Source organism: Mus caroli, unplaced genomic scaffold (assembly GCF_978045245.1).
Source record: "Mus caroli unplaced genomic scaffold, Mus_caroli_1 scaffold_6, whole genome shotgun sequence".
NCBI lineage: Eukaryota > Metazoa > Chordata > Mammalia > Rodentia > Muridae > Mus > Mus caroli.
Window position 1 is genome coordinate 21963305 of NW_028227261.1, and position 111696 is coordinate 22075000.

General features: G+C 50.3%; 3 protein-coding genes and 1 pseudogene across 4 annotated transcripts in view; 1 reads left to right on the forward strand and 3 right to left on the reverse strand.

Annotated features, from left to right (window-relative positions):
* Positions 1-2607: 2607 nt before the first annotated feature.
* On the reverse strand, positions 2608-54229 carry Myom3 (myomesin 3). Its single transcript, XM_021161113.3, has 36 exons — positions 54069-54229; positions 53009-53089; positions 51764-51923; positions 51016-51173; positions 46013-46108; positions 45143-45231; positions 43005-43049; positions 42415-42555; positions 41014-41175; positions 40243-40384; positions 38473-38672; positions 37308-37361; positions 36787-36914; positions 33603-33786; positions 31163-31337; positions 29768-29889; positions 29209-29396; positions 28877-29003; positions 27529-27707; positions 22070-22184; positions 20591-20747; positions 19969-20078; positions 19534-19578; positions 18578-18714; positions 15884-16028; positions 15644-15703; positions 15263-15330; positions 14278-14388; positions 11377-11464; positions 10728-10766; positions 10377-10485; positions 9062-9225; positions 7243-7279; positions 7067-7089; positions 5492-5547; positions 2608-3870 (listed from the first exon to the last, which is right to left on the reverse strand). The coding sequence occupies exons 1-36, from the start codon at positions 54227-54229 to the stop codon at positions 3607-3609; spliced, it is 4320 nt and encodes a 1439-aa protein (XP_021016772.2). The 3' UTR covers positions 2608-3606.
* Positions 54230-60170: 5941 nt separating this feature from the next.
* On the forward strand, positions 60171-60681 carry LOC110293431 (S-phase kinase-associated protein 1 pseudogene; annotated as a pseudogene).
* A 1637-nt stretch (positions 60682-62318) lies between these two features.
* Il22ra1 (interleukin 22 receptor subunit alpha 1) lies at positions 62319-89122 on the reverse strand. The gene is made up of 7 exons (XM_021160048.3): positions 88881-89122; positions 84081-84213; positions 82910-83088; positions 79642-79817; positions 72866-73004; positions 69116-69237; positions 62319-66942 (listed from the first exon to the last, which is right to left on the reverse strand). Exons 1-7 carry the CDS (start codon positions 88921-88923, stop codon positions 65989-65991), a joined length of 1746 nt encoding a protein of 581 aa, XP_021015707.2. The 5' UTR covers positions 88924-89122; the 3' UTR covers positions 62319-65988.
* An 18732-nt stretch (positions 89123-107854) lies between these two features.
* Positions 107855-111696, reverse strand: part of Ifnlr1 (interferon lambda receptor 1) — a 22783-nt gene continuing 18941 nt past the window's right edge. For both annotated transcript variants that reach the window (XM_021161523.3, XM_085838848.1), the window contains one exon: positions 107855-111168. In XM_021161523.3, coding sequence (XP_021017182.2) covers positions 110356-111168 — 813 coding nt within the window. In that variant the 3' untranslated portion in view covers positions 107855-110355. The remainder of the gene's footprint in view (positions 111169-111696) is intronic.

Genomic DNA, 111696 nt, shown 5'->3' on the forward strand with positions numbered 1-111696 from the left:
TTCTCTATGCCACATTTTCATAGGACAGGGAAAGCAAAGGAGAACAGAGTCGTGGAAGTAATAATAAAAAGAAAATTTAAGCCGGGCGTGGTGGCGCACGCCTTTAATCCCAGCACTCGGGAGGCAGAGGCAGGCGGATTTCTGAGTTCGAGGCCAGCCTGGTCTACAAAGTGAGTTCCAGGACAGCCAGGACTATACAGAGAAACCCTGTCTCGAAAAAAAAAACCAAAAAAAAAAAAAAAAAAAAAAAAAAGAAAATTTAGTGTCAGCTGGACAGGCCCTAGAAATTGCTTTTGATAGTCTTGTTTTCGTGTCTGTCTACCTAGTTATCTATTCTTGTGTGGCAGGGCATGCGCGTGTTCCGAGGCACCCGTCTGAGGTCAGATAACAACTTCTAACAGTTGGTTCTCTCCTCCCACATCTGTTGTTGCAGCAAGGATCCTTGTCTCTACCGTGTTGCAAGCTCTAGGTGATCTAGCCTGCTGCTTCTGGAAGATTCTGCCATCTCTGCCTCCCATGTTGATGTAAAGGTTCTGGGGTGACATCTGGCTTCTTCATGTGGCTCCCAGGATTGAGCTCAGGTTGTCAAGCGTGGAAGGCAACTGCTTTTATCCCGAGTCTTTCCTTCCTTCCTTCCTTCCTTCCTTCCTTCCTTCCTTCCTTCCTTCCTTCCTTCCTTTCTCTCTCTCTCTCTCTCTCTTTCTTTTTTTTTTTTTAAGATTTATTTATTATTATACATAAGTTCACTGTAGCTGACTTCACACACACCAGAAGAAGTTGTCAGATCTCATTACGGGTGGTTGTGAGCCACCGTGTGGTTGCTGGGATTTGAACTCAGGACCTTCGGAAGAGTAGTCAGTGCCTTCACCTGCGGAGCCATCTCACCAGCCCCCGAGTCTTTTCTCTAGCTCCTATTTTTATTAATTATTATTTATGCACACATGTATGTGAGCAAGATGCATGTGGGTGTGTGCACATATGGAGGTCAAAGGGCGAATCTGTGGAGTTAGTTCTGTCTTTTCATTTTTACGTGGGATCCAACTCAGGTTATCATGTTTGCCCACTGAGCACTTCACCCATGGAGCGATCTCCCCAGCTCCCTACTTTTTAAATCTGTTCATTAAAAATATTTCCGAGGGCTGGTGAGATGGCTCAGTGGGTAAGAGCACCCAACTGCTCTTCCGAAGGTCCAGAGTTCTAATCCCAGCAACCACATGGTGGCTCACAACCATCCGTAACGAGATCTGGCGCCCTCTTCTGGAGTGTCTGAAGACAGCTACAGTGTACTTACATATAATAAATAAATAAATCTAAAAAAATATTTCCGAAAGTTGGGCGTGGTGGCGCACACCTTTAATCCCAGCACTCGGGAGGCAGAGGCAGGCGGATTTCCGAGTTTGAGGCCAGCCTGGTCTACAAAGTGAGTTCCAGGACAGCCAGGGCGACACAGAGAAACCCTGTCTTGAAAAACAAAAAAACAAAAACAAAACAAAAAAAATCCAAGACAGGTCTTACGTGGCTCAGGCTGGTTTTGAACTATGTAGGTGAGGATGACTTTGAACTCATGACTCTCCATCTCCAAGGTTCTGAGACTTCAGGCATCTGTCACCCGACCCGCTGGTCTTGTTTTATAGATGGGAAACAGGCTCAGAGAGAGGAAAAGGACTTGGCTAGTGGGCGGAAAGGAACGTGCAGTTCAGAGGTGTTTACAGGTGAGTCGAAGCCTTGAAGCCTGAGAACCTGGGTCTGACTTCCAGAACTCACGTGATGGAAGGAGAGAACCGACTTCCATAGTTCTTCCTCTAGTCTCACATGTGTGCCATGGTGTGTCTATGTGCACATACACAAATTAAAAAGTAATAAAAAAGATCTGATGGCTCCCCAAACTTTCACCAGGACCTCCCCCACCCCCTATCTCCCCTCATCTGAGAGCTCATTCATCCCCAGTGTACTGGCTGGGTTTGTGTCAACTTGACACAGCTGGAGTTGTCACAGAGACAGGAGCTTCAGGTGAGGAAATGCCTCCACAAGATCCAGCTGTAAGGCATTTTCTCAATTAGTGATCAAGGGGGAAAGGCCCCTTGTGGGTGGGACCACCTCTGGGCTGGTAGTCTTGGGTTCTATAAGAGAGCAGGCTGAGCAAGCCAGGGGAAGCAAACCAGTAAAGAACATCCCTCCATGGCCTCTGCATCAGCTCCTGCTCCCTGACCTGCTTGAGTTCCAGTCCTGACTTCCTTGGTGATGAACAGCAGTATGGAAGTGTAAGCTGAATAAACCCTTTCCTCCCCAACTGCTTCTTGGTCATGATGTTTGTGCAGGAATAGAAATCCTGACTAAGACACCATGAAGTCCATAACAGGAGCCCCTGAGGGCTGCTGGGACCCACCATACTCCACTGGGTGATGAGCTGCCAGGCTGATGAACGGTTCATTTTGTCTCTCAATTCCAAAGTCATTTCAGAGACCACGGGTGCTGCCTCTTGATGAAAATACAGAGTCTTTTTTATTTCCTCCTTTATAATTTTCAAAATCATCTAAGATTTGGCAGCAAACAGCTAGAATTTGATAACTCCTCCCTCCCTCCCTCCCACATCTTGTTGGAGGAAATCGGAAGGCAGAGAAATGTCCAATTGTGTACCGAGATCCACTGAGTAAGGCCAGCCAAAATGTCTGCCATGGGCCATATAGGCTCCACGTTGGAAGGAGCCCCGAAGGTCATCATCACCTGCACTGCCTGGCTTCCCAGGTCACCTAGGGAGACTCCTTTCTTCCTCACCCGTCACCATGTCTGCTCCTTGAGGTGTCTTCTCATCTCCACAGCCAAACTGGATTCAGCTTTCAGGGCCCGACACTGTCCCACCCAATGTGGAAGGGTGTTGCCAAGCTCTGCATCTCTCAATCATTGCCTGTTTCCTCTGATCAATGAAGATACTTTCCTTTTGCCCATTTAGTGAAATTTATTATCTCCTGTCTTGCCCTGGCGACCCCTGCACCCGAGTCCCTTTCTGAGTGGGGACTGTGTAATGCTTATCTTCTTAGCTTTGGGGCCATCCTCAGCCTTGTGTATGCTATGTGTCCAAAGGGTGACGGATATGTAGAGAGGCGACAGTCCTATTTTAAAAGAGAATATATTCTGTGCCGTGGGGGGAGCCTTACGGTGTTCACCAGCATCTGTGGTATTAACCCACTCAATGCCAGTAAATACTTCTGGTTGTCACAACCAAACTGTTAGCTTTGTCAATTGTCCCCTGCAGAGCAAAGGTGCCTCCTTCTGTGGCCCACTGACAGAGATTGATAAATCCCCAAGGACTCTATAGGAATGCCCATCTGATGGATGTGAAAAGGCGAGGCTTGTGAAGAGCTTTTGTGGAAACGAAGTTTTACACTCCAGCTTCTGACTTCTAAGGCCGGGTGCACCCCACATTCTGGAGTCCTCTGAGAACCCCAGCAAAATCTTTGCTTCTCCTCTTTGGTGTGTTAGATCCAGGTCTGTCATGTCCCTGTCCCTTCCCCTGTCCTACCCCCATAGCCTGTGCTAGGTTATGACCCGTGGGCTGGCCTGCTGGTCATTGTAGGGTGGATCTCAGGCTGCCCCCCGTCACTCCCATTACTTCTTCTTGAGCTCCTTGGGCTCCTCCCCATGTTTGAACACGCTGATGGTGACCTGGCCTGTCTCCGAACCATACTTGTTCTTGACGAAGATTCCATAGCGCCCGCTATCTTCGCTGGTGACCTTGTCAATGGTGACAGTGACCTCCGTACCCTTCACCTCCATGTGGTATCGGTCAAAGAAGGAGATAGGCTGGTCGTTCTTCAGCCAAGAGATTTCAGGGGACGGGTCTCCCGAGATGACACAGGTCAGGCACAGGGTCTGTTTCGATGGATGGGAGGAAAACAATTTTACGTCCTGTAACCCGATCTTGGCTTTCACCTTTATGCGCATGGAGGGCTACCAGTCCAGGCAGCTGCTCTGCACAAAGGGTATTGCACATGCGTGCATTCCTGTGCGTGTGTGTTTTAAAAACAAGGTCTTATGTGTCCTAGACTGACCTTGAACTTGATAGGTAGCTGAAGATGACCTTGAACCCTGTCTTTCTGCCTGTACATCCGAAGGGTTGGGATGCAGGCTCGCCCAGCTTATGCAGTGCTGATGGTTGAGCACAGGGCTTGGTGCATGCTAGGCCAGCACTTTACCAACCGAGCCATGTCCCCAGTTCTTCTGTGTGTCCTATTGTACTCCGCAAAGGGAGACGAGTTTTATTTTAACCTAGACTTCTCCAACCCTCAACTTTTTACAGAAAAAGTTACTTACTAGAATTTCAGGCAATTCTCTATTAACGACCTAGTAGTGAGTTCCAGGGCAGCCAGGGCTACACAGAGAAACCCTGTCTCGAAAAACCACCAAAAAAAAAAAAAAAGATAAAAAAGTGTGTTTGAGTGTTTGTCTGCACATGTGTATGTAATGTTTGTAATGCATGTATGTATGTATGCATGTATGTATGTATGTGCAAGACCTATGTGCAGTGCCTGTGGAGGCCAGAAGAGGGCACTGTATCCCCTCAAACTGGAGTTACTGAGCCACCCTGTGGGTGCTGGGAATTGAACCTGGGTCCTCCAGAAGAACAGCTAATGCTCTTCACTGCTGAACCACCGCAGCCCCCTAAGACTGTACTGCTTAGACACAAAGGGTTGTGAATGGGCTGGAGAGGTGGCTCAGCAGTTAACAGCACTGACTGCTCTTCTAGAGGTCCTGAGTTCAATTCCCAGCAAGCACATGGTGGTTCACAACCATCTGTAATGGGATCTGATGCCCTCTTCTGGTGTGTCTGAAGACAGCTACAGTGTACTCATATACATAAAATAAATACATAAATCTTTATGAAGAAAAGGTTTTGTGAACTGAGTTTGGAAGTTCTTGAGTGAGGTCTAAGGCAGCATACGGCACAATGATGAAACTCACAGGCTCTGGAACTGAGCCTGCTAGCGTGTGAGCTTCAGCTCTGCCCCTCAGGTTGTGTGGCCCTCGCTAGTCTTAACCACTCTAGGTCTCAGTTTCCCCTGCTGTAAAGTGGGACTAGAATTAATACCTTAGTTCCAGCTGTTGCCTCTGGGCGGGGGTGCAAAATCAGTGGAGATACGTACCAATGTATACTAGTAGCCAACACAAAGCAAACACCAGACAGACTTTTGAAAACACTACAGCTTTTAGGGGTCACCTACACTCTTGTGGGAGCCAGAGTCACAGGTGGCAGCCTCCCACCAAGGCTGTCTAAAGATGGGACAGAGCCAGGCTGAGCACAGGGGATCTGACTCCAGGCTCACTGGTTTTCCTTGATACACATGTCATCCCTGAGCCATCTGACCAGCTGTGGCAGGTCCAGCCTCTCTGGCTAGCCCGTCATCTTTAGCTCTCAAATCCATAGCACTGTACTACATTATAGCCTGGAAGGGATTCCCAAAGGAACCCAGGTGTGGGACAGAAGGAATAGTACCTTATCCTCCATGATGGTGGCCACGTCTGGCAGGCCCCTTACCACTTTAGCCCGATCTGGAATGGAAAGAGATGTCCTGAGTGGTTGAGTCCTGCCAGCTGTCCCCCTGTCCCGCAGCTTTCCTCAGAGTGGAGGGTTCCTATCAGGGAGGCTTCTCTCTAGTTCCTCCCTCAGATCTCCTCCCGTGTTCCTTCTCTCCACGGGTGGAAGACGCGACATGTGAGCTGCTTCTGCCATGGAGGTCACTGTGATTAGTGCCACCCAGGAGTTACAGTGACTAGCATCTGTCCCCAAGAGAAAGAAGGTAAAGGAGACTGTCCTGAACTCGAACTAACGGATCTGACCCACGGTAGGGGTCGGGCATCAAGAGGGGGCCAGGGAAAGCAGCAGCTCTTGGGATACCCTGACTCTGGTCCAAGGAGGATCCTGGCAGCCACAGGAAGACAGTGTGGCTACAAAGTACTAAAGAGGGAATCAAATATGTCCCTGACATTGCATCGGAGGCCATGGGGGGACCTAGACCATGTGCCCTAGATATGCAAAAAGCCTGGTTGCAGAAGCTGTTGTCCAATGGGAGGGAGAAGGCCCCTGACTCAGACATAAAAGGCCCCGGGGATGGACATAGTCATGGGCAGGAAGTTGTGCTAGCTCCTCCACAGCTGAGGAGGTGACCCAGTCTCCCCCCCCCCCCCCACACACACACACTCCAGTTTCTCAACTCCCAGCAACCACAAGTGGTCAAGATCAAGTCCCTTCTATGGGAGTCCTGGATGGATGGGGACATTTGTGTCGGGTGTACAATTAGGTGATGGTGTGAGGGTCCCTCTGGCCTGAACGCACGTGAAGCTGGCTGGCTGTGTTGTCTCCCCCCAAGGTTGGCTGGCCCTGCAGGGTGACTTGGAACCTGACATTGTCAGACTGCAGTTACATATCCAATGCCTGTGCTTCGTGTCACTTGGGGACAATGGGGAGAGGCACCAGCAGATCTGTGTGGATGACTCTGCAGTGTCCTGGATGCTCCTAGCTAACTAGTCCCTCCCTCATCAGGTAGCTGTGGGACTCTGCTGCTTCCTCTGTCCTTCACTGACCACTATCACTGGGCCATGGAGACCTGAGTTATACTCCTAACACTGGACTGTTCAAACCTGGCTGGGGGAGGGGGTGACCTTGTAAGTGGAACAGATTTGAACATGGATTGGCACTGGCTTTCCGGGAGGTGTGTCACATCGCCTGTGCCTGGGGCTGATTCTGGGTTAGACCCACCATCACCTCCCCCAACCCCGCAAGCCTTCAGGTTCTAGGCCACCCCTTTCTTATGTCCCAAGTGCAAAGGCTAGCCCAGCCTTGTGCCTCTCAGTTCTCCGCCACTGGATTCCCACAGAGGGTCGTGTGCACCTGCTCGGCACCAGACCCACACGGCTCTGCCCAACTGACTTCAAGTATCCTTGGGCTCCTTATCCTTCTGTCTTTTTATGGCCAGCTCCCAGGTGTCCCCAGAGCCTGACAGGAAACTGGGGTTCTAGAGAAGCCAGCCTAGACTCAGGAACACGAGGAACAAGACAACCGGGGACTCACTCTTCTCAATGACAGCCAAGGCCCTGAAACACAGAAGAGGGGACAGTGTGGTCTTCTCGCCCTGTGTGAGGTGAGGAAGGTGGAGCCTGCTAATGCTCCCAAAAGAGGAACACTACTACAGTCACTCTACCCCCGAGGGGGCCTGGGATTCGCAAGGAAAACAAGGAGACACTTACTTCAGTCTCTGGTGCTCTGCCAGGGCATCATCAAAAGCTGTAGGACAAAGAGAGGACACGACTGAGAGGGGACTGTCACCTTCCATTCCCTTCCCACTCTGGGATTCTCACAAGGCAGTGCCAGGTTTGTAGGAGGACAGTGCCTCCCAAAAGACCTTGGGATTTTGTTTTTTTCTCTTTCCATTTCTTTTTGAGATAAGTTCCCACTGTTTAGCCAAGGATGGCCTTCTTTGAACTAGCTATCCTCCTGCCTCCACCTCCTATGTGTTAAAATTACAGACATGTGCCACCCTGTCTGACCTCATTGTGGAATTTTCCTTTAAATTGTTTTTTGTTTGTTTGTTTTGGAGGAAGGACAGGAGAGATGGCTAGAGGGCCACGGAAATGAATGGAAATCTGCAACTGATGGGGGTGGGCACGTGGGGGAGGGGCATCTCTAGGGCGAGACGGAGACCTGGGATAAGGGAGGCGCCCAAGAATCAATGGGGTGACCTTAGCTGTGACTCACTACACTGGGGACATGGAACCTGAAGAGGCCACCTCCTATAGCCAGGCAGGAGCCCCAGTGGAGCAGTAGAGACACCAACCCACCCACAAAACTTTCTACCCAAAATGTATCCTGTCTACAAGAAACACTGGCTCAGGGAATGGAGCAGAGACTGAGGGAATGGCCAACCAATGACCAGCCCAACTTGAGACCCATCTCGTGGGCAAGCACCTATCCCTAAAACTATTAATGATACTCTGTTAGGCTTGTAGACAGAAACATGATGTCCTCTTAGAGGCTCCCCCCATCAGCTGACTCAGACAGATGCAGACACCCACAGCCAAACAGTGGATGGAGCTTGGGGACTCTTATGGAAGAGTAGGAGGAAGCATTGTGGGCCCCGAAAGGGGACAGGAACTCTACAGGAAGACCAACAGAGCAGCTAAGCTGGACCCTTGAGGGGTCTCAGAGACTGAACAACCAATCGTAGAACATACATGGTCAGGACCTAGCACTGCCACCCCCACCCCCAATCCCTCCTCCACACATATGTGACAGAGGTGCAGCTTGGTGTTCACGTGGGCTGGGCTGCCTTGACTGGCCACAGTGGGAGAGGATGCACCTAGCCTTGCAGAGACTTGAAGTGCCAGGGTGGGGGGATACCTAGAGGGGCCCCTACTTGCTCAGAGGAAATAGGAGGTGGGAGATGGGGGAAGGATTGTGAGAAGCGGTGATGGGGGCAGTGAGTGGTATGTAAAGTGAACAAGTAAAAAAAAAATTTAATTCCCCCCCTTTGGGCTGGAGGGATGTCTCAGTGGTTAAGAGCACTGACTGCTCTTCCAGAGATCTTGAGTTCAATTCCCAGCAACCACATGATGGCTCACAACCATCTGTAATGGGATCTGATGCCCTCTTCTGGTGTCTCTGAAGAGAGCAATGATGTACTCATATATATACAATAAGTAAATAAATTAGTAAAAAAAAAAAAAGAAACAAAAATTTGTTGTTGTTGTTGTTTGTAATTTGTTATTATTGTGTGTGGATGTGAAGGTCAAAGGAAACTTCACGAAGTCCATTCTCTTCTTCCGGTTTTATATGAGCTCAGGGGATCAGTTTTGCATAGCAAGGGCTTTTAACTCCTGAGCCTTCTTGCCACTCCTCCATCCTCTGATGTCACACAAGGTTCCAGGTAATCTGGGCTGGTCTCAAACTCACTGTGTAGCTGGGGTTGACCTTGAACTCCTGATCCTCCTGCCATGGTGCCTGAGCCCCTGGGATTGTCTAGACAGAGCTCTCAGCAGTCAGACAGACAGACAGACAAACAGACCTCACCTTGCCCAGACAGGTCTGCTGAGAGCTGCCGGACTTCCTTCCCAGCAGTGATCTCCAGGGTGTATTTGCCTTTATCTGAGTCCTTAGGGTCCAGGATGTGGAGCCAAATCTCGTCCAGGGTGGTGCCTGCCCGTACCCGATCGCCACTCTCCAGCCGCTTTTCTCTGGAATGCAAAGGCACAGAAAGGGTAGGGTAGACTGTGGGTCAGCTCCCCGGCCACCCACCAGACACTTGCTACGGATCCACTCATCCGTTCACTGTGTAATGCTTCGTTCATCGTCTGACCATCCACCCATCCATCCATTCGGCATTCAGCTAGCCATCCACCCATCCATCCATTCGGCATTCAGTTACTCCTCCCTTCCTTCACTCAATCCTGTAGCAGGCCATCTGCATGCAAAAGCTGGGTCTGTGTCTGTGTTATGCCCGGCAGGCTGGAGCCATGAGCAAGAGGGCAATCTTGGGGTGGTGACTTCCCTACTTTTGGGGTCACACACCCACCTCTTCCTTCTCATCCCAATCTTCCCTGTGTTTCTGCCCAGACCCCTGTCTCCTAACTTCAGAAACCAGAGAAGTTTCAACTCTTCCCCTTCTCTTCTTAAATTTCATCCCTAAAGACATCCAGCCCACGTCCCCAGTGTTCTGGTCCCTCAGCCTATTGTCACAGGATTCGGAAACTCTGGCAGGAGAAGGGACTCCCGTCTTTCTGAAGCTTCCCGTGGCCCTCACTCTCATTGCACAGATTTTCCCAAGTCAGAACAGACTTCCCTATCGAATGGGCACAGCCGTGTGCGCTCCACAAGGCCTGCATAGGACGAGAGGCTCTGCGGGGATCCTGTTCTCAAATGATCTTGGGTGACTTGGCTGAATCTTTGTAGAAGCCTTCTTGATTTCCTGTCCTGACCCTCCCACAGCGCTCTCTGCCTGGACCTGCCTCCTGAGCCTGGACACTTGGCTCTGTTGAGGCTACAGGGGTCGGCCAGTGTACAACACTCTAGTGACTGGCTCTTCTTCACTCCTGCATCCTTTCTTCCCTCGGTTTCCAGATATGCTCTGGATACCATAATCCTTTGGTTGTCATGGAGACCTCAGATCAATGGCCCACATTCCTATCCTCCCTGGGGCGGGGGGGGGGGGGCGACTCTTCTACTCCTTTCCTCCCTGGGCAGGACCTATGGAAGAGTGTCCCCTCTGCTCATCCTTTGGGTCTGGGACCTGTGGGAGGACTAGGTAGGGGGAAGAGGAGAAGAATCCCAAAGGCGCAGGCACTGGAACCTTCCAACTGGCGAGGGCTCCAGGGCATGGCCAACCTACTTGTGGAACCATGCCGTCTTCATGTAGTCCACGTTGTAGTATTTGACCTTGCTGAAGAGCCGGATGCCCTCTTCAGTCCCCTGGATTTTCAGTGGGGTTGCAGAGAGAGCTGGGGATGCGGAGGCCAAAGGTGAGTGCCCCCTGAGGACAGGGAAGTTTTGGAGCCAGCCTGCTTGCTGCAGCTCCAGAGAAGTTAGGCGGGAGCACCATACCGTGTGAGGGCAGGGCCTTCCAGCCCCCTCACTGAGGGCAGAGGCTAGACCGATGTCTGAAGCTGCTAAGGCTGATGGGGGAATCCCTGGAGGCTCGTTGGCTTTAGCCAGGTCAAGACAAAGAGGTTTGCTTACTTACCACCAATCCTGCCCAGCTCAGTGAGGACGGCATCTAGGGCTGGAGAGAGACAGAGGGTTGGTTCCCTTACAGATGTCGGGGTGGTGGTGGTGGCTTTGGAGAAGGGTGAGGAAGCTCAGAGTCTCTCTGAAGATGGAGACTGGAGTGATGGATGAATCAGGCATAAGGCTGCCATCTGATATCTATCTATCTATCTATCTATCTATCTATCTATCTATCTATCTATCTATTCTCTGCATGGCCCTTGCTGTCCTGGAACTTGCTCTGTAGACCAGGCTGGCCTCAAACTCAGAAATCTGCCTGCCTCTGCTTCCTGAGTGTTGGGATTAAAGGCATGCACCACCACTGCCCGGCTCCATCTGATTTTCTTGTGAGTTGTGTTGACCAGCCTCAAGAAGAGCCAGGGCCCTCTGTGGGAGGGTCTTCAAGACTGGATTAACTGTGGCATACCACAGCAGCACACATATCGGGTCCCTACTAGTGGCTAGCTGTGTAACCTTGGGCAACTCACCGAGCCTCTCTATGCTTCAGTTTCCCCAAGTGGCACGGAGATCGCACACATCTTAGGCCGCATGTCACACCACAGTCTCTTGCTCGCGTGTGAGCTCCTTACAGCCCTCCTCCCATCCCTGATGTCACTGGCGCCTACCTTCACCTGTGAGGTCCAGCACAGTGTCATCTTCCCCTCTCTCGTCAGAAACCACGGCTCTGTAGACTCCCTGGTTTTCTTTGGAAAACTAAAGAAGAGGATGACAGCGTGTGTGAGGGGTGACAGCGAGCCAGGAGGTCCCAGATCCCCACCCTGTGTGGGCTCTGTCAGTTCTGGAATTGGTGGGTCTAGGGAGTGTGTGCATGTGTGTCTGAGAGTGTGTGAGTCTGTGTGTGAGAGTATTTCTGTGTGTAAGGCTGTTTGTATGAGTGTGTGTGCATGTGTGTGAGTGTATGTGTGTGGGCATTTGAGTGTGTGTGTGTGACTGATTGGGTATGTGTGTATGAGTGTATATGTCTGTATGAGTTGTGTGTAAATGTATGTATGCGAGTGTATGTGTGTGCATTTGTATGTGTGCAAACGTGTGTGAGTGTATGTATATGAGTGTTTGTATGAATATATATATGTGAGTGTTTTTATGTGTGTGAGCATTTGTATGAGTGTGTGTATGAGTATGTATGTGCATTTGATTGACTGTGTAAGTATGTATGAGTGCATTGTGTATGACCGCATATGAGTGGATATGAGTGTGTGAGTGTGTGTGACTGTATGAGTGTGAATGAGTGTATGTGTGAGTGTAGGAGTGAGGGTTTGTGTGAGTGTGTGTGAGTCTGTGAGTGTCTGTGTACTGAGGGTAGAAATGAACACATCTGGTTTCCCAGGTGACTCCTTAGAGCACAGCCCAGCTCAGCCTGGAGAGCCTGGGCAGAGCTTGTCTGTACAGGACGTGAGTTCTCCAGCATGCTCCTCTCCCTGAGACTGACACAAGGACCCCCTGCATTTCTCTAGAGGGAAGCCTGTTTTCCTTGGCTCAGAACATGGAGTCCTTCTGCTGTGTGTTTGCAGTCTTGAATCAAATCTGCAGCAACAGTCACTGAACTGAGAACGTGACTGCATTTTGGAAAATGTTTGCTGACGACAGAACCTTGGCCAGCTCATGTGCTAGACAAAGCACCTACTAAGCTCAGCCTCAGCGCATGGGTATGCTTTTGGGTTAAGAAGCCAAGGTCAGAAGTGACATCTTATCATAAGGCAACCCCCTCAGGGATCCTTAAAGATCCCCTCCCACCTGGGCCACTTCCACACAGCGACTTTGGGGTAGGATCCAAGGCAGAGGTAAGATTTTCCTCTAAAACTTTTCTTTTTGACCCACAGAAGGTCATAAAGTCCCAGTTATATTGGGGTGGTGCTGGAGAGAGCCAAGTTCTCAGAGCAGGCCCTGGGGTGGACAGAAATCTAGGCGTGCCTCAGCCTTGTGGAGCAGACATGGCTGCACCCACTGGGGAGTGATTTCTGACCCAACTCTAGTCTTATGTCCTTGAACTTCATCTGTCTACCTGTCCATGAAGTAGCTCTGATGTCCTTGGTGTCCTTCAAGAACCCAAGGATTAACACTGTGGGAGCCAGAAAGCCCGCCCACACAGGACTCCACAAATATTAAGAACCCACTGAATGCCACATCCCTTTTGAGGAGCAATCAAGATGTGGGAAAAGACCCTTGACTTGCCATTTCCTTCCTAGTGAGGACCTGTGAACAGTTTCCCAGCATCCCCAGCACCCAGCCAAAGGTCGGGAAGTCAGCAGGGGGCAGGCAGCAGGCAGGCAGGAGGTCGGCCTTGCACTGGGAGGTCTTAGTCTTCCCTGGGTGTGCGGAGGGACCTAGGAAAGAACCCAGCTCCACGCCTGCTTTTCTCTGACTTGCCTCACCAGGGCACATCCCCAGACTTGGGCAGGGAGCTCACAGAGAGCAGTAAGGTCAGAGGGGGTAGTGACTAGCCCCAGGCTGCATATACTGGACCAGAACCAGGCCTGGAACCTGAGACGTGAAAAAAAAATTCAGAAATAAGTAATCCTAGGCCTGTGTTTTGAAACATTTACGTCCTGGTTTTTAAATGTTAATTTTGAGTTTTCAAAAATGCATAAATGAGTTCGGTTTGTTTATTTTTAATTTAATTATATTTGTTTGGTGGTTGTTTTGCAAGACAGAGCTTCTCTCTGCACTGGCTGTCCTGGAACTCACCTTATAGACCAGGCTGGCCTCGAACTCACAGAACTCTTCCTGCCTCTGCCTCCCAAGTGCTGGGATTAAAGGAGTGAGCTGCTACGCTTGGCTTTAGGGTTTTTTTTTTTTTTTAAAGAGAAAGCCCTTTTTTTTCCTTAAAGACTTCTCTCTCTCTCTCTCTTTTTTTTAAGTCTTTATTATTATTTATTTATTTATTTATTATAAGTACACTGTAGCTGTCTTCAGATGCACCAGAAGAGGGCGCCAGATTCCACTAAGGGTGGTTGTGAGCCACCATGTGGTTGCTGGGATTTGAACTCAGGACCTTCTGAAGAGCAGTCAGTGCTCTTAGCCGCTGAGCCATCTCACCTGCCCCCGGCTTTAGGGGTTTTGTGGTTGTTTGTTTGTTTGTTTGTTTTTAAGACGGACATAGCCTAGGCTAGCCTCAAACACCTTATGTGTCATTCACACTTCATTTCTGTGGTGCTTTTTGTGTATGCTCAGCAAGCTCTCTGCCAGCTGAACCACACTCCCACGTCCTAATATTTATCTTCTAAAAAGCATTCTCTTTAACTATTTTATGTGTTGCATGTATGTCTGTGCACAGTGTGGGTGTAATGCCCATGGAGGCCAGAAGAGGGCGAACTGGAGCTACAGACAGCTGTGAGCTTCGGGTCCCCAGCAGCAAGAGCTCTGAGCCAGTTCTCCAGCCCCTGTCCTTCCTTGACTGGGCTCTGGCGCTTCTGTGTGACCAGCTCTGCTCAGGCTCCGCCCAGCCCTCTTGTCACCATTCAGTGGGCAGCTGAGCAGGGTGGACCCCAAGTCCCACCTGCACTCACCCCCTCAATGGAGAGACTCCCATCTCCGGTCGGCGGGTTGTACTGCCCATGGGGCGCCTCTTTCTTCTGGAAGAGCCACTGAAAGCGACTCTCCTTCTTCGTGTTCGTTACCTGAGGAGGACAGGGCATGAGGGAGCTCCATCAGACTTTCCATTTTAAGATAAAAACCCATGCTCTTTTACATGGCTCCTCCCACATGGCCCGCCACCGAGACTCCTGGTGCACTAAAGCCAGCTGATCCCTTCCTTAAACTATATGTCTCAAGTCCTGACTTTTGCTAATGTCACTTCCTGCCTCTTGACCTCTTTCACCGTTTTTTTCTTGTGAATACTTAGGACTCTTGATGAAGTCAGCTGTTACTGCCTCCAGGAAGTCCTCCTTGAAGTCTCCCAAAGGGCACAGCCTTGCCTCATAACTGATGAATTTCCTGAATGTATCTGATCAAGGATAAGGCATGTGGTATTTAGTAATTCTGCCTTGTGCTGTGTCTTCCCAGAGGCCCAAGGGAACTCTGGATGCCCAAGACCTTGCTGAACATTGATGGCATTCTTCTCAGAAAGAGCGGGCTGGTGAAGGGGCTTTCTTGCACATTCTCAAAGGACCTGGGCTTTGAGTAAGGGTGACTGGGTTGGGACCTGGCCCCTGTCACCTTCATGTCTTCAGTTTGTTACTTACTTGCTTTCTCGTCTCTGAGGCAGCATAGAAAGTGTGGATGATTCATACAGACACACGTGTGTCCATCTGTCTGTCTGACTCTCTCTCTCTCTCTCTCTCTGTATATGTGTGTGTGTGTGTGTGTGTGAGACTGTGTCTCTCTGTGTGCACTCATTCTCCCAGGGGCCACTTCCCAGGCGTGGGATCAGCCAGTCACAGGAGATGGAATCCTAGGGTGGAGTTGGCAAGGATTGGCACTGGGCTTCGGGACAAGTCACAGTTCATGCCTCATTGGACTGATGGCCGGGTTGGAGGAGGGGTGTAGACTTGCCTTGCATGTCAGAAGCACTTGGCAGTCATCTGTGACCTTCCAAGTCAAAGGCTCCTGGAAATAGGGACCTGCAAGGGAAAGAGGACAAACCCAGGAGTCATGAGCTTTAAGCTGAACCAGGGCGCCACCTGGTGGCTAGACAGGGGAAAACAGCTGGGCCGGAGACTGCCAAAGACTGGTCTCTAAGACCAGGGCAAGGACTGCGGTGGGGGGGAGCAAGGGGCCTGGGGTCTTCTTAAACGAAGAAAACTTTAAGGGGATACTGGCCGGCCTCGGGCTTGTAAAATGAAGTTTTATTCTGTTATCAGGGCAGGACTTGACCAGATCATGGTGAACCTCCCTGGCTGGGTTGGTATTTTTAAGCACCGATCAGTGGCTTACCCTGTTTTCTCTTCCAGTCTCTTCTCTTTGCGTCTGCCTTTCTCAGGAGCTTGTCAAATTCTGTGAATACACCGGGAGGAAACGGCATGAGTGAAGAGAGCAAAGGGAACTGGGGTGGGTGGAAGGCCAGGGATGTGCTTAGCAGACCTTAGAGGCCCGGGGGGGGGGGAGGGAATGATGGTGGGGGGTGGGCAGGAAGGATGGGTTCAGGCTGGTGGGGTGGAGTGGGGCCAGGCTGACCGTCATCCACCAGGGCGAGGGTGATCTGGTTCTTGGCTTTTCCATCTTGGAGCTGGGCGGTGTAGGACCCCTTGTCATCTTCGGAAAGTTGTTGGATGATAACTTCCACCAAGCCCTTCTCCCGGTCAAAGTTGATCTTGCGGTTCTGGCAGAACAAATCCCTGAGTTCTTTTTGGGCATGTCCTGTTCTGGGAGCTCTGTTGGGGGCACACCTCAGGATGTGATCAAGATTGGGGTGCTATGTGCACAACAGTCAACCTCCAGGGACTGGGGAGGGCTTCCTGGTAGCGTTTTCCTGCTTGAATAAACTGGGAATCTTCAGCACGCCATGCTTGGGTTAATTATAATTTAATAGTAAGCTCTGTAGCTGTACTGTGCCCTGGTGGCTATTTTCAACTTCTTTTACAATTAAAAAAAATCGTTACATCTTAATCATTTTAATTCCCTCTGTGTGTGTGTGTATGTGTGTGGTGTGGGGGGATGCATAGGCCACAGCATAAGTGTTGAGTTCAAAGAACTACTTACAGAAGTCAGTTCTGTGTTCTCTTTCTTTCTTATTTTTTAAAAAAGATTTATTTATTTTATGTATATTATATGAGTACACTGTAGCTGTCATCAGACACACCAGAAGAGGGCATCAGATCCCATTACAGATGGTTGTGAGCCACCATGTGGTGGGAATTGAACTCAGGACCTCTGGAAGAGCAGTCAGTGCTCTTAACCCCTGAGCCATCTCTCTAGTCCCTGTGTTCTCGTTCTCATGTGGACCCTGGGGATTAAGATTAAGCTGATGCCATCAGGCTTGGTGGCACGTGCTTTTTAACTACTAGGCCATCTCTCTCCCATCCTGTTTTTTTTTTTACTTAAAAGATTTCTTTTTATTTTCTGTGTACAGGGTTTTGTCTGCATGTCTGTGCACCATGCACACGCAGTACCCGTGGATGTCAGAAGAAGACATCGGATCCTCTAGAACTGGTGTTAAGGAAGACTGTGAGCTGCCATGTGGGTGCTGGGACCCGAACCTGGGTCCTTTGCCGCTGCTCCTAACCACTGAGCAGCCTCACCGGCTCCCTTCTGTCTCTGCCTCCTGAGCGATGAGGTCACAGGCTGGCATTACCCAGCATTCCCCCTACACTGTAGTATACCCACTCTGTAGAACTAACAGCCATTTACAGTTTGCTGCACACTAACATCATACAAGTTTTATTCTCTGCATTTAGGTCCTTACTACCCTGGCTCTATTTACATGTGTGACAGAAGGGAAGAACCTACTTGGCTGATGACCCAACCAACGTCCACTGAAACCGCCAGACCAACGGTTCTCAAACCTCCTAATGCTGCGACCCTTCAATACAGCTGCTCTTCTCTTCCCGTTGTTGCTATTTCGCTGCTACTTTGTAACTGTAATCTTGCTACTGTTATGAATCACAGGTAAATCTCTGTGTTTTCCCATGGTCTTCCATGTGAAAGATCATTGGACCCCCCAAAGGGGGTCAAGAGCCATAGGTTGAAAACCTCTGCTCTAGACTTTACAGTGCCTCTGATAATGTGCAGCAGGCTCTATGTGTACTCCTTACACACAACTTTCAAATATACTCCCTGGTCTGCTCCTGATCCTGGGAAAACCTGCCTGCCCTAGTGTGCAGACACAGACACAGAGATGGAGGCAGAGAGAGGGAGGGAGAGGAGGAGGGAGGGAGAGGGGGAGGGAGGGAGGGAGGGAGGGAGAGGGGGAGGGAGGGAGAGAGGGAGGGAGGGAGAAAGAGAGAGAGAAAGAGAGAGAGAATCCCTTTCTCTGGAAGATATATTCCCTCCCTCCCTCCCCTCCCCCTGTCCATCCCTCCCTCCCTCCTTCCCTCCCTTCCTCCCTCCCTCCCTCCTTCCCTCCCTCCTTCGTTCCCTCCCTCCTTCTCTGGTTCTAATTCAGGATCTTGCCCACACAGGACATGTGCTCTAGGACTGAGTGGCACCCCAGCCCTAATCCTCGAATTCGGATGACTGCTTTGCTGTCCTGGAGATGAAGTCCACAAATGACAGGAAACTGTCATAAGACTGGAATCCACTGGTTTTCAGTAAAAACAATTGAATGTCAATAGCCCATTCTAACAAACCTACTTACCCTGTCCTTACACATTAGAACGAAAACAGTGTAATAATGTTGTACAAATATCATTCAAAATAAACCCCCGTGCATGTTGGCTGTAGATTCTTGGATACAATGTGGTTCTACTGACCTATGCTGCAGCCCCTTGTTCTGATTTGTAACGGGGTGGGGGGTGGGGGTGAGGGTGGGGAGGGGGAAGCAAACGTTTGGAACAGGAAACCGAGCAGAGAGAAGAAAAGCTCTTCCCTGGGTGTCTGCTAGGCCTGTGAGAAAGTGCTTGCTTTGTATTTACAACTAAAGCAGAGGCTGAAGCTTGGAAAACTGTCAGCCCCAGAGAGGCTTTCCCATCTCAGGGATGCTGGGAAGGACATTTTCAAATGGCAGTGGGCATGGAAATGTCCGCGCACTGGTTAGTAACTGCCCCCCACCCCTACCCCCATCCCCGTACTGAAAGCCAGGCGACCTCGCCTGCACTGCTGAGACAGCCAAAGCGGCGCTCTGACTAGAATGACAGCTGGCCCCAGGCCCCAGCTCATGGGTGCAGCCTTGCGTGGGGCAGAGCCTCCCCAGGGACCGTGGGCACCATTTACCGGGGAGCTGAAGATCTCCTTTTCATTGAAGATGAGGTGCAGCTCGGCGGCGGGCGACAGCTTCTCCACCTCCAGCCACAGCCGCACCTCACCTTGCTCGAGGATTTCCACGTTCCAGCCAGAGATCAGCTTGATGACTGAGAGAGACAGGACCTGTGTGGGTGGGAGCCCTCTCCTCTCCCCACTCCCCCTGTCCCCGCGACCTGCCCAGCCCCTCTGTCAGGCCCCGCCCACTCAGCCTCTAAGCCCCGCCCACTCAGCCTCTCAGCCCCGCCCCTCTCCACCCAGCTTTGCCTTGGCCCTGAATGTGGGGAACACTTGTAGAGCCTGAAGAGGCTGGGTCTGGCTAGAGGCCCGGAAGCTCTCCATAGACTGAGCTGATTTCAGAACCGCATTTCCTCTTCAAGGGACCTTAAACACTGGCGTCTGACTTCTCCCTGCCCATTCTGACTTGGCTGCAGTCTGGCTTGGGCATGGGATTTGGAAAAGTTCTTAATATGATTCAAATATAGGATCAAGTGTTTGACTGGGCTTAAGGATTCCACCATCCAGAGACAAGGCCGGGAAGCGGAGGTTTACATGATCTAATGTTCGGATGTCTCAAGAGCTGATAGGGGTGGTGGCGATGGTGATGGTGATGATGGTGGTGGTGGTGATGATGATGGAGATGATAGTGATTATGATGGTGGTGGTGACAAGGATAGTAATGGTGATAATGATATGGGTGGTGATGATAGTGACGATGACGATGCTCATGTTGATAAGAGCCGCCTTGTTTTCCTCCTTTGCACCTCTCTGGCTCCGGCTGGCCGTCCTTTGCCTCTGGTCTCTGGCTTTCCAGCCTGTGGCTCCCCTTTCTCTTGCTCCCAGGTTATATCCTTGCTCTCTGCCTGACTCAGCTCTGTGCAGCCCAGGTTCACAGGCCATTAGGAACCAGGTCGCGCCTCAGTGTTTACCTGGGTTTCTGATCTCGTGACTCAGCTTCTTCAGCTTGTTCAGCTCTGGGGCAGGGAGGGGCATGGAAGAAAACAGACGCAACGTTAGGTCACAGGGTTCGAGTACAGCCAGCCTGGGGCCTCCACGTGGAGATGTTCCAAGGGAGCGCCACACTGGCATCAGCTAGGGGCTCCACGGAGACTGCTGGTGAGCACCGTGGGCTTTGCTCCTGGGGCACTGTGGGAGATGCGGCAGCTACCCAAGGCCACCCTGAGGTCACATATGCTCCTCAGGGAAGCATCTCTACATGCCAGGCTCTTCAGGAACAGCCTCATTAGTGATCAGCTCTGGGCGGGCTGAGCCTCAATGTCCGCTTGGCTTCTAAGAGCATCGGTACCTGGGCTCTGGGACAGAATCTGTTTCCCTGAGGAGGTGTCAGGGTGTGAGTCCATTACCTTCCTCCGTCAGCGTGTGGCTAGCAGAGGTGTCTTCGTCGGCATCGGGGACTACCACTGAGTAGATGCCCAAGTCCTGAAGGTCAGGTTCTTTCAGGATGACCTTGGACCTGGCATAGAGAGGACCTGACCTCTGAGATGGGGCTTTGGTCTTGAAAACACAAGACTCCCTCACAGCATGTGGAGGAGGCATGCGGGGAGGGGAGGGGACTAGCCAGCGGGGGTGGGGAGAGTTGAGGGACGGGAGCTCTGGTGACTTGTGCTCCTTCCCAGGTCCTGGCCAAGCTGGACCCTTGCACTCCCCTGAGGTCCCCTCCAGAGCGCCAGTGTGGCCCACGCTCTACAACCAAGCCAGCCAGAGTCTCTGTGTCTGCTTCAGGAACTTAGGCAGCGGCACTCATGACTGCTTCTCAAAAAAAGAATCCCAAAGAAGGTCTCCATTTTTGCCTCTAAGGCATCCTCTCTGCTTCTCAGCCAGCATTCCACGGCAGATGGGGCAGCCCTGGCCAACCTTCATATCTCCCTACCCGTTCTGCCACCCTTGAGTGTTGTCTCCCTCAAGCCCCGCCCCGCTCTGCCTCTAGCCCCTTCCCCATCCCACCCACCTGCCCGCCCTGCTCACTTGTTAATTTCATCCTCCACCTCCACCCTCTGTGGGTCTGGTGGGCCTTTGTAATCCTTGGACCACTGAAACTCAGGGAAGTCAGGGGCTTCGGGGGCTTCAAACGCCAAGTAGATCTGGCCCTCGTCGTCCACACCAACTTCAATCTCCTGGGCGTCTGGGGTGAGGTTGAGGAAGGGACAGCAGGGATTTCCCTCAGACTTCTTGTGACCTCTAAAGCTTTTTGTGATCCTCAACTCAAATGTCACCTCCTGCAAGAAGTCCTTCTTGACTGACCCCCCCCCCCCCCCGCTTCCTTTTCCTTCCCCTTCCTCCTCTTTCTCCATGCCTCTCTTAATTCTTCTCTTTAACACAAAAGTTTGCCACATTAGCCCAGGCTGGCCTAGAATAAACTATGTAGTACAGGCTACCCACGATTCTACAGCCTTGCCCTCTGGAGCACTAGGGTTACAGGTGAGTGTCACCACACCTGGCTCCTGTCTTTTTTTTTTTTTTTTTTTTAAAGATTTATTTATTTATTATATGTAAGTACACTGTAGCTGTCTTCAGACACTCCAGGAGAGGGCGCCAGATCTCGTTACGGATGGTTGTGAGCCACCATGTGGTTGCTGGGATTTGAACTCTGGACCTTCGGAAGAGCAGTCGGGTGCTCTTACCCACTGAGCCATCTCACCAGCCCCGCTCCTGTCTTTAAACATCCCTTTTCTTTCTCTTCACCTCTAAAGTGCTATGACAAGACTCAGACCTAGGCAAGCCTCCCACTGCTGAGGGCTATCTCTGCCTTACTCCTGGCTCTCCTAAGATTTCCTCACGGACCACTTTGCCATCTGCCTTTGCTGCCTCCCCATGTCCCCCATGTCCCCCCTCACAACAGCAGACCTCTGCTTCCTCATCCACAGCTGTACCCCTGGTGCCGTGTGAACCTCCCTCCCCAAGTAGTTGTTGACTGAACGCTTAATAGACAAGTGCTTTGTAGTCACCAGGGAGGGTGAGTCTGTCTTCTGCTGCCTGTAGGCCTTGGTGGTTTATTTGTTTTGCACTAGAAGTGGGTGCTACTGTGTGAGGGACCTAGGAGCGACTCTGGACTGCCTAGCAGGAGAGACCACAGGCCCTGCGAGCTCAGTAGAGGCAGAGCCACATGGAGTGACCGAGGTGGAGCTGGGTTGAAGGATCTGTGTAAGTTCATACAGATGGCATAGAAGGCAGGGAAGATACCCCCACAGCCTGTGGAGGACACATGTGGGGAGGGGGAGGGGGAGGGAGAGGGGGAAGGGCACAAGTCATCAGGCAGAGTTGAGATGGCAGTGTGTAGGCAGAGTGGTGGGTGGGACAGAGCCCAGTGGATGCAGGCCTCCAGCTGTACCCTCAGCCTTCCCCATCTTCCCCCTGAGCTCCTCCTGTTCCCAGACTCCCTCCATGCAGCCTGGTCCTCCCTGGTCCTCCCTGGTCCTCCCTGGCCATCCTCCCTGGCCATCCTACCTGGCTTGTCCTCCAGGAGCACAGGGTCAGTGGGCACGGATGGTTGTCCCAGACCAGCTGAGTTCATGGCCTGGACCCTGAACATGTATTGCTTTCCCGGTTGTAAGTCAGACACCTGGGGGTAGGAGAAGAAAGCCTGAGGACAGGAGAGCTGCACCCTTGAGGACACTGGCCGGAGCTGCTGGGAGCCTCCTGGGCTGGGGCAGGCCAGGAAGTTGCCCTTTTCCTGGGATGCGGGCAGTTTTGTCTTTGTTTGGAGATAGGGCCTCTCTGTGCTGCCCAGGCTGGCCTGGAGCTCACCATTCTCTTGTCTTACCCTCCGCTCTACCGGGGCTGAAGGCCTGTATCGTTCTTGGCTTCTAGGTTCTGATTTTTGTTTTAAGACAGGATCTCTTGCAACTCAGGCTGACTTTGAACTTGCTATGCATCTGTGGCTGGCCTGGAACTCCCTGTTCTCTTGGCTCTGTTTCCCAAGTGCTGGGATTACAGGCGTGCACCACAATACCTATCAATTGGGTTTAGTTTTTTTCTTTTCTTTTTTCTCTTCTCTTCTTTCCCTTCCCTTCCTTTTTTCCCTTCCTTTCATTCTCTCTCTCTTTCTCTCTCTCTCTCCCTCTTCCTTTCCTTCTTCCTTCCTTTTTTTCCTTATTTTTAAGACAGGGTTTCCCTGTGTGGCCCTAGCTGTCCTGGGAACTCTATAGACCAGGCTGGCCTTGAACTCAGGAGACCCACTTGCCTCTGCCTCTCCGGTGCTGGGATTAAAGGCATGCACAGCCACTGCCCATCAGTTCCAGTCTTCTCTAGGGCTTTCTGCCCGACTTTATCCTCTGGGCACTGATGCCCGGAACCCGATTAAACATAACCCACTGACTTCCCATCTAGAAGGCCCTCTCCCTTCCCGTATTCCCCACCTCACATATACCGTCTTCTCTTCAGAGGCTGAGGCCAACTCAGGTCACCTTCTGTGTTTCTTTCTGATCCCTAAACAAGTTCTTTCCGTTCTTCCCTGCAGTGGTCCTGGGGATTGAACCCAGGCCCTCATGAAGCTAAGCAAATACTCTATCACTGAGTTACATTCTTAACGTTAAATAAAAAAAAAAAATGGCTGGATGTGATGGTGCATACCTTTAGTCCTAGTACAGAGGCACAGATCTCTATGAGTTCGAGGCCAGCCTGGTCAACATATAAGTTCCAGGCCAGCTAGAGCTATACAGCAAAATCCCGACTCAAAATCAATTAATTAAATTCATTAAATTTTGGAGGCAGTCTCATGCAGGCCAGAGCTGTAGTCAGGGATGATCTTGAACTCCTAACCCTTCTGCCTCGACCTCCTGGGTGCTGAGATTGCCTGTGTGCACCACCATGCATGGCTTACATGGTACTGGGGGGTGTCAAATGCAGCGCCCTGGCATTCTAGGTGAGCAGTGTATTATCTGAGCCACATCCTCAGCTCTCAAATTTTATTTTGAATCAGGTTCTCAACAAATTGCGCAGGCTGGCCTTGGGGTTGTGCTGCAGCTAAGGCAGGCTGTGAATTTTCCTTTCTGCTTTAGCCTTCCAGGAAGCTTGGGTTAAAGTCTGCACTGCCCAGTGTGGCTCCTTAATGCATCTTGGTGGAGTCTCTCCTGTCCATGTCCCAGCTGTGCTTTGATGGGAACTCTATTTCTCTACCCCTTTGGTTTAGCTCAACAGTTCCCTTGAAGGTGTCTCTGCTCCCCGGACCTTTCTTTACCTCTGCCAGTCCGACTGGGCCTAAATCCTCCAGTGGTTCAGAGTCAATTTCAAGGTCTGATGCTTACAACCTAAAGTCTCCCAAGGCACCTGAGCCTCTGGTCTCTTACTCCGGTATAAATGACCTTCACCCTGCGGCTCTCCAGGGTCCTGGGCCTCTGCCCTTGCTGAGGTCTCTGCCTAGACCACCCCACCCCACTTCCTTCTTGGTCTGACTTCATTCCAACTCTGGCTTCCTTATTCAGCAGTGGCCTATGCGAGGATGCCAGGGAGTGGCTCCGGCTTCTCTTCCCGGGGCTCCCAGAATCCCTCCCGATCCCTCTCTGTTATAGCGTTTAACATCAAATGGTGTCACCTGTTACAAACGCCCATGGCATGTTTAGCTTAAAAGGTCTGGGAGCCGCTCCAGATCTGGCACTAAGCAGGTGTTAAGAAGTGGGCAGTGAGTTACTGAGTGGCAGCCAAGCATCCCAAGGTGGGAACCAGGGCCAAGTTACTGAGGCCATCTGCCCTGGTCTGGGCCAGCACTCATGAAAGAGCAAGGGCCATGCGTTGGCTGTGTCTGCTGTGGGGAGACTGGCCCCCAGTATGTCAAACTTCTACCAACTTATTGATTTCACCTTATATCTACATGTCTGTGTCTGGCAGGCCTACACATCTAAACATTTCAGCTTCAAAGCCACGGTGTGATAGACACATTTGCCTTTCCCTGTGCTGTGCGTCATAAGGAACTTCTTTTCTTGGTGTTTGCTATTACAGTTGTCTTCCAATCAATTAACTGCCCAGCCAGAGAGAAACAATTAACCTAATGTTAATTTTATTAATGACTCATCGGCTATCAATTAACTCTGATTTATTGATTTACTTATTTTTGGTTTTTGAGACAGGGTTTCTCTGTATAGCCCTGGCTGTCCTTGAATTCATTCTCTAGGCCAGGCTGGCCTCAAACTCACAGAGCTCCTCCTGCCTTTGCCTCCCCTCCTGTGTGCTGGGATCAAAGTCTTATGCCACTACCGCTTGGCATGATTGTATTTAATATAGGGTTTCATGTAGCCCAGTTTAGTCTCAAACTTGCTATGTAGCCTAGGCTAACCTTGAACGTGTGTGTGTGTGTGTGTGTGTGTGTGTGTGTGTGCGCGGTTTGAGGCAGGGTTTATTTGTGTAGTTTTGCCTGTCCTGAAGCTTCTCTGTAAACCTGGCTGGCCCAGAACTCACAGAGATTCTCCTGCCTCTGCCTCCCCAAATGCTGGTCATAGGGATGGTTAAAGGGATGTACCACCATAGCCCAGCAGAGCTTGAACAAGATTTATTTATTTATTTTATGTATATGAGTACATTGTAGCTGGACAGATGGTTGTGAGCCACCATGTGGTTGCTGGGAATTGAACTCAGGACCTCTGGAAGAGCAGTTAGTGCTCTTAACCGCTGAGTCATCTCTCCAGCCCCAAGCTTGAACTCTTAATCCTCCTGCCTCATCTCCCAAGTGCTGGCATTACAAGTATTTGCTACCACGCCCGGCTTAGTATCAGTTTTTTTTTTTTTTTTTTTTTTTGGTTTTTTCGAGACAGGGTTTCTCTGTATAGCCCTGGCTGTCCTGGAACTCACTCTGTAGACCAGGCTGGCCTCGAACTCAGAATTCTGCCTGCCTCTGCCTTCCAAGTGCTGGGATTAAAGGCGTGTGCCACCACCACCACTGCCTGGCAGTATTACTTTTGGACAACCCCAGTTTAATACGTCCTCAGGGAAGTCAAGATCATATGAATGTGAACTTGACCTGACATGCGCAGTCTGTTCCCCATTTCCTGCTTCTGATTCCTTTAGGTTGCTACAGCATCTCCCTAACCTGAGCCTAACCAGCAAATAGCAAAATGAATTACAGCCGCCACGCTCAGCTTGGCGTCTCTTCTGCAGTTTACAAGTGCATTCATTAGAAAGTGCACTACAATGAGAGGAATGGCCTGTCAATGAGCTACGTGACAAACAGATGATTTCAAGCCATCAGATTATGAATGTCCACATCTATTTATCTTAATATAATTCTATCTCTCCTGTGTTCCTTCCACGTGCCCTGTTTATTGATCTCACTTTCTATCTACACTTGTGTCTAGAAGACCTAAATATCACGTCTATTTATTATAGAAATGAATTATTATTATTTTGAGACAGATTGGCCTTAAACTTACTATGTAGCCTCCCCCTCCTCAGAACTGGGGTTACAGGAATGCCCCTCCACACCCAGCTTCTACATCCTGAAGCTAAACTTTCCCCAGTCCTCCTGACTGTCTCAGGTAGCCTTAACTTCATCTGGAGAAAATTCAAGTTTTTGTTTTTTTAAAAGATAATTTTATGTGCATGTGTGTTTTGCCTGTACGTATCTCTGTGCACCTCCTGTGCATGTCTGATGCCCATGGGGGCAGAAATGGGTGTCAGATGCCCTGGAACTAGAGTTAGAGGGTTGTGAGCTGCCATGTGGGTGCTAAGAATCAAACCTGGGTTCTCTGCAAGAGGAGCCTGAACGCTTAACTGTCAATCTCACCCGCCTCCCCCCCCCCCACTGTTTTCTGATTATAAGAGAAACAAGGTGTTGGTTGGGAGCAGTCAGAAACAATGTAGCAGTAAGGATGAAGCCTTCCCTGGCATCTCCTCCGCCCACAGTTCCCTCCCAGGGAGGACCGGGGGCAGCATTGGCTTTTGGAGACCTGGCACGTGCCAGATTCTTTTTGCTACTGTGTTATTTTCCTGTTGGGAGTCCTCAATCTGCCTTCTCTTCTCACAGGACTTTTGTGGAAACCTAAAGGACAAACCTTCCTGCCTCTGGGGGAAGACCAGCTTGCTGCAGGAAATATGTCCCAGTGTCCTCCGAGCTGCAGGAGGTGAAATGAATTCTCTTCCCAGACCTATCCTTGTAGATTGGCCTTAAGCAGAGGAAGCCCCCACAGACTGTAGGTCACATGAGCAGACATTACGTGTATTCTTGTGTGACACTGTGATATGACAATCTACCCCGGGCTACTGAAATTTTAGAATTTGCTTCTTATTAAAACCCAGGAACATAAACTGAATAGATACCTGTCTGTAATCTCAGTCTGAGCTTTAACTCTTATTACTAAATGAATTAAAAAGCATATATGCATGTATGCTTATTCACATGTAATCATATGACATGGTAGATACACACTACCTAAGCATACCATCATGGTTTATTTTTCATCCTACATGTGATATATGTTTTCACATCAATCAATATATACACATTGACCATATCATCACCTCTCCTGCAGTGTCTTGTTGGGCTCCACAGAAGGACGCACTATGAATTAGTTCAGCATGGAAATCCCCCAGTGACAGACATTACGTCACTTCCACGGCTGCAGTTATAAAGAGTGCACACCACTGTCTTTGGACCTCTGCATACATGCCTTGTTATTTCCCTTTGGCTTCAATCACAGAAGCAGATTTTGGGGGAGGGGGTCAAAAGATACGTATGTCTAAATGCTTCTATACCTGGCTGTTTCTCGGGTGAGTTTTTAGGGAAGTATCTGCCCAGTGTGGAGTGGGTATTGCCACCAACCAGTCAAACCTTTTACCATATGACCCTGGGCAAGTCTCTCTCTCGGGTCCTCTGCTGCTATCAAGTGAAGAAGTGCCTGCTGAGAATGGTTTCTGTTTGCCTGCTGTGTGCTTCTGCCAAATGCAGTGTTAGGGAGGACAGAAGGGCAGGGACTCACCCTGAGGTGGGTGTCAGAGGTGGCATCTGGGGTGACGGGCTTCCACTCCTCAGAGCCTTTCTCCTGGAAGCTGACATGGTAGCCTGTGACTGGCCCGGCTCCAATATACAGTGGGGGCTCCCACTGCAGCATCACAGAGGTGGCCTGTATCTCAGACACCCTCACATCATATGGGGGACCTGTTGGGGATGAAATATCAACATAGATGTGGATTTGTTCAGCCAAGCAACAACTAGCCAACTATCCATCTACCTGGTCTGCTTTCTAGCCAGCCAGCTCAGCAGTCAGTGTACAAGCTGGGCAGATTGTCAGCCAACACTAAGTCTGGAAGTACCCTCTTTGGGTGTATGGGATGAGGCCAGCTTTGGTTTCACAATATTTGACCTTGGGCCTGAAGTTTGGTTAACTGTTTAAAATATGCTCAGCATCACCTCCTCCCAGAAGCCCCCCCCCCGCCCCCCGACCTTCTCCATGCCTCATCTGAGACAGCATGAACACTCCCAGATGTTTGCCACTTCGAAGTCAAGGATGGAGGCTGAGGTCATGACCTCCAGAGCCAGACTGCCAGGGTCATGTCCCAGCTCCACCCTTTCCAGTGATGGGGACTTGGAGACTCTGTATTCCTGTCTCCTGATTCTAAAGTGAGGCAACAATGATTCTTATTATATGGTGTTGTAGAGAGCAACGGGAAGACCATCCACAGAATGCACCCACACAGCAAATACCCAGTTGACGTTAGCTGTTTGCAATTGCAACCCAGCTTGCAAAACCCAGGACATCCCCTATGCTAGCAAATGCTCCACCACCACGGAGCTATTCCCAGCATTTGGGGAAGGTTCTCTGTGGAACACAGAATGCAGACAAACCAAGTGGTATGACAGCAGAGACTGTTTCTTCCTAGGAGAGCTAAGAGGCTCATTTGTGAGAGAGCCAGTAAGGTCACAGGAGCAGTGTTCAGAGTGGCGGACTCTCTATGTTGGGTTTGGGGGTGGTGAATTGAAAGACCTGGACAAGCCAGGAACTGACTGTTCTCATAGTGTGACCTTGGTGGTGGTGGTGGGGGTCAATGAAATATCTGGCCAGAAAGAGTTCAGATGGTGTCAAGGTTGGGGACAACCGTGCTGTGGTTAGGGACAGGCAGGCTTAAGATAGTCTGTGTCAAGGTTTACAGGTTCAGCCTGTGCAGAATGTGAGGTCAGATAGTCTGTGTCAAGATTTACAGGGTCAGCCTGTGCAGAATGTGAGGTCTGGGCCAGGCGGAATGTCTAGGGTGGGCAGTGGCATTCGTGTTGTTGGTGTGGTGAGGAAGGGTGGGGACAAGTCTGGGTATTGGCTCTCAGGCTCTTACCTGGCTCTGGCATTGTCCACTCTTTGCATTCAAACAGACTGCTGGGTGCCGACAGCTCGCCAATACCTGCCCAGTTCACGGCCCGGGCTCGGAACTCATAGAAGTGGCCTTCATGAAGGTTGGTGACCTGTAGAGGTGGAAAGTTAGACTGTGCAAACTGGGGCTGGGGAAGAGAGATGGGGTGCACTGTGGCAGTGAGCCAGCCAGAGCAGAAGACCCATGGGAGTTTCCAATATGGCTGTTCCAGGGGCCACTGGGTGGCAGAGCTTGGGGACCCAGAGGCAGCTTGTAGAGCAGTAGCAATGGAGGCTGAGCCCATTGTCCGGCCTCACCTTGCACACGCGGCTTGGGATGGGTTGATGGTTGACTGGGTGCCAGTCTGACTCCACTGAATCATGCTGGTCCACGAAGTAGCCCAGGATCTTGCCGCCTCCGCGTCGCTTGGGGGGTTTCCATCCAATGACCATTTCATTCTTTCCACAGTTTAGGAGTGCGAAGTCATATGGGGCCGATGGAGTGGCTGGAGGAGGCAAGGGCTGAGGAGAGGGCTCCCTGGGGTGGCTGAACTGGGCAGTGGGGCCCCAGGGAGCCTCCCCTGTGGGTGCCCACCCAGACCTAGGTGTCTTCTCTGAGCCAGAAGTGTCTTGCTCCCTTAAAGGGTCAGAGTCTCACCTCTGAGCCTGGGGGGCCTTCCCACTGCCTAGAGAGGCCCAGGATCAGTGTACACAATGGCTTCAGGCCACTGTCCCTTTCTCCTTGAATGAAAAGGTGAGCAGAAAGCTCCAGTTCCCTTGATAGAGGATTGAAATCAGACCCTCCAAGGCATGGCCTTGGCTCCTGCCCAGACCTGGCTTCCCTGAGCATTGCAGGTGGGTGCTGCCCTGGACTCACCTAGTGCTTGCTTGACCCTGACTGGCTGTGTTGCAGCTGAACTCTCACCAACCCCAGCCTCGCTGACCGACCTGATGCAAAAGTCATACTCCTTCCCAGTCCTCAGCCCTGGGACTGTAAACCTGGGAGAGAAAAGTTCAGAGGTCAGGGGCCTCCAAATAGCTGACAATATCTGGATCACCTTGTAGGATAAATGGTTGCCAGTGGGACAGGAGTAGAAGGTTCTAGGCTAAAAACATTGCCCCAGTACATAGTGACATATGGAATGGCACACGGGGGATGTTGTCCCTCGGGTTGTAAAGAATGCCCACACTTCTAGACTCTCTCACCCACATGCAAAGATGAGAGTCTGGGGGATGGCACTCTTGGTAAAGTGTGTGCCACACGTGCCTGAGGAAATGAGTTTGGTTCCTAGCACCAACACAAAAGTGGAGTGTGGTTGTGTGTATGTATAACTTCTGCTCGGAGTGTATGTGCAAGAGCAGAGACAGGATCCCTACGGTTCACCATCCATCCAGCCGAGTCAAGTAGTGAACTCCAGGTTCATTGAGAGACCCTGCCTCAAAGAATTAGATAAGATTCGGAACAAACAGAGAACTCAACCTGATCACCTAAGTTGGGTTTCTGGGATTCACATGGTAGAAAGAGAGAACTAATTCCCACAGGCTCTGATCTCAACGTGTACCCAGGTTAATAAATAAACATAATTAAAATGGGCTAGGGAGATGGTTCACTGGGTAAAGGAATTGCAGAGCAGCCTGAGGACATGAACTTGGTGCTTCAGCAGCCACAGAGAGCCAGACGTGGTAGTCTGAAATCCTAGTACTCCGAAACAGGATGGGGAGCAAGGTAGGAGAATCACCCAGGGCTCACAGGTCAGCTAGCCTGGTACATACAGCAGTGAACATGAGAGTTAGCCTGGTGCACACAGCAGTGAACAAGAGAGCTAGCCTGCTGTACACAGGTCAGCTAGCCTGGTGCACACAGCAGTGAGCATGAGAGCTAGCCTGGTGTACACAGCAGTGAACAAGAGACCCTGTGTCAAATGAGTTGGAAGATGAGGACCGACATTAAAGGTCCTCTGACCTTCAAATGTGCAGGGTGGCATGTGCACACACACATTCACGCACACATAAACATGTGCATGTATGAGCACACACACATACACAGATTGACTGTGGAAGACATCTGATGTTAACCTCTGGCCTTCACACTCATGTGCACAAACCTACCCGAATATGCATGCACACATGAACACACACACATGCACACACACATGCACACATACACACCCTACATGCACACACACAGGCATACACACACATACACACACACACACACACACACACACACACACGCACATGCACAGAGCTTACAGCAGTAGCACTGCCTTACTTGGTGTCCTGGATGGGCTTGTTGTTTACAGTCTGCCACTCCGATGCTCCGGCCTCTCGGGAGTAGATGTAATAACCCAGGAGCTCTAAACCACCATCCACGGGCTCCCAGGCAAGGGAGACAGAGGTTTGAGTGTTTCGGAAAGCTTGAACTTGAGCTGGAGGAGGGAGAGTCGCTGGAAACAGAGGGGCAGATGGAGGACACTGAGTTATGGCTCCGATGGGGGAGGAGGGGGAGGAGGACGAGCATGGGGGATTTGGGAGGACTTTCACAGCAGTCGAGGCAGTGGCTAGATTCCAGACCTGTACAGGGGCTTTGAGTGTGTCTGACATCACTCTCCTGTCCTGCAAGCCATCTTACTTCCTAACTGAATCTCTAAGGTCTTCTACATTAATCTTCATGGTCAATTAATTGCTCTCTCAACCTCTTCCTCTTCTGTTCCCCTCCCTCCCTCCCACTTACCCTTTACCAGTTCAGACAGCCTTTCCCTAGTCCTTAATAACAATCTTAAAAACAAAAACCCAAGCAACTTCATTTTTTATTGTTTTTATTTTTTGTTTTTTTGAGACAGGGTTTCTCTGTATAGCCCTGGCTGTCCTGGAACTCACTTTGTAAACCAGGCTGGCTTCGAACTCAGAAATCCGCCTGTCTCTGCCTCCCAAGTGCTGGGGTTAAAGGCGTGTGCCACCACCACCGTCTGGCTACAATTTGATTTTCTTTTCTTAAAACTTCTGTACTGATTTTTATGATTCCCAATGACCAAGTTGCTTGAGTTGGGACTTCTGTGATTTGCTAAATGGATGGACAGATGTTTGTTTGTATGTATATGAAGGTATACACGCATATATGGTAGATGAATGAATGGCTCTGTGTGTGTGTATGCATATATGGATGTGTATGTGCTTGTATGGGGTGGGTGAGTATGTGTGTGTGTGTTGTGTGTGTGTGCATGTATTCAGGGTGGGTGAATGGGTGGAAGCTCAGATGGATGGATGAATGGATGTATGTATGTATGGATGAATAGAAGTTGATGTCCCTGGTGCTCACTATCGTGACCCCCACAGGAGGAGCCATGAGGAGAGGCGCATTTTCTCTTGGCCTCCTTCCTCTTTTATTCTTTCTTCTCTTCCTTCTTTATTTCTCTCTCTCTCTCCAGTAAAATCTACTTTTGTAATACAAAGAAATGCCTTTTTTTTTTCTCTCCCTTCTCAACTTTCCTTCTTCTCTTGAATTGTATCAGTGTCCTGTCCTGGTCTAGCTGCTGCGGGCATCTAATCACAGCCCATTCCTTGGTGAGGCCCGTAATCTAAGTGAAGTGTTGATGAGACCAGGATCAAAGGAAAATACCAACTGCCCCCTAACCCATTCATATGTGCCACGGATATAGACTGCAGTGCTTTGAGTGGGAATGGCCCTCATAGGCTTACACACACACACACACACACACACACACACACACACACACACACACACGGAGTGGAATTGTTTGAGAAGGATTACAAGGATCGGGAGGTGTGGTTTTGTTGGAGGAGGTGTGTCATTGGGGGTGGTCTTGGAAGTTTTGAGAGCCCATGCCAGGCCCAGTCTCTTTCCAGCATCATGTCTGCCTGTGTGCTGCCATGCTCCCTGCCATGATGTTAATGGACTAACCTCTGAAGCTGTAAACCAGCTCCCAATTGAATGATTTCTTTTGTAAGAGTTTTCTTGGTTATGGTATTTCTTCACAGCAGTAGAGCAGTGACTGACACATACATATGTATAATTTACATACAAACACATATGGTTTATATATGTTTGTATGTAATATGTGTGTGTGTGTGCGCGTGCATGCGTGTGTGCAAATCCAGGGCTCTGATGTTCTCTCCAGGCAAGACCTGCAGCCACCAGACTTTCCTGGGACAGCTTTTCAAGGGATGATGGCTGCTCCAGGGAGCCTCAGATATGAGCTCCTCAAAGAATAGAGAACCTCGGAATCCAGAGGCTTTAGAAGAAGAGAAAGGCCTTGAGAAATTAGGGCAGGATCAAAAGTTGGGGGGCGAGTTGCCAGGGCCCCCAGAAGGGTGAGCTTGGCAAGAGAGGACACTCAGTCTGCCTGAAGAGCCAGTTCTCACACGGACTGGGAGTAGGACCCTGCGTAGGAAGTCCACCCATTTAAGAGGCTCAGCAGAGACCTTAGGACTGAGGGTCCCTCGCTCACACTCAGCGCCTGTGCTAAGCTCAGCTGGACTCTGCCATCTATGAACCATTCATCTGGGGAAAACGCCCATCCCTCCCCAAGCCTGCTGCCCAGAGAATCACGATTTCAAAACGCTATAGCCTAGAGGTTATGTTGCTTTTCAACTGCAGTGGCAGGGAAGCAGGCAAGGCCCCTCCCTGAAGCCTGAGTTCCAAGCCCAGGTTGGATGGTCTCTGTCTTCCATGGGGCAGTGTTACTTGGTACCTGGCTTGCCCTTCAGGGCGACAGGCTCGCTGGGCTCTGAGGGATCACTCATGCCGTACTGGTTCAAGGCTCTCACTCTGAAGACATACGATTTCCCCTTCTCTAAGTCCAGGAGGGCGAATCTTGGGGACTTGATGGGTGTTTCCGTGCTGATGGCCTCCCAGGTTCCACTACCGATGACGGACTAAGGAGCAAGAGAGCCTGGAGTTGGCTTAGTGGCTGCTGGAGCCCAGCTGTGGGCTGGGCCCCACCCCTGCAGACTTCTAGAGCAGCTGTCTGCAGCTTGGATGGCCCCTGGGCACCTGATTTCTCCTCTGTCTTCTTCCTCAACCTCCCCCCTCTGATGCCTGCTGAGCCCCTCCCCTAAGGCATGGCCAACACTAACTGGGTTCCACGGTGGCTCACACAGGACTAATGGCGCTCATACTTGTAGTCACCTGGGCCCAAACCCTTAGAACGGGAGGCCCAAATCTATGCATTAGCCACAAAGCTAGTTGACTTCAAAACATATTCAGAGCCTGATTCTAATTCATTACTTCCCACTTCCCACCACACCCTTGCTCCAGGCCAGCTTCTCTAGTTGCCTGGATGGCTTAACTTGTATAATTGACCCCTGATGTTTTAACTTTATTTTTTTAAACTTTTCTTTCCTTCTCTTCCTTTTCCCTTTCCTGCCTCTTAATTTTTTTAAATTAAGAAATATATTTATTTTACAATTGTGTGTGTGTGTGTGTATGTGTGTGAGAGAGTATCCAGAGGCCAGAAGGGGGCATCCAATCTCTTCAATCTGCAGTGACAGGTGTTTGCTAGGTGTTGGATTCTGAACTCTGGTCGTCTGAAGGACTGCTGAGCTGTATCTCCAATTCCTTTTTTTTTTTTTTTTTTTTTTTTGAGACAGGGTCTCATATAGTCCAGGCTGGCCTAAAACTCAGCTGAGGCTGGCCTTGAACTCTTGATCCTCCTGTCTCTCCCTTCTAAGTGCTGAGATTACAGGCATGCACCACCATGCCTCCCTCTGGCCTTTTCTTCACTAGCTGTCAGAGAGACCTTTTCTATCCACAAACCGCTCGCTCTCTGCTCCCATGCCCTTCCGACCTGTTACCTAGCCCATCCCTGTGACTTGCATCCCCTCTGGCCTCTATCTACCACATTACTTTCCTTTATCCACCACATTAGTCTTGGGTTTTCATTTTGCCCTCCAGCAGCCCAGGTCCTATCTCTCTGGGCCTTTGTACTTTGCTGAAGTCTGTACCAGGAATGTTCTAGAATGTTCTTGGCTCCTTACTTCCTATAGGGTCTTACTAAGAACTGGGAAGGCCTCCAGTCATACCTTAGACTTCAGAAGCCTCCCATTTTACGTCTTATTCCTTGGCACCCCACCCAACAATAAACTCTTGGCCTCATTATTTATTTATTCATTTTTTTACAGTCTCAGATTGTTTCTCAGCTCCCCCCGCCCCCACCTCCACCATATCCCCGGGGCCAGGGTGGGTCTCTGCCCATGGGAGAATGAGTGACTCAGGCAATGAATTCTCAGGAAAGCCTTGCAGGGTGGATGGTAATTTCCACACCAGGGAGGGAGCGTAGGTGCTGAGATTTTATTTGCTGACATGCCTGAACTCACCCACCAAGCAAGATTTGGACAGGGCATGTAAACTCGGATGTGAGCGGTACTAGCTCAGCTTACTCTGCTACATCAGTGGCCCAGAAGGCAACTGCTCCCAAGCCTCTGGGAAGATGGAGGGTCAATAGCCATAGTGCGGACCCTCTGACTCTGCCTCCCTGGCTCTTCCCCAAGGCCCACATGGCTGTCATGGCTAAGAACACACACACACACACACACACACACACACACACACACACTCACCACAGGCTTCAGTGAACGCTATCACGCACCTCCTGGGTGCTGGTCTCTGCTCTCTGCACATTCAGGAGACACATGCATCTGATATTGTTATTAGGTGTACTGTACCAGAGGAGAAACTGAGGCACAGAAGGGTGAACACAAACCATTTGCTCACATTTGCTCAAGGCCATCCTGTGACTGACTAGCAGAGGCAGGCTTTGAGCCCAGGTCAGCTCCTACTCCAACAGCCCAGAAAACAAATCTCTTTTGTGCATATGTTTGTGTGGGACTAGCATGTGGGCATGTGTGTAAGTGTGTGTGTGTGTGTGTGTGTGCAGCCAGATGTTGACACTCTTCCTCATTTGTTTTCTACCTTATTTTTTGAGACAACCTCTTGCTGAACTCGAGTGTATTCACTGGCTAGACTGACTGGCCAGCAAGCCCTGGGACAAATCCTTCTAAATGCACTCACCAGGTTACAGTAGCCCACTGCCATGCCTGGCTTTTTACGTGGATGCCAGGGTCCAACAGTAAATATTTTAACTATCTTCCCAGCTCCACAAATTTTCAATTATCTCCAGTCCTCTTAGGCCAGAGAATTAAGAGCGGCCCTCTCTGGATTATCAGAGATTGTGATTCCTCCCTAGACATTTTGAATTTATGGATTCAGTTAAGTCCTTATGACTTAAGTCTACTAATCCTGCCTTCAGGGAGGGGAGTGAGCTGCTGTTACCAGCCCTGTACCATACACACAGCCCTGGCTATGTGTGGTACTCTTCCCTCACCCCCTCTGTCCCGGGCAGACTTCCCAGTCTAGGATGGAGGATTCACCGCAGAGGTTAGGAAATAGGCTCAGACTCAGTACTGAATCCCATCAATGCTGTCCTCTGATTGGCCTTGTCAGCTTCCTCCTCCTTCAGTCTCTCCTGCTCTGCCTCTGTCCCAAGTGAGTATCACTTCCTAGAACTAGACATGCCCCGCACCCCTGTCTGAGAAATAAAAGCCTCACTTCCCACCCAATATGGCCTTGAGTGCCGTCCCCTAAGTGTGACACTATGCCATTGACCTGGAGGTAGGAAGGTGTCGGGAAACCAGTGGATTCCATTATTGTTACAATTGTCTGACCCTAGGGTGCATTATTTGTGAGTATCTAAACTTTCACCATAAAAAGGCCATGTAGTCCATCCTCCTGCCTCAGAGTAAGGCTTTGCTCAGGCCCTTCCAGGCAGCAAACTCCCATCTCTGAAGACCCCCTAGGCTGTTCCTGGGGTTCTCCACATTGTGCGTCTCCTCCACAGAGTCTATTCTGGGGGTCTGTGTTCTCATTCCCATCTGTACCTTTTCCAGAGTGTAAGTCAGCGGGGCTCTGCCCCGGGGGCGTGGCTCCTCCCAGCTCAGAACCGCATAGGCTTCTCTGATCTCGCTGGCGTGGACATTGGTTGGGGCTGAGGGAATGGTCACAGCATCTGGAACGAAGCGTCAATCAAGGGAGAGCTGAGTGGGCCCTCAAAGGCCTTCAAAGACCCCTAATCTCAGCCCTGCATTCCACAGATGGTGCTAGGAACTTGGGATGGTGGGGAAGGGAGGGAGATTGTCCTAACTCATCCAGCAAACCTACACAGAGATGGAACCAGACTCCAGTCCTCAGAGACCTTGCCCAGGGCTCTTCCCTGGAAGCCATTTATTCCACAGAAAAGCACAGCCAGGCAGTCTACAGGACATGCCCCACTATCCCTTATGCTTGTTTCCCTCTGGCTAGACCCTCCTATACCCTGAATACGAATAGCTCCCTGTCCTGCAAGTTCCAGAACTGTGCAGAAGCCGGCTCCAGGGGCGGAGCCAGGGAAGCTCACACATACCTTCGAAATCATTTTTGCTGATGGTGATCTTACTGCCCAGGTCATAGGGAATCTCTAGGAGGCAGGATGGAGCACAGAGGATGCAGTCAGGAGTCAGCAAGTCACATCAGGCTCTGTATCCTGCCTGGTCCTGCTTGGCCTGGAAGCCCCAGCCATACTAGGTATGGGCCTTTTGGGTCTAGCTTTCTTGGAGTCCAAAGTGGGCCCTGTCACTTGTGGCAGATGGAGACAGACACATGGGGCTATGTGCTTAGACTTCATGGAGTTGGGGCAAACCCAAGCAAGTGGCCTCCAAGGGCTGGGGGAACTGTGTCTCCAACACCCCCAGACATGGGGCCTTTGAGGGCACCTCAAGTAGCAGCTCTGGGGCTGGAGAGATGGCTCAGTGATTAAGAGCACTGGTTGCTCTTCCACAGGTCCTGAGTTCAATTCCCAGCAACCACATGGTGGCTCACAATCATCTCCAATAGGATCTGATGCCCTCTTCTGGCGTGTGTCTGATGATAGCTATAGTGTACTCATATAAATAAATAAACCTTTTAAAAAAAAGTAGCTCTGATTGGAGTTTGGATGGGTGTCTGCTAGGAATGGGTCTAGTGTCTTCCACCAGACTAGCTGTTTCTTCCTTCTCTGAGGAGGGGTTCCCAAAGACAGGACTGTGCCTCCTCCATCAGATTAAGGAAACTTAAGAGTAAGACTGTGAGTTCTCATCACACTAGGGCTAGGTATTGTCTTTTCTGCCTGAGACTAGGGCTTTCTGGAGGTTGGCTTGGGAGTAGTGTTAGACTGTCAACTTGATTTATAATCACCATGGCAACAAACCTCTGAGTGTCTGTGAGGGAGTCAAACGAATGGAAAGACCCCTCCTAAGCATGTGCCACACCATTCTCTGGGCTGGGGTCCTGGACTTAGTAAAAAGAAGAAGCTGAGATGGCCAGTGGTGGTCATGCCTCTCTGTGGGCGGGTGCCTGGGCTCGCAGCTCTTCTGCTGTGATGGACTGAACCCCCAAACTGGAGCCCAAACAAGTACTCCCATTCTTAGGTTTTTCTGTTAGGTGCTTTGCCACAGCAGTTACAAGGGGAAACCAGGCCACCTCTTCCTGACTGAGGCAGTCCTTTCTGAGTGCCCTGCCTGAGTCCCTACAGTGTCCCCTCAGGATCTCACCCGTATTCTTCTGGACTGCATCATAGTCACCCGTGACAACTGCTTCTGAGGCCTTGGAAGGGAGACTGGTGCCGGCTTTGCTGATGGCGCGCACTCGGAACCGATAGCTCTGCCCTTCAACGAGGCCTTGGATCGGGCACCGGCAGGTTCCCCCGGGGGCCTTAAGGCAGGGCACCCACTCCTCCGAATCACCCTGGCACCTGTGGAAATAGACCTTGGCTTTCATCTCTTCTCAGTCTGTTTCCCGTGCTCAACCGCAGCTGCCTTGTGACCCTGGGAGTCTTCTCTCACTTAGAAGCCTTGCTCCAGCCCAGGCCTCGAGGCCCTTCACCGTCTCCTGCCACCACACTGATTGGAAGAGCTTGCTGTGTTTCTGACACCATGACGGGATCTTCACCCCTCCTCACATTTTTTTCTCACTTGCCCTTGCCAATCACTCCACAATGGGGTGTTGTAGAGAGAATATCTCGTGTATTGTATGGATGTATCACCTGTCAATTAAAAAGCCAATGGCCTATGGCTTAGGCAGGAAGGATTCAGGGATAAAGCCAGGAAAGAGCCACTGGGAATATGTAAGGAGACAGATGAATGGTACCTGAGCACAGGTATCCAGCCTCGTGGCGGAATGTAGGCTAGAGTAAATAAATGGGTTATGGTTCTAGTTGGAGAAGAGCCTAACTATATGGCCAAGGTATTTGTGACTATATTGTGAATCTGAGTCTTCTTTCTAGGAGCACGGGGCTGGGAGGAGGACGCAGACCCTAACTTCTACAGGGCATGCAAGCTCAGAGAGCTCGGAAACTGAGTGGAGACCCAGGAACACACACAGAGATCACTGGGCCCTCTACTCTTAGGCCTGGTTTTCTTGCTAGCTCCAGCCTCAGTGTTTATAGCATGTGAAGGCAGTAGTGAATTCTGTCTCTCCGCCCACCCTTCCCCACTCTTAGCGTGTCCCTCTCTGGCGTCTGACCTAGCCACCAAATGTACAGGTGCCCAGGCTTCAAAGTACTTAATGGTTTGTCCCAGAATTCTAGGCATCAATGTGAAAGAGATTTGAAAACCTGGACATCTTTGTACTATTCCCAACCTGTTCCTTCCTTACAGATGGGCCCTTGCCCTGTCCTGAGAAACATGGATGAATGTGGGGGGGCGGGGTAAATGTGGATGCTGAAGGGCCTCACCCCCAATTGGTTTTTGATCTATCAATAAAGATGCCAGTGGCCAATGGCTAGGTGGAAAGAAAAAGGCAGGACTTCCTGTAGGTAGGAGAGAGGAAGAGAATCAAGATACTTGGGAGAGAGAGATGGAACGAACTTAAAGCTGCAGGGGAGATCTTCCAAAATGTAGGCAGGAAAGGAAAGCAGCCCACGGAAGGGCAGCCTGAAAACATATTGGGCAGCAAGACCAATGGGCTCAGAAGGAAACTGAGCAGCAAAATTAAAGGTAGATTTGGGAGCTGTGTAGCCAGGGGTACTGGAGGGAAGGGCACGCTAGCCGTGGGAGGCTTAGAAGTGCCCAGCCATTGAGTTAAAAGCTTATTAAAAGCAAAGTAATGTGTGTATGGATTTCATCTACAGATCCAAGATAGCTCTGGGGTGGGTGCGTGCCTGCAACTCGCTGGGAGCTCAAAGTGGTGTAGACAAAACTACCTGCTACAGATGAGAGTCCTGACACGAAGCTTGCTTTTTCTATCCCTTGTGCCCCACCCTCCCATAAGCTGTTAGTCAGTACCCCGCCCAAGGGGCTCTCTCACGCCAGAATACAACTCACATCTCAATGGAATAGCCAATGATGGTGCTGCCCCGGGTGTCGCTGGGCGGGACCCAGGTCAGGGTCAGGCAGTCTCTATGCACATTCAGACACCGGACATTTAGTGGGGAGCCTGGGGCTCCTGGCTTCTCAGCTGCAGCATCTGAACCCAGGAAAAGAAGGGGTTCGTCCTCAGCCCGAGGCCATTTGTCTGTCCCCCCAACTTGTCTGATCTCCTCTTCCCTTGAGTCCTCCAGGGTCTCTGTTCTGACCTGGAGGGCCAGTGCCATGGGGCTAAGCTGGCCCCCACCAGACAGCAGCATCTAGGATGGGCAACAGTGCCTGTTTTACACCAAGCACCTGGGACGGGCAGCAATATGTATTGGGTGCCTGTTTTACACCAAGCACCTGAACAGTTGACATAATTAGTCTGTGAGCTCCAGAGCGAACTCCATTCTGGGGGTGGGAAGCTGAGTCTCACAAAGGAACAGCCACATGTTCAAGGGTACCCAGCTCACAGTGACCATGCCGGAGGCCTTATGTAGACAGGGTCAAGACGCTAGACATCAATAGCAAGGAGGGCCTTCCAACACTGTACAGAGCCCTCCTTCCTGGTCCCTGCCACTCCTGGTCCCCACCACATCTCCTCTTGGAGATTGTGGAGACTTGGCTGTGTCCTTTGGATCCACAGGATGCTATTGTAGGGACCCTTAGAGACCAACCTGACATCTTCATAGTAGAGGTACCCAAGTTCCAAGAGGGTAGGAGCCTTGGATGGAGTGGTCACCTTACCTCTTATAAAGACATAGGCGCTCTGCTCCTGCGGCCCAAAGGGCGAGGCGACTCGGATTGTGTAGAACCCCTCGTCCTCTTTGTAGGCACAGGACACCTTCACGGAGGCCTGGCGGTCTGCATAGAGTATCTGCCTGCGTGTTGAAGACCTCAGTAGCCTGCCTGTGGACGGGAAGAGGGTCCAGTGTGAGCTCACGGGCGATCCTGGCCTCAGCCAAGAGCTCATAGAGCTCTTCCCTTGAGTCCTCCAGGGTCTCCGTTCTGACCTGGAGGGTCAGTGCCATGGGACTAAGCTGGCCCCCACCAGACAGCAGCATCTAGGATGGGCCTGTTTTACACCAAGCACTGGGGTCTTCTTTGGAGACCCCGGAAGGCTCACGGGAGGCCTGTGTGGCTGAAGGCTGAGGCTCAGGGGTGGGGTGGAGGTGGGTATTGAGGACTATCAGGGATCTGACCACATGGGCTCTAAACTCTCCTCTGAGAGATCCGAAGGACAGCATCAGGGCTCAGTGAGGGTGGGGTTGAAGGAGAGAGCAATGGTTTAGGAAGGTGGTTAGCAGGCAAGGAGCTAGGAGGGCTGTGGCAAAGAGAAGGAGCCTGCGTGAGGTACAGAAAGAAACTCAGCGACGAGGCTCAGGGGATGGAAGTAGTGATTTTTTTTTTTTTTTGAGCTAAAGTCTCAAGTAGCCTATGTGTCCCTCTGACTTCTGCTCCTCTAGCCTCTGACTCCTGAGTGCTGGGAATGACAGACAGATGCTTTCACGCCTCACTTACGTGGTCCTGGGGATAGAACCAGGCTTCCTCTCTGATAGATAGGCAAGCACTCTAGCCACGCAGGAAGTGGGTCTTACTGAGAGATGAGAACTCAGAAAAGGGCCAGGGTCTCACATGGTGAGGAGGGCAGAGGGGACAGAGGTCAGTGGAGAGACTCAGGTCCCCGAGCAGGACCTTGAGTGGCGCTCTGGGAGCGGCTTTGCCCTGAGCTGCCTTGGAGAAGAGAAACTTGCTCCTTCTCCCTCCCTGTCAGCACTCTGTTATGAGTGATAGACAGGTTTGAGAAAACACATCCCTCTTGTTATTGCAGCTGTCCCTCAGGCTCCCCCACTCTGCCCTGCCCAGCAGGTGCCACCTTCCTGGGCTCAAGGCAAGGGCACGGGGAGGGTGGCTGTGCTCCTTGCCTTTAGGTTTCAGGCCTGGCCACAGTCAGGCTCTGAGGGCCAGCTGCCCTCTGCTCTCACAGAGTAGCCTGATCTAGCCCTTTGCCCGGGCCACCCAGGAGCTCTTTATTCTGAACATGTGTTTGGGGGGGGGCGTGGCGTGGCTGACCTCTGGAGTGGGGATGCATGTTGCCCCTGGATTGGGAAGGATCAGGGCTCTGCCTCAGAAGGCCCATGGGCTCACCATCTCTGTACCACTGGATTCTCTGCTCAGCTTCTAATACATCGTCTGAGAACAAACAGGTCAGGGAGAAAGGCTCTTTCTCTTGGGCAAAGATTGGCTTCAACACCGATGTAAACTCCGCGCTGGGGCCAAACATAGATCCTGGGTGGGGACAGAAACATGAGATCAAGGTCTTTTGAGACAGCAGACTGTCTTGAGTCTAAATGGGAGTAAGGACTCTTCTGGGCTGTCCCCATTCCTCTGGGTCAGGGTTCAGTTTGTTGTTTGTTTTTTCGAGACAGGGTTTCTCTCTGTAGCCCTGGCTGTCCTGGAACTCTCTTTATAGACCAGGCTGGCCTCGAACTCACAGAGTTCTAGCTACCTCTGCCTCCTGAGTGCTGGGATTAAAGGTGTGCACCACCATGGCTGTTGATTTATAGTTCTTATAGGTACATCAGTAGGGAAAAACGCCCTGGGGTGGGATGGGGGATCAGCACCTGTGACAGTCTTCCATCAAAGGATAGGCTTTGAGGGCAATGATGACTCTCCTGAGAAGAGCGGTGGTGGTGGAGGGATCCCACATACCCCGCACCCATCCCCAGCCCACTTACGTTTAAAGATCTCCGAGTCAAAGCCAGCATCTTTCCCCAGGTAAGCTGCCAAGGTAAGACAAATGTAGCTGGAGACATCTCAGACCCCACAATCCTCCTACATTTGGGGATATGATCGTGGGTGTGGGTTTGAGTTCTGACTTGTCAGTGGCCCCTGAAGCAGCTCTGGGGAAACCCTTTTACGTTGCTGTCCCTCAGTTTCTTCCTCAGCAAAATGGGAGCTGTGATCGCTCCTCAATGGTGTGGGTTGTGAACAAATTGGGTTTCATGCATAAAGCCCCTAGTCAGTGTCCAGCACACAGTAGGTGCTTCATAAATGCTGATTTTCCTCTTCTGTCTGAACTTGCTGATGGGATCATACACTACCCTCAAAGGGGATAATCCTGGCCAGAGACTCTGGAGGTATCATCACTGATAGGGTTAGCTGGAGGTTCATAGTGAAGTGGACATGACCCCCCAGAGCCAGCTACAAGCAGCTGCCCCCAGCTTAATTCTGCCAACTCTCACAGATGGAGAAACTGAGGCCGAGTGGCCCAGGCAAGCCCCAGTAGCCTGTGATGTGCTTCTAGCCCCCAGCATGAGGTCTGGAAGTGGTACAGGTAGGTTCCAGGGGATACACAGAGCTGGTGGGAGACTCAGTATTAGAATCTGGAGCCCTGCCTCTGAGCACAGGAGCATGTATAGAGACCCCCATGTCACCATGGAGACAGACAGAGGGCAGCAGTAGTGTCTGTGAGCTCATGCCTTCAGTAGGGATCTTTGAATTGCTGGCCTTGATGGAGGGAGGGAAGGGCAGAGGTATGGAAGGAGGGAGGGAGGCTGGATAGGGAGACACAGTGTATGACCTTGTGTTTCACTCTGGGCACAGCCTATGGGGCAGCTCAAATGTCTACACGGAGAACCTGGCTGGGTGACAGGGACAGCTGCCTCCCAGGAGCTATCTCAGGAATGCACAGACCGTAGAGGACTGCAAAGGACAGTCTAACAAGATTGTGACAGGCAAGGAGGGCAGGGCTGGACAGCTGCCCTGGTTGGGCAGGGGGGAGAGGGAGAGAGACAGAGAGCAAGAGTGAGAGCGAGAGAGAGAGAAAGAGAGACACAGAGAGACAGAGACAGAGATTTAGAGAATCAGAGACAAAGAGACAGAGAGAGACAGAGAGAAATAGAGGTAGAGAAAGAGAGACACAGAGAATATACTACTTAGGGCCTCTCACTCAAAAGCCCTGGAAAGCCAGGTATGGCATTCACAGAGGAACAAAAGACAACATCCTCTCCCAAGAGCGGCACATCACACTTATCTGGACCATTACACTGAACAGCCGTGAACATCAGAGAAGGGCTCAGGGCTCCATTGTAGAGTAAACCACACCTCTAAGAGATTAGGGCGTGGTTTCCAGGCCCTCCACAGCAGCTAAGGCAGAGCCAGGATGGGAACCCAGGTCTGGCTGAAGCCTGGCTATCTAACATGCTGTAAGCGGTGACATTTGAATGTTCAGGGAGCAACCTCTAGGAGCGATGAGTCCGGTAGGAAAATACACAGGAGAAAGCCAAGAGGGACAGTGGAAGGGGGTGAGGAAGACGCATCCTTTGTCTTTGCTCCTGGCTCGCCCTCTTGGAGGCCCTCATCCGGATGGCTCTAACAAGCTATGGAGACGGGCTGTCAAGGTCACCTGGGACAGTTGGCTAGGTTCTTTCTGGTGGTCTGTCAGGGGGCAGTGAGGCCTGAAACCCAGTCTGTTCTGTCCTCCTCTTATAGGACAGACCCCTTCCTGATCCATTTACATATGACACAAAAAGTTTAGTGACTGACCCATGCCTGTTATGACCCTGGGGACAGAGCTAAGTTCAAGGCTAGCGTAGGACAGAGACGGACTGTATATACTGGATGCATAATGAGTGCTGAGGGGTCAGGGAATCCCCATTTCTCCTCCTGGTGGCTCTCCACACACTCTCTGGGGACAGAGCTTCCTGCTTATGCCATCAACTCATCTAGTTGGCCTTGCTAGTCTGAGAGAGGAGGCTCTCTCAGTGCAAAGGCCTCTAGGTCCCCAGTCTCAGCTCATGTGCCATCTTAGGTTCATGGCTGTCTGCTAGCCATGGGCTTGTGGGGCCTGGCCTGTTGGGGATGGAGGACTTACTGCGGATGAGGACTTTGGCAAAGGAAGAGGCCTGGCCGTAGGCGTTCTTCACCAGCACAGTGTAGGTGGCCGAGTCCTCCACCGTGCACCTAAAAAGGAGGGAGGGGAACCCCACAGGATGCTAGGCTCCATGAGGAACACATCCCTCGCTGGGTGGCTCCTCGAGGAACTCCTCCCCAGACCCCCCGGCCTTCCCCCCTAACATGGGGAAGACCCAGGACTGTGTGTCTTTGGGCTGGTCACTAGATTTCTATGAAACACTAGGGATATGACATCGGCCTACACCAGCTCAAGGGAAAGGGCTTTGAAAACATCATGTACCACCCTGCCTTGTTATTACCGACTGTAGAAGATCAGAGAGATGGAGCGATTCTCCCAGAGTCACATAGCTACTGAAGTTCAACCCAGTGGTCTGCGCCTCTTTCCAGGCACTGCCTGCCTCCTGCCCTATTGACATCTCCAAGTCAAAAACCATGAACAGATTTCTTTCCTCTGAGGCCTAGTGCCAGTCCGTGCCAGTCCATGCCAGAGTCAGGCATAATGCCCAGATCTTCTGCTTCAGGCCTGGGTCTCACCACGAGCCAGAACAGCCCCGTGTGTGCCCCAAAAGAAGCTTGACTTGGTTCCCATCCAGGGTACCCCGATGGAGTAGGTGAGAGGAGGCGCCTCTCTTGCTCCATCAGCAAGCCAAGAGCCTCCCTGGTGCCCTGTGTCCCCTGGCACCTCAGGCAAGAGCTCTCTTGCTGGATCCCCAAGCTTTGCCCTGGTCCCTTAGGCCTTCTGAGGATGGCGAAACCCGGGTACCAGAGCCCAGGGTTAGCCTCAGTGGTGTCATGGGGGGGGATGGGCCAGGCTCTGTCTGTGCTTTACCTCCTGATCTCCAGGGTCAGCAGCCCGTAGTTGTTGGTGATACGGTACTTGCCAGCTGGAAAGAGGCGGGGATCGATCCGGATGTCGTTCTTGTACCTGTGGAGACACAGTAGCTGTGGTGACTTGGGGGACATACACAGACGAGGATTTCAGCCTCAGCAATGTGCTGCTCTTCATTTGGCTACACTCCTGGTGGGACTTCCACTGCCAGCCTCAGTTGTCCTCACTTGGAAAATGGGAGCACACAGGGCTGGCCCTGAACACGGGGTTACCTCTGAAGGGCTGCTTTGCCCCTGAGGGTAACTCTGCCTTGGTCCTGATCACTGTAGCTGCTCAAAGATCCATTCCAGTCTGCGGTAGCTGACAGAGGCACTCCCAGGGCACACCAGACACAAGGCCTTGAACTTGGACTCCTCTTTGAGGTGCCTGTACCAATGAAAGCTCCAAACCTCTTTCTATAACTCCCAGGGTGATGCTTATAATCACTGCTATTTATTTATTGAAGTTTTGAGATTGGGTCTCAGGTAGCCCAGGCTAGCCTTGATTTAGAAACATAGCCAAGGATGACCACAAACCGCTAATACTCCTGCCTCCGTCTCTCAAGTGCTAGGGTCACAAATGTGCAGCTACCAAGCCTAGTTGTTGCTGCTTCCTCTTTCTCTCCTCTTCCCCGCTTTCCCTGTCCTCCTCCATCCCCCTTCCCCAGCTCTTTCTCCATCTTCTTTGGAGACAGGGTGTCAGTGTGTTAGCTCACATGAGCCTTGGATTTGAGATCCTGGGGGCTCAGCCTCTTGAATGCTGGGGTTACAGGCATGCACCTCCACATCTGGTTTTCTGTCCCTAATTTTAGCTCTCAATTAGATCACCCCAGGGAACTTAAATTTTTCTTTCCCTGGAGCTGGGGTGCAGGCTGGCGTGGGACACTTGCCTAGCATGCATGAGACCCGGGGTTGTCTCAACAACATCGGAGGCTTTTTATTATGGTGTACAGAGTTGGGACACAAGCCTTGTGGGGCCTGTGTCAGAGAGCACACATTGCTCTGCCATATCAGGTCCCTCCAACCCAGTGGTTCTCAACCTGTGGGTGGAGACCCCTTTGAGAATCAAATGACCCTTTCACAGGGATTGCCTAGGACCATCGGAAAACACAGATACTTACGTTACAATTCATACAGAAACAAAGCTACAGTTATGATGAAGTAGCAATGACAATGATTTTATAGGTGGGGGTCACCAGGACATGAGGTAAAGGGTCACAGCATTAGGGAAGTTGGGGAACCACTGTTCTAATTCTAAAGAAACAGGATTTACCCTGGAGCCTCCCAACAGACTGCCTGTCTCCTTGCCCTCTCTTTGGGAGGTGTGGTCGTATGACAATGGTCAACAGCAAGTGGGGACAGGAGCCACATGGCCGCTGCTGACCCACTTTCCATCAGTTTGACCTGTGGCTGTGTCACTGTGTCCTGTGGCTGGAAGAAGGCTCAGATGCTGTGGGCAGAGCTGCCAGGGGCCAGTGCTCTGTCTGGACACGCCCTGTGTCCCAGTAAACTTAGGACTTCTGGGTATAGAACCTGTACATTGGTGTTGGGTGGATGGGTGTGTGTGTGTGTGTGTGTCTCAGGGGTGAATTCAGTGAATTCAGAAATACCTCTTCGGGCTCTAGCACAGCCGGTTGAGGTTGAAAAGGAAGGTGTCCTTCTTGCAGATAGAGGGCGCTCCAGCCTTTCTTGGACCTGGGCTGTCTCTCCGGGTGCCCTATTTATCCCCATGGCCATGGAACAGAGGCACATCCACTCTGTCCCCATTTAGGAAAGGGGCCCAGCTAAGTCTCCTGTGGGGAGGGCAGTGCTTAATCTGGGCACACATCTCTCCAGGCTCTGAGGGCCAGGCCCCTAGCCCACACCTGTCAGAAACATTCCAGACACCTCAGGCTGTCCAGGCCCTGCCGACCTCTCAAGGCGCAGCAGCTGCCAGGCCCTAAGCCTCATCCTGCCTGCCCCTCCAGCCAGAGAGGCCTCAGGAAAGTGACTTACTATCTGCCTACATTTTCCATTGTTCTTTGAGATAGCGTCTCACTGGGCAGCCCAGATCAGTCTCAGACTTGTATCCTTCCTGCCTCAGCCTCCGGAAGCCAGAAATCACAGGCCTATGCCTCTATGGTTAATCTCCTAGGATATATTGATATTCTATTCCTTCTATCTATCTGTCTGCCAGCCTGTCTATCTATCTACTTTTTTTTTTTTTTTTTTTTTTTTGGTTTGGTTTTTTTGTTTTGTTTTGTTTTTTAGTTTTTCTTTTTTTTTTCGAGACAGGGTTTCTCTGTGTAGTCCTGGCTGTCCTGGAACTCACTCTGTAGACCAGGCTGGCCTCGAACTCAGAAATCCACCTGCCTCTGCTTTCCATGTGCTGGGATTAAAGGTGGGAGCCACCATTGCCCGGCTCTTAGTTTTGTTTTTTGAGACAAAGTCTTACTATGTAGTCTTGTCCTAGAACCACTACCTTCTCTCTCTCTCTCTCTCAGATTTATTTATTATTATACATAACTACACTGTAGCTGTCTTCAGATGCACCAGAAAAGAGGGCCTCAGATCTCATTACGGGTGGTTGTGAGCCACCATGTTGTTGCAGGGATTTGGACCTTTAGATGAGCTATCTCACCAGCCCACTTTACCTTTTTTTTTTTAAAAAAAAAAAACCAAAAAACAGACAAGCTTACGTGCAGGAGGTTTGTGGGGAATTGTGTGTGTTAATGCAGAACCCAAAGCAGCCAGAGACTTTGACTTCCGTCAGGCTGGCGTTACAGACAGTTGTGAGCTACCAACACGGGTGCTGGGAATTGAACTCTGGTCTTTTAGAAGAGCCGTATTCATTCATAGCCATTAAGCTATCCCTCTAGCCCTAGATTCCGTTTTTAATGGTACTTCCAGCAGTTGCTGCCCCCTCCCTTTGCCTCTCTCTGGCACCTCTCTGAGCACTGAGCGTCCCCAAATACCCAGGGGGTATTCTTGGGTTTCTTCTTGTTCATGTGCAGCCCCACGTATGCAGCATCCTGAGAACAGATCCATCCCCCTGCCTGCTCTACATAGCAAGTCTGTCCTCAGCGACTGTGACTGAGTGCTCAGAGGGTCTGCCTCACTAGGGCAATGCTCTGTGATTGAGTCCTCTCAATGCTCCTGCATCTAGGAAGTGCTCAGGAGTTGCTGAATGGACGGACTCTCCTGACAAGCCTGGACCTTGAGCAGGAACACACCCTCAGAGACCAGTCTTATGGTTCAGCTCTGTAATCACCAAGCCAGGAACCTCAGGGGTCACCATCCAGTGGGTCTGGCCTTGGCTTCTCCCATTTCAGGAATCCTTGGCTCTGTGGTGCTGGCCTTGCTGGTTGGCGCAGAAACCAGCTCTCCCCCAGTATCCACCCCCGCTTCGCCGACTTAGATCTGAGTTGGAAGCAGAGCTCTTACTGGGACCAGCCACTGGCAGGTGGCACTGCCTTGGTCTCCACAGCTCCCTTTGCCCAGCGCACTGTCCAGTGCATGACTTTGAAAGTGTGCCAGCTGGAACTGGCCAGCCTGGAGGCCAGCTTCCTTCAGATGTCACTCTTGGTTGTGATCCGCCTACCTGTTTGCCATCTCCAGCTACTTAGCACTTGTGTGCTTTAAGTTAAAAACAACAACAACAACAAAAACCCAAACAACTACAACAACAACAAAACAAAACAACAACCCCCCTCTCCCTCACCAACCTAACCTGGTGCTGTCTTGCTTTGTGACTACCCAAATCTGAATCGTGATTTACTTTGGTTATCTGGCCTTACATAAGGGCTCAAATGGGACAAAAGTGGCCGCCTGTGTAAAGGGGTCCCTTTACTTGGACTTCTGGTTTTGGACCGTGAGATAGTCACCCTCCAGCTCCCATGCTGCCTCTTTCAGGGAACCTTCCTGGGCACTGCAGGCCAGGATAGCCATTCCCTCTCTTCCTGTCTCCCCGTTGATCTGAACAGGACCATGAAAACACTTCTCTGTGGCCAGTTCTCCCTGGGCTGGACATTCTTTAAGAGTGAGACCCTGACAAGGCCTGGGACGGTGATGTTGATAATGAATATTGTTGAAATTCCTTTCTTATCCTGCGCCTGCCTGGCAATAGTCCTAAGACCCAGTGATCGGGGACTCCATTCTGTGGACATCACGGCTCCTCAGGAAGTGGCCATGAGTACCCCGTCTCCAGCACCTGGCTCAGAGGATCCCCCAGCTACAAAGCTTCTGGGGTGCTGTATGCTTCTAGAAACGTTGTCTCCCATCTTCTCAGCTCTTTCCACTTCTCTTTTCTAGACGAGACCCTCCTGCCTCACTCTCTTAAGGGCTGGCATCCCACGCATGCGCAACCTCTATGCCTGACTCTTTCCCAGCCCTTGTCAAGTTCTGAGGACTTCCTCTGTGGGGCACTAAACCCTTAGCATGAATCAGCTGGAGAAGGGTCTTCAGTCTATTATCTGAGCTGGAAACAGAAGCAAACCCACAAGCAGATCCAAGGGGTTAAGTCATCTACCAGTGGCCACACCCTGACTCAGTGATGGTCGAGGCCTGACTCTTGGCTCACACTATAGATCTGAGTTCACCCTCTCAGCGGGGTCCTGTCCTCCCCACCTCCTCCCGAGCATCTGGGCTTTCTGTTCTGACTCCCAGGAGAGTCTCTCTAGTACTGAAGACGCCTAGCTCAGAGCAGCTGTCTTCTCAGGTCACGGAATCATATTTTTACAAGGACTGGCTCTCCAGGGGGCTCCAGTCTTCCCCACCCAGGCTAAGAATAACTAAGTCCCAAGCCAGCCTGAGACTCTCAGGCAGCTGTCCTTGCTCTGTGTGCAGGGTGGGCGGAACTCAGAGTCTCTGGGGTATGGCCTGGCTGAGACAGAGGAACCTTGGATGAAGATGACACCCCCCCACCCCCCGGCAAAGAACTCCAAGAGAGATGGAGGGAAAGCGAGGACTCCGTCTCCAAGGGCTTACCAGGTGACCTGGAATGGAGGTGAGCCCTGGACAGTGCAGGTCAGTAGTACTGTGGTATGCTCCCAGACGGCATGAGATCGAAGCGGGATCCAGAACCAGGGGCCGCGGCCAGAGCACAGCTTGATCAGTTCCTTGGCCTCTCGGACCTTCTCCTCTGTCTGGAGGTGAAGGGGTGTGTGACAACAAAGGGACAGCCCCACCATGTGGCCCCCTGACATTCAGACTGTGGCTGAGCCCTCATCTAGGCCATCTTGAGGCAGGGTTGCTCAGTGGTCAGGGAGTGTGCGCTAGGACCAGCTGTGGGGTTACAGGCAGAGAGCCTCATTCTCCTTGCCTGTAAAATGAGGAGGATGAAGATATTTATTTGCTCACCCCTGTCGGGGTTATGACAGGGAGTGAGTCAATCCTCAAAGAACACAGGGGTTCCATAAAGAAGCTCATGGAGTGTGACCTGGGCAGGGGGCAGGGAAATGACCTCAGACCCTGCACAATTGTGAAGGTCTTCTAGACTCTGGGAAGTCATCTGCAAAGCTCATTTAATTTCTACCTCAGCTGTTATAACCACAGAGGGGAAACTGAGGCCCAGGAACAGCCTGACCTTTTCTCTGGTAACCCAGCTGAGGGTAGGGGCATCAGAATCGGAACACAGGGCCTTTTCCTGGATACCTTTGGAGAAGGGGGAGGAGTAAGGATGGAGCATTGGCAGGGGTCAGATTCAAGGCTGGGGTCTCCCCAGCGCCCGCCTCACCCGTTGCCGCAGCGCCTTCCAGTCTCGCCTCTGACGCAGCAGCCTCTGAGTGCGTAGGAAGGCCAGCTCCATCCGCTCCAGGTCATTGCCAAAGCCTACCCGCCTCTGTCCACGCTCCTCCAGTTCCACTGTGGTGGTCTGGCGTCTCAGCTTAGCTTCCCTGTAGGACAGGACCAAGTCATACCCACAGAGGCTGCAGCAGTCCTACCCCCCTCCCCCACATGCTAGTTGGCACTTGGGAACTAGTTGTGCACTAGGCACTAGTTGTGCCTTAGGGACAAGCACAGCCTTGTGTACAGGTGTCTGACAGACACACTGAAAGGAGACTCGGGGATGTAGCTCAGTTGGTACAGTGCTTGTCTCAAATGCGCAGAGCCCTTGGTTTGATCTACAGCACCGTATAAAAACACATGCTTTCACGGGGTGTGGTGGCGCACGCCTTTGATCCCAGCACTCGGGAGGCAGAGGTAGGCGGATTTCTGAGTTCGAGGCCAGCCTGGTCTACAAAGTGAGTTCCAGGACAGCCAGGGCTATACAGAGAAACCCTGTCTCAAAAAACCAAAACAAAAAACAAACAAACAAACAAAAAACCCCACATGCTTTCATCCCCAGCACTCAGGAGGCAAGAGGGCCAAAGTTCAAGGCCACCCTTTGGCTGTATAGCAAGCTTGAGGCTAGCCTAGTCCACATGAAACCCTGTAGCTGTGTGTGTGTTGCTGGGGATAACCTGCTTACGGCCAGAGTTTAGTAAGTGTGTAGTTAGGAATGGAGCGTGTGAGGCTCCTTAACAAACAATTGGCCAGTTTCTGACGTGTCCAGATGTGTCTCACAGGACAGGAAACTGAGGTCCAATGACTTGCTTAAGGACAGCAGGACCCAGGGCTCTTTCCTAAAGTTGTGGTCCTCTGGCCACACTCAGGCACGTAGGGACTGTCCCTTCCTTGTGTGAGCCCTGTGATTGTTACCAGTCTATACCCCATGACCAGTTCCTCTCTTACTTGTGAACTTTGTGGTAATGAGGATGACTTCTTGGGGACAGTCCTTTCCTGCTGTGGGGACTTGTCCAGGGGATGGTGTGAGGCTTGGCCTCACAGTGACTGGTTTATACTCTGCCCAGCCCTTCTGCAAAAAGAACTTTGGGAAGACCCATTGTGTGTCAGTGGGAGTCCACGAAGAGGTAGGGACCAGGGACCAGGGTCAAGATAAAACAGTCCTTCCGCATCCAGTGACAGTCATGTGACTTACCAGGACAACTCTGAGGAGGCTGTCAGGGCCAGGGCAGCAGCCAGGGCATAGTCTTCAGAGCTGAACTGTTGCTCCTCCTCACTGCCAGTAGAAAGGGGGGGTGTCACGGATCTGGGGGCGTTTCCTGGGGCCCCTGAGACCATGGCCGTACATTATGGCACCATAAGACAACATATGGCACCATAAGCTCCTGTCTCTCACTGAACCTCCCTCTCAATGCGGGGGTCTCAGAGAGCAAGGATATCTCTCCACCCTGGACAGGGCTGTGCCTCCTGTTAGGGTCTGGGTATGAGGCATCCCCTAAAGGACTTGTGTTGAAAACTCAGCTCTCAGCTGCCTCATTGAGAAGGGGCTGGATCACAGGGACTACAGGGGCCACAGGGACCACAGGGGCTGTGTGCTCATCATCACCAGTCGGTCCATCCCCCGATGGGTTCAGTTTGGTCATTTTATTGGGAGCAGAAGAAACATGTAGAGGTACAGAGAGTAGGTTATGGGGACTTTGCCGTGTTCCAGGCTTCTTCCTTCTTTCCTTCCTTCCTTCCTTCCTTCCTTCCTTCCTTCCTTCCTTCCTTCCTTCCTTCCTTCCTTCCTTCCTTCCTTCCTCCCCCTCCCTCCTGTGTTCTTTTGGCTACTCTGCAGCCTAATGTTCGTTCTGTCTCACCTCAGCCTCAAAGCAATAAAGCCAAGACTGGAATAAACCCCATAAAGGGCTAGGCAAACAAACTACACCAACAAAACCCAACAAAACAAAACAACAAAAACAAAACTCCACTCTTTTCCAAATGTGTTTTTCTCAGGTGCTTTGTGATGGAGACAGAAAGTCCCCAACATACTCCCCGAGGGAGGGACTGACTGTGTCTCCTCTCAGACAGGGTCAGTAGAGGACTGCTCCGTGTCGCTTTTATTCAGATGGGGGTCTGGGGTATCTCAGAAGGTGAGCCTGTGCTACCCATCTAAGTTGAGAGTCTCTGAACAGCTGGGCTATGCATCCTCGTCCAACTGGATCCTGGGGCGGAGCCACGGCGGGGGAGGGGCCACAGGGCCAGGACACGCCCACCTGCTGCGGTAGGTCCGCCTCTGCACGGAAGAACCCATCTGCAGGCTGTGCTGCCGCTCCTCTTTCTGCTCCTCCTCCTGCCTGTGTTCCAGCCTGTGGACCTGCACGGTCTGGGAGGCTTGGGGCTCCCCGGCACTTCCAGGGCTGTGGGGCAGAGTCATGGCTGCGAGCGCAATATAACCTGTCAAAGCCAAGGTTTATGGTCAGTCGTCCTACCAAGCATCTGCAACCTCCCTTCTCAAGTGCTCTGAGTGTGCAGGAGCGTTTTTGTTTTGTTTTGTTTTTTTCTTTCTTTTTTCTTTCTCTAGAGCAGTGGTTCCAACCTTCTTAAGGCTGAAGCCCTCTAGTACAGTTTCTCATGTTGTGGTGACCCCCCAACCATAAAATTATTTCACGATAACTGCAATTTTGCTGTTATGAATTATAATGTAAATGTCTGAGATGCAGGATATCTGACCCCCAAATGGGTTGAGAACCGCGGCTCTATAGGAGCATAGGGATTGAGTCCTGAGAAGGTGAGGGACCACGGTGACAAAGGCAGAGTCTGGCTTCTCTACTGTCCCTCGTGCCTTGGCAGTGGGTGAGCAGAGAGCCATCGGGAGCAGAGAGAACCCTGGCTCCCAGCTGCGGACCTGCTCCATTCATCCCCTTCTCCAGGACTTGGCTTTGCAGAGGATGACAGACTGCACGCTGCTGTCCCAGGCTGGGTCTAATCTTGGAGCGAGCAGATGTCCCCTCTCTCTCTGTCTAGTCCTACCCATGAGCCTTTGCTGGGTTCCTCACCCCAGCCGTTCCTCCAAGCCTAGCCTGAGCGCCATGTTGATTCACGATATGGGGACTGTGAATCTGTGACGCAGTGCAATCCTGTGACCCTAGTTTCTCATTCCTGCTTCTAAGTGTGCGGCCTTGGACTTTATAACTTGGCTTCTTCATCCGTAAAATGTGCCCACCACACTCCTGGGATGGGCGACCAAAAGGTTAACTGAGAGCCTGGAGAAGAGAGTCCCATCTAAGTGTCAGACACTCCCACCAACTTCCTCCGAAGCCTTGTAAAAACACAAGAGGCCAAGAACTTTCTCTTCGTTAGTCCTTTTGGTATTTTAAATCAGTACCTTATAATTTGATTCTCATTTAGAAAGTGCCTCCTCTTCCTGCTTAGTCCCTACCTGTATGGAGGCTGTATATGACTCACTGGTGGCGGGGCTTAGCTGCTGAGTGTCAGCTGTAAAGTAAGGTTTGGTTTTCTGTGCTGCCCCCAGCTGTGACCATCAGGGAGGTCAGTGGCTTGCAGTAAGTAATCAGTGGCCATTAAGGGCTTCTCCCAAAGGTCCCTTGGCTCCCGACAAGCATCTCAGCAGAGCCAAAGGACAGTTGCCCACTTACTTAGGCTTGGCCCTGACTCCTCCTGGCTAAATAGCATCTCTGCACGCAGAGACCTAGCCAAGCCCGCTCATGCTACGCTCCTTCCTCGGTCTACACGTTTGACCTGGGGAGCAAGGCTCGGGCCAACAAAGAGGGTTCCTGTGCTCTAACGTCAGCACTGGCCCTCTCTCTGATACTCTACCCTAATGAGGACAGTGGCCCACTGGCATTTGGCCTCCGGACCCCCTCCTCTGCGGTGAGCCATGGATGCTTTTTAAAGCACTGACTAAAGTGTGGGATTAAGCAGGCAGGTTTGTGGCCTCCACTGCCCTTCCCCACGGGATGAGAAGTGGCACGGGCTGAGCGGGGAGTGGATGTACCCTGCCCAGTGGGTCGGCACAGGCTGGGACAGGCACGGCTTCCCAGCTCCGCCAAGGCTGTGATGGGCTGGCTTTGGTTAGTGGAGGCTCTTCCTTCCCCAGCAGAGCCCGGGGGCCTCATCCCCTGTGTGGGATGAAACTGGAAACCCCAGGATTTGGGACTGCAGGGTCTATGCTTTTTCTCTGCCCGTGGGGTCAAACAACCAGTACTCAGCCCACACGCTCCCTCCCTGCTGGACCTGCTGGACCTGCCAGCTCGGGCTCTCTGATGGGCTGCCGCTCCATACAGCAAAGACTCGAGTTCCAAGGAGGTCCCCAAGGGCCTTTTCTTTATATTTAGCTTTAATGTCAAGGAGGACTCACATCAGAAGACCCAGGGCTACACAGAACAGTGAAATGAAGCATGGAGTTCTCGGATACCCCGTTTTCACTTGGGGTGCTACCAAGCTCAAATCTCCCTAGCAAACCCCTTTCCCAACATACTTACATATATACACTACAAACAAACAAACACACACAGATACACACATACTCTACAGGATACGAAAACACACAGAGACACACACATACCCTAAGTAGACACACAAATATTCTACAACACACACAGACAGACACCCTACAACACACACATAGGCACATACCCTATAACACACACACATATCCTACAACACACACAGATAGACACATACCCTATAATACACACAGACACACATACCCTATAGCACAACACAGTCACATACCCTATAACATACACAGACACATACCCTACAACACACACACACATATCCTACAATACACACAGATAGACACATACCCTATAACACACACAGACACATACCCTACAACACACACACACACACACCCTATAACACACACATAAACACTATAGATGCACATATCATACCCACACACACACATACCCCACACACTATACTATATAGATACACACACCATAGTCACACAAACACTACCCCCGTCATACAATAGACACACAAGAACATCATTGACTTTACATGTAGGCCTATGCACAGACCACCCCCCACATCATCTACACATACACAAACCCGTACACCACAGACACACATACGCTAGAGTTATGTACACTACACATGCACCATATATACCACCCCCATAGGTCATTCACTATGGAAAGCTGGGGTGTCCCTCAGCCCCTGCGCCCTACATGTGACTCACAGAAACAGTGGTGTCCACTCGGCAGTCTTCAGGACAGTAAGAGGCTCTCTGCTCTCTTCCTGTCCTCGGCTCAGTGAGGACGGGGGAAGAATGTGATCTGAGAGCCTTGTAACCGTCTTAAATATAGCAGCGCTGAGACAGTGCGGTGACAATGGATGGGAGCTGTGGTGAGGGTGGAGGCAGAGGGGAGGGCTGTCCCTTCCTGCCAGCACTGCTGGGCAGCAGCAACAGGTGGGGTGGCCCCCACCCCCTGCTGCTCCTCCCCCACCTCTGGCTTTTCCACCCCACCCTGCCTGGAGTAAGAGCCATGCCTCGGGCTCCAGCCTGGCTTGGGGAAAGTGGACACGCGTGTTCTCTGCTATAGAAGTCGGATCGCAGGATCGCAACTGTCCTTCCAGTTGCGGGGCACCCTGGGAAAGGTCTTCAGCTTCTCTGATCCGAACTCCCTCCTGAGAGACAGAGAACATGTCAGGGTACCTGGCTTCTTGCAGATAGTACAGAGTGTGACCTAACGGTGAGAACTTTGATTCTTTTGGCTAAGGTGATGTGTGGCTTCTTCCTATCTATTTCCCCAGCAGTTAAGGGCGCTGCTCCTGGTCAGTCCATGGTTGTGTGTGGTGGGTAAGGCAGGGCCAGGACAGGAGCTAGGGAGCCCTGAGGAGGGGACACGGCCCTCCAGAGCATGTGCAGGTCTGGGAAGGCTGTGCCAGCTCAGGTCAGAGAGCATGGCTTCACTCCCAGCCTCTTCCTCAAACCACAGGCACCAAGGTCAACCTCCCAGCTGCTCTTCCTGCAGCTTCAGAGACTACTCCCTGGGGAGAGTGAGTGAGCGGGCACTGAGCTCTTCAGTCCTAGTCTTAATCTCCTGCCTTACTTGAAAAGCCATTTCTAAGCTTCCCTGATTCACCTCTTCCACAGGCCAGTGTCATAGCAACTCCCGGGGAGGATATTGGCAGGTTCACTCCCCCACCCTTTTGGTCTTCCTTCCTTCCTTCCTTCCTTCCTTCCTTCCTTCCTTCCTTCCTTCCTTCCTTCCTTCCTTCCTTCCTTCCTTCCTTCCTTCCTAACTTACTTCCTTTCTTCCTTCCTTTCTTTCTTTCTTTCTTTCTTTCTTTCTTTCTTTCTTTCTTTCTTTCTTTCTTTCTTTCTTTCTTTCTCTCTCTCTCTCTCTCTCTCTCTCTCTCTCTCTCTCTCTCTCTCTCTCTCTCTCTCTTTCTTTCTTTCTTTCTTGGAAAATTTATGTATATGAGTGTTTTACTTATGTGCATGGTCTGTGCACCACCGCATGCATGCCTAGAGACCAGAAGAGGGCATCAGATCCCTGGAGTTGTGAGCCAGGTACCCTGACACGCTGTCTCTCAGGAAGGAATTCAGATCAGAGAAGCTGAAAACTTCCCCAGGGTAACTGGAAGGACAGTTGCAAACAAACTCTATAGTTGGAACACTTGTGCCCACTTTCCTCAAACCAGGCTGGAGCCCTAGGCAGTTCCTGGAGGCAGGGACTGGGGTGGGGTGGGGAAGGAGCAGTAGGAGGCGGGGCATCCCCCCAAGTGAGTGGCTGGGAACTTATCCTGGGTCCTTCGGAGGAACAGCCAGCTTTCTAACACTGGAACATCTCTCCAGCTCTCATTCATATTTCGGGGGTTGTTATTTTGAGACAAGGTTTTGTTATGTAGCCCAGGCTAACTTGCAACTGACAATCATCCTACCTCAGTCTTGAATGCCATGATTTCAAGCATATACTCCCCTGCCATCCCCACTTCCTATTATCCCTGTCTAGAAAGAGTTTCTCTGGACTCAGACAATTGTTGTGATGGTTAAGTGTGATATGCCAGAGCTGGACAGGTGGCTTAGTGGTTTAGAACACTGTCTGCTCTTTCAGAGGTCCTGAGTTCAAATCCCAGCAACTACATACATGGTGGCTCGCAACCATCTGTAATGAGATCTGATGCCCTCTTCTGGTGTGTCTGAAGGCAGCAACAGTGTACTTATATATAATGAATAAATAAATCTTTTTTAAAAAAAAAAGTGTGACATGCCTTTGTGCAGCAGAACATAGGCCCTGGTTGTCCCTAACCTCTGAGGCAGACAGAAGGAACTCAGGCACGTGCCAGACTTGGGAGGCATCTCAGATTCTGTTCAGGATCCCATTCAGTCCCTGGATTTATAGCTTAAGCAAGCCACCATGTCTACACTCCAGGGGACAGTAATGACTGTCTCTCAGTCTTCTGGCAGAGCATGGAGCTGCAGATCTGTAATCCCAGTATCCAGGAGACTGAGGCAGATGGATCCAGGCATCCAGACCCAGCCGGGGCTACACACTGAGACCTTGTCTCCAACTGGGTCCCAGGAGGAGGGTCCACAGCCTCCCCAACACCAGACATACTGTAGACAGTTGATAGACCAGGGCTCCACTAGTCACGTAACTCTGGGGATACTGAAGAGCTCACTTCGCCCCATCCATCTGGGCTTGCAGTCCATTCTCCTGTACCCCTCAGCTGATCATGCATGGTGATGCATGGGTCCTTTGTAAGTATGGTCAAACCTCACTCAGGAAGCTGAGCAGACATAAGATGACTGAAGTCACATAGCTCTTTGCTTAGATGCCAGGCATAGGCACCTCTATTCATGAACGAGGGATTTGCTCTCCTTTCTTTATTATTATTATTATTATTATTATTATTATTATTTTAAATTGAGACAAGTTTCACTATATAGCTGAGGCTGGCCTCGAACTCATGGTCCTCAGTACCTTGAGTGATGGGATTATAAGTGTGTGACATCATGCTCAGCCTTCAGCCTCCTTCCTGAGCCTCAGTTTCTTTAACTGGAGAACGTTTTAGATAGGAGGGATGTTGAGTTGTCTTGTTCTCTCTTGTTCTTCCTACCCCAAAGGAAGTAATTCCTGGAATACAGCTCTGTCCTCAACTTGACTTCAAAAAATGAATGGAAAGCCAGGTATGGTAGTGTATGCCAATATTCCTACCACTTGGTAGGTCAAGGCAGGAGGACCAGGAGTTCAAGTCTAGCCTAGACTATGTACCAAGTTTGAGGTTAACCTGTGCTACATAAGACTCTGTCTCAAAGTGGCCTTGTTCTCAATACTTCTGTGCGGTTGTGAACTCTGTCTGTCAGCCTTGGGCCTGTGGTCTTGAGACCAAGTGCCATGCCTACGACAAAGTTGCAGAGTTCTGATGGAGAGATATTTGAAGTTGCTGTAGAAATTGCCAAACAATCTGTGACCATCAAGGCCATGCCGGAAGAGTTGGGAATGGATGACGGAGGAGATGATGATCCTGTTTCTTTACCAAATGTTAATGCAGCAATTCTGAAAGAGGTCATTCAGTGGTGCTCCCACCACAAAGATGACCCTCCTCCCCCGAGGATGATGAAAACAAAGAAAACGGACAGATCATATTCCTGTTTGGGACCAAGAATTCCTGAAAGTTGACCAAGGAATCCTTTTTGATCTTATTCTGGCTGCAAACTACTTAGACATCAAAGCTTTGCTTGATGTCACATGCAAGACTGTGGCCATTAAGCTTAAGGGGAAAACTCCTGAGGAGATTCGTAAAACCCTCAATATCAAAAATGACTTCACTGAAGAGGAGGAGGCCCAGGTACGCAAAGAGAACCAATGGTGTGGAGAGAGTGAACTGCTGTGCCTGTTACCGTAACACTAGAAGGGTTGTTCCAAGTGCCAGTTGCACTGCTCTGTTTACAATTGTTAATATTAGAGATCAGTAGATAAACATCGCCTTGTCTTCACTGAGTGTGTAGTTCCAGTGCAGATCAGACCTGTGGCTGAGTTTCTTCTATGAACAGAAGTTTCTCCCCCCCCCCCATTACTCTGAATAAAACTGAACTATGGGTTCTCTGCGGAAAGTGGCATTTTGGGCTTTCCTGCTTTCTGTAAAGTGATTCCTGCCTTTAGTTCATCATCTAGTTGACTTCAGTGAGCCTTTCAAAGTTGGCACTGTAAATAAAACAACTTAGGGAAAGTATGCTGAAATAGAATTAACAAACCATGTTATTTGTTCATGAATTGGAAGCTGGAACAGGGCAGCTTGAAGTTAACCTTGAGGGTGTCTCCCAACCTCTATGCTGCTGAAAGCTTGTGTACAGTGGGACCTCTCTTATTGGACCTGAGGCCTTGTTTTGTCTTTTTTTTTTTTTTTAATTTTAATCTTCTCAGCTTTGACTATGTTGCCTAGAGATTTAGTTTACTACCCAGTTTGTGGTTTTGGAGTGGGGACTATAACTCAATAATTTTTTAGCTTTTCAGTTAAAAAAGACACTTTAAAAAAAAGGACTCTGTCTCAAAATAAGTAAATTAATCAAAATGAGTGGATAAATACTGTCTCAATCTATTTGGCCTGGTATATTTATAAAGGATAACATTTGTTACCATTCTGAAGGCACAAAAGTCCAAGGTCAAGTCTCACTTTCCATATGTCTTAATCAGGGTTACGATTGCTGTGATGAAACACCACGACCAAAGCAACTTGGAGAGGAAAGGGTTTATTCAGTTTACACTTCCCATCATGGTCCATCATGGAAAGAAGCCAGGACAGGAACTCAAACAAGGCATGGATCAGGAGGCAGGAGCTGATGCAGAGGCCATGGAGGAGTGCTGCTTACTGGCTCGCTTCTCATGGTTTGCCCAGCTTGCTTTTTTATATAACCCAAGACCACTAGCTTAGGATGGCCCCACCCACAGTGGGCTGGGTCCTCCCCTATCAACCACTAATTAAGAAAATGCCCATAGCTTTGCCTACAGTCTGATTTTACAGAGGCATTTCCTCAGTTGAGGCTCCCTCCTCTCAGATGGCTTTAGTTTGTGTCAAGTTGACAACTAACCAGCACACCATATCTCAGTTCTGGTTGTGTTTCCGTGTGACAGAAGAGCCAAAGAGGTTAGGACACACCCACCAACCCCTCATCATGATCTAATTAGGCACTAAAGACCCCAGCCCTTGACACAGACATGTTAACGGTTAAGTTTCAGCATCTGAGGGCTCCAGAGACGGTCCAGTGGGTAAACTGCTTGTAGAGCAATCTTGAGGACCTGAGCCGGGCATGTGGCTGTGTTCCAGCACTGGGAGGCAGACACAGGAGGATTCTGGGATCTTGATGGTCAGCCAGTTTAGCCAATCAGAGAGCTCCACATTCAATGAGAGACTCTCAGAAAGTAAGGTAGGGTGTGATTGAAGAATATTGATGTTGACTTCTGGCATTCTTACAGTTGCATGTGCATATACACACACAGATACACACATACACACACACACACAAATGTGCGCACACGTTGGTGTACTTTTTGTGCTACTTTATTGAGTCCTTATATCTACCACCCTTATTCCTCCTTAATCCTTTCCAACCCCCCAGTAGGTAGAAGAGAAAGAAGGTGAAAGGTAAAAGGGGACCTTGACCTTTTTCGATTACTTCCTGCTGATTTAAGGTGTCGAGTTCCTTGGGGCAAGTTCAGTCTTTGTCATTGTAAGGACATCTACAATTTCTTCTTCTTTTCACTTTGCTCACAACCACTTGACAAACCACCACAACAGGAGCCAGCAGCAGTGGAGGAACAATAGCCTCCTCAGAGTGAGCTCAGCCCCTCTCAGGGCTCTGCCATTTATACCCCCTTGACAAGTTTCCAGAATTCCAAACATTACACACTCATAGTAACTAGTTGCAGCTGGCAAAAGCACACCCTTGCTAGAGCATGAGGCAAATCATAGTCACCTGCTGCGAGGTAGTCTCTTATCCCACACCTAGGATTAAAGCAAAACCACATTCACATAACATAACTGGGTTTCTAAAAGAAACCAGATTCTCATCACATACAAACTCGAGCACACACACACACACACACACACACACACACACACACATTTGCGCACACTATGGCCACCTGTCTTGCTGAATGGTTGTGAGACTAAATGCAGGGCATGCTTGGCTCAGTTCTATTTCCATCTTTCTCCTCTTTCCTTCTTCCTTTATTTGTCTTTTATTTTCTTGGACTTATGATCAAACCAAGGGCCTCCCCTATCAACAACTCAGTCTACAACCCAACTGTCCATGGCCGATGGCACCAACTTTGGGTTGCCATGGAGACATGCCTACCTAGATATCTCCTCCCTGCTAGTCCTCTGAGATTCTGGGTTTTCTTCGGTCTCTTCCTGTGCTCTGAAGCTCTCACTTTGGTTCATTCCAGCTGCTGTCGTCCTTTACATGCAGCAGGGGAAGTTTCCTGGTCTCCTCCCTCCTTATAGCCAAAGGAAAAATGGGCAGAAGTAGCAGGGACTAGGTGTGTGGATTAGGGGACTCAGAGTTCTGACTCTCAACACAGCAAGATTCCAAAGGAAAAAGGAAACAGGGTCTCTCTCTCTCTCTCTCTCTCTCTCTCTCTCTCTCTCTCTCCATCCCAGCTGCTGTTCTGTTTCATCCAGCCACAAGATGTACCTCTTCCTGTGGTCCACTCTGTATGTTACACACCACATCATTCAGTCAGACTGGTTTTTGGTACCTAAGTATTTGTGTTCAAGTAACCTTTACTGCACCTGCTGCAGTTGCCGTTCCGTTATGCGCCTGTTTGTCCCTTCCTGCCTGGTTTATAGATTAAGCTTTACCACAGAGCAGAGCATATGCAGGCTCAGTGGCATCTGTGACTTCAAGCATCATCTGGATGCAAAACTGTCATCTTCACACTTGGAAAACCAGACAACAGCACCACCAAAAACAAAAAACAAAACCCCAAACCCTGCCGTTTTAGGTGACTCTACTATTTGTGTTCGGGCTACAGTTACAGCTCTCCTTGTCTGTGCAGGGCTTGTGAGTTCTGGCTGGACAGGGGTCCAGGGGTTTGGAACGTTCCCTGGAGGATAAAGTTGGGGGGATGCTAAGGTATACTATTCTTTTACCCCTGGCTCTGGCTTTCCTTGTTAGACAGGAGACTTGGAGACTTCTGGGTGGAACAGAGCACAGCAAGCAGGGCTGGAAACTTTTCAGGCTACTGGGTCAGAGTGTCAGGCTCTCAGAAAAGCCAAGCTTACCATCCAGTCCTGGTGGGACTTTGACAAATTGTCTTGTAGCAGGGAGGATCCAGCCCAGCTATGGGCCTGGGATGCCAGGGGAGGTGTGTGGTGATCTCTCTGAGAGAAACTCTCAGAAGGAGGCTGCAGGGCTCCTCCTCAGACACTCTAGCTTCTCCCTCATTGTTACCATGGTTGCCACACTTATAGCCCTGGGAGCTGACAGCCAGTTTATGGCCTTCTATAAAAGCGCTCTGTAACCCTGGTTGTACTGACCAGGCAAGAAAAGACCAGCCATTTGATTGTAAACGAAGTAAAGATGGTTAACCTTTGGCCTCAGATATGGAGTCAATGACCTTAGAGGGAGGTTAAATATTAATGACATGTAGATAAGAGGCCCACCTGTCACCGTGTGTCATCAAGGGGATCCGGCGGGGAAAAGAAGGGGAAACACAGGTGAGAACAGCAGAAGGACACAGTGTACCTCTGGAGGGCCGCAATGACGCAAATGGAGTCTGGTGTTATGTCTCAGAAATCTGGGGCAAGAAGGTGATACGGAGGGTACCTATCTCTCAGGAACTCCATTGGGGCCCCCTTACTTTGTGTCCTGCCAAACTCAGCCCCCAAGAATTCAAACAGGGCGGAGAGCATCCACCCTTGGCACAAAGGCCCTGTGTTTAAGTTGTAGATTCCACAGCAGAGCCCTGCATTGGCCCGGGCCTTGGCTTCCTCCTGGTAAGGCCCATATGAGAGTGATATGACAGACACAGCTTCCTGACAGCAGAGAGTAAAGGCTTCTTCTTGCTGTGTGCAGGCAGGGGCCAGAGGGCCAGGGTGGTGCAATGCTGACGATGTATCTCCAGGTGGAGCAGACAGCAGAGGCCTGGGGCTCCCTTCATGCAGAGAAAGCCCCGTGAGATGGCATCTGCCCAAACAGCTTCTACCTGCAACCTCAAAGAGAAGGCTCTGTGCCATTCGTTTTTTCTCTGGGCCTGTTTCCAGAAGGTTCTGTAGAGACTGTTCATGTCTGCCCTAGATAGTCCAGTTCTTGCCTGCAACAGTCTCTAATCCATGAGAAAACGCCCATGAACCATTTGAGAACAGAAGGAGGCACTCCTCGTGTTTCCAGATTTAAAAAAAAAAAAAATCCCAGCAGGAGACAGCAGCCAAGAGCCTGCCCATGTGCTGGGTGCCACAAAGCAATTCCCAGACATTAATGCCATCCTTGGCACCACCCCAGAAGGTAAGCGTGATGATGCCCATTTCATTGATGGGGAAGCTGAGGTCTGAGCTCACTCACTTCACTTGCTTGAAGTCCTGTAGATGGTAGAGAGGCTGGAATGTGACCCCAGACAGGCCGAGATGCAAAAGCCTTTGGCTTCCAAGGCGCCATGCTCCTTTCAAATGCTTTTCTCTGGACGCCTGACTGCAGAAAACCTTTATACAACACCCCTCACCTCCTGATGGATTAAGGAGTCACTCCTGGGTGGAGCCTCTCACAGTAGAGCAAAGAAAGGTTCCCTGCCTGGGAGTGAGCCTCCACTGCACTCTGCTCTCAAGTCTTGCTGCTGTGTGGCCTCTGGCCTTGGCTGAAGTGCCTGTCACACTTGGTCCCCAGCTTCCAGTCCAAGAACCTTCAGAGACAGTGAATGCCTCACTCTTGGTTGAGGGAGCTGAGTGGCTCTCCAGATTTCCCTTCATTACCCCACTCTGTGTGACCTGCCTGCTGGGCCCTGTGCCACAGGCTATTCGCACATGCCGCCTGCCTGTAGCTTCTCCACTAGAGACTTCACCGTACATTTGTGTTCCCACGTGGGGCCCAAATCTTCCTCTCATTCTCTTGAGGGCACCCACCCGGGGCTGGGCCCTAGAACCTGTGGCTTAGTGGGTGTGGGGGTGTTAGCTGGGTGGGGCAGAAGGAAACTTAGGCCTGCTTGCTCCGATCTCCCTTCAGGATTCCCACTGCACAGTCAGGGCCAAGCCTTTGAAAAGAGAGTCCAGTTCTGTGGACTGCTCCAGCTCAGAGGCTGCAGTGCTGGGGCACATGGCCTCAGTCTCAACCGCGGGACTCTCATCCTTTGGACACACAAGGGAGTCCAGTAGGCCCCAGGGACTTGGTCCCTCGTCTGAGGGGGAACATGAGACAGAATGGACGTGCAAAGGGAGGGAGACAGGGTGGCCCTCTATCTGCACAGAGGACAGGAGAGAAAGCGCCCCCTTCAGGTACCGTGGTGTCTCTGGTTCCTCACTGTGCAGTGTGTGAAGGTCAGGTCCTCTGTCTGTGCAAAACCCCAGAGGTGAGGGGAGTGATTTTGGTCTCTGTGCCTCCCCTTCACCTAAGGAGGTGACTTTCTGTAGAGAAAGGTCCCCTGGGAGACAGCTTCTAACAAGTGTGTCTTCCTGGAGTTGACCTTTTGTCTTGAGGTATTTGGGAGTGGAGAGGATGCCTGGGGTAGAGTCTTTGCAAGCATCTTCCACACACACAGCATAGGAAGCAGGGCAGCTGTCCAGAATGTCCTGCGGGTCATAGGTGGCAGGCCTGGTCTTCATCCCCTGTTGTGGTGAGTAGAACAGAGCTTTGGCATCCGAGGCTACCTGAGGCGCATAGGAAGGGGGCTGGACCTCAGGGACAGCCTTTGGAGCGTAGGATGGTGGGGACAGTGTCTGCTGAGCTGGCACATTGGTAGGTTGCAGGATGGAGACATCTGACTGCCCTACATAGGTGAGGTCAGACAGGCTCTGCCGCCACACAGCTCCAGGAGGCTCCCTGGGCCCCGACACCACCACTTGGGAGTACTGGATGGGCTGAGGCAGACTGCTGGGGCCACTGAGGTCCAAGACGGGGATCAGTACGTGCTCTTGGATGAAACGTAGTGGTTGAAAGGTCAGGACACGCTGAACGTTCTGTGGGGAGACAAGAATCCACGCTTTAGGACATGCTCTGTGCTCTTTCTTTTTTGTTTGAAATGTGCTCTGGTGCGTGGTGTGTGTGCTATGTGTGCGAGGACATGTGTGTGGAGGCCAGAGACCCAATATCTTTGGCCATTTTCCATCTTATATGACAAGGTGGGGTATTGATCACGAGCCCGGAGCTCAATGGTTTAGTTGGTGTAACCAGCTACCTTGACCCGAGAATCCCCCGTCTCTGCCTTTAGGGCACTGGGACAATGCATTGGTGTGCCACCCCATCCTGCTGGCTTTTATATGGGTTCAGGGATGATCCTAACTCTGTTCTTGAGGCTTGCTCGGCAAGTGCTTTACCCACTAAGTTGTTTCTCCAGTCCTGTGGTGGCTTTTCGTTTGTTTGTTTGTTTGTTTTTGATATGGACAGGCAAGGCCTTCTGAGAAGGTCGTTAAGGCATTGGGGGCTCCATTCAAGATGTGCATAATCTACCCTCCCCTGCCCACAGACTTCCCTTCAAATAAACCCAGCCTCTGAGGCACCTGAGGCAGAAGGATCTTGAGTCAGGGTCAGCATGGGATACATAGTAAGACCATGTTTTATAAACTGCATCAAACAAGTAAATGGATGTTGAGACATCTGAGGCCCAGGTTACATCTGACAGAGTGAGTGACTTAGGGTCCACTTGTTCCAGGTGTTTGACAGGCGGGGAGTAGAGAGAGGGCCGTCTCAAGCTTGTGGTTGTACTGCTCTGAGGTTGGAAAGGATAGGAAAATAGGGAAGGCCAGAAGAGGTTGAGAGACCATGGTAGCCAGGCACGCGGCACTATGGGAAATGCCCTCTGAGCCGTTCAGATGGAGAGAGTTGTCTGGAGGGCCATGCTGCTCAGTCTGAGGCTCTGAAGGGAACCTTGCTGCTGGGGCAGAGGTGGGGCCCACAGTCAGTTGGGGCCGCTGATGAGACATGTTGACTCCCTAAGGGCTTAGCACTAAAACTAGGAGTCAGGATCTGAACATTGGAGATTGCACATTACTGTCTGAAGCCTGGATTCTCACACAAACAAACAAACAAACAGACAAACAAACAAACAAGCTGGCAGTGGGTGACCATGCAGAGCAGACCTGGGCTGCCCACATCGGGGTGTTTTGCTTTGTTTTAATTTTTGTTGTTGTTTTGAGCCAGGGTCTCACTATGTAGCCCTGACTGTCCTGGAACTTTCTAATTAGACCTGGTTGGTCTCAAACTCAGAGATCCTCCTGCCTCTGTGTCTTGAGTTCAAAGGTGTGCCCCATCATGCCTGGCTATTATTTGTTTGGTTTGGTGTGTGTGCATGTGCATGTGTGTGTGTGTGTCTCTGTGTGTGTGCATGTGCGTGTGCATGTGTAGTCCAGGTGAGTTCTGAGCTGGATATATAACCGAGGATGACCTTGAGTTCCTGGCCTTCCCACCTACACCTTCTTTGACTTCTGGGATCACAGTACTGGCACCACAGCGCTGGGGGTCAAACCCAGGGCCATCTGCATGCTCCGGAAGCACTCTACCCACTGAGCTGCACTGCCAGCCCTTGTTATAGTTTGTGAGACAGGCTCTCACAATATAGCCTCCACCTTCTAAGTCCTGGAATAACAACCACTACACCTGTGCTTTTTGGTTTTCGCCTCCTTGTCCTCCTTCCCCCCCTCTCCCTCCTCCCCCTCCTCCCCTTCCTCCTCCTTCTTGTTTTTTTGTTTTTTGTTGTTGGTGGGGGTGGGGAGCTTTGTGAGACAAAATCTCCCTGTGTATCTCAGGCTTGCCTGGACCTTGGGATTCTTACGTATCAGCTTCTCTAGACCTGGGATTACACAGCTGTGCCCACGCACTGACTGCCGGCTCTCCATACACATAGTGAGGTGCTCTGCAGCCCCGTGGAGCAACCCCCCATGGAGCCCCATTGTCAGCCCTCAAGACCCGCATCCCCACCTGGCTCCGATGCTCTCAAGCCACAGGGCATCCCTGTTCAGTCCCACTGCCCCAGCCACATGCCTTCCTTACACACCCTGGCACCCACCAGACCACCTTGGTCAGCCCTGTCTGCTTTGTGGCACATCTTTGCACTGCTCAGGGACTCCCTGTCTTCTGGGACTTGGAGGGTCTCTCTCCAAGTGGCCCCTCTCTAGCCCCAGGTGGGTGACTCACCAGGGAGTTAGGAGGTACAGGTGGCTTGGTGATGTATTTGTAGCCCAGATAACAGAGCAAGCCGACGAGGAAACCCATGGAAAAGAGCACGGCGCCTGAGAAGGAGTAGGCCCACGTCCGATCTGCAAAAGAGGACAGGAGAAGGCTGTGTGAGGCTAGGAGGTCTCTGGGCCCTGTCCCGAGCAAAACTGATGTGACCGTCACGGGTCAGGGTGAGTTCTTCACCATCTTCAAACACAAAATGCATTGTTAGGGATATAGTTCAGTTGGTGGTTTGCTTGTGTAGCATTCACAAAGGCCTGGGCCTGATAAGGCACCATGCAAACAGGGTGCAGGTTTGTAATCTCAGCACCAGAGAGGTAGAGACAGGAGGATCAGGAGCTCAAGACAACCCTCAGGTATGGGGTGAGGTCAAGGCTATTCCTGACTGGCTTAAAAACAAAACTGAGCTAGAGTGAAGGCCTCTTGTGGGTCCTCAGAGTGGTTCCAGCTCTCATAGCCATGGGCCTCAGCTGGCGATGCATGTCCCAGCCCACACGGCCAGCTCCTTCAGACTCCACATCTGGATACTCTCCAGTCATCCATGGGGCTCAGAACCTGCCCATTAGCCAGTGTCTGCCTTCAGCAGGAGGCGAGCCCAGTCAGGGAACAGGTTCTGCCATAGACATGGGGTCTTCCAAGTTCCTGCTATTCAGAGTATGGTCTAGAAGGCTCTAGAACAGTGGCTTTCAAGCTGTGGGTGGTGACCCCTTTAGAGGTCCAATGATGACCCTTTCACAGGGGTCACCTAAGATCACTTTATGATCATAACAGTAGCAAAATTATAGTTACGAAGTATCAATGAGATCATTTTTATGGTTGTGGGTCACAACAACATGAGGAACTGTTTTAAAGGACCACAGTGTTAGGAAAGTTGAGAGTCACTGTCCTGATGGCTCTGTCACTTGCTGTTGCTAGGGGCTTTTCCATCATGTGTGTCAGAGGAAGAGCTTCGGGAAGGAGGGTGGTGAGCAGGCTGGGTCCCCTGCAGCTAGGGTCTAAGGAGCATTCTGCTCCCCCAACAGGGGTTAGAGGGTAGACTGAGGAGGACCGGTGTCCTCTGTGTAAGGTAAGGAGCTTGGCGTTGGAGGAAGGGGCCTAGAGAGGTATCAGCCTCTGAAAAGCGGAGAGGCTGAATAGTGCTGACACTCTGACTCCGTGGTGGAGGACTGGCGCTTCTGACTCTGTGTCTCCCCGTTGTCTCGGGACAGGCACAGAGGGTTCTTGTCCTGATCTGTCCTGCCGTCAGTCTGAATGGCACTTGGGAATGGCTTGGGAGGGAGAGGCTAGTGGAGCTCTAGTGACCGGATGTTTACATTATCTGGGGTCCTGCCCCCTCCCATCTGGGGTCCTGCCTCCTTCTTTTCATGACCGCCCCCCCCCCCCCCGTAACTCCAGCTGGCCTCAGTAAGGGAGTCACTGAGATCTCAGAACCGTGACCTTTAGCTTCCTCCAGTCCAGGTCCTTGGGGGGGGGGGATCTGGGTCAGACTGAAGTAATGGGCTGGCCCCTGTCACTGGCACCCCTGTCAGTCACTGGCACCCTTGTCATGGCTACAGTGAGAAGAATCATGCCATTTCAGTCAGGGTGGGACATAACGACAACTTGAAGATGAGGAGCAGCGACATCCACTCTGAGCATCCCCCTGCTGTGCAGCCCTCTCTGGTTGGTCCAGCATCTGTACTGATTGCCCCTGGTTGGTTATTGAGTTTTTCCTGCATGCTGAGGCTCGCCCGGCGAATCACAGAACACACAAAGGGACTGGGATGTTCTCCTCTTCCCAGCAACAAGGCTGACTCTCAGAGAGGTTCAGTGACTTGCCAAAGGTCACACAGCTCCTCAGTGGATGAGTGCCACCCCAGAGCATATCCCCACAGACATTGTACAATCATGCCTCTGTTCCCTCAGTTGTTAAAAAAAAAAAAAAAAAAAAAGATGAAGTGAAACAACTTTGAAACCCTTTCCTCCACCAAGATGCTGGGATGATATTCTGTAACTCCCAGGCATCCTTGAGAAATTAAAGCAAAGGGTTCTGGGATCTGGGCAGAGGCAAAGCCTAGACTAAGATTGAGGTCAGTCCTCAGGAGGCTGAGGCAGGAGGATCAGAAGCTGGAGGCTAGCCTGGGCTACAGAGGGAAAACCTGTCTTACAACAACAACGACAAAAAATCCAAACCCAAACGAAACCTGTGTGACAATTCAGGCCAGCTCTCGTGAGGTCAAGCCTACAGGAGGGTGGGTGAGGAGTGGCCTGTTGTGGTTTCCCTTCCCCCACCCTGGAACCTGCTTGCTCTAGGGTGGAGTTTCCTGCTCATTCGTTCTGCCACGCCTACTGCTGGACCCTGCTTGGAGGCACACACGTGTTCATCCTGCTACTGGATCCCGAGATTGTTTGGCGGGAAATCGGGTTCCCTCCCCCTTCCTTTATAACTGAGTGTCTGAAAAAAGTAAAATTGAGCTTTGATCAGAATGCTGTCTTAGCTACATTTCTTTCTCTCGCCGCCTAGCCCCTCTTCTCTTCCAGGTTTCCAAAATGCCTTTCCAGGCTAGAACCCAGGCTGTGATCTGCTGGCCGGACACAACAGCCTGTCTGCCATCCAGAAGCAGGGTGGGGTCGGGCTGCCTGGGGACAGGTGACACATATCTAACGAGGTCGGGGTGAAGGTCAAAGATCTCATTAGACATGCCCCAGCTTGGCACCCACAGAGTGCTTTCTGTTCCCATCCCCCTGCCTGCCAGGTTCTATTCTGGTGCTTGGGTCCCTCACGAGGGAAGGGCATGCCTCGTGCTTTCGGCCAAGTTTGGCTCTCCTCCAGCCTCTCCTCCTGCCAGAGAGTGCCCTGGGATTCAGGCAGAGTAGCCAGTGTCTTGTGGGCTTACATGGGCTGAGTTTCTGGGTAAAGCTGAGGACAGGGACCGCTTTCCACCCAGGGCCATGCACTACTGTGCAGGTCTCAAACTGAGTTCCAAGGTAGACTGTGATTGGTGGAAGTCACCTGAACATGATGGGTTGGGTGCCCCCTCCCCTATCCTCATAGACATCCCTGCCCCCTGACATCACCGTCCTATCCTAACTGACAGCTTGAAGGGTCACAAGTCTTCTACGTGCTTGGGGACATAAGCCTAACCAAAGAACAGACGCTCCTCTGAGAGAGGGGGCTTTTGTGAGTTTTTGCTTTCCATTGTTGGGAATGGAACCCCAAACCTTGCCTGTGCTCTGTCACAGAGCCATACCCCCAGTCTGTTGAATGGAGGTGATTGAAGTGCCCGCCTGCCAGATTGTGCGGGAGTCGTGGCTCATAGTGTGCTCCCTGGTCAGCCTGGCAGAAACATGAGCCTTCATCATCACCAGTATGGTTCCTTGGCTTTGAAGACAGTGAGGATCATTTTATCCTCTCTATCCCCACCTCCTCACACCCCCACACCCCTACTGTATGCTCCTTGAGTTGATAATATATATGTTTGCTTTGCCAGAGTTTACACAATGAGGAGAAAAATCCAGGCGTTGGCTGAGAGAGGTGATTAAACATTCTCTAAGTGAACTCATCAGACGGCTCAGCTATGGATAAACAAACATCAATCTTAATATGACACCACCAATCTCCAAGGGTTCTCAGAGCACCGCTAAGCATCCCCCTGGTTACAGGGAGGGAGGAGTGGGGTTAAGCTGTGCGCGCAGGAATCCTCCCTGCATGGCCTCAGTTGAACTCACCGGGCAGTGTCTTCACTCGGCACACATAGGGGGCACTCTCCTTGGACAATATCGGAGTCAAAATTGTGATGGAGCCGAGGAACTCTGTGTCGGGAGTCAGGCCAAGGAACTCATATTCTCTCTGTTTGCCTTCAAGGTGCTGAAATGGACAGAGAACCCAGGATGACTGCACAGACACACACACAAATGCACACACACACACACTCAGACAAAAACAGACACACAGACACACTCAGACAAAAAAGCACACACACAGACATGCACATAGACACACAGACACACATACACATACTCAGACAGACAAAAACAGACACATAGATACACACACACACATTCAGACTGTCAAAATCAGACACACAGACACATTCAGACAGACAAAATCAGACACACAGACACACAGACACATACTCAGACAAAAATTCATGCACAGACATGCACACACACACACATACACACACCGTGCATATGCGCGCGCGCACACACACACACATGTTCTTTCTTCCTTCTGACACTATCATGACCCCATGAGCCCGCCCGGCTGGGCAGCCCTCTGATGGCTTTCATTCTGTTCTCTGGTCTTCTTTTATCCTCAGTTCAATAAACCCTCAAGCTATTCAAAGCCTCTCATAGAACCTGGCCTGTCACATTGCGACAGCCTGTGGACACCAGCTGCTGTATGGACATTCCATCGTGATTGCCACCATCGTCCCCACCCACCTCTCCCCGGCCTCCTCCATCATTAACCCTGCCCCCACTCTTACGTTCCTTTACCCTTCTGCCCGATCTGACCTGCTCTCTCTAGCCTGGGTTCTGCTGTGGCCCCTTGCTGGTCACTCATCTCTAGCTTGGTCCCTGTCCACTGGCGCATTCATCTTGGCATGATCTTTGTAAAAGCTTCTAGATTTACAGGACTCTCCTGCAGAGCCTCGGTTGCTAGGCACATGTTCACAGGGCAACATCAAACCCCCATCCATAGCTGCTGCCTGGCTCAAGGCTCCAGGAAGGCTGAACTCTTTACCCATCTTCCTCTCTGCTTGCTAAACGATCTTGTTTGAACCTGTGGCCTCTGGCTACTGATGGATGACCCTGAAGGGTTTCTGATGAACGAGACAATCCCCTTTTGGGTGGTACCAGGCAGGCTCCTCCACATGGCATGTTCCCAAACCCAACCCCATGTCTGCTTCCTGTTCTCAGATTCTCTTCACAGCATCCAGTGTCCCTCATCTTGGAGGTCTAAGCTCAAAGCAGTCCTTGCTCTGCCCCCACTCACCCTCTGTACTAACAGCTTCTCTTAAAGGAGCAGGGCTCTATTCTTGCTTTAAACTCTGTGTTTCGGCCGTGCTTTCTCTTCTCAGGACACATGGGAGCCAAGGTTTAAGGAGGGAGGTTGGTACATGCACACCTGGATGCAGGTGTCTTTGAAAGCCAGGCTCCACTGGAGCTGTTCTTACCAGCAGTTGTGAGCCACCTGATTTGAGTGCTCAGAACTGAACTCAGGACCCCTGGAAGAGCAGTCTATACTCTTAACCACTGAGCTATCTCTCCAGCCCTGCTGTTCCTCTCTCTGCTTTCTGTTTTCCGTTTATGAAAAGCCTTCTCTGCCATACTTTCCTGCCACCATGAATTCTGCCCAAGTACCACCTCCACAGACTGAGTCCTCTGGAACTGTGAGCCCAATGGCAAAACTCTCCCCTTTAAGTTGTCCTGTCAGGGATGTTGGTCATAGCTATGAAAAGGCACTTAATAAAAATGGGGGAGGGGGAACTGTCTAAAGGTGCTGGAGAGTAAGCAACAGAGGGAATTCTGGGAGATAAGGGAGGGATAACTGCTCGGAAAACTTTTAAATGTCTTTTATCCTGAAGGCAGATTCCAGCCCACACTTTATGGGGTGGCTGAAGCCTAAAGGCCATGCCATCTTACTGGTTTGGAATAATCAGAGGACAGAGTTTGGGGTGACCACAGTATCTGGAAAATGAGGGGCCAACCTTAGACAAGAATGCCCTGTGGAGGAGGCCCAGGTTCTCTGTGTGAACTCAGCTCTATCCCTTAATGCCTTCAGATGCATACTGCATGCATGAGGCAGCCTCCAAGCCTAAATAAAATTAAAGGACCAAATAGGGATGTCAGAGCCTGCAGTTCAGCCGGGTACTGAAGCACCACAGAGCGTTAGGCGTGGCCGCAGTCGGGAGGTGGAGATAGTACATTGCTGCCAGTTCGAGGCCAACCTTAGCTACATAATGAGTTTCAGGCTAGCCTGGGTTGCAACAGAAGACTTTGTTACTTACAAACAAACAAACAACATAACCAAATCCAAAAGAACAAAAGACTAATACACACCCTTTGGAGCTTATAACATAATCCAGAGTCACTTCAACATGACATTCATAATATTCAGGATTATAATATTCATAATTTTTAAATCAACTGTAAAACTGTATTCAGAGAAGTAAAAGAAAATATGCTGACAATGAATAATGAGGGCAGGCAAGATGGCTCAGCGGGAAAAGTGCTTGCTGCCAAGCACTTTTGGGGATCTAAGTTCAATTCCCAGGAATCCACATGGAGGGAGGGGAGAACAAACTCCTGCCCATTGTCCTCTGACCTCTATACTTGTACCTTGGCACCCGTGCACGTTTTGCACATACACACATAGAGAAAACACAAATAGAGCGGGGTGGTGGTGGCGAACGCCTTTAATCCCAGCACTTGGGAGGCAGAGGCAGGCGGATTTCTGAGTTCGAAGCCAGCCTAGTCTACAAAGTGAGTTCCAGGACAGTCAGGGCTTCACAGGGAAACCCTGTCTCAAAAAAAAAAAAAAAAAGACAAAACAAACAAACAAACAGATGACTTCAGGTCTGGGCATGTGGGGTGCTCGCCGAGCAATAGCAAGGCTTTGAAAGTTTGATTCCACATATTACAAAAATGGAAAGAAAAGAATGAATTCTTATGGCGTATGAATTGCCTCAATGAAAAAGGCCTGCCAGGTGGCTCAGTGGGTAGAGGTGCTTGCCTCCAAGGCTGATGACCTGAGTTCAAAGCCTGTCATGAGAGTCAACTCCTACAAGATGTCCTCTAACCCCTGCACACACGCTGTCACACATGAAGGCCCATTCACATACACACAGGATAAATCTTAAAAGAGAACCTCTGACAGAATATTGTCTGCAGAGATGCATGATAGATATCAAGACCTAGGTTAAGGATAAATGGCTATGAAAAGGGCACCAGGGCTGGATAGATAGCTCAGACATTAAAGGCTTAGGTTTACAACCAAAACTCCAAGAGGTCCATTCTGAGTACCCGCTTAAGAGCCCATGTCTCCAGCTTCCCTTGTGGGGCCTGGCGAGAAAGCTCAGCACTTAAAAGACCTCACTAATCTTACAGAAGATTCAGGTTCAGGTTTTAGTACCCAGATGATGGCTGACAGTCCCAGGGGGATCTGATGTCTTCTTCTGACCTCTAGGGGCACCAAGCATGCATGTGGTACACAGGCATATATGTACACATGAAATAAAACAAATCTTTAGAAATATGTATATTATATATACACATGTACACATATACACATACATATATATGTACGTATACATATATACATACACAAACACACACATATAATACTACAAGGAGACTGGAGTGGCAATATTCATATCAGATTAACTGAACTCCAACAAGAGACAAAAGGGGGGATTTCATCATGATCAGAGGCCAACTTATAAGAAGATAAGATAATAATGAAAGCAAATGTTTAATAAGGGTTTTAAATGCATAAGAGAAAAATGACACAGAACTAAGGGGGAAATATAGGGGCTACCATCGACTGCATGGCCTTCTGGGGCTCAGTATGTAATGGGGGACTCCCTTTGTTAACAGAGTTTCTCCTTCTCTGACCTTGACTGGGGTACTCTAAGCCCTGACACTTGTCTCTCCTCTACCTGAGGAGTGCCATGTAACCTCAATTCGTTTATAGGATCAATTTCTTGTCTCCTGACAAAACCTGTTCAGCCAGCACCTGCGATCCCTGAAATGCTTGCCCATGGTAAGGAAGTAGGCCAGGTACCCTAAGACCCCAGCCAAAGACACCCTGAATGTCCCTACCCTCAGTCCCCCCCAAATTTATAAGACTTCAGTCACCCTAAGTAAAGTTGATCTGCCTACTGACAAGCAGTCTCGGTGTGGTCATTCACAGTATGCACTCATAGGGATTCCGAGTGCCCTGTTCAACATCTCTGCTTCCACTGCCCTGGACTGTATCAGCGGGGGTGGGGGCGGGGCGGGGGTGGGGTGCATGAGAGCAAAGAGACCCACAGGGAAAAACAAACTCACATGCATAGCTAAAGAGTTCAGGATTCTCATCAGCTGAAAGAAAAGCACACATAAGCACACACACACACACACATACACACACACACAGGCATATCAGGACACATACAGATGGGAGGAGCCCCATTAGCCTCCAGTATCTAGTTGGTGTTTGTAGAACATAGTAACCGCACCTATGCCTTAATCCTCCAAACACACTTGCTTTGTTTAGAAGCCAAGCAGATGGCAGGCCATAAAGTAAACCTTCATGAGTTTAAAAGGACTAATTCAGATAGAGCAGGCTCACGAACTACAGGCTAAATTTAATTAAAAATCAAGACTCATAAAACCTTTAGTCCAACCCCAAATATTTATCCGAAGGAGTTTTTTTTTTTTATGATGAGGGCGATTCCTGTTGTTATCTCTAGCTGCTCCCTTGACGACTGAGTAGATTAGAATTCCTCTACCACCTGAACCCCAGGCCTCCACAACATAGTCCCAACAGCGTCCTCAAACTTGTGTCCCATTATCCCTCCACACCTGAAGTTCGCAACCTTCAAGGTTGAGGGAGGAGTCCCCTGTGGGCTGGCCACTAAAATCCAGGTCTCGGACAGGCAGCTACAAACATATGAGTGGGGTGTGAGGGGCCAATGATCACCAATCTCATCAGCTTGATTGAATTGAGAGCCACGTAGAAGACTCATGAGGCTGTCCCTGGGTGTGTCTGTGAGGGTGGGTCTCAGAGAAAGTGGATTGTCAAGGTTCTGACCTAATAAATGAATCCGTCCCTTGATGGATTTGTAGTCTGACGGCCTCACTAGGAAGCAGTGAGGGGTGGGAAGTGAATCCCACCTCTTCTGGAGGTAGTATGTCACGGGAAGTATATCCTTGAAACCTGAATCTTGTCCTGGCCTCTTCCTGTGTCTCCTATCTGTGTTTCCTGCTTCAATGATCTGCCCTGTTCTGCCTCATCCCTCCCACCTTGCCAGCTGACGCCTCCAAGACTCCAAGCTGAAAGAAATCCTTTAAGTTATTTCTGCCAGGTGTTTGGCCATGGTGATAAGAAAACTAGTGCTGAGCACCCAGGAGCTGTGTTTTGAGCAAGTACCCTGGGAGGTTCTGACGCCACCGGTCCAAGGCACAGGCAGGACCACTGCCTCTTGTGGCTTCACACTCCAGCTCCAGTGGCCAGCTTTGTGTTTTTGAAGAACACTGTACAGGCTCCTGCTTCTTTCTCTGATCACAGCGCAACACTGGAGGCCCACCGCGGTGAGAGCTTTGATCTCATCTCAGGGGTTATCGCTGGAACACAGTCCAGCGAGTGGCTTAAACCTCGCTGAGCTCTGGATTCTCACCTTGGAGATGAGATGGAGATGCTAGTGCCCGCTCACTGAACTGTGACGGAGATAAGCAACATCCTGTATGCCTCAGAAAGTCGCTTCGACACCCCAGAGTTTCCCACAAGTCTCCTGGGCCGAGCAGTCCTGCAGTCTGTTCTGATTCTTAGCCCCTCCCCCACCCTCTAGGTCATAAACTCTTTGAGGGATTTTTTTCTGAACTACAGAGGAGGAAATAAGCATTCAGCCAACTGAGTCACAGGTTAATGGTACCTGCTGGGGACTGTATAAGACGGAATCATTTGCATATCGTTTGACAGCTGTGTCTGCCTGTAGGACCTGCCTTAAACCGCATCCTCACACGGTTTTCCCCCAAACACTTCCAGGAGTAGAGGCTGATGTTAAATCTGCTGCCCGAGAATGGTCCTGACTTCCTGACCCTCCAGCTTCCGTCTCTGAGCTTGGGTTATAGGCACACATCACCACATTTGGTTTCTGTGGTTTTGGGAATCAAATCCAGGGCTTGGCACATGCGAGGCAGGGACTCTACTAACAGAGCTACGACTGCAGCCCCGAGACACCAACATTTTCTAAAGAGAATGACTGGGGATATCAATAGAAATGTATTGCTCTCTGGGATGTTAAAGGATACTAGGTAAGAACTAATAAAGCTTTCTGAACCAGTGGCATGTACCTATAATACTAGTGCCGGGACAAGAGGATTGCTATGAGTTTGTAGTGAGTTCCAGACCAGCTTGAGACAGTGATAATCTGCCTCAAACAAGCAAAACGACCAACCAAAGTAACAACCAAACAAAAGAAATCTTGTCCAATAAATAAGACAAATTTGCATGGCACAAAACTGATGTCTTGCCTCTGCAGGGTTTGTCAGAGCTTCGAGCAGGCGGCTTTGTATGTGAACCTAGAGAGGGAGGTCTTGGCTCATCACACACACACACACACACACACACACACACACACACACACACACACACACACCGGCATCCTAGGAGCCCCGCAAGGATATTTTCTGGGAAGTGCCATTTTATACAATGTATCGCTTTTGCTGAAAGCAGCCCAATAGGCTTGGGAGGGAATGGGATTCCCAGGTAGGGATGGGGCTTGACTTATATTTACCATCTGGTAGGTGTGGTTGACGTGGAGCTCTAAGCGGTAGAACAGGTCATGGAAAATCTCCTCCAGGGTTAGCTGGTGGCCATCTTCCGAGAGGACGGGTGTGAGTGTGGGGTGGACCAGCATCTGAATGGACCTCACTTTGGGGATACAGGTCACATCAGGTGGTTTGATGGTAGCTAGAAAGGGAAGAGAGAAAAATCCCAGGATGCTTTGCAGAACAAAAACTAATTCAACATGTGAAAAAAGACCTTTGAGTGGCAGGTGTCCAAGAACAAGGCTAGCCCAGGGGTGACAGAGGGTGAATGGGAGGTACCCAGGCGGGAAAGCAGGCGACACCCTTAGTTTTGCCTCATGCTTCCTATTCCTAATGTCCCTGGTGTGAGTGTGCTGGAACACCTGTCCCTTTCATCTGCTGCAATGACAGCTTTGGGCTTGTCAATGAGTAATGAGTCCTGAGAGAGTCTAAATTATCCCAGGCCCAGTGCTATGGCTTCTGCTTGCAAGACTATGCTCTTTCACGATGGAATTTTCCAAATGACCCTCACTGTTTTACAGTGCCTTAAAAGTGGTGTGTGTGTGTGTGTGTGTGTGTGTGTGTGTGTGTGTGTAGGCCAGAGGAAGTTGTCGGGTTTATTCTATATGCACAGGTATTGTGCCTTCATCATATCTGTCTGTGCACTACATGTGTGCCTGGTGCCCAAGGAAGCCAAAGAGCGCTTCAGATCCCCTGGAACTGAGTTCAGATCTGCCATGTGGGTGCCTGGAATTGAACCCGGGTCCTCTGCAAGAGCAGCAAGTATTCTTAACCGCTAAGCTAGCTCACCAGTCAGAATGTTGAGCATCTTGAGTTAGGGCCTCCCGTTGAACTGGACGCTCATTTCAGCTAGCCTGGCTTGGCCACTGGGCTCCTAGGGTTTTCCTGTCTCTGCACGGCCTTCATGGGGATACAGCCATGTCTGTGCATGCAAGCATGACTCTGCCTGGACATTTTTATTTTTACTTTTCTACATAGGTGCTAGAGATTCATAGTTATACAGCAAGAGCTGACTGAGCCATGTCCCCACCCAGTCCCTGCATACTCTTTTGATAATATGGTGACAACTATGGCTCTTTACTCCATGACAATGTAAACATACAAAAATCTTACATCCAATTCCAAGGATTTGTGTATCTCATTTGTCCCGAATCTAATTTGTACAAGTCTAACAGTGATTTGTCGTACTCTAAGAACAATCTAGCCAAAAAATGTTTGCTCCAATAAGATTGAAAAGGGGAGATAGGGTTGGCAAGATGGCTCAGTGGGAAAGGGTGATTGCCACCAAGCTTGATGACGTCAGGTCAATCCCTGGGTGCCACGTGACAGAATGAAAGAACAAACTCCTGAAAGTTGTTCTCTGACCTAAACACACACAAACACACAGATACACATGCCTACACACACACACACACACACACACACACACACACACACATGGATGCACAAATAAATAATAAATGTAAAAAAGGAAATCTTAAAAGAAAGAAAGAGGGGGCTGGTGAGGTGGCTCAGTGGTTAAGAAAGAAAGAAGAAAAATGAAAATAAATGTCCTCAAAAAAGGAAGGGAATTAGGATTCCATCATAGAATGAGTTGTTTCACAGCCATGGAAAATCAGGCTGTGAAAAATGTTTCGTAGTATGGCAAAGTCATGAAACCGTTACATAATGGAAGAAGGGGTCCCAAACAAGACTTTGACACCAGCTCAGGAGGCCGAGGCTGACCTGGAGCATCAGATTGGCCTGTGTGCATGTCTGTGGGGCATTTTCTTGGTTGCTAATTGATATAGGAGGGTCCAGTCCACTATGGGCGGTTCCATTCCTAGGCAGGCAGGACTGGGCTATATAAGAAAGTTACTGCGGTTCACAAAGCCTATGAATAAGTCAGAAGATAGTTTTCTTCCATGGTTTCTGCCTTGTGCCCAGTATTCCGCAGTGATAAATTGGGATCTGGATGTGTAAACCTTAGTTAAGCCCTTTTCTCTCCTTTGGTCAGTGTTTATCACAGCAACAGAAAGCAAACTAGGGCATTACTATTTTGAGATTAGCCTGGGCTACAAAGTGGCATCTAGGTCAGGTAGGGCTACAGACTAAGACCCTGTCTCAAAACACTGGAAATGGTGACTTCGTAAGTCAGTCAACATCACCACATGCCTAGCTTGTATAGGGTTTGTCACCTGTTATTTACTCATTCATTCATTCATTCATTCATTCAGCAATCGTGTATGGGGCCTCTTCTGTGTACCCAGTGCTGTGCTCATGTATGGCTGGGAACACAGTGGGCCCTGCAGGCTGTCCTGAAGCTCATGTCTTTGTTGGGGAGGTTGAGAATATAAGCAAACCCAGTTTTTCTTTCTTGTGACAACATCAACAGAGCACAGGATCTCTTGGTGTCTGTGCGACTTGGTTCTGGATTACCTTGCCAAAGCATAAAACCATTGTTGTCTTAGTCCTTTGTGTAGAGTGGCCCAGTTCCATGCTCAACCCAAACATGTCCTTTGTATATTGACAATGGGTAATGCCTAATACTATGTAAGTGCTATGTAAACAGATGTGTATCACCCAGAGATGTGTGAACAGATGCAAGGCAGATGCAATATTTTCCCTCAAATAATTTTCATTTGCATTTGGTTGCATCAGAGGGCCACTGGGATAAAGAATACATACATAGAGGATAACTAATGAACTAGGCTAGCTTTGACTGACTGAGATCAGGTGGTCAGGGCTGGAGGCAGGAACTCTCCTTGGAATCTAAGTTGAGCTAAACCCTCAGACCTGGGGAGCAGCATAGGCGCCCAAGCAGGGACCAGCAGCGAGTGGGGCCTGCTGACTATGGAGTGTTTCTCCTGAGGACTGGACTAGGCAGGGCTGGTGGGCCATGGGGAAGAAGCTAATCTTCTCTAAGTTCACCAGCAAGGGAAGGGTTGGTGGGCTTTATATCCTGAAAGGACAGGCAGGGTACCACTACAATGGAGGAATGAAGCAGGAGTCCTGGCTTGGGGGAGGGGGGAGCATCCTCTAATTTAGGAAGTTTTGAGTAAGCATAGAGAAAAGAAACAACCCCCTGGGGTGTTCCCTGGCCTTGGAGACACCTTCTCAGAAAGCCACATCCTCTACTTGCCCAGGTACAGAGACCTGCTGGGTCCCCATCCACTCCAGAAGATCTGAGAACTCCCCCTTCACCCAGAATTTCATCCTCTTCCCTCATCTCAGATGTGCAGGCCCCCTACTTACTGTGCTGCAGCGAGCTGAAACGATCAGTCATCTTTGTGACCGGTGGGACTCCCGCGCTGACCGCCGTGACCTTGGCGTAGTAAAACTCGGTGTGGTTGCGGGTCTCCATAGTCAGGTTGCAGAACTTCTGGGTGATCCGCTGGCAGCCCGCCTTGGCCAGCCACTTTCTCTCTCCGTACCTGTGAGCAAAAGCAGGCAGGGTGCCCAGTGAATGATCAGCTTTGCTAGGCCTGTGGTTTATTTTTATTTTTCAAGATTTATTATTATTATATCTAAGTACACTGTAGCTGTCTTCAGATGCAACAGGAGAGGGCGTCAGATCTCATTACGGATGGTTGTGAGCCACCATGTGGTTGCAGGGATTTGAACTCAGGACCTTCGGAAGAGCAGTCGGTGCTCTTAACCACTGAGCCATCTCTCCAGCCCAGGCTTGTGGTTTATTAATGATGATGAGGGAGCCTGGCATTTACTCAGCATCAAGGCTGTCTGTGTGGACACAGGTCAGCTCTCATAATGGTCCTTATAGGGGTGTGTGTTGTTCTCGAGGGAGCAAGCTATGCTCAGAGAAAAAAAACTGTGCCCAGTGCTTTGAAGTGGGCATACAATGAGCCAGACAGAACCCTGCCAGCTTGAGCCCATGCTCTGTGGTCCTTGCTACCCAGCCCTTTAACAAGCTTTGTGAGCCCTAGTCTACAGGTGAGGAGACTGGGGCTCAGAACTAGGGCGTGACTTGCTACACGGTGAAGTGTCAGGACTAAGAAGGGACCCAGCCTTTGCAAACACACTGGAGCTAGACACAGGCAGGAGGGGTTGGGTGAAGTTTCCAACGGACCTAGACTATTCTCGTGACTATCAGTTATTGGTACTGTATCAGAAAGAGGATATACATGCTAGTGACGTCATCTTTCTCCATATGAGATCCTGTGATGAGCATACCGTCATCACCTGCACTGGACAGACGGTGAAACTGAGACTTAGAGAAGTCTCATTGGAGCTGGCTCTCACACTCAGGCTCTATTCACTGTCCTATTAACTCTAATTGTTATCGTCCTATTATGAGGGAAATGTAGAAAGGCTTTATCTGTGTGCGGACATTTGGAGCTGGGATGTCCTGGAGGAGCTCGCTGCAGAGCAGGGTCAGGAGGGGGGTCTGGAGGGATGAGATACTTGCTTCTTATATTCCACACTGTAGACGGTGTCAGAGGTGCTAGTGGGCCCACCATCCCACGTCAAGATGTTCTCAAAGTTGCTGGACTGGAATTTCACGTGTTGAAGGAGACCGGATGTGTCCACAGTAGTGTGAGCTGCAGGAGGTGGAAGTGGAGTGAGTCAGTGGGTTTGCAGACTGCAGACCCCCACCCCCAAACTTCAAGGGGAGAGGCACCTCATTCTCAAGCATGGGGGAGGGGCACCTCATTTTCCTCAAGCATGGTTTGCATCCCTTGACATCAGCCACCTATGTGTTCCCGTCAATGTCTTCTGAGTACCTTCCCACCCCTGTGCAGCGGTCGGTACTACCTACAAAAGGACGTTGTTTACTTGGTGGTCACAGTCCATCCTCCCTCCCTTCTCCCCACCCCCACCCTAGTTCCTGGCAACCACAAATCTATACTATTTCTCTTAGGATTTTCCAATTCCCCCCCCCACTCCCATGTCTGGCTTCTTCTTCTTCTTTTTTTTTAATAATGTTTCTCAAGATTTATTAATAATATGTATAGAGAAGAAACTGTAGGATCATTTATTTTATGTATATGAGTACACTGTAACTGTCTTCAGACCACCAGAAGAGGGCATCAGATCCCATTACAGATGGTTGTGAGCCACCATGTGGTTGCTGGGAATCTAACTCAGGACCTCTGGAAGAGCAGTCAGTGCTCTTAACCACTGAGCCATCTCTCCAGCCCTGTCTGGCTTCTTTTATTCAGCACGTTTTCAAGTTTCATCCACAACATGGCATCAGTAAGCACTTATTTTCTTAAGACTGGATAAGACTCCACTGTGTGGGTGTGGATGTATCAGATCAGGTTCATCTATCATCAGTTCACGGACATTTGGATTTCTACTTCCCTCCCACTTTGAATAATGCTTATGTGGCCATTTGTGGAAAAAGGTTAAGTGGATAGTTAGTTCTAATTCCCTTGGGTATTCATTTGGAGTGGATACAATTGTGTATATAATTCTCTTGCGTACACATCTTGGAGGTTCTATCTTTAGCTTTGTCCCTCCCTCCCTCCCTCCCTCCCTCCCTCCCTCCCTCCCTCCCTCCCTCCCTCCCTCCCTCCCTCTTCTATCTTCTACAGTACTGAGAATGGAACCCAGGTCTCTGACATCCATAGGTGAGCACTCCGCAGCGAGCTCCAGCCTCAGCCTTTATTTTTTAACACTTGAGGCAATTACCAAGGTGTTTCCTAAAGTCGCTACAGTGTATTCGTTTCTAGCCCCGCCCCCAGTAGTAACTGGGCTGTCAGATTCCTTTACATCCGTGTAAATACCGTCTCAATTCACTTTTTCAAAATATACAGTTTATTTTTATGTTACATTCATTGGTGTTTTCCTGCATGTATGTTGGTGGGAGAGTATTAACAGGAGTTACAGACAGGTGTGAGCTGCCACAGGGATGCTGGGAATTGAACCTGGTTCCTCTAGCTAAAGCAGCCAGTGCTCTTTAGCACTGAGCCATCTCTGCTGAGCCAACTCTTCAGCCCTCACATTCACTTTTTAACACTGAGGTTGGCATTCTTAGTCCTATTTCAGAGTTCTCGAAATAAAAGCTCCAAGACTGCATGTGTCCAAAGTCAATCACTTCACACAGGGGTATGGAAGGGATTATGAATTCTGGTGAATTCCTTTCACACCACTCCCTGCCTACCAGCCATGTGGCCTCCTTAGATGGCAAAGACACCTTCTATACTCAGACCATGTAGAGGGCAGGATGCTGACATACAGACTGGATCACCATGGGGAAATTATTTAAGCAATTTGATCTCCGCTCTTCAAGTCTAGAACGGGGACAGTTTGACTCACTTAGCAACAGGCAATCATGATGACAGCAGCTGCTGACACTTTGGAAGGACCTGCCAGCTGCCAGCCACCAGTCCAGGCCACTCTACTCACGACTGCTCTCACCCTCTCTAGATGCTGACTGCCGCTGCCATTCCCATTTCATGAATGGGAAAAACCGAGGCTCATTCAGGGCTGCTCAACAGTGTCACAGCTAGCATTTGACAATGTCCCAGGGCTACATGGGCTGCATGACTGAGCAGTGAGGCAAGGCCTGTGGATGTGTCCAGCACTTCACAGGACTCTGTCCTGAGTGTAGGAAAGTATGTGGGAAGAAGTGTCCCCCTCTACCCCTGAAGAGGGGGTATTAGTGGTCTGAGCCCCAGTAGGGGACCAGTTCAAGGAAGGTGGGAAGAGAGAGAAAGACAGAAGACAGTCTGAGGAATTTACAACAGAACTAAGGTATATCTCAGAGATAGAGTACAGCTTAATACACATATTGGCTTCAACCTTAGCGCCCCAAACCCCCAAGCCCAAAGCAAAACTAGAACCTGTCCTTGCGTTGGCTATTGTTTCTAGCCCAGGCTATTTTGCTCAGACTACCTCAGCTTTAGACAAGGAGAGTGCTGGTCAGGCCTGTCCCCTGTGTGACCAGGGAGGGGCTTGCTGCTTCTGAAGCAATGCCCCTGTCCATGAAGAGCCCTCGGCTCACAGTGCCCTTCCCTCAGTCCAGACCTGGCCTGTGGTGAGAAAGAACGGGCAGAAACTAGCAGCAGAGCTGCCCTGGCTCTGAATGCACTCAGAACAGCCTGGTTGGCAAGGGTGGGAAAGAGACAGGTGCAGAGCTCTGTGCAGGCCTTGAGAACATATGCTTTTGATGTGTATATGCCCGCCTCCTCCACGATTGACTACAGCCACCAGCAGCCAGACGGGCAGAGAGGAGGATGGCTATTCTTACAGTTCAAGTCTGCATGGTTCTTTCAGGAGGGATCTGTGGGCTGCAGGGGTGAGGAGGGCAGAAGATGGGAACGGCCCATCCCTACAGCTGCAGGTCCCCTGGTCACACCACCCTGAATCTGGGTCAGTCTGGGGCAGCAGCTGTGGCCATCTTTGTTCTTTAGTCCTCCCTGAAGCTCACACAGTGGGACCTCGGGGACAGGGTTCGAGTGTTCCTACTACTTTGACCCAATGTGACATCTGAGCTGAGTCGCCCTGAGATGTAAATAGCATTCTGCTTGGATCCTGGGCTGAGCAGATGCGAGGCCAGTTCTAGAGTACTCTGCTGGGGTTCACAGGCTGGGGTTAGAGAGACCAGCAGAAGGAACATAGGTTTGAACTGTGGCTTTTGGGTGGACATGGGGGTGAGCCCCAGGCAGGAGAGAGGGGGTAGATTTGAGAGAAGGCTGGGGTTTGTCTGCAGTGCGTTTAACCTCCCCTCCTATGGTTAGACTCTGCTGCAGAGCATGCTGGTACTGGGACAGTCCTGACTAGGATGTCTAGGCTAGGAGAGGCTGGGGACTGAGGCTTGCATACCCCAATAAAGAATTGGGGGGGCATCAGGGGAGGGGAGGAATGGAGGAGGGTTTTCTGAAGTGGGCTAAGTGATCTTGGCAGAGCCTCTCCTAGCTTAGGGCACTAATCAGCCTTCTTCTCCCTCCTCCTCTTTTTCCCTCTTTAAATCTGTCTGCTTCCCGGCCTGTGTTGTCCCTACACTTCCTGGTTGAAAGTCTACATTGTGAAACCTGGAAAAGGAGACCTGTGGTGGGGAGTCTGGCTGTCTGGCGGCTTTATAAAAGACAGGTTTCACATCTGTGTGGAAAACCAATGTATCAGCTGCCCTAGGAGCTAAGGAGAAACACACCATCTACAGTGACCTGGAGCCAGCCAGAGAGCTGGGGCCGGAGCCTGTGTCTGTGGCTAAGGCTAGGGTTCTGCCACCACAGGGCTCCTTTCAGCTCCCTTTTCCCTCCGTCTTAATGGGTCAGGAGATCCATGGCTCCACCCTGGGATGTAAAAGAAGATGATTTAGAGAATTTGGGGACTGCATCTAATCTTCGCAGTCTGCCAAGGGCTGGAAAGAAGCTTTGCTGATGCTAAGGATGCATACACACTGTTTGGTCAATAGGAGCCAGAGCAGTGCTCTTGCGATCTCTCTCTGTCTCTGTCTCTGTCTCTCTTGTTTTTCAAGATAGGGTTTCTCTATCCCTGTCCTGGCTACTCCCTCTGTAGACCAGGCTGAGATCTACCTGCCTCTGCCTCCTGAGTGCTGGGATTAAAGACCACCTGGCTGCAGGTCTGTGTCTTTAGGGACCGCATTAAGCAAGAAGGTCCATGAGATGGCTGGACCATTTCCTTCCAACATGCCTCAGCCCTGCCTCCTGAGAGAGAAGCCCTGATTCCATTCAGGAGAACAGATCAAGCCCCTGTCTCATGTCTCACAGGTATGAACCCCAAAGTTCACTTGATGAGACCTGACAGCCATAGTCCTTAGTCGCATTTGCACGGACACTCTGGTGACTTATTGCAGCCTTCTGGCGGCTGCTGGAGAGACGTGGTTTTTTTTACTGATCCAGTCAGAGGGGTGTGAGGAGACATGAATGGAGACAGTAGCCTGACACCAGCTTTATCTAGCCTGTTGTCCCCTCCTGAATGATAAGCAGAGCATGAAGCGGCACCCCTGAGGCCAATACTCTACTTACTCAGCACCCCGAGTTCAGACAGCTGGTCAATCAATGTCTGCATACTTGAGGGTCAACTGAGTCCCTTTAGGAAGCCAGGTCTGGGGTACTCTCTTCTTTCCAGCTACCTGGACCAGGTCATCTCCATCTCCAGGAAAACTCGCCACCCAGTCCAGTGCCAGCCGGGAAGAAAATGAAACTGGCTGCTAAGAGACTCATGGGGCAGGAATAGGCAACTGTGCTCCCTAGCTGCTGGGGTAGGAGGATCTGAGGACAGGTCGAGAGGTACTTACCGGCCAGGGATCCCACCGTCAGGATGGTCAGTAGTGTCTTCATTGGGTCCCTCCAGGGCCCCTTCTGGCCTCGGTTCTGGACCCCTGCACAGAGGCTGGGGTGTGTATGAAGTCTTGCCGCTTTGGCAGCTGGCCCCGCCCAGCCCAGGGCGGGGAGAGAAGAGCAGAGTAAGACCTGGGCTCGTGGGGGCAGGGGTACAAAGGTTCCTAGTCGGGTGCTGAGGAATTCCAGGACCTGGGCGAGATCCAAGGGAGGTTCCTTTCTTGGGTGCAGACAAGGCACCGGCAGCGGAAGGGCTTGTTTATCTGGTCTGGTGACTGATTCATCCCAAGGCCCCTGGTGGTGCGGCCGCGCACCAGGGAATTAGGAAAGGCAAGGCCGAAGTGCAGTCTTATCAGTCCGTAAATTGGCTCATATTAAAGCCTGCCCTGGGTATGTTGCATATCGTCTGTCCTAATAATTCCATTACAAGAGGATTTATCCCAAGGAAAAGAACAGGACATGAGTAAGAGAATACCTTCAACAATGACTTCTTGGCTTGATTCTCGCTGGAGGAATTGCAGGGAGCCCCATGTGCCCTTTTCCCCGAGGCTGAGCAGTGTGGTTGGAAAGCCTTCTCCTGGCAAGGCTGCTGAGGTTGGGAGGCCCAGGCAATCTTCAGCCTGAATCTTGGACAAAGAATCTATAAAAGGGGGTGGGGGTGCAGGGAGGGACTGGAATCCAGATGACTCAGTGGGTAGAGTGTTTTTAAGCAAGTGTGACGACCCTCAGAACCTAAGTGAAGGTGGATGGACAGATGGACGTGAAGTCCAAGTGTCTGTAATCCCAGCACTTCTGTAAGTGGATGGAAGGCAGAAACAGGGGGAATCTCTAGAGAACGGTGGTTCTCCTAGCCTGAGTTTGCAGCAGGGAGCACCAAGTGATGCTGTCTCAAGACAATGGGAGCTAGTACTGATGCTTATGGCGTCCTCCAAGCTCCTCGCGTGAGTCTGCGCCCACTCACACAAACGCGCATTTGCATGCACAGAGAGAAAGGGAATCTTAACAAAGGGGGTTCTTCCTGCCGCATTCGAGGGGAGGCCAGACTCTTGCAGTGGGCCAAGACTTTAGATTGGAGGAATGAAGGTGGAAAGTGCTTCCTCAGCTCTCTTCCACCTCGAAGAGCCTTCCCGGATATCAGTGTCCATGCACACGGGGGTGGACCTCATGGTTACAAAGGTGTGAGTGTTTAAGACATGTTTTTCTCCTTCTTGCCGGGCCCCAGAGATGATGTAAGAAGCTATTTGGGTTAGGTTTAGGGTGCACGTGATAAAGGTCCATGCTTTGTAGCACATTTGCCTGGCCCCATTATCAACTGCAGAACCAGGCCAAGGTTTGGGTCAACCTAATTCACTTCACATGAGAACGCAGTAAGTCACACTGAGCTGGGCCCTTGGCTCTAGGATTAGCATTTTAGGCGGAATGGATTCTAATAGGTGGGGACTTGTGCTTAGTTTTCTTTTCTGTGTTATAACTGTGAGCACTGAAGCTCTGCTAAAGTGTATCTAACCCAAGAGCCAGATCTTTGCTCTCCATCATTGGTAGAGACTACATTTCTCAGCATTGCCAGCTGCCTCCTGATAGGCTGAGGCCTTGGGAGGCTCTGGATGCACGCTGGAGAAGCCAGGTGCTTCTCATTCACTGTGACCCCATTGGGTGGCATGCCAGCAGTGGCTGTGTCTCTCCTCTGGAGTCCTTCCAACCGTGTTTTTCCAGCCCTGGTACTGTCCCAGTTTGTTCTCTGTGCTGAGATAACCAGTGAAGCTGAAAACACCTTGGGAAGGGTTTCATAGCTCACAGGTTGCAGCCCAGCACTGAGGCAAGCCAAGGTAGGGACTCACACAGGGCAGAAACCTGGAGGTGGGAGCTGACACAGGAGCCACAGAGTGGTGCTGCTTGCTGGCACGCCTGATGGAGAAAAATCACTGGTGGGGTTGTTATTACCATGCTTGAGGTTCCCTCCTGTCGTGACCCTACTTTATGTTACACTGACAAAAACAAACCCAAACAACAACAAACCAAAACCCAAACAACAACAAACCAAAACCCAAACAACAACCAAACCAAATCAAAACCCAAACCAAACAAAAACAAAGTCAACCAAACGAAACCAATGCAAAAACAAACAAAAGCAAACAACAACAAACCCAACCCAACCCAAATCAAACCAAAGACAAAAAATAAACCAAAACAAACAAAACTAAGAACAAACAAACAAACCCAAAATCAGCCAACCAAAACAAAACTCAAAAGATAACTGAGGACACAGGTACCAGGCCCCTTTGTCCTCTCCTATTGGTGGAAGGGCGGGATAGCACTTCTCTGTGGGGATGCTGGGTGCTTCCTAGTTATGACTAGTTATGACTAGTTATGACTAGACCCACAGTCTCTTTTCACTTGAGAACCAACTCCGTTGTAGAAAAGTCTCTTGTTGGCAATGAACTATGGTGGAGAAAGGGGCTTCAATGACTTTAAGGACAAGCTGGGGTAGGAAGATTCCATCCTGAGGCCTGGGTTACAGTGTTCCAAGAAGACCCATGGTGAGAGGCGACAGTGGTATGCCAAGATGACTGGCCAAGAGGCCAAGCTGCAGCTACACCAGATGTGTGGAACAGAAAGGCTTTCCTTGGGGTTTCTGTGGTGAAGGAGAGGAAGGAATCTGATGTCTTCTAGCTCTGTCTAGGTCTGTGCAGGAATGAGGGCAGGTGTCCCATTGACTGTGTGCTCGACATAGCCTAGAATCATCTGAGGGAGTCTCAGTTGAAGGATTAATTGCCCAGATCAGATTGGCCTGCAGCCATGTCTGTGAAAAATAGGTTTGGATAATGATTGGTATGGGAGAGCCCAGCCCACTGTGGGCAGCACCATCCCTAGGCAGGTGGGCCTGGGTTGTGTGAGGAAGCCAAGCCAGCTGAGCAGGAGCCAGTGAGGAAGCCAGCACTCAGAACTCAGATCAGGACTTCCAGGGATAGGCTGTGGCCTGGAAGTGTAAGCTGAACCAGCTGCCTTCCTTCCCAGGTTGCTTTTGGTCATGGTTTTCATCACAGCAACAGAAGACCAACTAGAACAGGAAGTGGAATGTTAGGGAATTTGGGCGCTGGCAAAATGGCTCTGCAGGGAAAGACACTTACTACCCAGCCAAACAACCTGACCTGGATCCCTGGGAGCAACTCACACAGAAAGAAGCAGTTACTACTGAACCCCACACTCAGCTGCCATGGCACACGTGGCTTCCACAAGCACACATACAAACCAACAACATAATTTAAAAAGTAAATTGGAAACATTATCGTGTGTGTGTATGTGTGTGTGTGTGTGAGAGAGAGAGAGAGAGAGAGAGAGAGAGAGAGAGAGAGAGATACAGAAAAAGGCAGAGTCACAGCGAGGCAGAGATAGAGGGCAGACAGACAGGCAGACACACTCACAGAGAGAGAGAGAGAGAGAGAGAGAGAGAGAGAGAGAGAGAGAGAGAGCGCTCCCACAAGAGCAAAATGGCACTCAATGTTTCAAAATGGGGCTTTGGTTAAATGAATAATGGTTTCCATCCAAAGTAAGATGCAATGGCTACTCTTGATTGTCAGCCTCGTTGGATTTAAACCCACTGTGAGAGTGGAAGGGGATGGCCCCATAGGACAGAGATTCGAACATTTAATCACCATGGAGTGAAACTCTTTGTTAGGATTAGAAGGATTAGGAGGTGTGGTCTATTGAAGGAAGTGTGTCTCTGGGGGTGTGCTTTGAGTTCTCAAAAACCCATGCCAAGCCCAGACACACTCGCTCCCTGTCTCTCTGTGTCTCTGTCTCTCTCTGTGTCTCTGTGTCTCTCTCTGTGTCTCTGTGTGTGTCTCTCTCTGTCTCTGTGTCTCTCTTGCTCTGTCTTTCTCTGTCTGTCTCTCTCTCCCTGTCTCTCTGTTTCTCTCTATGTGTCTCTGGCTCTCTGTGTGTCTCTCCCTCTGTGTCTCTGTCTCTCTCTGTGTCTCTCTCTGTGTCTCTGTGTGTGTCTCTCTGTCTCTCTATCTCTCTTGCTCTGTCTTTCTCTGTCTGTCTCTCTCTCCCTGTCTCTCTGTTTCTCTCTATGTGTCTCTGTCTCTCTGTGTGTCTCTCTCTCTGTGTCTCTGTCTCTCTCTGTGTCTCTGTGTCTCTCTCTGTGTCTCTGTGTGTGTCTCTCTCTGTCTCTCTGTCTCTCTTGCTCTATCTTTCTCTGTCTCTCTCTCCGTCTCTCTGTTTCTCTCTATGTGTCTCTGTCTCTCTGTGTGTCTCTCCCTCTGTGTCTCTGAATCCCTCTCTGTCTCTCTCTGTCTCTGTCTCTGTCTCTCTGACTCTCTCTCTTTCTGCTTGTAGATCAGGATGTAACTCTTAGCTATGCCCCAGCACCATGCTTACCTCGGTGCTCCCAACCATGATGACAATGAACTAACCCTCTAAAACTAAGCCAGCCCCAAATAACTGCTTTGTTTTATAAGAGCTGCCGTGGCCATGGTGTCTGCTCACAGCAACAGAGCAGTAACTAAGACACAGGGGCGGCAAGCCGCTGTTCACGCCTGTGAGCGAGCTTCTGGATGGGATGAGCTGAGTCGGGAAGAGCCACCCTAAGTGTGGGCTGCACCTTTTTGTGGGTGGGGGCCCCAACTGAATAAGAAATAGAAAGAGAGCTGAACCCCAGCTTTCATCATCCTTGCTTCGCTCCCACCACCATGCCCTCTCCACCGTGATGACCGCACCCTCACAGTAGGAGCCACTGTGAGTCCTTCCTCCCATTTGCTGGGTATTTTGTCTGAGCAATGGTTAGAGTAACCAATACACAAGACGAACATAGTCTTTGCAAGAACAGTGGTGGGAAACATCTGCATCCTGGTAAAGATTTGCTGACCACTGAAATGAGAAGCAGCACGGACAGCCCCCAGCCCCAGCACCCACCCTCAGCACTGGGCCCCAGCACCACAGACAGCACTCAGCCCCAGCACCCAGCACCTACAGATAGCACCCAGCCCCAGTACACACCCTCAGCACCTAGCCCCAAAACCCAACCCCAGCACTCAGCCCCAACACCCAGCTCCAGTACCCAATCCCAGCCCCCAGCCTCAGCACTCAACCCCAGCCCCAGCACCCACTGACTGCACCAGGCCCCACAGACAGCCCCCAGCCCCTGCACCCACCCTCAGCACTCAGCCCCACAGACAGCACTCAGCCCCAGCACCCACAATCAGCACTCAGCCCCAGCACCTAGCCCCAGTACTCAGCTCCAGCACCCACCCCCGCACCCAGCACCAGGCCACACAGACAGCTCCCATAAACAGCACTAGCCTGGCAAAGCACATCTTTTCACCAACAGAACTGAAGCCTCAAAGGGCATGAAAACGCAAATGGAACTACCTCTGGGTGGCAGTGGATTTAGAAGTCACTCTATTTTCTTCCTGTGGCACAGCTGCATTTTCTAAAATTTCTATTGGAGTGTTTTAGTTACTTTTCTGCTGCTGTGATAAAACACCGTGACCAGAAGCAACTTATAGAAGAAAGAGTTTATTTTAGCTCACAGTTCCAGAGGGACAAGAGCACATCACGTGGGGAGGAATGTCACAAGCAGCAGGTAGGCAGGCACACGGCAGGAAGCTGAGAGACCACATCTTTACTGTGAATAAGAAGCCGAGAGCAAACAGGAAGTATGACTAGTCTATGACCTCTTAAAGCCCGCCCCTAGTGATGTACTTCCTCCAGCGAGGCCATACCTCCTAAACCTCCACAAACAGCATCGTCAGCTGGGGAGCAAGGACGTGTTCAAATGATCTTGCGGGGGACATTTCTCACGCCCACCACTACGAGGAGCCAAACTAACGTCTGTAAGGGAAATGCAGGGTTACTGGACAGGAGCCAAGAAGGGCCTTTGCCCGTGCTGAGCCTTTACTGGGATGCTATCTCCTCTTCCTTAGCCAAATTCTCACTTCTCCGAAGCCACCTGGGATCATTTCTCCTCTCTAAATGTGCAAATGATCGACGATTTCAGCCCCCAAATGATCTCATCTTAAAAAATCCTTCCAGAGGCTCTAGAGAGATTGCTCAGTGGTTAGAGGTATTTGTTGCCATTGCAAAGGACCTGGCTTTGGTTCCCAGTAACCACCTGTTGGCTCACAACCATCTTTAACTTCATTTCTGGGAGATCTGATGCCCTCCTCTGGCCTGTGATGGCATTGCATGCATGTGGTGCACAGGCATACAGGCAGAGAAAACATACATTAAAAAATAAAAGTAAACCTGTAAAAAAATCCTCCCTGAACTGTAGTCTACCCTGCGCGTGGTACTGTACAGTGTAACTCGCCAATGTGACACACTCACGATTGAAGAAAGACACCTGGGTTGGGACAGGGGTGGGGGGAATACTGGAGCCATTTATAAACGTTTAGAGGCTGCTGAATGCAGGAGAACCCTTTCTGTGCAACCAGTTTTCGAGAGGAAGTGAGGGCTGAAAGGGGAGACATGATTCCCCACTTGAAGGAGCTAGCTCTCCCTACCAAACCAGTTTAGGTTGCGCTACCTAATATGATAAACATCTCTCTCGCTGTAGGGTATAAAGTGAGGTTTGGCTATACGAGGTCCCTGGATGTTTTTACTCCTGGGTCTCTAGAAGCAGATGGTTCCTTAGTCCCTAGGCAGGAAGTGTCCTGAGAGCAGCAAACAGCCTTTGGCTGAACTCTAGGAAAACAGATCCATCTTCTAGCAGGATCAGGCATGGATGGCTGACTCTCTTTGCCGACTCCAGCTCAGGCTGTAAGGAAAAGCCCTTGTCTTTTGTGTGATGCCTCTATCACCCTCTCTTTATCTTACCTCTGAGCACTTGTGTGAGATGTTCCCACAGCCCAGAATATCCTTTCCATTCCTTTCCCCTGTCTAACTCTTGTTCATAATTCAAATCTTCCCCCAGCTTCACCATGCGAGTCGCCACGTGCTATGAATGCTGTTTCCTGAGCCCAGAAAGCATCTCACTATTTTCTGTTCCCTTAGTGCTTGGGAGGAGGCCAGAAACGCGCTGTCCTGTACACTTTTTTGTGGGGACTGACACAGAGCAGATACTCGGGAATATTTGTTGATTGACTGAGTGTGGTGGGGGAGCTAGTCTATGGCTTGTCCTTTTCAAAGCCTTACCCCTCAGCTATAGAAAAGGCTTATCTTAGCTGGATCGCATGCGTCCATTATCCTAGCACTTGGGAGGCTGAGGCAATGAGATCTTGAGTTTGAGACCAGCCTGGACTATCATTCCAGGGCAGAAGCGGCTGTATGATGTGGGAAGCCACATATGCCATTACAAGGTGGCGCTGGCTACCGCTGGCCACCACCCATAAGTAAAAAACCAATGTGCTCATGTGCAGTAGAGTTTTTTGCTGGCCCGGGGCATGTAAATGAGGTACTGAATGCATAACCAATTGGGAGTAGATATGTAAATGGGGTATGTTAATGAGGTACTGAGAGCATAACCAATCAGATGTAGATATGTAAATGAGGTACTGAAAGCATAACCAATCGGGTGTGAGACACGCCTCTCCTAGGCCTATGTAAGCAGCACCAGTTCTGGGCTCGGGGTCTTTTCGCCTCTGCAATCAAGCTCTCCCAATAAACGTGTGCAGAAGGATCCTGTTGTGGCGTCTGTTTTGCTGGCGAGTAGGGTGCTCACAGTATGATAAGACCCTGTCTCAAAACAAAACACATAAAACTATGTCCTAAAATTACAAATATTCAGAAATACGATGTGTTTCTATGTCTTCCCTTGGCTTCCTCACAGCCTCCTCTTCTGAAACAAGACATCAGAAAGAGCAGCGCCTTTGTGAGTACAAAGAAGGTATCATCGAGATGAGGTGCAGGCATGAGGCTTTGGTAGCCTTTGTACTTCTACCTGGGGTATCAGACACTATCGATCTGACTCATAGCAATCTAAGTACAAGTCTGACCTACATCAACCAAGAGCATCTAAATAGACACCTGTGATGGTTTGTATATGCCTGGCCCAGGGAGGGGCACTATTAGAAGGTGTGTCACTGTGGGGGTGGGCTTAAGACCCTCATCCTAGCTGCCTGGAAGTCAGTCTTCCACTAGCAGCCTTCAGATGACGATGTAGAACTTTCAGCTCCTCCTGCACCACGCCTGCTTGGATGCTGCCATCTTCTCACCTTGATGGTAATGGACTGAACCTCTGAACCTGTAAGCCAGCCCCAACTAAATGTTGTCCTTTATAAGACAGGCAGCTAGGGTGAGAGCCCACACACAGTGACACACCTACTCCAACAAGGCCACATCTCCCAACAGTGCCACTCCCTGGGTCAAGCATATACAAACCATCACAACCCCTTTCCTCCTGAGAAATTTTTACATAACCATGAGTGACTGTGTGTGGGGTGTGTGTGTAATAGGCATACACATTAAAAGTTTACTGATAGAAAAACCATAGAGATATTTTTATAATTTTTTTCCTTCTCGTTCCAGCTCAATGATTTATTTATTTATATGTAAGTACACTGTAGCTGTCCTCAGACACTCCAGAAGAGGACATCAGATCTCATTAGGGATGGTTGTGAGCCACTATGTGGCTGCTGGGATTTGAACTCAGGACCTTCGGAAGAGCATTCAGTGCTCTTAACCGCTGAACCATCTCTCCAGCCCCCAGAGACATTTTAAAAAGCAACTCTCTGTATACACACTGTTGACGTTCCTTAGTAAACAAGGGTAAATTTGCATATTAATGAGATGAGCATGCTTGCTTATTTTTATAGAAATAATTAAACCTTGGTCAAGTGTTTGCTACCACAGGGTCCAGAGCACCTCCAGTGTTTGTCAGAATCAACTTACTTATCATTGTCAATGCTGAGAATATCACCTTTCATAAGCACATAGAACAAAATTCCAAGATGGGTTTTTTTGGGGGTGGGGCATTTCAGGAAGTTTTCACAAGACAAAGTTTCTTTAACATTTTTTATGAACATTTTAAAAATGAAGGTCCAATCAGCAATTTAGACATCATTAAACCCAAGCAGTCTTGGGCTGGAGCGATGGCTGCTCTCACCGAGGACCCGAGTTCAGTTCCCAGCACTTGGGTTGGGCAGCTCAGAAGTGCCCGGCACTCTGACTCCAGAGATCCGATGTGGTTTTCTGCCCCTGTGGACACCTGCACTCACAAGCACATACCTACCTCTACCAACTACATAGAAGCCAGATCAAGTCAAATGAAATGAATCTTAACCTCTCGTATTCTAACACGATACAATCCAAAGATGCGACAACTTCATCCCCGCTGAGAAAAGATGCTTGAGAAGCACTGTAAGCCTTCCGTTTTAATCGATTCTTTGTGAGTTTCACATCACGCACCCCAATCCCACTCATCTCCCGTCTCTTTGTATCCACCCTCCTCCCTTGCAATCTTCCCACCAAAGGAAAATAAAAAACAAAAATAAAAAATTAAGCAAAGCATAAACTCCACCAAGTCAGGGTCAGGAAGCTGCACGGTGTCACAGCATGTCCCAGAGTGTCACCCTTTTGTCCACACATCTTTACTTGCAAATGCTCATTGCAGTCAATCATTAGTCTGGTTCAAGGCCTCTGGCTTCTGTTACACCATCAATACTGGATCCTCGCCGGGACTCCTCTCAGATGTCCTGTTGTTGCCCTGTGTCATGGAGATCCTGCAGCTTTGGACCTGGAGGACTGGTCCTTTCACATGCTCCAGCAGTTCATAGATGAGGTAGCTGGTGGGATGGGCCTACTCAAAGCCCTAGATCACATCTGGGTGGTAGTTGAGCCTGCCAGATTCCCTGAGCCCACACTACCAGGGTCAACTCACCAACACTACCCAGGCTACCTCACTAAATGCTGCACCTGGTGAGGGACAAGGCCAGCTCTCCTGTGCTCACACCCTTGGGATTGGCTCATCTGTGCCTTCACGATCAGGGCCAGCCCTAATGTCCTGCCCAGGTGAGGTACAGAGCCCACTCTCCTGAGTGCCACAGCAGTGAGAGGTGGGGCCAGCTCTTCGCATCCCTAGGGCATCAATGTGGTCCCAGGCGGCAGCCTAGTGTAGGACATTCACATGGTCTTTAGTGGAAATATGAGCCACAGACACTGACACAGACCCTTGGGGCTGCATGGCCACAGATCCAGACATTGCCCTCAGTGGCAGCACAGGCAGGGACTTCCCCATGGCCTCAGGTGGCAGGGCAGACCACTCACATCAGGCTGTTCCTCTCCACCCTCTTGGTTCCAGTTTTGCCTCTCCTAGTATTGCGCCACTTCTCTTTCTTGTCCATCTCTCTATTACATACTTACACCTTGTAGTAGCTCCTGCAGCACATGGGCCTCTGGGTATTCTTGTAAGTCTTTTCCTCATAATTAGGCCACTATGCTTCTCTAAGAGTAGAACACTTCTAGTATATAGTTAAAACAAACAAACAAAACCCCTGTATTATGTGGCCAGCGAGATGTCTTAACAGGTAAGGAAACTTGCCACTAAGCTAAGCTTGACAACCTAAGTTTGATTCCTGGGACCCATACGGTGGAAGGAGAGAAGCCACTCCCTCACATTGTCCTCTGACATCTACACTTCTGTCATAGTGTGGTGGTTTGAATAGGTTTGGCCCACATAGGTTCATGTATTTGGAAGCTTGGCCATAGGGAGTGGCCGTATTGGAGTGGGTGTGACCTTGTTTAACGGAAGTGTGCCACTGTGTAGGTGGGATTTGAGGTCTCCGATGCTTAAGCTCTGTCCAGTGTGGAATTCCAGTCTCCTCCTGGTTGCCTGTAGAAGATGGTCTCCTCCTGGCTGTCTTCAGATCAAGCTGTACAGCTCTCAGTGCCTCCGGTATCGTGTCTGCCTGTGTGTGCTGCCATGCTTCCTGCCATGATGATAATAATGGACTAAACCTCTGAACCTGTAAGCCAGCCTCAATGAAATGTTTTCTTTTATAAGAGTTGCTGTGGTCATGGTGCCTCCTCACAGCAATAAAACCCAAACTAAGACACACAGCTATAGAAAGAAAGAAAGAAAGAAAGAAAGAAAGAAAGAAAGAAAGAAAGAAAGAAAGAAAGAAAGAAAGGTAGGTTACAAAGTACACCCCACAATTAATAACTTATATCTGACCCGACATGTTTCAAGCAGAGATTACTGGCATTGGTATGGCATGACGGCATCCATGGTGCCAGGTGCCAAGGCAACAACACACGCAACATAGCTGGACACGCCTCAGATCCAATGCACATTGCATGGCAGAACTCTACTGTTGCCGATGCTTTTGCAATTCTCTTCATTCAGTGATGCAACTCCCCCGAGTGGGGTCATAACCACAGTATAAGACGCTGAAATTTAGAAAGGGGGATGCTTGGTTTAAGGTTCAGAGATGGGAATGTGGGGTCACAGAGCCCTACAGGAATCTGGCTTCCCAGAGAAACTGGGGCTGGAATATTAGCATGATAGGAGGCTGCTCCCCAACCCCACCCCCCAGCTGATGGTTTTATGCACCAGGACAGGAGTTGGTCCATGCTTCCCTCTTCCTCTAATTCACCCAAAGCAGCAGAGGGCAAAACAAACAAAACAAAACAAAACAAACAAACAAACAAACCCACACCTCACTCTGCACTTTTTGTAAACGTGCCCTCTTACACCGAGGAGCCTGCTTCCTGGGCTGGACTGAGTCCCAAGCTGTTTCTGAGCAATGACTCATAGGGTTGACTCATTCAGTCAGATAGAGAGAGAACTAGGGTTTGTATTCTTTAAAGGGAAAATGAGATCACTTGGCAGACTCGGGACTAGGCTCAGGGAAGATGGCAGCATGCAGTCATGATGGAGCGAGCTGTGGGTCGTACAGGCAATGCTATGCTACAGGTCACAGACACACGCACACACACACACCTGTGCTGTGATTACTGAGCAGCTGACACCCCACTCTCACCCCAACCCCTGCCACCCAGAGTGTGTGACAGAGGACACTCACCCATTTGAGACAGGACATGGGGATCTCAGTCTGTATAATAAATAAGCAAACCCCAGATAACCGCTTCCCCACTGGTTCACCGAGTCACTTACTTTTGCATGCGTTTTGTGTGTGCGCGTGCACAGGTGCCTATTCACACGTGTGTGGCAGCATGTGCACTTGTATATATATATATATATATATATATATATATATATATATATATTTTTTTTTTTTTTTTTTTTTTTTGGTTTTTCGAGACAGGGTTTCTCTGTACAGCCCTGGCTGTCCTGGAACTCACTTTGTAGACCAGGTTGGCCTTGAACTCAGAAATCCACCTGCCTCTGCCTTCCGAGTGCTGGGATTAAAGGCGTGTGCCACCACCGCCCGGTGCACTTGTATATATTTAAAAGTGGAGGCCTGAAGTTGACATCAGCTCTCTTCCGAAATCTCTCTTTATTGAAGCAGGATCTCTCATTCATCCCGGAGCTAGTGTAGCTGGCCAGCTTGCTCAGGGAATCCTCTGTCTCTGCCTCCTGAGTGCTGAGATTACAAAGGGCCACCATGTCTGCCTGGCTTTTAATGTGGGTGCTGGGACCCAAACTCTGGTTTAGCCAGTCCTTGCTGTTTTGTGGGTTCTTCTCCTTTCTTCCATCCTTCTCCACCCCTTTTCTTCCACTCTTTCAATCCTGTAACACTAGATGAGAGAGGAAAAGAAAAGGATAGAGAGGAAAGAAGAGAGATCCCTGAATAAAGTCAGGGGTCAGAAAGAGGGCGGTGTTATCAGCAGACTACTTCCTGGTGAATGGGGTGTTAAGTTACTCGGGGCAAGTTTGATCTTTGTTGTCAGGATATCTAATTTTTTGTTTCTTCTTTGTTCATGACTACTTAACAAACCATGACCACCACCAACAACAACAACAACCCACCAACTAACACCCCACCCCCACAGGGGCCCTAGCATACCTCTGAAAACTCCCCAAAATTCCAAACATCACACAATCACTGAAACTATCTGTAGCTGGCAAAGTCACACTCCACTAGAGCACGAGGCAAATCATAGTCACCTGCTGCGAACACTCTGAGGCGGCCCCATATCCCACACCTGGGATTAAAATGAAACCATAGTCTTCTTATAATGTCTCTGTGGTTTTCTTTTTTTTCTTTTTTTTCAAAGAAACGGAGGCTCCAAAATTGTCACTACACTCTCTTCCTCATGCTTTTGTGGCATTATCCACGGAGCCCTCTCTTCAGTTCCTCGGTTTGAAAGAAGGTCAAAGACTCACAACTTCTTATGACTCCAGCTCTAGGGGATCTGAAACCTCTTCCGACCTCCCTGGGTGCTCGCTCTCTTTCTCTCTCTCTCTCTCTCTCTCTCTCTCTCTCTCTCTCTCTCTCTCACACACACACACACACACACACACACACTCACACACTCACACACACACATACACACACACACTCACACACACACACACGCACACGCACTCACACACTCACACACACATACACACACACTCACACACTCACACACACTCACACACTCACACACACACACACACACTCACACACTCTCACACACACACACACACTCACACACACACACACACTCACACACTCACACACTCACACGATACACAGATATGCACTGAGATATACACACGTACACAAGATAACATAAATTACTAGTCTTGAAGTTGGTCTGCAGCTCCTTTCTTGTCAGCAAAAATGAGTGAGCAAGTCAGCAACATGGAAGAAAAAAAGTCAGCAAGAAAATTGAGATTTGGAGGGAAAATAGAAAATTTGGAAATGAAAAATTTAATAAACCAGGGGGATATGTCACCAATACACTGGGTGAAGCGGAAGGGAACCTGTCAGGGATGGAGGAGGTGTTGTGAACTTTCCTCTCCCAGCCTGGGAAGGACTCACCTGTCTGTGTTACACACTTTCAGGTCATTTATAGTTTTTTTTTTTTTTTTTTTAACCAGGAAACTTGTGAAATCGCTCACCTGACATTTGACTTAGTTCAGGATGTTTGAGTTCAACTGCTGTGGAGCTAGGAGCTCCTGGGCGGGCCAGCTGTCTGGCTTTTCTGCTTTCTTACATTTCTGTGTTGTGCATTTCGCATCAGATGCTTTGCACAGACTTAGTTCTGGGAGGAGCTCACTGAGCAGCCTCCTCTTGGAGGCTCAATTCCCAGCAGCACATGGCGAGAGGAAAACAAACCATTGTAATGGCAGCAAGGAGGTAGGTGACAGCCCACTACCAGCACATCAGTGACCATGGGAAACTGTAGAGTATACTTGAGAGCCCAAACCTACTTCATCTCAGAATCGGCCTCCATCTTAAAAGAAAAAGAGCCCGAGAATTTGACCTGCAGCTGAACCCAAGCTGCACCCGAGTACTAGGAAGGACCCCCTGGCTTGTCCTTGGCCGGTACCCCGGAGTTACTCCCTAGCTACTCCCTAGCAACAGCCAATCAAGATTAGTCTGATTGTTTCAAAGGTATTTTCAGACTGTGATTGTTCATGGTTTCGTTTCAGAGCACCCATCTGTCGGCTTACAATAGTCATTCAGTTAGATGCTTGCCAAGCTGGAACCCCCCTCGCTTGTTCACCATTTCCTATAAAACCTTGTCCTGCTGAGGACTTGGGGCTTCACCTGCCCGTCCTGCTGCATCAGGGTCACTGTGAGTTAGCCCGAGCTTGAATAAAAGAGATCCTAGTGCGGTTGTATTGAGTCGTCCACAGATGAGATTCATGAAGGAGGCAGGGAACTGGGAGAAAAAGCCAGATAAACGCAAGAAGGGGAACATCATATAAAAACTAAAATTTTAAGAAGAGCAGTAAAGGCTGGAGAGATGGTGTTGGGTGAATCTTTTTTGTGTACTGTGTAAAGGTTGTCTTTGTATATTCAAATGTGGATTTCTGTGCGAGCAGAAAGCTGAGCAGTCTTACAGCTCACCACTGGTATCATATTTTGTAAACAGTCTTCCTCCCTCGCCTTTTGATGGCTTAATAAAGATCCGACGACCAATGGCTGAAGCAAAGAGGGAAGGTGGAGCTTCTGGGAACTTCCGGGCAGAGACAGAGGCTGAGTCAAGCAAGGAGGGAAGGCAGAACTTCCGGGCAGAGACAGAGGCTCTAGGAGGAAGATTCACCAGTGTGACACCAGAGGGTCAGCTGAACTTTTGAAACCTTTCTCCTTATGTTGTTGTTTAAAACAACTTTTACTTATTCCTTGGCAATTTCATACATGTAAACAATGTGTCTTGGTTGCATGTATCCCTAAGCCCCTTCTTGTCCCTGGGGCACTCTCTACCTTCTTCTTGTCACCTCCTCTTCCTGCTAATTACCTACTTAGTGCTGCCTGCTGGCTGGTCTTGCTGGATTCATCTTGTGCAGGTAACCAAAGCTGCCATGAGTTCGAGTCGCAGCGAGGGCATTATACAACAGTGAGGGCATTGCGCAGCAGTGACAGCTTTACGCAGCACCCCTCCCCACTCAGTTCTCACACTGGTTCCACATGTCTCTACAGGTGTCCCCTGAGTCTCAGGTGCAGGGTCGGACATAAGCGTTTCATTTAGGGCTGAGTGCTCAATGGACACCGATTCTCAACACTTTGACCAGTTGAGTGCACTCTTCGTTTCTTTATGGTTGATACTGTTGCCGAGTCTGACCCAGACAAGAGTCTGATGTCCCTTGGAGCTGTCCACACACCAATGTATTTCCTTCTTTGTATCCACGGGGCGTGTTCTAGCTAGGGGTGTCTCTCGAGAGTGTTGGGAATATAAGAAGCTGAGGTTGGCATGGGCAAAGGACCCGTTTTTGTATTTCCAAAGCTTTCCTTAAGCCCCCCCTGTCAAGGAATGTTGCTGTTGGATATCATGTACACCCCTGGGCTGAAATGTCAGAGTTCTCGAGGAGGGACAGATAAATGAACATGCCCAGGGCCCAGAATCCCATGCTTCCACTGGCTTCAAGATCAGAGCTATCAAACTCTAGGGCAGTGGTTCTTAACCTGTGGGTCTCAGACTCTTTGTGGGTCACTTAAGACCATTGAAAAACACAGATATGGGCTGGTGTGATAGCTCAGCAATTAAGAGCACTGATGATTCTCCTGGAAGTCATGAGTTCAAATCCCAGCAAGCACAAGGTGGCTCACAATCATCCGTCATGAGAAACAAATTAAAAAAAAAAAACTATGGGCTGGATTGAGCTGGGCCTGGAGTGAGCGGGGGCCAGAGCAGAAGGGAGAAGAGAAGCGCGGGGTGGGGGGGAGGGGAGTTGGGGGGGCGTGGGGGGATCACAGATATTTACATTATGATTCATAAGAGTAGCAAGATTACAGCTATGAAGTAGCAATGAAGTATTTTATGGTTGGGAATCACCACAACATGAGGAAGTATATTAAAGGGTTGCAGTGTTAAGAAGGTTGAGAGCCACTGCTCTAGGGTGATTCTCAGTTGATAGGATGTGTCCTGTCACCAGCTGCAGGGTGAGACTATCTCCCCTCCCATGTTTCCTAGTCTGAGCCCAGCCTCCTGCTGTCTGAGCCCTGGGGCGTGTTAGAGTCTGGTTCTCTGGCTTCCCAGAGCGCTCTCTTTCCCCAGGAGCCACAACAGGCTAGGTTGATGCTCAGGGACCTGTGGATTATCTTAAAGAATGAAGACTCCTTCCAGAGTCCGTAGAGAAAAGATTGGTAGCTGAGATGGATTTCGGCTTTTAGTAATGCTTTGGGGGTTACCTGGGAAATTCAACAGCAGCCCACAGAGTGCAGGGCATCCCATAATTTTATAGGCTTGAGAGGGGAGGGTCTATGAGTTTAGCAATTTGGTGATGGTACCAGATAGGAATAAAGTATAAACACAAGAATGAATTCTGTAGTTCTACCCCACCTTGGGGTTGGACTTGAGCAGCTTAGGGAAGGCACCTGATAGGACTGAGCCCTCTGGAGAAGCCTTGGCTGTCTAACATGGACAATTCCCAATCTCTGGTCCCTGGAGTAGGCCTGGTGCGCGGTCTCTCTCTCTCTCTCTCTCTCTCTCTCTCTCTCTCTCTCTCTCTCTCTCTCTCTCTCTCTCTCAGGATGGTGCTGCCAAACAGGATTTCTTTGCCGCTTATTTGTAGGCTATCGGAATCACCAGTCACCATCTCCCTGGCCACTGCTAAACTGCTAATCCAGCAGCCGGATTTGAGGCTTTTGAGGGCTGTGAGCGTAAGGCAGGGGCTGCCCGGCTCTCAGGCAGCTTGCTTTAGAAGTGGCTGTTTCCATTTCCCCACAGGGGACAGCATGGCTGAGACTGTGTTCCGCTCACTTCTTCTAGCCGCTCTTCTTTTCGGCCCTCTCTTTTCTAATGTCACCTCCTTGTGACTTTCCGAAACTCTTCCTCTAGTTCTCTGTTTGGAGTAAAGTCTGTTTTTTTCTTATTCTGATGACTCTCTCCTTCCTTCTAGTCAGCCATTTTACCTAGGGGTCTTGTTATTTCTTTCATTTATTTATTAAATGTCAGATGTCCATCCTGGGCCAACTTGCTGGAGCCTGGATGTAGTGTCCATTTAATATCTTTCTTGTCAGAGCAGGGTTGAATGGGGTGGTTGAGACGCCTCTGGCAGTCCCGCCATCCCACCACCGTCCAGAAGGTGGCAGCACACAGGCCCAGGAGCTCAGAGTGGTTGAGAGGAATCAGAAAAGGAAGGTCTGCTCTGCTTTCTCGGATCTCATTGCTTAACAGTCCGGTGGGCCATAGACTCCTGAGCCTGCCCACGGACTGCACTGCTTCCTGACTGTGCCTGTGAATTGTAAAGCCATCGGGTTAAAAATGATAGCTAGCACCCACATGACAGCTCCAGTTTCAGAGAATCCGACGCCCTCTTCTGGCCTCTGTGGCACCAGGCACATTATGGCTTCTCACTCCAATGGCTGTAGACTGAGATGTCCCACCCCTCAGAGTAGGGAACACACACTCTGTACAGAGGAGGGAAGGCATTGTAGCACCTGACCTCACTGGCCAGGGAAGACTGAATTGCAGAGACTTAGATCTGCTCAGCCTGTGTCTGGGGTCTGACCGGCAGCAGTCTACGGTGACACCTGCAGGTGCCATGCCACATAATCACGACTTGTCCTCAGGAAGCTGGGCACCCAACCTAGTGGAGAGCTACTGCAGCAAATTTAGGGTTGCAAGGCTGGCCGCACCAAGACATCATTCTGTGAACCACTGCCTCCATTGGGTAAGCTCCCAGGGTGGTGGGCAAGCTCCAGCCTCACCATCGCAGGTGGCACTGAGAACCAGGACCCACGGCACTCACTCTTCTCATACTGAGTATGTGGATCCCAACAGCATATGCATAAGAAGCTGGGCCTGGTGGTTCAGGCTTGTCCCCCAACAACTCGGGAAGCTGAGGCAGGAAGATACAAGTTCAAGATCAGCCTGGGCAGTAGGGTGAGCTCAAAGCCAGCACAGCCAACTTAGTGAGACCCTGTCTCAAAAATAAGAAGTGGAAGCCAAAGGCATTTCCTGTGTAAGCCCACAGATCTGAGTTCAATCCCCTGAAGGCTACATGGTGACGCCTCCCCCCCCAGCTGGGGAAACAGCTCAGGGGTACAGTGCTTGCATAGCACGTGTAAGACCCCAGGTTCAAAACCAAACCAAAGGCAACCCCCACATAGCATGGGTCCCCCAGCTGTCTTTGCAGAGGATCAAATCTGATGGGCCAGGCACGGACATCAGAAGATTCCAGGGATGTGGAGGCCCCATCTCCAGTATCAGGGACCTGTTTAATTTTATACGTTGACTGGCTGGCCTTCTTCTCCCTGCCTTGGTCCCCCACTTCCTTATGGTGTCCTCTGGAAGCTATATGCCCCAGACCTCTTTCTCCATGTCTCCTTTTGGAGGACACAATTTAAGATCCCTATATCCCAAACAACTGAGTGCACATTAGCTTTCTCTAAAAATAAATCTCTTTATTTAAGGTTTTGGGTATTATACCAACAGATATTAAAGTATTACTTAAATAGGATTTAAGTATTACTTAAATACTTATACTTAGTATTACTTAATTATTCTTAAATATTATAAAATACAGTGCAAAATTTCGACAAAAATACAAACATGCAAGACAGGTAATACAAACACGTAAGACGTATAGCCGCAGTGTGCTGAAGCTGCCTACCACTGTGACTCCAGGCAGTCACTTTGATCTTGCTCTCCTTCAGGTCCCCAGAGGCTGTCTGTGTACAGGGCTATTATGTAAGTTAAGTGCTCAGCACACATTATGAACTTCTGGGTTGCACCTCCCGCCCTTTCCACGGGCTTCCCACAGGTCTTCTGTCAATGACCTAATGGCTGAAAGGAGCTGGGATTAAGAATGACAGGAAGGGGGCTGGCGAGATGGCTCAGTGGTTAAGAGCGCAGACTGCTCTTCCGAAGGTCCAGAGTCACAACCATCCGTAACGAAATCTGATGCCCTCTTCTGGAGTATCTGAGGACAGCTACAGTGTACTTACATATAATAAATAAGTAAATCTTAAAAAAAAAAAAAAGAATGACAGGAAGGCTAGATCAGAAAGAAAACCTTAGGAAACACTGTAAACAGTAAGGACTACCGGAGAGAGCAAGCTTGAAAGGCGAGGCCAATGCTGCCATCACCATCATTTCCAAGGATTTCCGACAGAGCGTCCTCCGTGGTGCAGCTCAGCTGGGTCTCAGGAAGGACACTGGCCTTGCTGGGACATTTCTAGGAGCTTCTCCTGCGCTATGACCGTCCTCACGCATGTGCATTTGTTCTGCTTCTGGGCTCAGTGATGTGGTCAAGCATCACTGTAGGGAAACCCCAGGGAGGTAGGTAGGTGTGTGTGTGTGTGTGTGTGTGTATGTGTCAGAGGTGCCTGCAAAGACCTGTCAGATTGATGACTCTGGGGACTCTTGGGGACACACAAATTAAGTCCCTAGGGCAGCCTTGCCAGTTGACTTCCAAGTTCGTTTGAAACAATACAGATATGTACTAAGGACAGTGCTTTGAGGTTTTGTTAGCTGTGAACCCCTTTCAAGACACCTTTTATGCAAAGCCACTACATGTGCATTAGCTGAGTGAGGCCACTCCCATGGAAAGGGGAGGATCCTGGAGCGCCACAGGCCTTTGGGAATGAGCTAGAGAACCCTTGAGTCAGGTGCCCTTAAGGTCATGTTTCTCAGCCTGTGTGGGTCATAACGCCTTTGGGGGTCCATTGACATTTTCACAGTGGTTGCCTGAGACCATTGGAAAACACATTGTGATTCATACCAATAGCAAAATTAAAATTATGAAGTAGCAATGAAATGATTTTATGATTGGGGGTCACCACACCACAAGGAACACTGTTTAAGGCTGGTCGTGTTAGGAAGGTTGAGAACCTCTGCCTTACGGGGGCGGGGGATCTTCACATGAGTTCTGTAAGGCTATGGCTTTATGCCAGCCTCAGAACCACACAGCTCTGAGAGTAAAGGGCTCTTTTCTGCTTCATGGTCTGTTTAGATCCTCAGCCACAAGGACACACATCGTACCCCAAAAAGGACAGTCACCTGTTTCCAAAAGACACTAGCTTCTCAGATACTGGAACCTCATTATGGCCAAAACAGATAAAAACAAACAAACAAACAAAAACACCCCAAAAACTTAAACCCTGATACAATGCCATTCAAAAAGGACACCAGGCCAGGAGTGCAGTTTCTGCCCTGACCCAACCAATGTCGACCCTGGAATATGTGAACTATGCTTGAGAACGGAGCAAAGTTGGTTGGGCTGTGGTTTCCAGGAGCCCCTGAATAGAAGGTGGCAAGGAAGAAATGGGGTGACCTAGAGGATAGACAGGTTGGAAGGTCAGTGTCTTATCACTCTTGGCTTAGGGGTTGCTGGTGAGAGATGCCTGGGGTCTCCCAGGAGTCTGGACTGATGGAGGGTTCTAGTGCCTAGTCAGTACATGTGACATTGGTGGCCCTGTGTCACCTGTTACCTGAAAACTCCCCAAGTCCTCGCCATACCCACAGGACTGCTGCAGAAGGGGAAGCTGAGGTTTAGAGGTTAAGAGTCGCTTACTCAGTGACTACCGGAAACAGCAGAGTCGTGACTTGGACCGAGGTCTGTTTTGCGCAATGCTGTGTGTGACTTATGGACTAGGGCGTATCTACCCTTGGTGTCCACAGCCACCTGGCTTCACCTGTTTCATTTCATCACAGGATGATTTTCCATCAGGCCCGTCATCCCAGGGACGATGGGCAGACTGGAACTCAACTAGTCTCTGATCACAGCTCCGTCCCGCTCACAGGTCATCTATAGCTGGTGGGTCATTGGAAATGGTGACATCTAACAGCTCAATCCCAATGACAAAGTGCCATAAAGATCCAGAACGAATGGCCAGGACCTTGGCTACCACTCAAAGGGACATGACTCTCAGAGGTGTCTGTGGTCCAGGGGAAGTGCAGTAGAGAAGGCGTAGATGGACCACCAGGGCCAGTTCACCTGACCAAGTAATCTCCCAGCATCCGGCCCCTGACCTCCGTCCTCTGCACGCTTGAAGTGCCCCAACAGCCGGCATTGGTGCCCTTAGGTTCTGATTCCCAGTCTTCCTCCTCTTCTTCCTCCTCCTCTTCCTCTTCTTCCTCCTGTTCCTCCTCCCCCTCAGGATTGTTGACCCAGCAGAAAGTCAGTGTCTGAAGAGAAACTGGGGACTCCACAGGAGCCAGATCTCTCTTTGAGGATAAGGAACCAGAGATTCTCCACCTGGAGAGGCCATCCTTCAGAGGCTCTTCCACGGTGCCCAAGTCCTCAGAGAATCCCAGGCATGGGAGAGCCTCCTGGCGCCAATCCCCACAGGGCGCCTGGTCCGGCTCCTTTCGGTCCAAACAGCTGGAAGACCCAACTTCATCCTTATATGAGGAGTCCCCTGTGCTGGACCAGCTCCTGTCTGAAGAGTCCCATGCAGAGGAGCCGTCACTCCCAACTGGGGATGTCCAAGGTCCCCCTGAATCCACCCCAGACTCGTCTGTCTCCGAGTGTTCCATAACCGGGGGCTTCTCGCTGATGAAGAGGGGCCGTTCCAGGTAGGGCTGGACGCTGTCACCATCATCGTCGCCATCGTCTGTGTCCTCGTCTTCATCCTCAGTACTGTCTTTTTCTGGTCCTGCCTGTAGCGTGGCTGGGTTTCTGACCTGAGGGGCTGGCCTGATCCTTATGGTCAGTTCCTTCTGGGGACAAAGGACCAAGTCATCTGAGAACTCAGGTCCACTGGTCTGAAAGGTTGCCACTGGGTATCTGTATTCAGAAAAGTCCTGATGTGAGAAAGAGAAGGGAGAGAAGGTGAGTCCAGCTTCTTGAAGCATGATCGGTTGAGCCTGGGGCAATAACAATAGTTCCCTAGCAATAGTCCAGATGGGTTCAAGTGGAAGTTATTTTTTTGGGAGCTGTTTCCAGAAAACACCAGGGCCAAGCACCATGGGGGCGGGGGGCGGGGGGGGGGGAGTTTTGCAGGCTCTACAGGGCTTTGAAACCATTCCCTGCTGTGGCACACAGGGAGTCTGTCCTCAAAGCCTTTCACTCCCCACTTGTGGTCCAGCTCCTGTCTAACTTCTCTAGGCCTCTCCCTTCCCCCAGCTAGCTCCCGGATCTGACAGAGGAGTTAGCATCCCGAAATTGGCCTGGTGCCGCTCGGCCTTGGTTAAGTTGTAAACTAAGCATTTGCAGGCTTAAAAGATGCTCCCGTCTGTACCACTTCCCAGCCCACGCACTCTGGTCCTCTCTCCTGGGTCTCAGGGCTGCGTGTGCCTCTTTGCACCTGACAACGCCTTAGCAGAAGGTTC

What these genes read in the sequence shown, in the direction of transcription:
- Il22ra1 (XM_021160048.3), bottom strand. Translation starts at nt 88,923, where the DNA reads ATGAAGACACTACTGACCATCCTGACGGTGGGATCCCTGGCCG. An exon ending in TACAGTGTGGAATATAAGAA is followed by an intron (nt 83,089 to 84,080) that starts GCAAGTATCTCA and finishes TTTTGCTCACAG; the next exon opens with GTACGGAGAGAGAAAGTGGC. An exon ending in CCGAGTGAAGACACTGCCCG is followed by an intron (nt 69,238 to 72,865) that starts GTGAGTTCAACT and finishes CCTCTTTTGCAG; the next exon opens with ATCGGACGTGGGCCTACTCC.
- Myom3 (XM_021161113.3), bottom strand. Translation starts at nt 54,229, where the DNA reads ATGACTCTGCCCCACAGCCCTGGAAGTGCCGGGGAGCCCCAAGCCTCC. An exon ending in ATTGGCTATTCCATTGAGAT is followed by an intron (nt 38,673 to 40,242) that starts GTGAGTTGTATT and finishes CTATTTCCACAG; the next exon opens with GTGCCAGGGTGATTCGGAGG. An exon ending in GTGGACAATGCCAGAGCCAG is followed by an intron (nt 27,708 to 28,876) that starts GTAAGAGCCTGA and finishes CATCCCCAACAG; the next exon opens with GTCCCCCATATGATGTGAGG.